Raw genomic sequence first — 144,179 nt, 5'->3', positions numbered from 1 at the left:
AATTTAGGCTAGGGTGACCAGATAGCAAATGCGAAAAATCGGGACACTTTTTTTTTCGGGGGTAAGAGGGCATAGTTGTTTATATAAGACAAAGTCCCTAATATCGGGATGGGCCCAATAAAATTGGGATGTCTGGTATCGCTAAATTAGGCAGAAGGACCTTTTCTTGCTTTTCTGGGGAGGAGGGAATGTGAGGGGGGGAGAACAGCGCCTTGTTTTTTTCATGGATATGTCAGGCCAAAGCAGCCTGATTCCAGAGCAGAGAACATGACTGGAATCTCTCTTTGATTAATTAGTGACAGCAACTTTGCATGAAGCCAAGCTGGCTAGAAATGCATGAACGGCTTCCTGAAGTTTAAGTATTCAGCCTGAATAATCTAAGCCATATTTAGTCTCCTAGTGGGATGGAGGGGCTGGAGTGATCTTCCTTCAAACTGTAGCACACAATATAACAAGTATTTTATCCTTGATTGGCTTGTCCCACAGGAGCAGGAAAAAATATTTAGGGATCTCCAAGGGGCTATAAGTAGAAGTAATAGGCTGCAATTAAGAAAAGGTAAATTTAGGCTGAATAGCCGGAAAGTTTCCTGACAGTGAGATGATTCATCTAGGGCAGGAAGTTGGGGCAGCCTGATTGCTTTGGACATTTAAAATGGGACTAGCAAGAACACCAGAAAATGCACTGTAAGAACAAACCTGCTCTGGTGAGGGAAAGACTAGGATGCATCAGCTCTTTACCATCTCTTATACTCAGCTGTTTTCTCCTTTTATTTTCACTGTCCTGCTCAGAGAAATACCTTAACACCACACTCGCCGAAGGCCCAGCTACGAACAGTTAGTACTTTCCCTTTTTCCCCCTCTGTTATTTTATGCTTTCTAATCATCCTCATGCATGCTGGCCTCTCTTTATAGGCTGGCTGAGTTTCTGAAGCCCAGAAAATCCCTATAAATCCATCTCTGTAGATTACTGCACTCAGGAGCAGCTTCCAATTCACCCTTTCCTTCCATTTTTCAAACGGTGTATCATATAACAGAAGTAAATCCTCCATGTTCCCATCCCAGCCTACCCCACTCCTTCCCGTCCTGTTATCCAGACCTTAAGTAAACTTATTTGGACTGCTCGTGGCTATCAATCTGAACAGATCAGACTTTCACCTGATTTTCAGTGCTTTCTGTGTTTGTCTGGATCAGAAACAGAACAGCAGCCTTTTGTGCTTTCCTGGTGCCTTTGCTTTTGGGGCTTTTTATACAAATACAACTTTTAAGAGCTTCAAGATCTGGGATCAAGTTTTGGGTGAAGGTTTAGGTTGACTGTTGGACCAGAACTGGTTCACATACCTATTTTAAACAGAACCAAGTAGCAGAAAAACTCTAAAAGCAGTAGTTTTCTGCAAACATCTGCTCAACATGCAGCAGCAGACAAAAAAGCTAACAGAATGTTAGGAACCATTAGGACATGGATAGATAATAAGACCGAAAATATCATAATACCACTGTATAAATCCCTGGCATGCCCACAGTGTCAATGCTGCCTGCAGTTCTGGTCATCCTATCTCAGAAAGAGATACTAGAATTGGAACAGGTGCAGAGAAGGGCAACAAAATGATGAGAGGTATGGAACAGCTTCCGTATGAGGAGAGATTTTTTTAAAAATGGACCGTTCAGCTGAAAAAATACATGACTAACCAGGGATATAACAGAGGTCTATAGAACCATGACTGGTGTGGAGAAAGTGAATAGGAAGTGTTATTTACCCCTTCTCATAACACAAGAGCTGGGGGGTCACCAAATTAAATTAATAGGCAACAAGTTTAAAACAAACAAAAGGAAGTACTACTTCACACAATGCACAATCAGCCAGAGGAACGCATTGCCAGAGACTGTTATGAAGGCCAAAAGTATAACTGGGTTCAGAAACAGTAAGGTAAGTTCCTGGATGGTCAGGGATGCAAACCCATGCTCTGGGTGTCCCTAAACCTCTGACTGCCAGAAGGTGGGAATGGGCGACGGGATGGATCACTCAATAATTGCTCTGTTCTGTACATTCCCTCTAAATCACCTGGCATTGGTCGCCTTTGGTCTGACCCAGTATAGCCACTCTTATGCTCTTATGTAACTGCATGTGAGATATAGGCAGATAAGGACTTGTTCTCTGAACCACTTTGAGAGTCATCTGTGGCACTCACAAAGATGTCACCATTCTCTTCAACAGCCCTTTTAGTACAGATTTGACTTTACAGTCAGTAAGAAAATGACAAGCCTAAAAGGTACACCAATAGTTCAGATATTCCCTACTGCAGGTTTCACCATTCTTTGTTCCCACTAGAGTCGAGGGAGTCAAGCCAGTAGAGAATTTGACACACGTGTTTCCAACATGAGCGCACTGTATTTCTCTGGTGGTATATAAACAAGCCTGGGTGCATGACCATGGATGTGTGTTTAAATGTATGTCTGCTGGCATATGAATGTGATACCAACAATAAAAATACTTATCATAAATCCATTATTCAGTGCCCTCTCTCCAAAGCACATCAAGAGCACTGCAATAGTTAACAGAATACCCAGGAAGCCCACCAAAGACACAAAATCCCAACAGCTCAAACACCACACAATAATAAATACTAAAAATAATGATCAACAATGCCTAGGGCCATATTGTGAAAAGCTGTTACTGACACTTTCATGGGACTAACGGCTCACCCACGGGCACTGAGATTTCACGGTCTGGCCCAAAAGAGATGGCATTATTATAAACATGCAGGTTTACACCAGCAGCCATGTGTATGAACACAAGAGATCAGGCAGATTGCATTCTGCTGGAACTCCATGGACCTCCGGGGGGTTACATTAGGAATGGATTTGGCCCCAGGAGTTTAAATAAATGAGAGAGACAAAAAGGGTTTAGGAAAAAGGGAGGAGAATATGGCTAAAAAAATATGAGACTCCAGAGGACCTGGAACTCAAGAAGCAATTGCAGGGACGAGACATCCTGTTAGAAAGTACCTGGCGAGGAAAGAGTCCTCACTGAAACCATCACCCCCTGGCATATAGTAGATGGGGATGCCCACCTCAGTCGCCACCTCTGCGTAAGTTGTTGGCAAAAAGGTCAAGAAAATCCCCCAATCTCTACCTGAGCCTTCTGTGTTCCTAGCTTGTTAAATGTCAGCTGCCGTTTGGGTCACCGGTGGAGCAGAAAATCTTTCCAGAAGAGAGTCGAAAGAATCACGGAATACTAACCATCCAGTGACACAGTTCAGTTATGATCCTGGCTGTATGACAGAGAACTGTATGTCTGTAACAGGAAGGGGGAAAGAGAGACCTGCAGGAAGAGAATAAAAAAAAAAGAGAGTGAGAACGAAACACACAACTGCACTCACAGTTTTACTTCTACAGCAAGGGCCTGGAGCTCCAGCATTCGCCTATAGTGACTTCTACTGAGAGTCACAGAGCCTAGCAATGGCAAAGCCCTATTAGGTCTTCTAGTTCGCCCCTTCAGTCCAGGAGCGTTCCCTGTTGTATATTTGTTAGCATTTTAACCAGCCTGGTGTTAAATCCATCAATTAAGAGGGCTTCCCCTATTTCCCTTGGGAGATTCTTCCTTATCTGCAAGGTGTTTGGACATTACTGTGTTAGAGAACCACAGGCCACTCACATTTCAAATGTCTTCGTATGCAGCCCATTTAAAGTAATCATAAAGCCATCTTGCTCACTCAATTGATGTGGGGGAAAATGTGCACAACTGGCATCTGAGTTGCAGGAAGATAGACCTGAGTGTAAGTCTGCCTAAGTTCAGAGAGATCTGCCCAGCAGCCTGGAGCAGAGAGATGGATGTGAGTGGAATCCAGCATTCTGGTTTGCAGAGGGCAGGAAAGCACACGTTCTCCTAGGTATTCCTACTCCTTTGAAGCACAGAGAGCATAGAGCATTCTGGATGCAGTAATGCGAAGGGGGAAAGGGGCGGGGAGACCACAGAGACCACATCAGTGGGGGCAGAGGGGAGGTACCATGGACATGGCTGACCCCTGTTCCTTTGGGCATGGGGAGATCCCTGTGGAGAGGCTAATTATGGTTCTGATCTATGGATCTGTGCAACATGAAATGCAAAGTATGACCAACAGAACGTGGAATAAATTCATCACGTTAATATTAGGCTGTCTAGCTCCAATTTTAGTTTTGTGCTGATCAGCCCCAGCAGTTAATGAGAGCGTCTGGGGTTTCTTCCAGTTGCCATAAAAATACAGTCGGGCTAGTCTGTTCAGTGTGCCCACAGGATAAGCGTATTGACTTATCACGGCAGTTTTTACAAGTGTTACAGAATTTACCATTTAAAACAACACTCGTAACAGTTTCATTTATAGTGTGAATTGCAAACTTGGATCATGATCAAACATTTCACTTATTGCATTTATACCATGCTCCCCATCTGAAACTAATTTCACCAAATTTATTGGCTTATTGTTTACAATAGGGCAAGTCCTACAAAATACTGAACTAACTGTTAAAACACAACCTTCATTTGCTTGTGTTAAAAGCACCACATACCAATGCAATTTGATCAAGCCCCCCAGTTAAAAGTCCATACCAATGGACTTTTCCTACTTTCCATGCTTGCCAAGTACCAGGAAATCTGTGAATAAAGAGAAGCATTTCCTGTTCTAATCAGTCTGCTCCTCCTGCCTGATTCATTCACAGATTTCTGAATAACCCAGCATTTGTCAAATCCCCATCGCATCAATCCCCATCACATGCCTTCCGATGGACTGTGATGTCACAAACACTGGATTGTGACATTACTAATGGAATCAGACAGGGAGGGCAGGCTTAATACAAAGGAGAAAGCTTGCATTTATACTCAAAAAGAAAACGAGTACTTGTGGCACCTTAGAGACTAATAAATTGGTTAGTCTCTAAGGTGCCACAAGTACTCCTTTTCTTTTTGCGAATACAGACTAACACGGCTGCTACTCTGAAACTTGTCATTTATACTCAGATAGCCTGGTAGTCATAGCATGTCTGAACCCAAGAGGTGATGCACGCCCCTCAGTTCCTAATGAAGGAACTGGAAATTGGGGGTGCACCTCTCATTATAGGGGTCTGCGACTGGAAAGATAATAAAATAATAGAACAACTGAACCTGTTCTTACATACCTTGTGCAACCCAAAGGACAACTGGCTGCAGCAGAAATTGTTGGTGTCCAAGCAATGCACGATTAGGTCATCAGTAGGGTTTTAGTAAAAATATAGGGCCAGATCCTCAGCTGATATAAACAGGCATAACTTCACCGGAGTAACTGAAACTACCCCACCTGAGGATCTGGTCCCAGGCCTTAACTCTCCTCTAATTTACACCAGTGTAGCTCCACTGACTTTGTTGAAAGGTACCTAACAACGAGGGTAGGATGAAATCTTAAATCCAGAGCTGTTAGAGACCCCTGCTTGGCTTTGTTTCCATACACTGGTGCTGTGTGATGGGGGGTGGGGAAAGACATGTTTAGATTTACTTAGAACCACAATGTTTTATTATTTTATTTGTACACATGGGAGCAGAGTAAGAAGTTTTGTGTTTCCTACGGAAGACAAGAGTGTGTTTACATAGCCTCTCGCTCATGCCAATTCCATGTTTATTTTATACTTATAAAGATAGACACCTGTATTTGGGCTGAATTAGGTTTAGTACAAACTGTGGTTTTTAGGGTTCTCTATTTATTTGTGGACTATATTAGTTTGCCGTTTATTGGTCTGTCTAATATATAGGTAAAGATTACATACAAAACACTACATATATAAAAAACCTGAAAAGTTTAAAAAACAAGCTCTCAAAAGTTAGGAAATGCTAGAATTAAGATTGCCTGTGCAACCTTAATTCAACACCCCTTGTGCATATTACATTATGATACGGCCTTTAATTTTGTGATCACATTCTATTTTTTCTACAGGATTCCTGCCTCATTCAGTGCAGAGGGTGCATCGTGTTCACTTAATAGGAAGCTATTTCATATTTCTTTTTATCCTCAGCATTCAGTGTTTACACCCAAGCCACATGTACCGCACGCTGTCCACACCCTGCACTGAATACAGAATTAACTCCCCCATGGGCTTTTCAATGGTGCTCATGGTGGTATTATCCTCAGCTTACAGAGGGGGAACTGAGGCCTAAAGTTATTAATGTCAGAAGCGTCCACTAATTCTGGGCTCCAGTATGAGACTCCCAGATCCTGATTTTTCAGAGAACCTAGCGTTATGTAGCTCTTTATATGTTCAGAACACAGCTCTCACTGACTCCATCTGCAGCTGTGAGTGCTCAGCACTCCTGTAAATCAGACCCCAGGGTGTCAGACTGGGTACCCAGAAAATGAGGAACATGCAGCACAATTAGTGGCCATCTGTAAAAAGTTTGGTTTAAGTGACTTGCCCAGCATCGCGTAAGAACTCTGTGACAGATGTAGGGATAGAATCCAGTTCTCCAAGGCAGCATTCAACTGCCTTAACCATGAAATCACCCTTTCTATTCCTGCAATTCCCTGCCTCAATCATTTATTTACAGATCTTCCAACTTCTGCAACAAATGAGGCAGGATTCTTGTCCAACAGTCAACAGTCTCCATCTCTACACAGCCCCGATTCATCTCTAGAGCAGGTCCCACTATAGGAGGATGAGACTCACATGTTGCCAGTGGGTTTCACAGATATTTGCGGCCAGCAGAGGAATTTTGAGACTCAGGAATCTTGGGTACCATTCCAGGCTCTGGAAGGGAGTGTGTTGTAGTAGTCACAGACCTTGCTAAGCCCTGTCCCCCGCAAGCCTGTCCTTTTTTGCTCCCATCTTCTAGCACGTCCCTTCCCCACCCAGTTTGTTGCCATGAGTGTAACAGCGCATTTGTACGAAGTAAATGAAGGAGGCTACGAGTACACTTCCATGCCCTCTGAAACAAAGAAACCATCAATCTGAGAGCATGTAAAGGACGGGCAGCAAGAGGGAGAGAACACATCTGGGGAAGACAGTTGATAGAAATATTGATGTCCCCCCCCACTGCTATTTTTAATGAAAATTCTGTCCAATTAAGCTGACCATGCACAGAGACATCGCTGGGAACTTTAGGCAGCTAATAAATTATTCAAGCCCTCCCTGGAAATATAATTTGTTTTGAGACTGATTTATGGGCAGCAGCAACAAGCCAAAAAACAATTACATTCAGATTCTTTAACGGGAACACTGCAGATCTGTTCTTTATGACCAGACTTTATAACTAGAACAAAAACCGAAACATCTCAGGTCAAAATTGACAATATTTGCTTCCTCAGAGACCCCCAACATGGGCCAGATCCTGAAAACACACAGGCCATAACTTTACTCACTTGCATAGTCCCCTGAAGACAACAGGCCTGATTCTCTTGCTGCCCTGCACCATGTACATTAGTGCAAAGTGTGTGTAAAACATCCTAACCCAGAATGCTCTAGGAAAACCATGAACATTAGTGTGCACAAATGTTTGTTCCAGGAATGCCCAGACTGGTACGTACAAGTGTGTTAGGCGACTCAAGTTAACTGGCAATCAAGTGGTGAGGAAAGTTTAGTGTAGATATACCAATTGAGTAGCATCTTACTCCACACGTAGCTCCACTGACGTCAGAGGAACTATTCCCAGTGCAAAGTACGAATCCACACAGGTAAAGGTATCACAGTCTGCTCACTAATGACAAGAGTCTCAGCCTGAGATTTGAATGAGTGACCCTCCTTCCAACGTGGTGAGAGACCAGAACCCAGAATTGGGAGGTTTCTTTCACCTGATTTTCGGTTCCTCCATCATAGTTTCATGCCTGACTTATTTGCGGCTGACCCGCACTCTGCACAGCTCAGAAGGGGAGGTGAAGGCGCCTACACCACCTTCGTGACGCTGGATTCTGGGTCAGCTGAGACCGGTTCCCAGTTTAATTGATGATAATAAAGTGCTTCTTCCCCCCCCCCCCCTCCACTCCACTCCCCAGAAGCCACATCAGTTATAAGACAGTCTGGTAGCTTTAGCTATTACTGGGTGGTGGTTGTTTAAACTTTCTTGTTAAAATTTGTGTGCTGTTAGTGCTAGTGAAACCTACCAGTCTGGCGGCCCTAGAGAGTGAAGTCTTCCATCAAAACTAACATAAATAATGCTACTGAGCGAGATCTACCAACGAAAAATGCTACGTAGAAAAAAGTACTTTACACCAATCGGTAACTGTTCTCCCTTTTTACAGAAGGGACAACCAATTTGCCCAAAGTCATACAGAGCCAGAAGAGAGCCTAGCACCTTCTTCCCCCATCAGCTCCAACACCAGCCCTCCCATTAACATTGCGTGCCCTCGTCTGGCCACTGGATGCTAACTGTGACATACCTGGCCAGGACAGGACAGCTATTTTCAAATCTCCTGTTGTTAACAAGTTCCCATCCTCCACAGGTTCCCGTTGGAGGCATTCACAGTAATGGCTCCTGGCCTGTCAACTCATACCTGCATTGATTTGCAATGGGAGTGCTACCTACCTAGAATTTTAAGTAATAGGACATGGAAAAGGACTCCTGGGTTATCTACTTCCAAATCCAGCACGGAGCAAGACTGTTCTCTACACTCTAATCCCCCAGGTGTTTTATCTAATTTACCCTGTCAAAATAAAAATCAGATTTTTTTTAAAAAAATGTTCCTACTGCATTACTAACACTAATGATTTTTATTATTAACACAGAAAGAACCTTCAAAATCCTCATTTATTTTTCACCATGTATGCAGCTTGCTTACTTCTTGCAATTCCTTTAGCTTGTACTGTGACACTAACACAGATGGGTCTCTTTTGAGTCAGTTCCAGTTTCTCCCGATAGCTCACTCATTTGACCCCCAGGTTCTCGTGCCCTGGGATAATGCTGTTTTGTTTAGGTTTCCAGGACTGCAGGGGATTGGAAAAATAAGACATTTTTTAAAAGAAGTTGTATTCAATAAGAGCTGCAAAAAATAATGAAAAAAATTCTATTCACCCTGGTTTAGTAAAACTATTAGGGCCTTTGCTGGCAATCCTAGGATGCATCAGTAGAGATAGTTAACACCATTATAGAAGGCACTGGTAAGACTTCTTCGAGACTACTGTGAGCAACTCTGGTTTCCCATGTTTAAGAAAGATGAATTCAAAGTAGAACAGGTGCAGAGAAGAGCTATTAGAATGATCACAGGAACGGAGAACCTTCCTTACAAGAGGTTTAAGTAGCTTGGCTTGTTTAGCCTAACCAAACCAAGGCCGAGGGGAGATATGATTGTTTTCTATAAATACATCAGAGGGATATACATCAGGGAAAGAGAAGAGTTATTTAAGTTAGGAGCCAGTGGTGGCACAAGAACAAATGGATATAAGATGGCCATCAACAAGTTTTAGGCTTCAAATTAGATGAAGCTTTCTTACCATCAGAGGAGTGCAATTCTAAAACAGCTTTCCATGGGGAGCAGTGGGGGGATAAAAAAAAAATCAAACTTGTTTTAAGACTCAGCTTCATAAGTTTATGGAAGGGATTGTATGATGAGATTGCCTACAATGGCATGTGGCCCACCTGCGACTGCAATTAGCAAATATCTCCAACAGCCAGAGATGGGACTCAAGAAAGGGAGAGCTCTACACTACAGAGTTACTGTACAGAGAATTCTGTCCCAGGTGTCTGTCTGGTAGGTCTTGCCCACATGCTCAGGGTCTAACTGATCACTGTATTTGGGGTCATGAAGGAATTTCCCCCCAGGTCAGATTGGCAGAATACTCTGCAGGGTTTTCACCTTCCTCTGCAGAATGAGGCATGGGTCACTTGCTGGTCTGAATTAGAGTAAATGGTGGATTCTCTAACTTGAAGTTTTTAAATCATGATTTGAGGACTTCAGTAACTCAGCCAGATGTTATGGGCCTACTGCCAGAGTGGGTGGATGAGGTTCTGTGGCCTGCAATGTGCAGGTCAGACTAGATGATCATGGTGGTCCTTTCTGGCCTTAAAGTCTATGAATGCAAGTTAAACTGGTATAAACAGAGGGTGAATCAGACCCCAGTCCTACATTTTGGACCTAAATTATTTGACATTATCCCTCTAAACACCTCTAGAGATGGTGCCAAAAGAAGCCTGAGATCATCTTAATACCTAATTGCCCCTATTGTTAAGCAATTATTTTTAACACATAACCTAAATTTGACTTTTTCATTTCACAAGAATTGAGTAAACCAAGCAACACAGTTCATTTGGGAGAGGAAATTTAAGAGTTCCTTTGGGGAGCTAAATTGGGGCCAAAATTTTGCTTTGTAATGAGCATTTCAGCAATTAGAGACTGGCACAGGGGTAGATTTTACGCAAAGTATACTAGACCCCCTCTCCCTTCGAAATAGTTCACGGCCAAATTAAGGCCATCTGGACTGTGCTAGCAAGACTGGATTCTGAAGGACTCACTCCTGGAAATGACCCAGGACTGTCCCATCACTCAGAAATTCAGGTTTTAAGTCCAGAATTATTATTAGGTGTTAAAATTCAGCATTGGTTAAATGTGCCAGAATGACAGGCCTGGAGGCCTCCATGTATCTAAAGAACAGTTACAAAATAGGCAACACTAGTGCAAGTCTCACCACCAGGCCCATATGTCTCAAAACCAATTTGACAGAGTTCCATCTAGAAGTGAGAGTGCACACTTCCATCTCCATCCCACTCAGTCCTTAGTCCTGCTGCCGAGACACTCAGCAGCAAAGATGCCCATCAGTTTAGGCTGTTATGGTGGGTTTTGTGCTGTGTATGCCTGTCCATCAGGAACTGAAGAGAGACAGCCAACTAATTTCACCAAACCACCATCAGAAGGGAACAACTTTGGTCATTTGCAGCTTGGGCTGGATTTAAATTAGTAACTTTGAGTTAGAAGGCTCCTTAGCCTATCATCAATGAGATATCCCACAATTCATTTAGAGTCTTGGAAATAGAGGCTACCTGTGCTTGGTGATCACTGCTTTAAGGCTGGTAGCATTGCTTCACAAGAGCCATTCCAAAATGTTTGGAATATATGTACCAGACATCATATTGCAGGATTGCCCTTGCCAGTTCTGCACCATGTGCATGTACCTGGGGAACTTCAAGCACCAGAAGAAATGTATCTCCTTTTCTGAACACGTTGTTTACATGGTGTTGAAAAAACACCAGAATGCTAATGTCGGCTATGGCACAGCCATTCCATCACTCTCTGGAAACTGCACACGACCACTAAGGACTATTAAGATACCCAACCGACTGTATAGCGTTCACACAAACTGTAGGAGACCAACTGCAAAAGTGGGCCCATCACCCCCAAAATGAAGGGAATTACAAACCTCCCTAAGCTCACCTACTACTCTGAACATTTCAACCGTTGGAGACTGTCACAGTGCTAGGTTTCAATATGTAATAACAATAATGAGTTCTTATATAGAACTTTTCATTAGAAGATATCAAGGCACATTACACAGGAGGTCACTAGCATTATCCTCATTTTGCAGATGAGGAAACCGAGACTCAGGGAAGGGAAGGGACTTGCCCAAGGTCACCCACCAACCGAGCCATGAATAGAAGCCAGGTCTCCTGAGCTCCAGTTCAGAGCTCTATCTACTGGACCACACTGCTTCCCATAAGATTCTTTAAACTACTGTCTAAGGGTCAGATCTTCCAAAGTTCTGAGACCTTTCAATTCTCACCAAGTCCAATAGAAGTCCAGGGCGCTTGCAATGTCACAGGAGCTGCTCACAGGATCTGATCTGAGAGGCAAAAGGCACAAAGCTCCAAACTCAGCTCCTGAGCATTTTAGATTAGTTTGAAGTTTTAAAATATAAAACAAAAACTTCCTAGAGACAAACTGTTCCAGACCCTTACAGAAGGCAGCCTTGAAACTATGAAGGAAACCTAAATTTAACTCTCACTTTCAGAAGTCCTGCTGCCCACAGGCTATATCTCCCAGTGTGCTGCAGTCATTAACCTCCCCATGTTCAGCACAAATGCTGACTTCATCTCTGATTCAGCTTTCCCTCGGTAAGCCCTTCATACCAACAGACTAGTTCGACTGATTATTCAAGTTTACTCCAAGAGGTGGAGGAGGAAAGAGAGACCAAGAATGTTTTGTTCCTACTCTTCTCAGCACCTGGCACTCAGATTACTGGTGACAGAGGCCACAGAAACAGAGACACAGACTATTGTCAACTCACAATTTTATTGCAAGCCTTGTGACATTTGTTGTTGTTCTTAAAGCTCCTGGAGTCACATGTGCACATGAGAATCGTAGCTTTCATTTAAAAAAAACAAATATTTAGCCCTTCTAGCTGCAGAAGAAAGCTTGAAAACAGGAACCCTACAGACTCAAAATGCAGACTCCAAATAAAAAGAACCCCCCAGGTTATTATTTATCAAAATCTCATGATGGCTGTGGGGAACAACTTATGATTTTTAAATGTAAGCATTAGGCAATACATTTTTGGGGGCAGGGATCATCTTTTCGTTCTGTTTTTGTACATCACCTAGCTTAATGGAGTCCTCGCCCATGACTAGGGCTCCTAGATGCTACAATAATACAAATAATACTGAGATATACCTATCTAGAGATAGTCAGCTAGAATGGGGTCTCCAAACTTTTTGAATCGCGCACCCCCAGGGCCAGCTATGGGGAAGCAAAAGAAGAAGAAGAAGAAGAAGAAGAAGAGCTCCCGCCGGCGTGCCACCGAAGAATCATAGGTCCAGCAGTGCTGCTGCCGCCGTGTCGGCAGCGCTCCTCCTGCCGCGCACCCCCAGGGACGGTCTTGCGCACCCCCTTTGGAGACCACTGAGCTAGATAATCAAACCCAGCTGTTATGTCTTCATTATGCCTCAAGAGAAAAAATACTAAACACATAACTTTTCATATCACTGACTAATGCAAACATTAACTACAACTGAATAAAATCTTTACAAGGAAAAAGAACCATGTGTTGCCAGGTATCCTGCACGGAGCCGCTCAGGAGTCTACGTGGTTTGGTAACGGGCAGAGCGGGGCTTGTCAAGGTGTGGTCATGCAACAATGCTGGAAAGAGGAGGGTAGGGAGAATGGCATAGTTTATGCCCATTTTTTCTGGAACAGCGGGCGGGGGAGGAAATGCAGGCAGCTGTGAGAGCCATTGACTTCCACATGTTTATAGAGTGTGTAAATCACCCCAACCACAAAGCTGGCTTTTAAGAAATGTGGCTAACAGTAAACAAATAGATAAATGGGTCTGACCTAAAGGGTAAGCAGTATGGAAGCTGCTGGAGCGTCCTGTTTCCTCCTCAGCCCTTTTCTAGGGCATGGCTTGGGAGATGCCTCCTAGCTGGTTCGAACTCACAGTTTTACCTCACATTTTCATGGAAGCGATTCTAGTACATTCTCCTGTTCTGCTCTTTCCTTCATTCTTCACCTTCCTCTGTTGCATTCCTAGCCTTCTCCTCACTGCTATTCTTCACCACTCTTCATTCTGTTTCCCTTTTCACTTCCTTCCCTAGTTCTCTGTACCTTTCTTGCCCCTCCCAACATGGCCTTGCTGGTTATCTTGTCCTTCACCCTCCCTATCAGTCCCCTCCCTAGGCAATCTGACAGATTCTTAATCCTAAGTGTGGTTACGTAAGTGTGTATCTGTACTGTAGGCATAATCCTACAGGTATAAGCATGTGCCTTTACGTGCCACACTGTTCTAAAGGCCCAGGCTTGCAGACTTGGTGCATAAGCAACGCTCTGCTGTTAATACCGAACTCTCCTTCTTCTAGTAATAAGAAATAGAGCTATATTCCATTTGCTGTCTAAAGCTCTTCCCTCCCATGTCCAACTCCCTCACTCCCTTCCCTGGCTCTGCCATCCTGGGAGTGCGTGACAGAAGCTGGGAGGAAAGGGAAATGAAAGCAGTAAACAGCGATCAGATCCAGAATTTACTGCCCTGGCCTTCGTGACAGCTCCTCGGCCAATTTTTTCACACGCAAAATTCAGCTGGAGTTGCCCCTGGGTCAGGTTCCCTTTTCGCAGCCAACTCTGCATGTAATGTTTGGAGAGGGGGAGGAGAGCTCCCAAAATGACTACGCAGTCTCCAAACACAGATGCAGGACGCCACGCTCCAAAACACACTCTCACTCTCTGTCTCTCTCCCTCACTCACACCGGCCAAGCTGGGAATAATTATGAATGACAATGCTCTGCAGACTGGAATGGATTAAATTAGACACAGGCAGACAGATGGTGCGCAAGCCAAAATTCTGCTATAGAACTGGGAAGCTGACTCACATATGTAAAGCCTCAATGATGTTCCAGCCCCAACACAGAGAAATATGGAGGTACCAGACCAACCCAAAAAAATCACAAGAGTTGGTACTGACTGGCACTCTTGATGGAGGTCGCTGTGAGAGGCGATGGAATAAATGATCCTTTGGCTAATCTACCCAATTAACCCGAGAGTAAGTCCCTCAAGATTAGGGTTGAGACAAGGCATTACTACACAGGGAAGAGGTAAGATAGCTTGGGTGTCTGGTTCGAAGAGCGATATGCACTGAAACCACTGATATATGCTGCAACCTTAAAAGTTTTTTGTTTGGGAATTGCCTTTGGTTTTACAATAGCCATAACACAGGACTGGGGAGAAAAGGAAACTTGGCAGGGGAATCCCCCCTTCTTCCCTGAGGTCTGCAGATGGGGAATGTCACTAATTAAGATCCTTTGGAAAGGACCTAGTCCCTTGCAGACCTTAGGAGTTGCACAGTAGTATGGCGCTCTCTGTGTGTATAACTGCATCAGCCCTATGGGGGAGCTTTATGAGGTCTGTTGGAGCTCCTTGAGCCTTACAATTTTTAGGAGGTTTGTTGTTTAGGTGCCACAAAGGACCCAATAAGCTGCCAGATCTGACTCGCTGAGCATTTCCTGGGGCTTGGGGAGCTCTTAGCTGGGGCAGAGACAGCATATTCAGCCCCTATGGCACTCCCCAACAACTCAGCCCAATAGCATGTTAGAGTGGACAGGCATGTCAGGCAGGGAGAAGCAGTGGGCTGCAATGCACTGCATTCCAGCTATGGTTTGGTGTATGCTATGTCTACACTGCTTAGTAAACTTGGGTCTGTGGGACCTTGCCTGCTGACTTGTGTTTCCAAGCCCACGGTTGAGTGTCCACACTGCATATAAACCCAGCCATGGCCTCCCAACCATGCGGACGTGTCCATACCACACTACACAGACCCTCACAAGGCATACTTTGTATAAAGATTATTACAGTAGTGTGTAGGGTGTGGACACAGGGTGTAACGGAGGCCTGGCCAGCCATGAGTAATTTACATATGCAGGTAGGCCTCAACTTTTGGAAGATAGAATTAGGGACATAACTGAAGGTTGATGACAGAGTATTTGTGTTAAATAAGATAAGTAAATATGTCAGTAGGTTAAGACGACATAAGAACGGCCATACTGGATCAGACCAAAGGTCCATCTAGCCCTGTATCCTGTCTTCTGAATGCCAGGTGCCCCAGGGGGAATGAACAGAACAAGTAATCACGAAGTGATCCATTCCCAGCTTCTGGCAAACAGAGGCTAGGGACACCATCCCTGTCCATCCTGGCTATTAGCCATTGATGGACCTATCCTCCATGAACTTATCTAGTTCTTTTTTTTCAATCCTGTTATTGTCTTGGCCTTCACAACATCCTCTGGCCAGGAGTTCCACAGGTTGACTGTGCGTTGTGTGAAAAAAAAAATACTTCCTTTTGTTTGTTTTCAACTTGCTGCCTGTTAATTTCATTTGGTGACCCCTCGTTCTTGTGTTCAGAGAAGGTGCAAATAACACTTCCTTATTTACTTTCTCCACACCAGTCATGATTTTATAGACCTCTATCATATACCCATTAGTCATCTGACAGAATTTCTGAGCCAACTTAGATAAGAGGGAGAACACCCATATTTACTATGAACTATCTAACAAGGGACAAAATAAGTTAGGATTGTAGAGATGAAGTAAAGAGGAAGTCAAAACGTAGACAATGCAAGGACAGCATATGCTGCACAGGGATTGGTTTCTGCAAAGTAACCAAGCCAGTCAAAAAACGTGTGATGCAATGTATAGTAAATGCAATGAGATGTGTAATGTATATAAAGGGACAGGGTTTCTGTGTAACTTTGGAGCTATGATGTACCCTACATCTACCCCCTACCCCCTGCATTTGAGTCTGATCAACTCAGCGTAGCACTGCTGTATGCTGCATAAAGATACCTGAGTGACGAAGTCTGGAGTTGAACTGAGTTCTTGGGAAGACAAGTAGAAAGAGGTCTCGGAGGGAATCCCAACATAAGCAGTGCCATGACTCAACCTGGATCCATTAATCTGGAGCAGGTAACATATAGTTTATTATACGTGTAGCTTGGCTGTTAAGTTTTGCAACCCAGCAGCTCAGCAATGGCATTGGAAAGGTTCTAGTTTGAACAGGTTTCCAGGACACTGGAGGAGTGGGTTAAATCCAAAGAATGCCCCTATGGACTCCCCAGAGATGTATTAGGAGGGGACTGGGACCAACTGGAAAAAGAACTCCAACAGATCACGCTGGATAAGAAATGCAAAAAGGACAAGCAAAAGACTATATTGTTACAAGGCTTAACATTGGGAATTGGAGCCTTGAATCAGCAAATAAATGACTTAAACATCAAGGTCCACAAATTAGAAAAGGAAAAGAAAGGGCTGGAGGAGCAAAAAGATGATCATTAAGGTACATGCAATACAATCACCTCCTTTGGTGGAATCTGGCCCCAGGGGCAAGAGATTCTTGGGGAAGGCTCAGGCAGATCAGGAACACAGAAGACCGGGGGTGCAATGTAGGCATCTTAAGAAAAAGAAATGAAGGAAGAAGTGAAGAGATTAAAAGCACTCCAAGGGGGCCAGCCCAGTGAGCAGCCTCAGTTGGTAAACTACCAATAAAACTTCAAGACCCCCGCACCACAGCTGTCTTTTGTAGCACCCCTTTCACAGGATAGCTGAAGATGCCCCATGGTAAAAACCACTATAGTGGGGGTGGGGAGGTGGTAAAGGAAATGTTACTCAACAGCAGGGCAGTAATAACTATGACAGGGAACTTGTTAGAAAAGACAAAACAAGGGAGAATTCAGGGAGTTTTTGGAGTAACTCACCTGATTAATATTGTGAAGGGGGGAGGAACCAAACACTGGTAATAAGACCATGGAAAGGAGAATGTGTCAACCAACGAAGCAGAAGTACAGAAGACCAAGGTGTGGTTCGATGCCAAAGGAGACCTAACTGAGCATCAAGTGGGATCTAAAGTCATGATCCAAGACCAAGCTCCCTACCACCCTTTTCCAAAGGCAAAGTGGTATGGGCTCTGCTTAGTGTTGGATTGACTTGGCCCCTCTGTATGCTTGGTAGACCTGGGAAGTAAAGGGCAGCGTTGGGTTCAAAAAAAGGCACTCAAAGCTCACAAAAAATAAAGAAAAAAGAACAAGGAGTACTTGTGGCACCTTAGAGACTAACAAATGTATTTGGGCATAAGCTTTCATGGGCTAAAATCCACTTCATCGGATGTATGCAGCGGAAAATACAGTAGGAAGATATATATGCACAGAGAACATGAAAAAATAGGTGTTGCCATACCAACTATAATGAGACCAATCAATTAAGGTGGAGCTATTATCAGCAGGAGAAAAAAAACTTTTGTAGTGATAATCAGGATGACCCATTTCCAACAGTTGACAAGAAGGTGTGAGTAACAATAGGGGAAAAATTAGCATGGGGAAATAAAAAAACAAGGAGTACTTGTGGCACCTTAGAGACTAACAAATTTATTTGGGAATAAGCTTTTGTGGGCTAAAATCCACTTAGAACAACACTTCCTCAGCTCTCTTCCCCTAATACCCCTACTCTACTTACGCTACATTGATGATATCTTCATCATCTGGACCCATGGAAAAGAAGCCCTTGAGGAATTCCACCATGATTTCAACAATTTCCATCCCACCATCAACCTCAGCCTGGACCAGTCCACAGAAGAGATCCACTTCTTGAATACTACAGTGCTAATAAGCGATGGTCACATAAACACCACCCTATACTGGAAATCTACTGACCGCTATACTTACCTACATGCTTTCAGCTTTCACCCTGACCACATCCCATGATCCATTGTCTACAGCCAAGCTCTAAGATACAACCGCATCTGCTCCAATCCCTCAGAGACAAACACCTACAAGATCTCTATCAAGTGTTCTTAAAACTACAATACCCACCTGCTGAAGTGAAGAAACAGACTGACAGAGCCAGAAAAATACCCAGAAGTCACCTACTGCAGGACAGGCCCAACAAAGCAAGTACCAGAACGCCACTAGCCGTCACCTTCAGCCCCCAACTAAAACCCTCCAACGCATTATCAAGGATCTACAACCTATCCTGAAGGACGATCCCTCACTCTCACAGATCTTGGGAGACAGGCCAGTCCTCGCTTACAGACAGCCCCCCAACCTGAAGCAAATACTCACCAGCAACCACACACCACACAACAAAAACACTAACCCAGGAACCTATCCTTGCAACAAAGCCTGTTGCCAGCTCTGTCCACATATCTATTCAAGGGACACCATCATAGGACCTAATCACATCAGCCACACCATCAGAGGCTCGTTCACCTGCACATCTACCAATGTGATATACGCCATCATGTGCTAGCAATGCCCCTCTACCATGTACATTAGCCAAACTGGACAATCTCTAAACAAAACAATAAACAGACACAAATCAGACGTCAAGAATTATAACATTCAAAGACTAGTTGGAGAACACTTCAACCTCCCTGGTCACTCAATTTTAGACCTAAAAGTCGCAATTCTCCAACAAAAAAAACTTCAAAAACAGACCCTAACGAGAAACTGCGGAATTGGAATTAATTTGCAAACTGGACACCATTAAATTAGGATTGAATAAAGACTGGGAATGGATGGGTCACTACACAAAGTAAAAACTATTTCCCCAAGCTAATTTTCCCCCTACTGTTACTCACACGTTCTTATCAACTGCTTGAAATAGGCCATCCTGATTTCACTACAAAAGTTTTTTTTCTCCTGCTGATAATAGCCTATCTTAATTGATTAGTCTCGTTACAGTTGGTATGGTAACACCCATTTTTTCATGTTCTCTGTGTGTGTGTGTATATATATATATATATATCTTCGTACAGTATGTTCCACTGCATGCATCCGATGAAGTGGGTTTTAGCCCACGAAAGCTTATGCCCAAATAAATTTGTTAGTCTCTAAGGTGCCACAAGTACTCCTCGTTCTTTTTGCTGATACAGATTAACACAACTACCACTCTGAAAAAAATAAAGAAAGAAGCGATAAATGGTTTCTTCCCTTTTTGTCTTACAGATTTGCAGTCATGAGCTGGTGGAGGCTTACAACATTGTGTGTCCTGATGTGAAGGCTGTGGAGTTGGTCCCAAAGTTTAGAAACTCTCCAATCTGTGATTCTCCGGTCCCAAGACTGCCGCAGAAGTACAAAAGACTCCAATTGCACCATTAGAATGGATGGAAAAATGATCTACAAACCATCATCTAGAACTAAACAAAACTAATGTACCTTTCTGAAAAATGTGTCTTGTTTGTACACTGGGGTAATATTGGCGGCTGTTGGAGAACTACAACGGGTGCGTTTGGATGGTATCTGTGGGCCAAAATGGACAACTGGGGCAGGGATTGTATAGTTTGAGATTTTATGGGTCTATAATACATTCCAGAAAGACACCTTTAAAAAGGTGCTGAATGTTATGGCATAGTTGTTTCTAAGGCAAAACAACTGTACTTTAGTGGGCCCAGAATGATTGGTGGATGGGTACATAAAGCTGTTTTGGTGGCGAATAATAACTAACATGCAACACCCCGCCCCAGCCTGCAGTAAGCACTTCTACCATAGAATATTTTTAAAAAGACATGCATAGCATTGCTGTCTGCCAAATAAAGATACCTGAGTGATGAAGGCTGGAGTCGAACTGAGCTCTTGGAAGCTGAGTAGAAAGAGATCTCGGCGGGTATCCCAACACAGGGTGCATTCTGTCACACACTCATACGGATGGTTTGATTTATGTTTTAATTTATAGTTACTTCAGTCCTGAAAAAGCATTATTGTATGTAGATAAAAATCTGGAGTCAAATTTTCAACAGTGCTTCAAAAATGTGCCTGCTGGCTGAGTTACTACATACCTGAAGACAATGGGTATACACAATTGTGGGGTTTTGCACAAGCAGACAGGTGAGCTCACATTTTTCAGGAGGTTCACTGACAATCTGACTCGATTACAGTTCATTTATCCAACACTCTGTTCAGCAGCAGCCATCTAACAGTGATTAAGACTACTTTATGTTATGCTTGACAAAGTGTTAACATGTTAGACCTATTACTGACCAGTGGGACGAGCAGTGCAAGTTACTATACTGTACCAGATTCTTACATCTGCGCTTACTAGTATAGCTATTGTATTGGGTTGAATTCTTCACTCAGTTAAGCAAGTTTTACTCCAGTGCAACACCACTGATTTCGAGGATTTACATCAACATAAAACTGGTGTACTGCAATGAAGCATTAGGCTCAGCATGTCACATTTATAATGCTGCATTTCTCATGCATATTTTTATTATTTATGTTGCACCCAAAAATATACTAGGTGCTTTACAAATATGTAGGAAGACAGGTCCTCACCTTAGCCACTTATAATCTGAATAGACCAACATACAGACCAAAAGAGGAGAGGAAATGGGACGTTACAAAATATTTGTTTTTTTTATTTCTGTTTTCATTCCCTTCCAGCCCTTGTCTATTCTGGCCCTGACCCAAAGATTTGTTTAGTTTTTTGCTATCCTCTCCTATGTCCAGTTTTTATTCATACAGGCTCAGAGTCAAAGCCCACAGAACTCATCATGAGCTTTTCCACTGAATTCAATCTGCTTTAATCAAGCCCTTGTTCTTGCATTTATCAACCATTTCCTATTTTATGTTATTATTTAACTCCTTTAAATTTAAAACTTTTCTACTTTTTAAATTTGAAACCTTTTAAAAAAAACCCTATGTCTTCATATTACTCCCATAGATTCACAATTCTAAACAGTTGAAAGGAACTTTGTTTGTCTTAAATGAAATTGTGCTGATCTCTTTATAAAACCATATCATCTAAATATATTTATCACTATAAGTTACCTTTATACCCTTCCACAATACATTTCCCATTAAACATTCATTCATAGATACCGTGCTGTAGAAAAGGCCTCTGCCAAATAGAAAAGGGTTTTTTTGGTTTTTAATGAATGAAAGGAAGGGCTCATGCTAACTATTGCAAAGTGTCATTACTGCCCTTGCTCCAAAGAAATCAAATGTTGCCAGATTGCTCTGCAGAGAGCCACCCGCTGGAAAAGGCTAGCACTAGCCATGGGCTGCTCAAACATACATCTAGTTAATAACATGGCTATGTTTACAGTGGCATGTAAAGTACAGGCACTACGTGGATAGCTACACATTGCAGTGAAAGGCTGCGGCAGTGGGGACTCTGGCAGCAGTGAGGCAGCAGGATGCCACACAGCTAAAAACAGCTGTCTAGAAGCATGAGGCACAGCTTGGGGGCAGAGACAGTCCAGGTAGGGTATACACCTGGGGATTCGGGTGTATAGGGCGCTCTACTCACCTAAACTGTGCCTCATGGCCTACACTGACATGTCTACCCAGGCGAGACAGGTGTGCAGTTTGTGTACTCTACACACCGCTGTAATGCACAGTGGATGCACACAATGCACCACCACTGTAAACCTTAACAATCTTACCTGATAAATTGTCTTCCTTTAGAGGCTAAGTATTTTGAGTATTAAATACGGTGTGAGAGAGAACACATGCTGCATTTAACAAAGACAAGACACAAGTTCTACAACTACACAACATTAGTAAGGGTACCTCAGGCTGGAGTTGTACTGTAATTAAGTAGCATAGAAGTGGTATGTATTCCTAGAGTTAAGGGGTAGCTCTAAAGTCACCCATTCTTTTTCTGATGTAGTAACCAAGTTTCCAAGATCATTCATAGTATTTGTACTTATATAGCTCCTTTCATCCAAAGCTTAGATATGCGGTATCATTTTACAAACATTCAGTATAATTAATCCTCACAATTCCCCCATGAGATAAGTCAGAGTTGTGGCCCATTTTACAGATACTAAAGCGAGAGACAGAAAACTAAATCATTCTCTCGTTTACACCAGTGTAAACCTGGAATAACTCCATGGAACATAACAGAGTTACTCCAGGTTTCAGAGTAGCAGCCATGTGATTAGGCCCTCACATCAGCCACACTATCAGAGGCTCGTTCACATGCACATCTACCAATGTGATATATGCCATCATGTGCCAGCAATGCCCCTCTGCCATGTACAATGGCCAAACTGGACAGTCTCTACGTAAAAGAATAAATGGACACAAATCAGATATCAAGAATTATAACATTCAAAAACCAGTCGGAGAACACTTCAATCTCTTTGGTCACTCGATTACAGACCTAAAAGTTGCTATTCTTCAACAAAAAAACTCCAATAAACAGACTCCAACGAGAGACTGCTGAATTGGAATTAATTTGCAAACTGGATACACTTAACTTAGGCTTGAATAGAGACTGGGAGTGGATAGGTCATTACACAAAGTAAAACTATTTCCCCATGTTTATTTCCCCCAACCCCCACTGCTCCTCCGACGTTCCTGTTAACTGCTGGAAATGGCCCACCTTGATTATAACTACAAAAGGTTTCACCCCCCCACTCCCGCTCTCCTGCTGGTAATAGCTCACCTTAAGTGATCACTCTCCTTACAGTGTGTATGATAACACCCATTTTTTCATGTTCTATGTGTATATAAATCTCCTCTCTGTATTTTCCACTGAATGCATCCGATGAAGTGAGCTGTAGCTCATGAAAGCTTATGCTCAAATACATTGGTTAGTCTCTAAGGTGCCACAAGTACTCCTTTTCTTTTTGTGAATACAGACTAACACGGCTGCTCCTCTGAAACCTGTCAGTATTCTAATAGTGATTGAACGAGTGCCAGAATGAAAAAAGCCTCCTCACTCCTCCTTGATGTTCCTTGTTTATACATTCCAGGATTGCATTAGCCCTTTTAGCTGCCATGTTGTACTGGGCGTTTATGTTCAACTGATTATTCACCATGACCTCCAAATCGTTTCCTGAGTCCCCGATCCTATAAGTACAGCCTACATTCTTTGTTCCTAGGCTTATGACCTTATATTTGTCTGCATTGAAACATGTTGCTTGAACACAGCTTAGCAACATCTGTGTCTCTTCTTGATCCCATTCTGACAGTCACGACTTCTGAAGCTCACTAACGGCTCGGAGATCATATTTTCATTTGTTACTAAACTGTTTGGTAGGAAAGACAGGAATCAGTTTGAGACATCACAATTTGATATATTATTGAAAGGAACTGTCATGTCACGAACACTGGACTGTGACGGGAATGACTGAATGGGTATAACAGCAGGAGTTAGCTGATGATCCCTAAGGAGAAAGCTTCTAGGTACACAAAATACCTTACAAATTAGCAGTGTTTGGAAAGGAAACCCTAGAAAAGTATAACTTCACGATGGGGATTCGAGAATACCTTTGATTTAAAGTTTGTCATAATGCAGCGTGGGATGGCTCTTAAAGAAGCTGCATGAGCTGATTGGCACTACGTAGTGCCCAGTAGCTCAAGCTAGCTAGGAGCAGCCTAAAGCCATGGTCAAGTGGTACATGGGTAGCCTGTAGCTGGGAGGTCTATTGATATAGAGGCAGTCTGGGGCAATGGTCAGTGTTCCTGCAGGGAGGCAGTAGCCAAAGATCCAATCCAACAGATCAGGTTGGCAGGATAGGTAAGCAAGGTCGGGCGAGGCAGCAGGCCTATTGCTCAGGGAGGTTCCTCTTGCTGTTATAGAGTCCAGATATCCAATGGGAATGCTGTCTGTGCAGCCAATCAGGAGTTGGGGTGTGGCTATAGATCCTTAGCACTACGGCTGCAGGTCAGGGGCAGTGGTTCAGCATCACTGCTGTTGCATGGAAGCTAAGGATGTTGTCTAGGGACCCTGAGGGCCTGGGTTTGATATTGGAGTCCTGGCACAGTAGCAGAAGCTCAGAAGATTTGAGAACTGTACAATCCATCTGTCACTAGAAATGAGCTGCACAGGTCCCAAGGGAAGCATGTTGTCAGACCACCCGTGGAATGCAATGATGCCTTCTGTCCTTGGAATTTAATGAGAACCATAAAACCACATCTGTAAATCACACTTGTTAGAACAACGGAAGAGATTACAGCACAGCAAGAAAAACACTAGTATGACTGTGTCAAGTAAACTTGCCTGTTAAAGATGGGTTCTGTGCTACGCGCTTCTGCTCCAACATTGGCTCCTTCATTTATAATATGAAATATATGTTTGTGTAGTTTGGAACAGAGATTCTATTGATAGGAGTTTGGGATGCAAGTATTACTTGCGAATAAGTTAGCCAGTGAGTGCTGATAAACCCTTTACACCATCCCATACCATAATGTAGAGAGAAAAAATTAGAGTATTTTAAAAACTATTAATATTTTTCTTATCTTTTCACTGTTAAGTTAAGACAGTTCCTTAGTGCAATGAGCCCACCTGTCCGAGCCTCAGAGGGAGAGGAAAATTACAATTAATAATATTTATTACAAACGGCTATAAAATTACCCAAAACATCATGATATATACTGCTATTTATTACAATAGCATCCCAAAGGAGACCAGGGCCTCATTGTGCTAGGCATTGTACATACATACAATAAGAGACCATCTCTATCCCAAAAAGCATATAGGCCTCTGTCCTGAACACGGCCATAGCCAATGTAATTGCGGCGGGGAGGGATGTAGAAAGGGTGGGTGAGGCATGGCATTTCACACGTAATGGAGAAAATGAGACACTTCTTTGGCAGTGTTTGTTTGTGTTAATAGCTGTCTGAAGCTGCTCAGAGAGCTGGAATGTTAGAAGTACAACCCAGATACTGTGGTGACTCTATAATTACCTAAGGCAGGTAGGTAGATAGTCCTGTAGGGAATACAGGCCTAACTCAAAGCCCACGGAAGTCAACAGAACAACTCCCAAATGAGCAATGGGCTTTGGATCAGGTGCTTGATGTAGCTGTTAAAATGCATGGTAAATGTAGTTTAACTATTTAAATAAATCTTATTACATACTTATAATTTATGTCAACAGTTATGCCCAGCTAATGTTCTCAGTGCATTACAACATATATCATTTCTTTTAACAGGATCATTCCTTTAACTAGTATCAAACGGCTTTTTTGGTATGCGAACCCTTTCATGGTGCTTTGAGGAACATTTGACATACATCCTCCAAAATGGTGTCTATCAATGCCCACTTTACGTGGCTGGAGTAGGGGACTGGGAATCAGAACTCCTGGCTTTGGTCCCCAGCCCTGCCATGGACTCTCCCAGAGACCTCGGCCAGGTCACCTCTCTGGATCTGATTTTGCCCATCTGTAAACTGGTATAATACTTTCTTTATAGGGATGTTGTAAAAATGAAACAATTGTTTGCAAATGGCTTTGAGATCATTGGGTGAAAGGCGCTAGTGCATATTATGTATCTAAGAGAGAAAGAAATTATGATTATTATTCAAGTATTATCCTCCCCTTCTGTACAATTTAATAAAACTACTGAGGAACACGTTCTCTATTTTACTGTCAGTGGGCCTAGTCCTATAACCCTGATGCAGGCTAATGCCCATTCAATTGAATGGGAGTTTTCCCTGTGTCAAGGGCTGCAGCCTCAGACCCTTTGACACTGAATTCCAGTAAAGGACACAAGACCTCCATTTGGCAGGGAGTTGGAGGCCACAGTGCAACTGGTGAGCATGTGTGTCCTCAGCCAGCCAAGTTCCATCTGTTTTTGTTGGTCAGGAGTCTTCATTTTTCTTAATATTGCTGGATGCACACACAGCAAAACTTATAGCTAAGACCCAAAAGCCTCCAGCAGAGTGGAAGGGGAAAACTATTCAGCTGACTTTATGTTCAACAAGTCTCTTTGGGCAGGTCTGCAGTGGAAGTGCTACACTGATGCAGCTGCACTGCTGTAGTGTGTCTGGTGAAGACGCTGTAAGCCAACAGGAGAGCCTTCTCCCGTCCACATAATTACTCCACCTCCCCGAGAGGCGGAAGCTATGTCAGTGGGAAAGCATCTCCCGCCCACGTAGTGCCAGTGTGGACAACACTTAGGTCGATGTAACTTGCGTTGCTCACGGGGGTGGGAGGAGGGTTTTTTCACACCCCTGAGTGACATAAGTTAGATCAACATAAGCGGTAGTGTAGACCTGCCCTTATATAATGAGATTATCTCATTTGTAAGCGATGTTACACATATATTATTATTTACATACCACTATAGCATTGTCAGGTCTGGCAGGCACTTTACAATATCTTGAATATATCATACTGACTATAGATTTGGTGTGTCTTGATTTCTTGCCCCACCGAAACACACGGCTCAATCCAAAGCCCAGTGAAGTTTTTCCATTTAGTTCAATGGGCTTTGGATCACGTCCTTATACACCAAAAGGTAGGAAGGAGTACAATACAATAGAAACAAGTGTGATGAACGGTCGTTGTAAATAGAATGCACTGTGGGACTGATATATTTGGAGGAGCTTTTCAAAGGAAATTCAGAGGTAAATGGCTTTTGAGAGATGATCTCAGTTGCATGAACATTATTCCAGTTTATTCTTTAAAACTGAACTACAGGGACTGCACTACAACTTAAAATATGATCAACTGCCACAAACGGTACCTCACAGCATAACTTACACTCAGTCATTCTTGTCGATAGTGAATACTAAGGTGGTGTTTGGAATATGAACCTGGATCAGATCCTAATTCTGCACCTGGCTCCAGCCCCACATCTGAATTTTGCAACTCAAGTCTCTCTCTCAAATGTTCGACGGCTGGTGTATCATGGGACTTTGTTTTATTAAAAACAAACAATTACATAATTTCATAATCCCCTTCTGTAATGCTCAGGAGAACTGCTACCATAACAGCTCACTGCCGGTCAGGTCTCAAATAACCCTCTCTCATTGCCATACAAATACTCAGCCAAATGTCTGGCTAAAACACATAAACCTTATACTATGCCCTGAAAGCAGCTAAGCCCCAGTGAACTATCAGACATAAACTCTAGGAATGGGCCTTGTACTGAATACATTTTGTTGCAAGTCTCAGAATGTTCTATTCTAGGAAACCACAAGTGCCACCAGAGGGTAAGGAACAATGGATCCATCACAGGAATAAAACTTGCAGGTACATATCAGAAAATAGCATTATATATGCAGATGATGTAACATTTTTATCTAAACCAAATACTTCCCTAAAATTAGTTTCTAAAGAAATCCAGGACTTTGGGAAAGCATCTGGATTTAAAGTAAATTATACTAAACCTGAAATGCTAACTATACATTTGCCAGATTCTGAAAAGTCACTCCTCCAGAAAACATTTGGGTACAAATGGACAAAAAATTCTATCAGATATCTGGGAATTTAAATCTCTCACAATCTAGAGGAGCTCTGTGATTTAAATGCCAAACCACTACTTCCGATCTTTTTTCATTTGCTGGTGCGCTGGAGAAGTGTGCAATTTCTTGGTTGGGAAGAACAGCCACGGTTGAAAGTGCTACAGACTATATTCTGCCAAGGATATCTTTCTCATTTCAAAATCTTTCTGTGATTATCCCAGAAAAAACACACTAGCAATAATATAGAGGATGATGTTAGAATTTATATGAAACAAGAAAAGACCACATGTGAGATCAGACACTTTGTACCAACCCATGAAACAGAGTGGACTAGCTGTTCCAAACATTCTCTGTATTACCAAGCCAGTGATAGTGGATTTAGGGGAGGTCTAACCCAGCCAAACACTGGGTCTTTATTGAACAAGAAAATTGCAGCTAGGCTACCATGGATTAATAAAAAGTCATGCCCGCCAGAAATTTACACACATCCTTTAGCAACCGTTCTCTATGAGTCTAAGCTAGAACTAGGGATGAGATAAGCTCTTTTCCCCCACCAGTGACACCACTGCAAATAATCCAGATCTTAACCCAAATTGCAAACCATTGAGCTTCAAAGGTAGGGAGAGTCGTAGAATAAACACATTGGGCAGCTATTCAGTAAAGAAGCTTTTCTAACTAATTTAGAGATCAAAACTAACTTATAATTGGCCCACGCTCTCCTGGTACCAGTACTTTCAAGTCAGGCATTGTTTCTCAACTTTCTAGAAACCTGTTTTATACAGAAAGCTAACTTTAATAGAAGTGATGGCATCCAGTCAATTAGGAAACAAAAAGTATAACTAATGTATATCAATATTTGCAGACAGTTTCCCTAACCCAAAAGAAAAAAATAAGTGTCCATATCTGACAGGCTGGGAAAAGGATGTGGATAGACAAGTTGCCCCAGAGGAATGGGGTTTGATCTGGAAAAGAGGACCAGAAACCTCAGTCTGTAGCACAATAAAAGAAAATTTCTTTACGATACTGTTTCAAGGTACCTCATACCAGTTAGGTTAAAGAATAGAGAGACTGACTGGGGATAAATGTTGGAAAAATTGTGGTGAAAGAGGCGATTTTATGCATATATGGTGGATATGTCCAGTCATTAGAGAGTATTGGGATGCGATCTGTAACAAAATATCACAATTGTGGGATATTTATTACCCAATGACATTTTGGTAATCCTCCTAGGGCTTCCTAGCAGAAATGGTCATACAAAAGTAAACGAATAATTCATCTCTTATCTTCTAGTCACCGCTTGGCCACTGGTAGCCTATTGGGGAAAAGAATAGCCCAACCATAGAAGAATGGTTCAAAAAAATATGGGAATGGAAAAATTAATACACCATTTATGTACCCTGCAAAATAGGCAGAGGACAAATTGTAACCTGTGTGGTCAGTCACTTCCCCATCAGCTGAAATCCTAATGTCCCATTGCAGTCTGATAATTCTCTGCCCTTCTCAAAGCTCTTCACAAACAGTAAAGAACTAAGCTTTCCAAAACACTCTTATGAGGCAGGTAAGGATTATCTGATCATTTGCATTGCTGCAGCTCCTAGGAGCCCCAAGTCATGGACCAGGACCCCACTCTGCTAGGTGCTGTACAAACACAGAACAGTGACTGTCCTTTTCTAAAGACCTTACAGTCTAAGTGTAAGGCAAAAGACAACAAATGGATACAGACAGACTGACGGGAGGAGCTCAATGTGAGAATACTGGTCAGCGCTTGGGCAGTGGGTGCTCTTAGCACACCAGCAGCCTGTTATCAAAGTTCTTTTAAAGGTATCACAGCAGGTAGGACAGTTTTCAGGAGGGATTTGCTTGCAAGAGGCTAAGGAGTTAGTTTTGCAGATGTTCCTGTGGAGCTCCTCCTACGTATGAGGATCAGCATGGGAGAAAGAAACTGTTGCTCATGTACATTCCATTCTAGGTGTGTGAGTGCCCACTTAAACAGTCATCTGAGATTTTTGCCTTAGCAGTATCCATAGGGTCGGCTGTGGCACCCTCTGGAGTGCCGCGCTCATGCGTCAGTATATTAGGCGTCACCAGCCCTACATCCTCTCAGTTCCTTTTTCCTAGCAACTCCTACAGAGGGGCAAATAATGGAATGGACATGAGCAACACATCTCGAAGAACAACAGTTACAAAAGGTAGGTAACCGTTTTTTCTTCTTCGAGTGCTTGCTCATGTTGATTTCAGTCTAGGTGACTCACAAACAGTAACCCTGGAGGTGGGCTCGGAGTTCACAGTCGTGCAGCTTGCAACATTGCTCTACTGAAGCCAGCGCCATCTCAGGCTTCCAGTGTAAGTGTGTAGTGAGACGTGAACTTGTGAACGGACGACCAGGTAGCGGCCATGCAGGTATCTTGAATAGGTACTTGGGCCAGGAAGGCCACTGAAGAGGCTTACGCTCTAGTCGAGTGGGTGGTTACAATCACCGGAGGAGGAACTTTCGCCTGTTCATAGCAAAAACGGATGCAGGCGGTGATCCACGATCAAATTCTCTCAGTGGATACAGAATGACCTTTCATCCTGTCCGCCACGGCGATGAACAGCTGTGTTGATTTACGGAACAGCTTGGTCCTTTCGATATAAAAGGCTAGCGCTCTGCTGACATCTAGAGAGTGCAATCAGACTTATGAGGCTTTGGAAAGAAGACTGGCAAGAATATGTCCTGGCTCAGGTGAAACTGTGAAACAACCTTGGGCAGGAAAGCTGGGTGCAGTGCAGCTAGACTTTGTTCTTGAAAAACACTATATAGGGCAGCTCCGAGGTAAGCGCCCTAATCTCAGAGACCCTATGGGCAGATGTTATTGCCACCAGCAATGACACCTTCCAGGAGAGTAGAAGGAGGAAACAGGAAGCCAATGGCTCAAAGGGGGCCCCCATGAGCCGTGCCAGCACTAGATTCAGGTCCCAAGGAGGGTCCTAGACATGGAAATGAGTCACTCCAGACCCTTCAAGAACCAGACTGTCATGTCGTGAGCAAAGACCAACTTGCCCTGGACTGGAGGGTGAAAGGCTGATATAATGGCCAACAGGGCCTTAATTAATGAAAGGGACAAGCCCTGGAGCTTACGATCATAGGGTAGGTCTACACTACGGAATAAGGTCGAATTTATAGAAGTCGGTTTTTTAGAAATCGGTTTTATAAATTCGAGTGTGTGTGTCCCCACAGAAAATGCTCTAAGTGCATTAAGTGCATTAACTCGGCGGAGCGCTTCCACAGTACCGAGGCAAGCGTCGACTTCCGGAGCATTGCACTGTGGGTAGCTATCCCACAGTTCCCGCAGTCTCCGCTGCCCATTGGAATTCTGGGTTGAGATCCCAATGCCTGATGGGGCTAAAACATTGTCACGGGTGGTTCTGGGTACATATCGTCAGCCCCCCGTTCCCTCCCTCCCCCCGTGAAAGCAAGGGCAGACAATCATTTCGCGCCTTTTTTCCTGAGTTACCTGTGCAGACGCCATACCATGGCAAGCATGGAGCCCGCTCAGGTAACCGTCACCCTATGTCTCCTGGGTGCTGGCAGACGCGGTACGGCATTGCTACACAGTAGCAGCAACCCCTTGCCTTGTGGCAGCAGACGGTACAGTACGACTGGTAGCCGTCATCGTCATGTCTGAGGTGCTCCTGGTCGCCTCTGTGAGGTCGATCAGGAGCGCCTGGGCAGACATGGGCACAGGGACTAAATTTGGAGTGACTTGACCAGGTCATTCTCTTTAGTCCTGCAATCAGTCCTATTGAACCGTCTTATGGTGAGCGGGCAGGCGATACGGACTGCTTGCAGTCGTACTGTACCATCTTCTGCCGAGCAGCCATGAGATGTGGATGGCATGCAGTCCTTCTGCACCGTCTGCTGCCAGCCAAAGATGTAAAAGATAGATGGAGTGGATCAAAACAAGAAATAGACCAGATTTGTTTTGTACTCATTTGCTTCCCCCCCTCCCCTGTCTAGGGGACTCATTCTTCTAGATCACACTGCAGTCACTTACAGAGAAGGTGCAGCGAGGTAAATCTAGCCATGTATCAATCAGAGGCCAGGCTAACCTTCTTGCTCCAATAAGGACAATAACTTAGGTGCACCATTTCTTATTGGAACCCTCCGTGAAGTCCTGCCTGAAATACTCCTTGATGTAAAGCCACCCCCTTTGTTGATTTTAGCTCCCTGAAGCCAACCCTGTAAGCGCCCCTCCCAGCGTCAGAGCAATGGCAAACAATCGGGCATCTGAGAGTGCTGTCCAGAGCAGTCACAATGGAGCACTCTGATGGGGCTAAAACATTGTCGCGGGTGGTTCTGGGTACGTGTCGTCAGGCCCCCGTTCCCTCCCTCCCTCCGTGAAAGCAAGGGCAGACAATCATTTCGCGCCTTTTTTCCTGAGTTACCTGTGCAGACGCCATACCACAGCAAGCATGGAGCCCGCTCAGGTAACCGTCACCCTATGTCTCCTGGGTGCTGGCAGACGCGGTACGGCTTTGCTGCACAGTAGCAGCAACCCATTGCCTTCTGGCAGCAGACGGTGCAATACGATTGGTAGTCGTCCTCATCGTGTCCGAGGTGCTCCTGGCCGCGTCGACTGGGAGCGCCTGGGCAGACATGGGCGCAGGGACTAAATTTGGAGTGACGTGACCAGGTCATTCTCTTTAGTCCTGCAGTCAGTCCTATTGAACCGTCTTATGGTGAGCGGGCAGGCGATACGGACTGCTAGCAGTCGTACTGTACCATCTTCTGCCAGGCAGGCAAGAGATGAGGATTGCTAGCAGTCGTATTGCACCATCTTCTGCCAGGCAGGCAAGAGATGGGGATGGCTAGCAATCGTACTGTACCATCTTCTGCCGAGCAGCCATGAGATGTGGATGGCATGCAGTCCTTCTGCACCGTCTGCTGCCAGCCAAAGATGTAAAAGATAGATGGAGTGGGTCAAAACAAGAAATAGACCAGATTTGTTTTGTACTCATTTGCCTCCTCCCCTGTCTAGGGGACTCATTCCTCTAGGTCACACTGCAGTCACTCACAGAGAAGGTGCAGCGAGGTAAATCTAGCCATGTATCAATCAGAGGCCAGGCTAACCTCCTTGTTCCAATAACAACGATAACTTAGGTGCACCATTTCTTATTGGAACCCTCCGTGCAGTCCTGCCTGAAATACTCCTTGATGTACAGGCACCCCCTTTGTTGATTTTAGCTCCCTGAAGCCAACCCTGTAAGCCGTGTCGTCAGTCGCCCCTCCCTCCGTCAGAGCAACGGCAGACAATCGTTCCGCGCCTTTTTTCTGTGCAGACGCCATACCACGGCAAGCATGGAGCCCGCTCAGCTCACTTTGGCAATTAGGAGCACATTAACCACCACACGCATTATTCAGCAGTATATGCAGCACCAGAACATGGCAACGCGATACCGGGCGAGGAGGCGACGTCAGCGCGGTCCCGTGAGTGATCAGGACATGGACACAGATTTCTCTGAAAGCATGGGCCCTGCCAATGCATGCATCATGGTGCTAATGGGGCAGGTTCATGCTGTGGAACGCCGATTCTGGGCTCGGGAAACAAGCACAGACTGGTGGGACCGTATAGTGTTGCAGGTCTGGGACGATTCCCAGTGGCTACGAAACTTTCGCATGCGTAAGGGCACTTTCATGGAACTTTGTGACTTGCTTTCCCCTGCCCTGAAGCGCATGAATACCAAGATGAGAGCAGCCCTCACAGTTGAGAAGCGAGTGGCGATAGCCCTGTGGAAGCTTGCAACGCCAGACAGCTACCGGTCAGTTGGGAATCAATTTGGAGTGGGCAAATCTACTGTGGGGGCTGCTGTGATGCAAGTAGCCCACGCAATCAAAGATCTGCTGATATCAAGGGTAGTGACCCTGGGAAATGTGCAGGTCATAGTGGATGGGTTTGCTGCAATGGGATTCCCTAACTGTGGTGGGGCTATAGACGGAACCCATATCCCTATCTTGTCACCGGAGCACCAAGCCGCCGAGTACATAAACCGCAAGGGGTACTTTTCGATAGTGCTGCAAGCTCTGGTGGATCACAAGGGACGTTTCACCAACATCAACGTGGGATGGCCGGGAAAGGTGCATGATGCTCGCATCTTCAGGAACTCTGGTCTGTTTTAAAAGCTGCAGGAAGGGACTTTATTCCCAGACCAGAAAATAACTGTTGGGGATGTTGAAATGCCTATATGTATCCTTGGGGACCCAGCCTACCCCTTAATGCCATGGCTCATGAAGCCATACACAGGCAGCCTGGACAGTGGTCAGGAGCTGTTCAACTACAGGCTGAGCAAGTGCAGAATGGTGGTAGAATGTGCATTTGGACGTTTAAAGGCGCGCTGGCGCAGTTTACTGACTCGCTTAGACCTCAGCGAAACCAATATTCCCACTGTTATTACTGCTTGCTGTGTGCTCCACAATATCTGTGAGAGTAAGGGGGAGACGTTTATGGCGGGGTGGGAGGTTGAGGCAAATCGCCTGGCTGCTGGTTACGCGCAGCCAGACACCAGGGCGGTTAGAAGAGCACAGGAGGGCGCGGTACGCATCAGAGAAGCTTTGAAAAACAGTTTCATGACTGGCCAGGCTACAGTGTGAAAGTTCTGTTTGTTTCTCCTTGATGAACCCCCCCGCCCCTTGGTTCACTCTACTTCCCTGTAAGCTAACCACCCTCCCATCCTCCCTTCGATCACCGCTTGCGGAGCCAATAAAGTCATTGTTGCTTCACATTCATGCATTCGTTATTCATTCATCACACAAATAGGGGGATGACTACCAAGGTATCCCAGGAGGGGTGGTGGAGGAGGGAAGGAAAATGCCACACAGCACTTTAAGCACAGCACTTTAAAAGTTTACAACTTTAAAATTTATTGAATGACAGCCTTCTTTTTTTTGGGCAATCCTCTGTGGTGGAGTGGCTGGTTGGCCGGAGGCCCCCCCACCGCGTTCTTGGGCGTCTGGGTGTGGAGGCTATGGAACTTGGGGAGGAGGGCGGTTGGTTACAGAGGGGCTGCAGTGGCAGTCTGTGCTCCAGCTGCCTTTGCTGCAGCTCAACCATACACTGGAGCATACTGGTTTGGTCCTGCAGCAGCCTCAGCATTGAATCCTGCCTCCTCTCATCACGCTGCCGCCACATTTGAGCTTCAGCCCTGTCTTCAGCCCGCCACTTACTCTCTTCAGCCCTCCACCTCTCCTCCCGGTCATTTTGTGCTTTCCTGCACTCTGACATTATTTGCCTCCACGCATTCGTCTGTGCTCTGTCAGTGTGGGAGGACAGCATGAGCTCGGAGAACATTTCATCTCGAGTGCGTTTTTTTTTCTTTCTAAGCTTCACTAGCCTCTGGGAAGGAGAAGATCCTGTGATCATTGAAACACATGCAGCTGGTGGAGAAAAAAAAAGGGACAGCGGTATTTAAAAAGACACATTTTATAAAACAGTGGCTACACTCTTTCAGGGTAAACCTTGCTGTTAACATTACATACATAGCACATGTGCTTTCTTTACAAGGTCGCATTTTGCCTCCTCCCACCGCGTGAACGGATTTTGGTTGAATGCCAGCAAACATACACTGCAATGCTTTATTCTACAGTGATTCCTGAGTACGTGTTACTGGCCTGGAGTGGTAAAGTGTCCTACCATGAAGGACGAAATAAGGCTGCCCTCCCCAGAAACCTTTTGCAAAGGCAGAACCGCAAATGCCAGGGCAAAGTAATCCTTTCACATGCTTGCTTTTAAACCATGTATAGCATTTTAAAAGGTACACTCACCAGAGGTCCCTTCTCCGCCTGCTGAGTCCAGGAGGCAGCCTTGGGTGGGTTCGGGGGGTACTGGCTCCAGGTCTAGGGTGAGAAACAGTTCCTGGCTGTCGGGAAAACCGGTTTCTCCGCTTGCTTGCTGTGAGCTATCTACAACCTCCTCATCATCATCTTCTTCGTCCCCAAAACCTACTTCCGTATTGCCTCCATCTCCATTGAAGGAGTCAAACAACACGGCTGGGGTAGTGGTGGCTGAACCCCCTAAAATGGCATGCAGCTCATCATAGAAGCGGCATGTTTGGGGCTCTGACCCGGAGCGGCCGTTCGCCTCTCTGGTTTTCTGGTAGGCTTGCCTCAGCTCCTTCAGTTTCACGCGGCACTGCTTCGGGTCCCTGTTATGGCCTCTGTCCTTCATGCCCTGGGAGATTTTCACAAAGGTTTTGGCATTTCGAAAACTGGAACGGAGTTCTGATAGCACGGATTCCTCTCCCCAAACAGCGATCAGATCCCGTACCTCCCGTTCGGTCCATGCTGGAGCTCTTTTGCGATTCTGGGACTCCATCATGGTCACCTGTGCTGATGAGCTCTGCATGGTCACCTGCAGCTTGCCACGCTGGCCAAACAGGAAATGAGATTCAAAAGTTCGCGGTTCTTTTCCTGTCTACCTGGCCAGTGCATCTGAGTTGAGAGCGCTGTCCAGAGCGGTCAGAATGGAGCACTCTGGGATAGCTCCCGGAGGCCAATACCATCGAATTGTGTCCACAGTACCCCAAATTCGAGCCGGCAACGTCGATTTAAGCGCTAATCCACTTGTCAGGGGTGGAGTAAGGAAATCGATTTTAAGAGCCCTTTAAGTCGAAATAAAGGGCTTCATTGTGTGGACGGGTGCAGGTTTAAATCGATTTAACGCTGCTAAATTCGACCTAAAGTCCTAGTGTAGACCAGGGCTTAGAATCATAGAATATCAGGGTTGGAAGGGACCTCAGGAGGTCATCTAGTCCAACCCCCTGCTCAAAGCAGGACCAATCCCCAACTAAATCATCCCAGCCAGCGCTTTGTCAAGCCTGACCTTAAAAACTTCTAAGGAAGGAGATTCCACCACCTCCCTAGGTAACGCATTCCAGTGCTTCACCACCCTCCGAGTGAAAAAGTTTTTCCTAATATCCAACCTAAACCTCCCCCACTGCAACTTGAGACCATTACTCCTTGTTCTGTCATCTCCTACCACTGAGAACAGTCTAGATCCATCCTCTTTGGAACCCCCTTTCAGGTAGTTGAAAGCAGCTATCAAATCCCCCCTCATTCTTCTCTTCTGCAGACTAAACAATCCCAGTTCCCTCAGCCTCTCCTCATAAGTCATGTGTTCCAGTCCCCTAATCATTTTTGTTGCCCTCCACTGGACTCTCTCCAATTTAGCCACATCCTTCTTGTAGTGTGGGGCCCAAAACTGGACACAGTACTCCAGATGAGGCCTCACCAATATTGAACAGAGGGCAACAATCACGTCCCTCGATCTGCTGGCAATGCCCCTACTTATACATCCCAAAATGCCATTGGCCTTCTTGGCAACAACGGCACACTGTTGACTCATATCCAGCTTCTCGTCCACTGTAACCCCTAGGTCTTTTTCTGCAGAACTGCTGCCTAGCCATTCGGTCCCTAGTCTGTAACAGTGCATGGGATTCTTCCGTCCTACGTGCAGGACTCTGCACTTGTCCTTGTTGAACCTCATCAGATTTCTTTCAATCCTCTAATTTGTGTAGGGCCCTCTGTATCCTATCCCTACCCTCCAGCGTATCTACCTCTCCTCCCAGTTTAGTGTCATCTGCAAACTTGCTGAGGGTGCAATCCACACCATCCTCCAGATCATTTATGAAGATATTAAACAAAACCGGCCCCAGGACCGACCCTTGGGGCACTCCACTTGATACTGACTGCCAACTAGACATGGAGCCATTGATCACTACCCGCTGAGCCCGACAATCTAGCCAACTTTCTATCCACCTTATCATCCATTCATCCAGCCCATACTTCTTTAACTTGCTGACAAGAATACTGTGGGAGACAGTGTCAAAAGCTTTGCTAAAGTCAAGGAACAACACGTCAACTGCTTTCCCCTCATCCACAGAGCCAGTTATCTCGTCATAGAAGGCAATTAGATTAGTCAGGCATGACTTGCCCTTGGTGAATCCATGCTGACTGTTCCTGATCACTTTCCTCTCCTCTAAGTGCTTCAGAATTGATTCCTTGAGGACCTGCTCCATGATTTTTCCAGTGACTGAGGTGAGGCTGACTGGCCTGTAGTTCCCAGGATCCTTCTTCTTCCCTTTTTTAAAGATGGACACTACATTAGCCTTTTTCCAGTTGTCCAGGACTTCCCCCGATCGCCATGAGTTTTCAAAGATAATGGCTAATGGCTCTGCAATCACATCCGCCAACTCCTTTAGCACCCTCGGATGCAGCGCATTCAGCCCCATGGACTTGTGCTTGTCCAGCTTTTCTAAATAGTCCCGAACCACTTCTTTCTCCACAGAGGGCTGGTCACCTCCTCCCCATGCTGTGCTGCCCAGTGCAGTAGTCTGGGAGCTGACCTTGTTCATGAAGACAGAGGCAAAAAAAGCATTGAGTACATTAGCTTTTTCCACATCCTCTGTCACTAGGTTGCCTCCCTCATTCAGTAAGGGGCCCACACTTTCCTTGACTTTCTTCTTGTTGCTAACATACCTGAAGAAACCCTTCTTACTACTCTTAACATCTCTTGCTAGCTGCAACTCCAGGTGTGATTTGGCCTTCCTGATTTCACTTCTGCATGCCCGAGCAATATTTTTATACTCTTCCCTGGTCATTTGTCCAATCTTCCACTTCTTGTAAGCTTCTTTTTTGTGTTTAAGATCAGCAAGTGTGTTTAAGATCAGCAAGATGTAGAAGCTGGTCCAGGATTGACCGCAGCAAGGCCTGCTCAGGCCCAATACCCTGGTCCAAGGCCCAGCACGTGAACCGTTTCCATTTGGCCAGATAGGTTGCCCTGGTAGAGGGCTTCCTGCTGCCCAACGGTACCTGCTGGACACGGGCCAAGCACTCCTGCTCTTTGGCATTTAACCATGCAGCAGGCAAGCCGTCAGGTGCAGCGCTGCCAGGTTTGGGTGCAGAAGGTTCTGGTGGTTCTGGAACAGCAGATCCAGCCAAAGGAGCAGCTGTAGTGGGGCTGCCAATGAGAGATCCAGCGGCATGCCGAACCAGTGCTGGCAAGGCCAAGCCGGGGCTATTAGCTTCACCTGTCCTATTTTATCTTCATGAGGACTGTGGATTATCAGCACTGGTGGGAAGGCGTACATCAAAGCCCCCAACCGCAGGAATAAGGCAGCGTCTGACAGGAAGCCTCTGCCAATCCCCCGAATTGAGAACACGTGGCATTTCCTGTTCTGACAAGTTTCAAACAAGTCCACCTGGGGAGTTCCCCACCTTTGGAAGATCACGCTGACCATCTCGGGATGGAGAGTCCACTTGGGGTGAGATGAGAAGGTTCTGCTGAGGCGATCTGCTAATACGTTCCTGATGCCCAGCAGGTGCACGGCCATGAGAAGAATGGCATGCTGCACACGGAAGTCCCAGAGCCAGACAGCTTCCTGGCAAAGGGCTGTTGACCTAGCTCCACCTTGCTTGTCCGACAGGACTTGTATCACCTTGCCCTTCAAGTGGGACTGGAAAGCCTGGCAGGCCAAATGAATGGCTTTTAGCTCCCTGACATTTATGTGGAGGAAGCGACCGTCCCACGATCAACGGCCTTGCGTACTGAGCTTGCCCAAGTGGGCTCCTCAGCCCAGGTCCGACGCAACGGAAACCAGGGTCAACGACGGGGACACGAAGGGAACCCCCTCCAACACCGATTCGGGGTCCAACCACCATTCCAGTGACAACCGGATGTGGTCCGGCACCCTGATTACCAGGTCTAGAAAGTGCCTGTTAGGGGTGTAGACTGATGTCAGCTATGCTTGCAACGGCCGGAGATGGAGCCAGGCATGATGGACCACAGAAGTACAAGATGCCACGTGACCTAACAACCTTAGGCAGGTGCAGGCTGTAGTGAGTGGGTAGCCCCTTAAATGGGAGATCAAGTCTGACACGGCTTGGAAATGAGCCTCCGGAAGGAAGCCTCTAGCCCGTGTGGAGTTGAGGACCGCCCTATGAACTCTATCTATTGCACTGGTATGAGGGTTGATTTCTTTTTGTTTACTAATAGGCCCAGGTATTGACAGGTAGAACGCACCAGATCGAGACACCTCTGCACTTGATCCCACAATCTGCCCTTGATGAGCCACTTGTCAAGATAAGTGTAGACCTAGACCCCTTGACATCTCAGGTAAGCAGCGACCAGGGCCATTACTTTTGTGAATACCCGCAGGGCCAACAAATGCCATGAATTGGAAATGATGCTGGCCCACCATAAAATGGAAAAACCGTCTGTGTCCTTGGAAGATGGAAATATGAAAATAAGCGTCTTTCAAGTCAAGAGCGGCATATCAGTCTCCTGGATCCAGGGAGGGAATGATGGAGGCCAGGAAGACCATGCGGAACTTCAACTTTTTGAGATATTTGTTGAGTCACCGCAGGTACAGAATGGGTCTTAGACCCCCTTATTCTTTCAGGACTAGAAAATAGCAGGAGTAGAACCCTTTCCCCCTCATTTCCTGAGGGACCTCCTCCACTGCCCCCAACTGCAGGAGGTTATCTACCTCTTGAACGAGGAGTTGCTCATGGGAAGGGTCCCTGAAGAGGGACAGTGAAGAGGGGTGGCATGGGAGTGGCCGAGAATTGCAGGGTGTACCCTAGAGATACAATTTCCAGCACCCAACAGTACGAGGTGACCCGAGACCAGGCTGAACAGTAGGGACAAAGATGGCTGAGGAAAGAATGAGGTGGATCCGGGGAGTTGACTGAGGCATTGCTCTTGATTGCACCCTCAAAAGGAGAGCTTCTGGCCTCCGTGTTACGCGGGTGAGCGAGAGGAGGAAGGGCGGTGATGACTAAAACTCGTGTACCTATCCCTTCTCCTTGCAGACCCGGTGAGGTTGCCAACGCCTGGGCACTGGGGGTAGCCGGAACTGCTTCCTTGTCAATTGCGGTGTATGCAGACTCAGCGAGCGGAGGGTGACCTGAGTGTCCTACAGCCCATGCAGCTTCACACCGGTCTGCTCAGCAAAGAGTCTAACCCCATCAAACAGGAGGTCCTGGACTGAGGACTGCATCTCCTGGGAGAGGCCCAGAAGCCAAGAACTGTGCCTCATGACCATAGCTGAAGCGACCACACTGGCCACCGAATCAGCTGCGTCCCACACCATTTGGAGGGAGCACCATGCCGCTGTAGTAGCCTCCTCAACAAGGGTCCCAAATTTGTGGGCCGAGTAGAACTGGACTGCCTGTCTTGTCTTTCTCATTGGCTGTGGAAATGAGCAACTACCCCAGGGGATGGTGGGTGTACAAGTATTCAAACCCCTTGGCTGGGACAAAATACTTCTTTTCAACCCAACTGGAGGAGGATGGGGTTTGCCAGAGGCTTTGCAATTTTGAGGACCCCATCAGGCACCAGAAATGAGACACATGCGGGGGTTGATGGGGAGAGCACATTAAACGAAGTTGTCTGATTTCTCCACCACCTCTAGGCCTAAGTTCATGGCCACCTGTCGGAGCAGGCTCCTTAAAATCGTCCAGTGGACTAGCATGAAAGGGCCCTGCAACAGCCTCATCTGAAGAGGATGAGGATGCCCGGACCACCTGGGATAGGCCTCGGGGCTTCATTCCCCATGGGAGAAGGAGGTTTTGGGGTGGGTACTTGCTCCTCCACCCCAGCGTCCAATTGCGCTTCGCACACCGAGCCCGGTGCTATCTGTTGCTTTTCTGAAGTGGCTACTGATGACTGGTGCAAGGAGGCATCGGCATAACCGGCACGCCCCAGGCACTCCAGTAGGGCCATTGCACCAGCCACTAGCCCTGCTGCCATGATGGCATCGTGGAGGTGGATGCAGCCTCAGGTGCCCAGTTGCGCTGGTGCTGCCTTGGTGAGAGGCTGAACCCCCTTTCTGTGCTGAAGGAATCCCCTTCTGGTGACCGCGGTGGGGCTGTCGACAGCTGAGTCTGGCAGCTAACCTTCACCGTGAGTGAACGGTGCCCTGAATAAGCGGATTGGTGCCAGGAGCGAGGGGATCGGTACCATGTTGGGGAATGTTCCCATGGTCTAAGTGTCGGTGACCTACGTCATGAAGATGGTTGGCGGGAGGACGACCAGTGTCGGCCACACGGTGACCGGCGTCTCTCTCTGGGAGAACCTTGTCAAGAAGGCGGAGACTGGGAGCACAGTGCTGGTGATCCGAAGTGGTGAACCAGCCACCTGGATTGCCACAGAGATCTAGGGCGCGGAGATGGAGAGTGCTGTTTCGGCTCCGGGGCCTGGCAGCATTTGCTCGCCCTCTGGGAGGATGCTACAGCTGGCTTACCCTCATATGGAGCCTTTGCCAGGACCATGGCCACATACAGTGCCGGCTGCGCCAGAAGAGTCCTTTGCTTTCTGGGTGCCGGGAGGGCGGTGGCTCCACCAGGAGTCTGGGACCCCTACCGCTCCCTGGAGTCGGTGGCGGATCCCTCTGGCAGCTAGAAGGCCCCATAAGGGAGACACCCCCATGTGATTCAGGTGTGGGCGAGCTGCGGCCCAAACAAGGTCTTTTACTAGATGCCCCTTGGTCTTTCTTGCTCAGTGCTGGGTCATACCTCTTCGATTTCTTCTTGGGCATCGGTGAAGGGGAGCCGTGCCGGGTAGACCCTAGTGCCGGGAGTGCACTGCGCACCGAGGCCGAAATACTGGGAGCCGAGTCCAGCCAGGACGGCTCTGAGGCTGGGAGGAGAGCAGACTCCATGAGGAGGGCCCTCAAACAGATGTCGTGCTCCTTCTGTGTTCTGGGATGATAGTTCTTACAGATGCTACACTTTTCTTTTACATGCGATTCCCGCAAGCACTTTAGGCAGCTGCTATGGGGGTCACTAACAGGCCTAGATCATACTCAGCACAGGGCTTAAAACCAGTGACCAGGGCATGCCCCACCTGGGGCAAAGTCCCTGCCAGGACCCTAACTTACTAACTACAGTGCTTAACTACTTCACTAGCTAACAACTGTCAACAGAACTATTTACAAAGCACTAAAACACAAAGTGAAGGAGAAACCGCTAACCACTTGCTAGGCAAGGGAAAGAGATGCTCCGACCAACCGCCACAGGCGGTAAGAAGGAACTGAGAGGGTGCAGGGCCGGCAGCACCTAATATATCGACGCATGAATGCAGCCCTCCAGAGGGCGCCACAGCTGACCCTATGGATACTGCTAAGGCAAAAATCTCCAGCGACTGTGCACGTGGGCACTCACACACCGAGAATGGAACTGACATGAGCAAGCACTCGAAGACTATTAAGGCACTGCCCTCATTTTATGGAGGATGTCACTCATTCTCCATTTCCACCTAATAAGGATATGGAGGAGAAATTTTGGTGCACTGATACTTTTAAAAGTCTTTCATGTTTTTCTTCTCATGCTGCTACAGTGTTAAGCGGTTAAGTTACTGAAACCAAGATTTTAAAGATAGGAGCCCAAAGTTAAGATCTTAAACTCAAATTTAGGCATTTAAATAAGCCTGTTTTTCTGAAATGCTGAGCACCCAACAGCACCCTTTGAGGTCAATTGCAGATGGTAGGCCCTCAGCATTTTTGAAAATCAGGTCACTTATTTAGGTTTCTCAAAAGCACCTACATGACTTTGGAATCTTAGTCCCAATTTCACAAGTGATGTAAGGCACTTAGGGTATGTCTACACTGCAGCTAGGGGAGGTTTCCAGCACAGGTAGTTGGACTCACATCAGTGCAGCTCAAGCTAGTATGCTAAAAACAGCAATTTGGATGTTGCTGCAAGGGCTGTGAGCTCAGGCTAGCCACCTGACGCCAAGCCTGCCAGACCCATCTGGGTCTGAGCTGCATGTCTTAAATATATTTAAAGGGACAGAGTAAAGAAAAAAATCATATAGTTAAAGAAATTCCTTCCCTCTACTGTTAATAGCACCTTCAATTATTCCACTTAAAATAATTCCTGCAAAACAGATTTGCTTTCTACCATTCAAGCTCTCTGGTTTTATTTTTGCTTTTCACTCAGAAATGGAGGCTAGTCAGTTTCACTCTGTTCCTGTGTGCTTGCTTAGCACACTGCTGTTGTGTTTCCAGTACTGCAAGAGAATGTTTAAAGGAAAACAAAGAGCTTCATGGATTTTTGTTATATTTCAGAGAAATATTTATATCCTATTAGATTCTGACTTCCCTTCCTACCCCCCATTCCCTTTCTGTGTTTAATTTTTTAAAATGCAAAGTTTGAACCTACGAGCACTTGGCAGTGATGCTTTAAAAATGAGAGCTAGCAGGTGTAGAATGAAAGAACTGCTCAGACTTGTCCCAATGTTGTGATGATAAATATTCTTTCAATAAACAAACACTGTGTAAAAGAATTACATTTCCAGTGGAGCATGAACAGCAACACTCCTCAGATCATCCTGGCATCCAGCCTCAAACAAACACCCAGCAAATGTAGATTAAAAAAAAAGTCAGGAACACTGCCACAAATACAACAAAAACCCACAGGTCAAGACATATACTGAGTGTGGACAGATGGAAAAATATACTTAAACACAGATCTTGTCATTAGGATTTTGAATACTCTCTGGGTCAGCTCTTCAGCTGGTGTAAATCAGTGTAGTTCAACATACATCCATGGAGTTACACTGATCACTTAGGGATGGGCCCAGCATCTTCTGATGCCAACAACAAACCCTGTTGTCTCCAGTGATCCAGGATCAAATCCTAAAGTCACTACAATGTAAGAGAGAGAGAGAGAGTGTGAAAAGAAAAAAGAAAAAGAGAGATTATTTTCTCCTTCACCAATGCAGCTCGCTCAGGAACTCTCTTAGCTCTGGTTCTTAGTTAATACTCAAAGCATGTCAAAATTGAAAAACGTTGTAGAACTTCTATTTTTCATTGATCACTGGAAAGCTCTGGCTCTCAGGACTAATCAGTGTTCATCAGACTCTGGGCCCTAATTGTAGACAAAGCTCCCACTGGCTTCAATAGCAGTTTGGCCTGAGTAAGCGCTACAGGTCTGAGTTCTTTCCTGTTAAAGTTTGCTAGTAGATTTTGTTTTCAGGGATAGTCGTTTCTATACAGTAGCTACTTTCTTTGAATAAACTGATAGCTATTAACTTGGAACAGACACTATAAAAGGCCCACAGGGAGCTTTCTTCAAGACAGCTGTTTAATTTAAACCTGACTGCTCCAATATGCGTTCTTTCATCTCACTGCCTTTACGTAAGGAAAAATAGGAGAGGAAAACACATAAACTAACTGTTCTAGGACCTTTAAGATCTCTTGTCATTTGCACTGCTGTGTGATGACAGCAGAACTACAAATGGCAAAAAACAAAACAAACACTTGTATTTACATTACATTGTAACAGAACATTTATATTAAATAAGCAGTTAGCCTGGTTGTTGGCTTGAAGTCCACATGCCAAAGCCCCAGAACACTGAGGAAACAATGAAACCACATGATGTGGTGTTAACTCCCTTTTTGGAGTTGTTGGCTGAGGCTAACATTTTTCAGAAGCGTCCATTGAGTTTTGACTGCTCAACCGAAGAAGCGTGGGTTCTGCTTTTCAGAGTTGCTGAGCACTCACCACTGCCACCGACTTCAATTGAACTTGTGGATGGCTCAGCACTTCTAACCTGAGCCACCTCTGGCTTGATCCTCAGGGCACCCCAAATCAGTGGCCATTTTTGAAAATTTGGGCCTTAATGAAGTTGCAAAACAGTTGGCAAATAGCTACCTAGTGCAGTTGCTCCCAACCTTGATTTGCTGGAGCCCTCTTAGGCAGTGGCACCAATTAGGGGAGGCTGGGGTAGTATGGGGGAGCAAACACTCCTCCCCTCCCCCAAAGTTTTCGCACTTGCTCAAAATTCCATAGGCCACTGAATGGAGATGGGGGGAGAGGGGAAGGGGGCAGGGCCCAACCACTTTTAAGCAATGGCCCCATACTAAATCAGTCCTGAGCCTCACTCCAGCTGCATGGTCACACCACCAGTGAAATCTGACTCAGACAGCCCCCTATACAGATGGAGGGGCACCCGGGCCAAGGTTCAGAAAGTGTCAGTGTGACCTGGGTCATGGGGTCACAGTACCATTCAAATTTGGCCCAGCTGCCGTGCTCCCCAGATGGAGGGGCGGCCAGGCCAAATGGTGTTGGGGAGCCTGTTCCTGTATGGCAGAGCACAGGCGAGTTGCTGAGAACTTGACTCCTGGCCGCACTGGCTTGTGCACTGTGTGGGTATAAGACAGGGGACGCTCTCCGGCCGAGGGAGACCCAGGGGCCCTGCGGGAGGAAGATGGTGGATGAACAGGGACTGGAACAAGGTCCCTGCACAGGAGCAGGGGGAGGTGTACTGGAGGGAGTCTGGACATGAATTAGCAGGCCCCTACCCCCTCAAAAAATATGTGAATTGGCACCACTGCAGTCTTAGGATAGTTTGGAGTGTGAATGATCCCTCCTCATGGCGCCTTGTATCAAGTCCTGGCTGTCTCTCTTTCCGCTCCCTCACGTGTCTTTGTCTGTCTCTTTTTCCTCCCCTCTCTTCCCCCCATGTTTTTGGTGACTTCTCCTCGTCCTCTCTGGTAGCTTCAGCTCCTCTCCCCATTCCCCAGGAAGCAACATAATAAGAGGCTTGGGTTGGTGGGTCCTGCCTGAGCCTACAGCCACCACACTTGTGAGCTGCTTCTACAGCCAGCTACTTTAGGGCTTGTCGTCACTGCTAAAAAGGTGCTTTTTTTTAACCTCAGGGTAACTACCATGCGTGAACTATGCTGAGGTAAAAAAAACACTGAAGGCCAGACACCTTTGTTGTATCATTAGATAAACAGTCCTGTACAACCTCCTGGAGTTGACTTTGGTGAGATTACCTCCCGGTAAAACTGAAGTGCATGGTCTTCACTTTGGTTTTACCACACAGTAGGTCACAGAGGCTGGTTAGGATGAGGTAAAGAACACACCTTTTTTAGCGAAGACAAGCTCTAAGAAACCTCAACAAAAGCAGGGAGGAAAGATACCTCAGATAATATTGTACTGTCCAGGCTCCTCCTAATTATCAGTTATTTGAGAACAATGCTTTATCTGTCAGCGAAATTGAGCGGACCTTTGAGCATCTCCCATGCAGACACAAATGTCTGTTCACAGCATGATGGAACAATGCAGCTTCACAATCTGAGAGGCTGGACACATAACCTAAATCAGTTTCAGTATTATCTGAGGACCAGCAGCCTTCCTCTTTCAAAGAGGCTTTAGTCCCATTGCAGCCTTCTCCAACTCAAGGAGGCCTGCTGAGTAGAGCTTCCTCAATGTAACAGCAAAAAGGGTTTCCTCCACATCACATGATGATTTCACTAAATTCTAAATGTGAAAATAAATGGCATCTGAAAGATTCATTCTTCTGGTTGTCTATAAAAAGACACTAGGGGGCCTTGCCAATAGAGCTTTAGCACTTCTAGAGACTGTTCAGGTCAAACACACACCAGCACAGCCAACACCTGAGCAGGTCTAGTGTGGCCAGTGCTAAGACAACATGCTGAGCAGGGGGATCAGAGTTAGAATCTCAATTTTGCCATCTCCAGACTGGCAGGAAGGGGGAACATCCAGGGAGTGATTCCTTCAACTTCAGGGATGAGGAAGGGCTTTATAATGCCACAGTGGCTCTCTTACCTGAGAACTTTGAAGTGCGAAGCACTGCTCTGAAGGGAGTCTGGTTTCTGCCTGCAGCTAAAGGATGTTGCTGCTGCAGCTTGGACCTGATGCAAGGAGGTATCAGGGATGCTCTTGCCGAATGGCTGATGCTGCAGTCTCTCTAGCAGGAGCAATTCTTGATGACAAAAGCAAAGGATAACAAGGTAAACATAGCTTTTAACCAAGCTGTGAAGTTGGAATCTCAGAACTTCTTGCTGCCTGGGCATCAGATCTTTATTTTGGAAGGGCCCCACTGTTGCTAATCTTGCCATGGAATTTCCTGTTAGAATGGCAGCAAGAGTTCCTTCGACCCAACAACACATTTAAAAGGGGCCGTCTGGTAAACAAACAATAAGCTTCTTATCTATCATTCCCCTATTACGGGAATTATTATGCCACTATGGGAGGCAAGCAAGCTACAAAAGAAATCAAGAGTACAGACAATTGTGGTGGTGGGGGGGGTGCATATGTTGGATAAGGTGGGCTTCAGTCACCCCCCTCCAAAAATTATCACTGGCTGCTAAAAGAGAACAGGCATATTAACTTAGTTCTATCGTTGTGCAATGCTGCTGTCAGAGATATGAAGCAAGGTGCGTTGATGTGCTTTGCCCAAGGTTTGGTAACCGATTGACATGGAACATAAATCTGAACCATCAAACACAAACATCCCAAACTCCACTGCTTGAAATATTCACAGGTCTTTCTGGATTCCTCTTCAACATCAAAAAAGGATTACATCAATCCTGGAACATGTCTGACTCCTTCCTAAAGCTGTGATGTAGCAAGACAGGTTTTTGACAAGTTCCACAAATACCTCAGCCTTTCAAATTCTTAAAATCTACTTGAGATCCATAATAGTAAATGCAAGGCCAAATTCTGTATTTCTAAATGCATTCGAACATTCAGCAAAATCCATAAGAATTCTGACTAAGGACCACTGCAGGATTTGGGCCACAGAGACTGTTCTCCAAGTAGATGTTGGAAAATCAGTTTTAACTAAGGGCAACACACCCAGAAAATGTTCCGGGGGGAAAAGTCTGTCTGTGGATGTGCTCCTCATGGCCCATAATCATCAGAGTCTTATCTCTATTAACTACAGTGGAGTTACACTACAGATGATCGCGATAGTTCTCCACGTACCCAGGACTGTCATCTCCAGCAAGAGGAAGTCACCACCAGCCTTTCAGCTGTTCAAGCACTCTCCTCTGGGCTATGCCAGCTCTGTCTTCACCTTGCAGTTTATCAATAGGCACATCCAAATCCCTTTGAATCATTCCCCTGTGATATCCAACCTCTGACACTGGCTATTCACAGAAATCCCAGATCATCTCCCCCAAACATGCAGTGTACCCCAATTACAGTTTTACTATAAGCCACCACTCCTGTAAATCACACAGCACTTGTCAGTACTTATAATAAAACAAAAGTAGGTTTATTTAAGAAAAGGTAAAGATTTAACTAGAAATGAAGGAAATATGTGAACCACTAGTTACCATAAAAACAAAATCATAAGGTGCAAACCTGGGTCTACAGGGGACCTTTCCAAGGAGTCTCTGCAGCACAATGACTATAGCATGTCCCCATGTATGCAAGTAGTAACAGTGAGCACCTCGCCAAAGACCTAAGAACTTTTCATGCCTTTGATTTTAGTGCCTGGCTAAGTTTCCCTACCCCTCACCCCCAACTCAATACTGCCTACTGCTTAGAACAACTATACAAAGAAGATCCTTGACAAATAGTCCATATGCAGTATTGTTGTAGCCACGTTGATCCCAGGATATTAGAGAGACAAGATGAATGGTCCCCTGAAATACATGTTAACTATTCATGCTAAACAATCTGTCCAAACCTTGTATTTAACAGTGACACTTTGAGATAGTTTCCCAGACCTGAGGAAGAGCTCTGTATAAGCTGGAAAGCTTATCCCTTTCACCCATAGAAGTTGGTCCAATAAAAAAAGATATTACCTCACCCACCTTGTCTCTCTAAACGGTCCATACACAGTGAAACCAATAAATAGCTAAGTACTCCCCCCCGGCCACGCCCCGAGCAACTTTACCCTGAGTTCACTATTACCAGAATTGAATTTTCATACTTTGAGGCAAACAAACAATTCAGGACTTTCTACCTCACTATAAATAGAGTTTACCTAAATCCAAGTTCAATATATGCAGATTCTGCTATACTGAGTTGTTCACAAAAGACAGGTGGTACTATCAGATCAGCCTTGGAATCACCACATAGGAGCAATACTCCGCCCTCCCCTCCCCCAAAAGAAAACTATGTCTAATTATAGAAACATGAGCCCTTCTTTCTAAGAACATGTTTATACACACACATATAAACACGATTTTCCCCTAATGCTTGTGATATATTTCTAAAGAACTCTCTCTCCTAGCCCCCAAAATTGTTATAGCTTAGTCCATGGCAATAGACCACAGCAGTCCATTAGAACATTCAAGCTTCCACAGTGACCACCACACGCTCTAGTGTCAAAGAGACGCTATTCCATTGGAATACCAGTACAGTAGTTCAAAGGTGATGTGCACAGGAGGTGTGTGTTATCCCCACTTACTTCGTACGTTTCGCAGCAACACAGGCACAGCAGCAGAAGACTGAAAGGAGAAACTCACTGGTCGATGCTACTACCACCACAAGGCAGAAAAAGAGGAGAGCAGAAGAATGGTAGAGAGTGATGCTCCCCATCCACCCTGACTTCTGGGCATTTTCCATCTCCCTCTCCAGCTAAGGATGTGGAAAGTTGTAGCATTTATTTAGCTTCTGCAGAATGGGATGGAGCAAAAACTGATCTTCAGTGACTCCTTAAGAACAAAAATAAAGAGAAGTCAAGGGAAAGTCAAAGAAGCAAACTCCAATGATAAAGTGATTGCTCTAACAATATCTACTTCACATGAGTGGGGTTAAGGCTTAACAAATTAAAGCAATATGGTCTTAACTCCTCAGATAGCAGCTGATATAGTTAAATGTTAACATACCCTATTAGACAATATATCGATATATATTTTAAGAGGAATATTTCCCTGAAGGGTAAGAAACAAGAGGCCATTCTGGTCTACAGGGCCAGATTATTTTATTTATAGTCTCCATCTGACTCATTGATCCTAACTCTTTATTGAGTATCAAACAAGTCATTGAATGTTAATCATACAAGCACTGTTTAAAGCTCTATAGCTAAGGCTGAGTTGAGTTTTTCACTGAAAGCAGGGACCCTGTATTCTCCCCCTATCCCCAAACTAAGTAAGTAAATAATAATTAAATTTGAGTACTGAATGAACTTTCTGAGAGTTTACAAATAAATCAGTAAATTCGTTTATGAGTTAAAATTAATTAAAAAGTGGATCCTTTAAGATATTTAGCAGCCAGCATCAGACTATTTTTTGTCCTGAATGATCTCACCTTAAGGCATCTAGATAGGGCTACTGAAAAGCTTCTCAAAACAGTCACACATGTGCAACAGGAAGTTTTCAAAGTTAGTAACTGCAGTGTTTTTAATTAAAATAAACACCAAAAGTCATTACAGCCTAAATGCATACAACATTGTATGCTAGGAAGCAAAACTGGTTTTGAATTATAGGAGCAGAAAAATGCATCTTAATTTAATAAACTGCTATTGTTTGGCACTCATTATACCATCAGATTAATTCTACTTTTCCTTGAAAAGTTTTTTTTAATAACTTGCTTATAGGCTGACACTTTCGACATTGTGAGCAGAGTTCAAACGTTGTGTTCAACTAATTTAAAAGTCCCTGAAAATCTGGATTTATAATGGAAGTGGTGACAGTTATAACTTTATTATTACACCATTAGAACATGCGAAACACGGCCTGTGACATCCAAAACATAGATGCAAAGATGAAGGCTGTGCAAAAGCTGCCAAAACTAAGTAATGTACATTGTCCTTGAATTCTGCTAGTCACCACCATTCTCTCTTGGGCATTCAAATTATTTGATCCATCAAATGCAATGACAATATGTCTTTGGCCAAAGGCATCCACCAAACCTATGCAGTTTCCCTTTTGTGAAGAGTGAAGTGAAACACTCCAAGACTAGAGACAAAGGGAAATAACCCACTGGGCATCAGTTTTGGTCAGTTGCTTACAACAGATGTTTAAAACCCACTGGTACATTTTGTCTTTGGTCTTCGAGCATAGGCATGCCTCAGATAATGTGTTGTCCTCAAAGAGAGGCACAATCGTGGCTCTCATGGATGCTTTGTTTACCTGACCTACACAGATCTGCATTATAGCTCACCAAAAATGACTGCTAAACTTAAAGATGATGTACAGACTTATCACCTCAAAATTCTTTTATTTTGCTAATTATTTGGTGAAGCCATGTCCAAAAAGAGTAAGGGTCGAATATTAATCTTGAATCCCTCACTGAAACTGCTGATGGGCCATTTATTTTCCATTCTAAATTTATTTCATCTTTGCTTGCATAACTGGGACAAATACACCAGGTATGGTGTTACTTCCCTTTTCCCTCAGTGAGTAAAAACTGGCTTTCAGATGTTACTGTATCAGTTCTTTTAATGTCAGCATAGCTATGACAGTAACCAAGTCAGAAAGCATGAGTAACACTTTTCTGTTAGCACGGCATCCCATAAATATGGAAGGACTTCTGTGTGTAGCCATTTTGGTATGTTCATATGAGATAGTCTGTACTGAACACATCCATTTCTTGCAAGTGTTCATGATTTGACTTTGCTGTGTCACATTTTGGAAGCATAGTTAGAATCTATCAGGAAACCCAAACCTATGTTATCCTTCTCTTCTAACACTCAAGCTGTTTTAGAAACCACATCGCACCCATGGCCCCCTGCAGTCATGGAAGCTTTGTCACGCCACACAAAATGTGCAGAATAATCAGTTTTCACAGGATAGTCTTATCTGCAGAATTATTACAAAATCCAAACTGGATACTTTGCAATGTAGCATCACATTGTCCTGATGTTGTATTAATAAGTGATTTGATTGCATCACAACTGTCACAGACTGAGGCAACCCTGTGATAAGACCCAAACATCACAACTTGGAATCGATTGTATTTAGAGCGCTAAACCCAACACTAACATTGAATGGGACCCCAAAAATCTGGCAACTAGTTCTGCTAACACCAACCTCAGAAATGAGTGCAATGGGCTTGTGAACATTTCAGTATCCTTGTCTACAGTGAAATAACTCTGACTAATTGACTTGGAGAGTTGTTTGGTTTTTTTTAACTTATGGTTTTTGAAATCCTTCTCCGCAAGATTATACAGAGACATGCAATTTGTGTTCAGAGGGCATTAACACTGGAATCGGTTTCTTTTGGAGCTATTCAGTTGTAACATGAATCATATTTGAAAAAGAAACTACACTTCTATAAACTGTGTGCGGCTTCTATAGCACAAGCTCTGACTGGCTATTGTTAGGTACTGAAGCATTGCATGCAAGGCCTCTCCAACTTGAAGAATGATGACAATTACTTTATCTGACAAGATAAACCATCTTTTCAGCTTCATGTCCGACTGTAACCTTCCTTGCAAATATATATTTGGGTTGACCTCCTCAAGCAGCTGCTAGAAGGCTACAGCTTATATGGCTGTGCTCCTGAACTCTAAATCGAGCACTGCTAGTTGAGATAACAAATAAAGCACAATAATCTGTGGTGCTTAAGTACTTTTGCAGTATGATCTTTTATATCATGCAGGAATGGTATGGTGGCAAGCATCGCTTGTACTTAATCTCTTCAGTGGTCATTTTAGCATGGAAACCAGTAACACTGAACTTGACACCAGGCCTCTATCTAGTCCACGAGAGGGAAAACTATGGCCTGTGGGCCAGATCCGGCCCATCAGGGCTTTCAATCCAGCCCGCAGGATTACCAGCCCCGTGGTGCAGCAGGGCTAAGGCAGGCTCCCTGTCTGCCCTGGCCCCATGTCTCTCTCGGAAGCGGCTGGAACCAGGTCCCTGCGGCCTCTGGCGGGGGGAGGGAAGGGAGAGAGAGACAGAGGGCTCCGTGAGCTGCACCACCCCCCGCAGCTCCCATTGGCCAGGAACGGGGAACCACAGCCACTGGGAGCTTTGGGGGCGGTACCCGCAGGCAAGGGCAGCATGCAGCGGAGCCACCTGTGCCACCCTATCCCCAGGAGCCACTGCCAGACATTTCCAAGTGCGGCGCAGGACACGAAAAGGCAGGGAGCCTGCCTTAGCCCCGCTGTGCGGCACTGCCACCCTACAGCCACACCCTGAACCACTCCTTCACCCCAAACCCTGAGCCCCCTGCCGCACCCCTTCTGCACCCCAACCCCCAGCTCTGAGCCCCCTAACCCTCTGCCTTGAGCCTCTGCTGCACCCCTCCTGCACCTCAATCCCCTGCCCTGAGCCCCCCAACACTACACATCCCCTCCTGCACCCAAGCCCCCTAGCCCCCTGCCCTAAGCCCCCTAGCGTACCCCTCCTGCACCCCAAGCCCCCGACCCTGAGCCCCCTAACCCTTGAGACCCCAGTGCACCCCAATCCCTTGCTGAGACCCCTGCCACACCCCTCCTGCACCCCAATCCCCTGCCCTGAGCCCTCTCCTGCACCCCACACCCTTCCTGCACCCCAACCCCTTGCCCTGAGCCCCTTCTTACACACCATACCCCCTCCCACACTCTCTCCCGCACCCTAACCCCTTGCCCCAGCCCTACATTCATGGCCCTGAATACAATTTCCTCACCCAGATGTGGCCCTCAGGCCAAAAAGTCTGCCCACCCCGATCTAGTCTGATACAGCTAATTACATGCAGTAGAATGTGTCTGGGAAAGCAACACAGCACATGGAAACAATAAAATATGACAGGTAGATGATATAGTGACATGACTAAGAGTTTGCTGAAAGCCAAAGCCCAGATCCTCACTGGTATTTAGGCAACTAACTCCCATAAATTTCAGTGGGATTTAGGTACATAAATGCCCTTGAGGATCTGGGCCTAAGTGCTTTGAGCACTCAGAAATGCCAGTCTAATGCATGGCTTAGGAGTATGTGGGTGCTTTAATAAAATGTTAGGGTTGTTTTAAACATCAGATTTAACTTCTCTGTTTCTCTTCTTTGATAAAAACAATCCAGCTTGTTTATAACATTTTAAAAGGAAAATGAGTTCGTTTACCCACAGCCAGCCATGAAGCTCTAGATGCAGGCTAGGGGGTTAAAGGATTTAATACCTTCTCGCCATCATATCCTCCTCTCTTTTTTTCACCAACTCATCTCGCTCAGCAGTCCTTTGTCTCTGTAATTGCATCCTTTGAAAAGGCATCCCTGTTTCTGCTCTGTGGGCCTCTTTAGTCCTCCAGTGTGCCCCAGATTCCTGCATTACCTGGTAGTTCAAAGAAGGTGGAGCTGAAAAGAGTGCAGTGGTTTCAGGGACATATTTAATCTGTATGTCATTGAGCAGAAACAAGGAAAACGTTTGAGAGGATCTGGTGGACAGAAGGTTTGCTTACAGAGAATGATTTGGGTCTGTCCTGTTGGTGATTAGCCATGGAGGTCCCCTTATTATTCTGATTATGCCCCATTATATATTGCACATTAGGCAATTACTTACTTAGTATGTGACTAAAGATGTCCTTCGTAATTCATAGAACATATGAACAAGTACTAATGACTGCATCTTGGATCTATGAAGAATTCTAAGTGAAGTTTTTTTTCCTTTTTATAAAATAATCATAATACCACTTTTCAATTACAGATATCAAAGTGCTTTACAAAAGGTGGGTAGGTATTTCCATTTTACAGATGGAACAAGTGAGGCAGAGACAGAGTAAGCCCCAATGGCCTCTCCTTTGGGGTTCCTAACTTTAAACTTTCAAGGCCTGACTTTTCAGAGGGGCTGAGCCCCCACAACTCTAGCTGAAATCAATGGGAGCTACAGGTGATCAGCACCTTTGAAACACTGCTGTAAAATTAATACATTCCCATCTACTGAAACACTTTCTAAAAAGATAACATAAACGAAAAAGCATTCTGACTTTGGGAAGGAACAGTGAAGGATCCTAGGATCCATCATCCTGCTAGTTAGTGTCATAGCCAGAATTAATACTGGTTAGGCCACAACTGGAGTACTGAGTCCAGTTCTGGGCACCACATTTCAAGAAAGATGTGACAAATTGGAGAAAGTCCAGAGACGAGCAACAAGGTTAAAGATCTAGAAAACATGACTATGAGGGAAGATTGAAAGAATTAGGTTTGTTTAATCTGGAGAAGAGAAGACTGAGCAGAGACAAAACAGTTTTCAAGTACATAAAAGGTTGTTACAAGGAGGAGGGAGAAAAATTGTTCTTCTTAACCTCTGAGGATAGGACAAGAAGCAATGGGCTTAAATTGCAGCAAGGGCAGGTTAGGTTGGACATTAGCAAAAAATTCCTATCAGGGTAGTTAAGCACGGGAATAAATTGCCCAGGGAGGTTGTGGAATCTCCATCATTGGAGATTTTAAAGAGCAGGTTAGACAAACACCTTTCAGGAATGGTCTAGAACAGTGGTTCTCAACCAGGGGTTCGGGGTCCCTGGTGGGGGGGGGGCACGAGCAAGTTTCAGGGGGGCCACCAACTAGGCCCAGTATTAGACTTGCTGGGGTCCAACATAGAAAGCCAAAGCCTCACTGCATGGGACTGAAGCCCAGGGCCCCAAGTCCTGCCACCTGGGGCTGAAGCCAAAGCCTGAGCAATATAGCTTCACAGGGGCCCTGGGCAACTGCCCTACTTGCTACCCCCTAACGCCGGCCCTGGCTTTTAGATGCAGAAAACCAGTTATTGTGGCACAGGTGGGCCATGGAGTTTTTAAGCATGTTGAAGGGACCTCAGAAAAAAAAAAAGCTGAGAAGCCCTGGTCTAGATACCACTTAGTCCTGCCATGTGTGCGGGGAACTGGACTAGATGACTTCTTGAGGTCCCTTCCAGTCCTACGATTCTATGATTAAAACTCAGGAATGTCTAGCTCTGAGCTCATATCACATTGTTCTTCTCCTTTTATACTTACCCCAACCCTGCCCTTAGCTGAGGAGGTACAACCCTGTCCTTCCAGAAGGAGGGTGAGCGGTCTAAAGCAGTCAGCTGATGAGCCATCTTCCTGCACAAAAGGAAGGAGTGGGAAACCTGAAAACAAGGGGAAATCACAAGCTTCACTGAAGTTTATTTTAACTTTTGAAAGAAGCTAGGAAACAAATTCCCTAAATATATTCACATAGGGCTTCTCCTTTTATCAATGTTCTCTAGTCAAAACAACAACACTTTCTAGTCCAATAAGAGTTTCTTTTAAATGATCAAAATCAGAACAATGATTTTTTTATCTTGAAAATGCTTCTCTTCTTCGCTTGCCCTATAACCTAGCAGTAAGCTCATATTCCCCATGGCCCAGATCCACAAAGGTATTTAGGTTCCTCACTTTCATGGATCTGAGGAGCCTGAATGCCTTTGTGGATCTGAGCCCATGTGATTGGGCTAACATTCAGCAAAATGAGACACACACTCACACACACCTGGCATAGTTTCCTAGGTCCCTGCCCCCACTGCGCACTGGAAAGGCTGCCTGCCCCTTCCTAGTTGGCCAGTGGCCTAGCGTTCTTAGCTATTGGCTCCAACTCCCTGTCTGGATCAGTTGCCGTTCCTTGCCAATTCTCCCCTGTTCCTGGCCTCAATTCCTAATGTGGCCTATTTCTTACTCAGACCAAGAGTAGTGTCTAGAAGTGGCAGCAGGGCAAAGTGAGTCACTGTGACGAGCAGGTGGTGAGGAGAGACTCCCAGACATCCAGAAACCTTCCCGCTTCCTTGCCATAACATAGCAAACTCCCAGTTGACAAACACCTGGAGGCTAGGCTCGAAAGGGTTAACTTTAAACTTTTTGATCAGGTCTGCAACTGAGCCCAGATCTGATCAAGTCAATTTCTTTTTCTAACTAATTGATTAAAGCATGTACTGAAAGCACACCTATAAAAGAGGTTGGGGAACAGAACTACTCAGTTTGCCTGTCCAATTATAAACAAGATTCTAACAGCTGGGGCTGAAATTCATTAGGTGATTCTACCTACTTCTCGCCCTCTCCGAGTATTATGAGGATTCAGTAGGCAATGGCTGTAAAACCCTTTGAAGATGTGATGGTATCATCACTACAGCATGTGACAAAACAATCTACTTGATTTTTTTGTACCATACACCACAGAATGCTGTGGAGGTGACTAGAATCCACAGGATCAGTTCTGACCCTCTTCACTAGTACTCATCTCCCAGCTGCTCTCTCTCCAACACACTGTGCTAATAATCTTTGATTCTTCTGTTAAGGACATTCTCAGACACAGACCAAATTGAGCCATTAATAACACAGATATCATACGGTTATAACTCACACACCACTCAGGAAACATACCTGGTAAGGGAATGAATTCTGACAGCCTCCTGTTTTTATCTTGTACTTTGTTTTGATTTGATTTGCCTCTTTATGCCTCCTGGTCTGAATATTTTGTATGGGCACAACTGTATTCATAACTCAGCACTGAATGGTAAGAGTTAGCAATACTTAGCTCATATATCTGGCTTTTCATTTCATCTGTAGACACTAAAACACTTTATTTACAGACAGGGAAACTGAGGGATGGAGCAGCTTTATGATTTACTCCAAATCACACAGCAAGCCCTTGGTAGAGCTCAGAACATAACAGAATACTGTACCTCTACTTTCCCCCATCACCCTGCCCAGGCTGACTCCTCCTTGTTCTACATCTGGTCTTAAGAAAACCGTGAACTTACAATGTATCCTACAGGCAACTTCTGCAGATGTGCTATCAAAATACTTTGCAAAATACTTTCTATAACTCCTTCCATCTAGGGATCTCAAAGCCCTTCACAAACATTCCAGCCCCATTTTATAGGGGGAGAAAGTCAAGCACAGAGAGGAGAGTGACTTGCTTAAGGTGACAGCCAGTTTCTGTTAGAACTCAGGTGTCCTGGCTCCTAATCTCATGGTAGACTAATCTCACTGCTTGGATGTTAATTATATGCGATGCTTGGTAAGGGTACAGAGTGCTGGAGAGATACGTGGCTCTGCAGGTGAGATGCAGGTCCTTCTTCATAGACTGTCAGCCATTCAGCAGCCACACAGCAGCATCCTCTGGGCAAAGAGGGAGGGGCGGCTCTATACTGCAGCTTCTGCTGCAATCAACAAACTTGGAAGTTAGAAAGAGAATCTTTCAAAGCACAAAAGAATATCCCTTCCTTGTGTGGAAGTCTCCCAGTGGGGAAAGCCTGTTAAGGCGCCTCACAGAGACCCGTGGTAAAAGCTCTTCTCCTCCTCCTGCTCCGGGAACCGTGTTGCCTTTGGCACAGGGAAGAGTTTGGAAAGTTGCACTTTCCTCTTTTGATGGATGAATCTGCTGTTTCAATTCTCTCCGGGACGAAATCACGCAATCGCTTCGCACGGACTTTTCGGGGGACTCTGGGACCACCACAATGGGAGGAGAAAGGCTCAGCCCCTTTCAAGGCAGCTATAAAGCCAGGGCATGCACCCTTCCCAATCACCAGAGCAGAGCGAAGGATCTTAGAGAAGGTTAACACAGGACGGGACTGAAATTACTAGGCAAAGACACAGGCAAAAAAAAAAAAAGGGGAGGGGGCTCTCTGGCACTGAGTCTCGAGGATCAACCTGACAAGGCAAGTTGAAGAAACCCATTCGCTCACGCAAAAACTATAGGATGAGATTCTGAGACTCTGGAAACTGCAGAGGGATCTATAGGCTGAGAGGAGATTTACTGGGTCTCCAAGCTCAATAAGGAGCCATCTCTTGGCGAGCGCACAAGGGGATTCCTAGACGGTTCAGGTGCTGCACTAGTGACTGGCTGGACTGAAGAGATTTCCCCCCAGACAGTTTGGGGTCACAAGAGGCTCCCTAGACTTTTCCCCAGGCCGGGACCCGGAGTCTGGGCGGGGTAAGCGCTATGGCCACGGGAGGGGAGAGCAGCGGCGGCCGCCCGGGGGAGCCAGCCCCCTGGCTCAAGGACACAGTCCCGCCCGCCCTGCTCCTCGCCAGCGTCTTCTTCCTCTGCCTGTGGGCGAGGAGGCGCCTGAGGCCGCCCAGGGGGAGCCCGCCGGGTCCCTTCGCCTGGCCCCTGCTGGGCAACGTGCTGCAGCTGGGCCGCCTGCCCCACCTCACCTTCTGCAAGATGGCCCAGCGGTACGGCGACGTCTTCCAGCTGCGGCTGGGCCGGCGGGTCGTGGTGGTGCTCAACGGCGAGGCCGCCATCCGCCAAGCCCTGGTCCGGCAGGGCGGCCAGTTCGCCGGCCGGCCCGACTTCCCCTCCTTCCGCCTGGTGTCCGGCGGCCGGAGCATGGCGTTCGGCCGCTACAGCGAGCTGTGGCGAGCCCACCGCCGCCTGGCCCACGCCAGCCTGCGGGCTTTCTCCACCGCCAGCGGCCGCAGCCGGCAGCTCTTCGAGCAGCACGTGGCGGCGGAAGCGCGGGAACTGATCCGCGGCTTCCTGCGGCGGGCCGCCGGCGGCGCCTACTTCGACCCCTGCCCGCTGTTCACGGTGGCCAACGCCAACGTGATCTGCGCCCTGTGCTTCGGCCAGCGCTACAGCCACGACGACGGCGAGTTCCGGGCGCTGCTGGGCCGCAACGACAAGTTCGGGCAGACGGTGGGCGCGGGCAGCCTGGTGGACGTGCTGCCCTGGCTCCAGGCCTTCCCCAACCCCGTGCGCCGCGTCTTCCGCGACTTCCAGGCGCTCAACCGCGAGCTGCACGACTTCGTCCGGGCCAAGGTCGCCCAGCACCGGCGCACCTACGACCCGCGGCTCACCCGGGACATCAGCGACGTCGTCATCGGCAAGATCGAGCAGGGCGGCGGCGGGGCGCAGGAGGGGCTCAGCCGGGACTACGTGGAGGGCACCATGACCGACATCTTCGGGGCCGGCCAGGACACCACCTCCACCGCCCTCTGCTGGGTCCTGCTGCTGCTGCTCAAGCACCCGCACCTCCAGCGCCGGCTGCAGGCCGAGCTGGACCGCGTGGTGGGCCGGGCCCGGCTGCCCACGGCCGAGGACTGCGGCTGCCTGCCCTACCTGGAAGCCTTCATCTACGAGACGCTGCGCTTCAGCAGCTTCGTGCCGGTCACCATCCCGCACGCCACCACCGCCGACGTGGTGCTCCAGGGCTTCCGCATCCCCAAGGACACGGTGGTCTTCGTCAACCAGTGGTCGGTCAATCACGACCGGCACAAGTGGAAGGACCCTCACCTCTTCGACCCGGCCAGGTTTTTGGACGGAGAGCAAAAGCTGGACAGGGACCTGACCTGCAGCGTCATGATCTTCTCCATCGGCAAGAGGAGGTGCATCGGCGACCAGCTCTCCAAGCTGCAGATCTGCCTCTTCACCGCCATCCTCCTGCACCAGTGCACCTTCGAGGCCAACCCGGCCGAGCGGCTCACCATGGACTGCATCCACGGGCTGGCCCTCAAACCTCTGCCCTTCACCGTCTCGGTGAAAATGAGAGACACCCCTCCGAGCGGCTGGGCTGGGGATGCCCAGTGAAGAATCACCCTACTCCGAGCTCTCTGGCTGCACTCTGTTTGCTGCGCTGGGCATGCCAGCTCGCCATGCCTACATTCAAGAGCAGATATCTGCCAGTGGGAACGCTCTTTGTATAGCTTTAGGTAAGATCACTGCTTGTATGCAGGGTTTTCTCTCCCGCGCAGGGCAGTTACTCCCTTTCCCAGGAAAGTCAGAAGCCCTTTACGGTGAATTTCTGTTACCTCCCCTTAGAAAGCCTCCGGCCGGTAAGGAGGGAACAGAAAGCCTCCGGCAGCGAGCGATCCTTTCTGCCCGCTGCTCCCCACCAGCCTTGTTGCTCAGTAGTCTTCTGTCTGCTCCGTGTTAGATCAGCTCTGACTCCGATGCAGTTTAATTCCATTTCCGATGGGTAGTGACAGCACGTGGAGCCAGAGGCGACCTTAACACAGCGCCTACTGCCAAGTGAGCTGTAGTTACCTTGAGGATGTCTTTTTGCAGGTCCGGAGTCTCAGCGATTTTCGCTTTCTAGAGATCAGACGTTTCCGATCTCTGGCTACACAGGGGAAGTCCTTCAACCTGGCTTCTGTATGTGGCAGAGGTTTGAGCAGCAAGCTCAGCCTGAAGGCAAAAGGATGGAGAAAAGAAACGCTGTCTTTGCTAACTTCCTTGAATTACTGTTGACATAAAAGGGTCGGCGTATTCGCACTGCCCCTTATTAAAACTTCAGAGCCTTACAACAGCTCATAGCAAGAAGTGAAGGGATCTAGATTAATAATGATTTCTTCCACGTAAAGCAGACCATGGGCGTGTAAACCACCTGCGAAATGTACACTAGCCCCTAGAACTGCATAAACAAACCTACCAGCAGGCAGTCGGATACTCACCTGTGCTAATTATTTGCATTCCGATTCGGACAATGAGCTATCATTTTCCCGTCCCTGGAGTCTAAATTGAAATTCGGCCGGGTATTAAATGGTTAATGCGATTTACCGGTAGCCTTGCAAGTTGTGTTCAGAAGTTGACATTGTGACATTAACTTTGGCATGAGATCAGCATCTCCATTATGTGTATAAACAGCCCCACCATAGCTTGGCACCCTCTCCGTACAAAGAGTCTCTTGGTTGTTTCCTGCGGGGTGGACAAAGTAAGTTTGGCAGAACCTGTCTGGGTTTTAAACGCCTTCCTAACGAATGCAAGGAGGTGAAAGTCATCCTTGTTGGACGCCACAGCAGACTGCCAAGTTTTGCCTTTCGCTGAGTCAGTCCTTGGGGAACAAGTGTGTGTCTAGCTTGTCCTGAGTGATTCTCTGAGCAGGAGGAGAATTCAAGCTGAGCAGCACTTTGTTCCCGGCAGCTTCCCCCTCTGCCTGGCAAACCCAGAGCTTGGAGAACTTTTAGCTTATCTAGATAGCGCTGCATACTCTCTGAGATTTTACACGCAGCATTCTCTCTCCCCCTACTATTAAGCTTTGGACACATATATTTGTCTATGGTGCTTCTCTGAGTTATTCTTTTGTGATATGAATGATTTCCATTTTAATTCATGGAATAACAAAATGTGACTTTGTCCCTTCTCAATAAAATATCTTTGGCACAAATGTATTGCATTGCTGGTTTTGGGTGGTTGGGGGAGGGAAGCAAGGGGGTGTAATTTCTACCTAGACTGAGTTTCCCTGCTCTGAAGAGCTACCCTGAATTTGGCCACAAAGATAGCCAGCAGAAAAATCTTCCAGCAAGTAACATATGAGGCTCTCTCTCTGTGTGTGTGCGTGCGTTCGTTCGCCTGGCTTGAAATCACTATCCCAAGGGACAAGGATATTAGCGGGGGACAATATTTTCCGAACCCTCATGCCCACTGAAACAGCAGGGATCCCATGGATTGTGTGTAATCAATGGCAGTCATAGCCTAGAGGCAGAGTAAGGGTAAGATTGTGCCCTCCATTTATTATTTATGGATAGGGCCCTACTAAATTCACAGTCTATTTTGGTCAGTTTCACAGTCATAGGCTTTTTTTAAATCCTCAGTTTCATGGTTTCAAATATTTATATCTGAAATTTCAGGGTGTTGGTAACCAGGGGGTCCAGATCCAAAAGAGGGGTTTTTTTGCAAGACTATTGTAGGAGGGTTGCAGTATTGTTACCCTTACTTTTGCACTGCTGCTGACAGGTGCTTCCTTCAGAGCTGAGCAGCGGGCAGCACAGACTTGAGGGTCCCATGGTATAGGGGGTCATAACTTTTCAGGGGGGGACAAGGCCAGCCTTACTGGTGGTTGACTGCCTAGGACCCCATGGTCAGCGGGGTGCTGTGGTCTCCGCCACCGCCCCTCCGCCCCCCCCCCCCCAGCCCAAGGTCCCTTTAGCCCTCGAGCACTGGGCCTGGAGCCCGGAAAGGCATGACTGAGGGCAAGGACGCCAGAACCTTTGGAAAAGTAGGGGAGGAAAAGCGGGGGAGGTAAAATTGGTGCTGGAACTGGGATGGCTGGGGGTCAGGTTCCCCCCACTTTCTAACAGGGGTGTAGTTTGGGGGGCAGAGGTGGCATTACGCACCCCTCCAAACTGCAAGCCTCAGGCAGGCATGGAGCAGCACTGGCAGGGTCTGTGCTTCGTGCTAGTGTTGACCCCCAAAACTGTAAGCCTTGGGCAGGTTCAGAGTGGCACTGGCAGGGACTGCACTTCACAGTGGGGGAGCTGATCACCATTATCAGCTCCCCTGCCATGAAGAGCAACTCCTACCTACCCCCCTGAACTATGCCATGTTAAAAAGTGGTGGGTATGGCCCATGACCCCTCCCTCCCCCCGCAGTTCCAGCACCATTGGCTGGGGATACCCGAGCCCAGGGCTCCTACCAGGCTCCAGCTGCTAGTCCCAGCCAGATTAGGGAGGGACTGGAAGGGACGGGACTTCCATTTCCCCTAGATGGGCCACTCCAGGACCGGGTCAGACCCACATTTAGGAACCCCTCCCAGCAGTAAGAAGCTCTGTTGCTACTCCCTGTGCCGTGACTCCTTCCCCCCCGTGACTGGGGAGCGATGGGGGCAAGAAGAGGGGCAGGGGTGCTGACCTTCCTGAAGATGGGGGAGGTTCCCGGAGGTGGGTCTGATCCAGCCCCAGAAGCAGCCCCTGTTGGAGAAGAGGAAGACCCATCCCTCCCCACCCCTGCCAGGACTAGCAGCTATAACCCGGCACAAGGTAGGAGCCATAGGTGCCGACTTCCCTTCTGCCCCGTGCATGCTGGAAGCCCCCCTAGCCCCGCTCTCGCCCTGCCCCAATTCCACCCCTTCCCCCAAGTCCCTGCCCCGCCTCTTTACTGCCTCCTTCCCACTCCTCCCCCAATCTCCCAGAAAGTCCTAAGTGCTGCCAAACAGCTGTTAGGCGGCAGGCGGGAAGTCCTGGGAGGGGAAGGAGTGGGGACGTGGTGCGCTTGGGGGAGGAGGAGGCGGCAAGGAAGGGGTGGGGGCAGGGAGAGCTTGGCTGCCGGTGGGTGCGGAGCACCTGCTAATTTTTCACCATGGGTGCGCCAGCCCCGTAGCACCCATGGAGTTGGTGCCTATGGTAGGATCCCTGGCTAGGGCGCCCCCAGCCCTGCCCTCATGGGCAGCACATGACTCCCACATTCGGAAGCTCCCTAGAAGTTGGAAGGGCCACTGGCACCTGGACCATGGCTGCATCCTGAGGCCCACTCCCGCTCAACCGCTGAAGCCCTTGCCATTTGTTCCTCTTCACCTCCTCCCCCAGGGACACCCGCTGCTCGTACCTTTTCAGTCCCTGCCCCAAGTACCCCGTCACCCACCACTCGTGCCACTCTGCCCCCTCCCCCGAGCCCTCCCCCCCCACCTGCCAATGAGCAACGTGCAAGGGTGGGGGGAAGAGGCGGAGTGAGGGCAGGACCTCAGGGGAAGAGGCAGAGAAGGGGCAGGAAGAGGAGCAGTATGGGCAGGACCACGGAGGAAGAGGACAAGCGGGAGTGCGGCCTCGGGGCAGAGTGCAGGCAGAACTACTGCCCAGGCATCCTTTCAGCAGTGACAGTGCTCCAAAGGTGGCAGGCTGGTGCGCCTCCAGCGGGAGATGTGCCACATCTTGTTTGGGTAGGCTTAGCCTCCCCTGGCTTCTTATACCCGCTGCCCATGCCTGCCCCTTCCCAGCAGATTTCACAATGGAAACCAGATTTCACCATCCATGATGCGTTTTTCACAGCTGTGAGTGTGGTAGGGCCCTATTTATGGAGCAGAGGCACTGCACAAAGCTAAGAAGACAGGATCTCTGCTCCAGAGGTTGTGATCTTTGGGCTTCAGGGATTTGAGCAGGGGGTTGGGCTAGATGACCTCCTGAGGTCCCTTCCAACCCTGATATTCTATGATCTCGTTCACACATGGACAGAACTACGTGAGGGCCCAGGTTTGTGAAGGAGGGGAAATTGTGTAGTGAATACACTTGTCAAGATTCACACAATCGATCCATTTTAAGGATATGAAGGTGACAAGGGGCTGTTAGGTGCAGAAGAAGAGTGGCTTTTCTGAGTTCATGGGGCAGCACTGAAGAAGTGTAAAGCGGGAGACTAGAAAGTGGCAGGTAAAGGGGGAAATGACCCCCTAGCACAGTGATACCCAGACAAAGGCTCACAAGCGCTTCTGTAATGTGTCTCCTGGCTTTTTGTAGCACATGATATTAAAATACTGTATGATTTAATTATTAACCAATCTAAGTTATTATTAGAGTCATAGATGGAAGGGACCTCTGGAGGTCATCTAGTACAACCCCCTGCCCAAAGCAGGACCAATCCCCAACTAAATCATCCCAGCCAGAGCTTTGTCAAGCCAGACCTTAAAAACTTCTAAGGAAGGAGATTCCACCACCTCCCTAGGTAATGCATTCCAGCGTTTCACCACCCTCCTAGTGAAAAGTTTTTCCTAATATCCAACCTAAATCTCCCCCACTGCAACTTGAGACCATTACCCCTTGTCCTGTCATCTGCTATCACTGAGAACAGTCTAGATCCATCCTCTTTGGATCCATCTTTCAGGTAGTCAAAAGCAGCTATTAACCAGTCAGGATGCTTTTACTATGTAATTAACCAATTAAATTATCAACTTGTACTATGTTAACATTTGCTGTGAGAACTGTGTGTGTGTGTATATATATTATATATAAATAAATCTATTAACAATCATAAATGAAACAATGAATTCACACTACGGTGGCTCTTTTGGGTAATCGCTAATTTGGCTCTTGAACCACTGAGGTCAGCGTATCACTGCCCTAGCATATGGCCTGGATTCTTCACAGCGAGGGCTGAACTTACTGCTCTTGAAGGGGGGAAATCAGGGTTCCCTTTAAAAGACTAGGAGGTTACCTTGTTAACCAGAACGTTTATGTGATTAGAATGACTGTGTCTTACTTATGGATACTTAGAGTAATTTGGTATTTGAGAAAGTTATAATAGCACTGTTGCGGGCTGAGCTCTGTTGTGCTAGTCATCAAGGGGCTGCCCATTAGAACCTATATACCTCCAAGACTGAGAGAAAACCTCAGCAGGAGAAACAAATCTATACACATACAGCTCATTATTATATATCCCAGCAGTGCCAGTGTTAGGCCATTGGGGCCCCCAAGCAGGAATATTCCTGCTCCATACTAAAACAGGCAAGTTTTTATAATAAAAAGCAAGTAGGGGGCCCCTTGAGCTGCTTGGGCCCTAAGCAATTGCTTAGTTTAATTATGCCTAGCAACAGCTCTGTATCCCAGCAACTCCAGCCCTGTGAGCACTTGTGAATGCTGCAGGGAGTCGGCGGGGCCCCTGGTAGTGGCTCTCCTTGATTCTACCTACTTCTACTGGTCTCCACTAGGAATATGTCCAGAATAGGTTCATTTGTGTTTGCGAACACATTTCTGAAAAACACCTCGTACTTATTTTAAAACTCTAGTTTATATAACTTACCCTGTTTAAAGTGGCTATTTGTTGAATATGCAGATGTCTATTTTAACCCCGAACAAGTATCATAGCTGTTACTCTAGTTCATTTGAGATGGTAGTGGTATGATTCAGACCTACAATCTGATTTCCTGCAGGAGCTCCCACTTGCAGAGATCTTCTTTCAGCCAACACTCCACTCAATTTTGTAGGCTGAATGGAAGAGAACGGGCTTTGAGTAGGCAACCCCTTTCTGAGTCTGAGGTGGCTACATTACTGAGAAGTAAGGAGGTACACAAGTGACTCACCTTGTTCAACCCACACCAGCATCTGTAAAAACTTTAGCTCAGTCTTCCCACGTGTTCTGTGTAAGCCACAGACTTCAGAAAAAATATATTTGTAACCATTTACTTTTTTAAAAATCACTCCGCCTATTCTGTTAGACGCTGTATAAACACAGAATAAAAGACAGTCCTTGCCCCAGGCAGCGAGTTATATGGGCCCATGGTGCCTATGCTCCACCAATATTCAGAAAGGTGGGCCTGGCTCCACCACTGTTTGGGCTTATATTTTCAGAGCCATCCCGTCCATAGGACAGACTGGGGCAATGGTCCCATGCTTTGGGGAGCCCCATGCTTCAGGAGCTCATGGGGGGGGGCTGACGCTAGCAGCAGCCAGCAACTCTGCTCTGCCCTGCCCCACCTCTTTCTGCCCTGCCCCCACTTCACCCCTTCCCCCAAACCCCCACCCTGCTCTGCCCCTGCTCCACCCCTGCACTGCGTCTTTCCGGATTCCAACCCCTCCCCTGACAGACGCTGGGAGCCGGCGGAGCAGGGTGGGGGAGGCTGGCACCAGGTTGCTTGCTGCTGCCGGCGCCAGGCCCCCTGCTAACCCTCCAGGCCGCCCTGGATCCAGTGTCCACCTGAAGCGCTGGGCCTGGGGTGGTTGCCCCAGTCCGTCCTATGGATGGGACGGCTCTGCTTGGACCCGTTCTGGGCACAACCAAAAATTATACAAACCTGGCACCCATGGCCCCAGGAACTTACATTTTAAGTATAAAGTTCAGAAGGAACCATATAAAAACCCTACTGAACTGGATTCTGTTGATTAAAGTACTGCATCCAATTGAGACTTGCAAGCTTCCCCAGTGTTCCTTCCTGCCAGCATCTGCTGAATGCAGATATAATTTCTTATGGGGTGAATTTCATAACTTCCCCTAGTCATAATGGGGGTAACAATAGGTTATCATTGATCAACTTTTTCTTAAACAGGAAAAACAGAAGGTAGGCTGGAAAAGCAAAACTTGCGAAGTGTAGTACAACCTACTCTGCCATGGATGCTAATAACAGAAGCTGGGAATGGGCAACAGTGGGTGGATCACTTGATGATTACCTGCTCTGTTCATTCCCCCTGAAGCACCTGGTATTGGCCATTCTAAAAAGCAGGATATTGGGCTAGATGGACCTTTGGCCCAACCCCGTATGGCCATTTTTTATGTTCTATTAGTAAAGTCTGTAGATCAGGAAACAACCCAGCCAATGCACCTTTTCAGCAAGCAGTCTCTAGGGGGACAGATACCTCACACTGGTGCAAGTTCTCCCACTGCTTCAGCGGTGCTTCAGCCATGAACGATTTCCTCAGCCAATCCCACACAGATACACATGAGAGAACATCTGTTGGCCCTTTCGCCACTTGAGAGATGTGCTTTGTTTATCTGAAATGCTAGTTATTGCAAAGACTTTTGAGAAAAAGTTCCTCAGAGTCAGCTTGAAAACGCGTGCAAGGGTTTAATGCAGCTGAAGTGGTTTATTCCACTGGACAGGGAAGCAGCTCAGAATTTGACTGAGACCATCTGCCCTGAAAGTACAAGGCTGGAACTAGTCCAATTACAGCTTGCTTGTTGGAGCGCTTAAAAACTACTGATCTATGTGGGGGGCATATGTACAGTACCCCTCACACGCTATATGTAATCCAAGGAATATCTCAAAACAGTTTCACTATTTAAACTCCATTAAGTATTGTACATTATTCCATATCCAGACCTTGTGTTCATTTTACTAAACACATCTGTATTTGCAAACACTGTAGAATAGGTAAAGCACTGTTATATTGAGAAGGAATTTTATTCCTAGCTCTGGCACTGACTTGTTGTATGATCTCACCTGCACTTAGTCACTCCAGCTCTTTGTGCTTGATTCCTCACCTGAAGTCTGGGTATAATATATACTACCTCACAGGGGAGTTATAAAGATACAATAAATATTTGTAAAAGTGTTTTGAGATCCTCACATGGAAAGCACTGTATAGAAATGCAAGAGAAATATTTGCCAGGCTGTCTAAACCTATTATATCCTTTAAAATTAGAACACAATCATTCTCAAACTTGCATCCTCTCTGTACCTCTCATTGTGCTGTCCTGGTACCAGTTCATCAGACAGAATATATTTTTGTATGGGGCTTTCTAGCAGCAGAAGGTTTTTGTTTGTTTGTTTGGTCTCTCTCTTTTTTGCTTTTTTAAATCTGCACTAAGAAAACATCTCAGGTGGAAACCAACACAGAACTAGTCTCCTTGCCTATAAACCTCCAGCATAACTGGAAAAAATTTTGGAAGGCCTGAACTGCACTCTTAAAACTTTTGTAGAATTGCCATTAGGGAAATTACATGGAATACAACTCTTATTATGTTCTTTCCCCAACATTTAGCTTCTTAATTCAATTTGGCAAAATGACTTGCATTTTTTTTGAAATGTTCTTTCCCATTAGTGCAAAGAATTAAAATCCCACAAGCAGTGAGCAATTAATAAATGCATAACTCAGAAATTACTGTTTTCTTCTTCTGCTGCTGCTATTAACTCCTTCATGCCAGACTTTTCCATACTACTTTAAAATGCATCACTAATTACATTGGTGGATAATATATCTAATCTAAGATTGGATACTGTACTCTTCATCACAGTATCCAAGACCCTCCATAGCTTCCTGTCCCAAAAGAATAACATAGAAATTATCATACTAAACTAGACCTGTGGTTTGTCTAGATACCAGATGCTTCAGAGCATGGTGCAGAATATCCCAAAAGGAGAATGATGGATTAATCTGCCAGCAGAGGAAGTTTCTACCTAGCTCAAGGCAGTTTGTGTTTGGTACATCTGGTCAAGATTTTTGGTAGAACAGTTTTCCAATGGAAAATGCAGTTTCATTAAAATCAAAGCACTTAATGTGAATGTGTTGATTTTGACACTATTTGAGACTCATTTTGATAAGGCAGAAACATTTCATTTCAACTTTATATTTTCAATTCATTTAGTTACATCTCTAGGTTCTATTAACTGTATTATAGTCACACATATGTATATTTGTTTCAACATTACCAAAATGAAATGTTTCAGTGTTTCCAACTAAATTTTTCAGAATTTTGTTTACATGAAAAAATTCAAATTTTGATTTTTCCTTCCAAGTCAGAATGAAAACAAATTTTCAAAGGTTAGAATTTCTCATACAGTGGAAATCCAGTTTCCTGATCAGCTTGAGTTGGCGGCTTATGCCCCCAACCCCGAGTTATATCCCTTACACATATTTTATAATATGTAACCTAATTGTGGATGATCTTAAAAGCAACATAAATACCAGGGGTGAGACTTGGGGCTGCACCTCTAAGAAGTGCAGCACAGAACTCACAGCACAGGTTGTGTCGTTAAGTGGTTTTATGTCATCTTTGCACCTCCTTATCCTGGGCTGTTTTGCAGGTCTGGAGAGGTCCGAAAAATAATACAGACAATCCTGGGTGGGGGGGGTCTGTCTAAATTACATCAGCTTCCTTCAGCTTCAGCACTACCCAGAATCTCTGTAGGGCTGCATCCCTGCCCCCGAGCACCATGCCTCCTACACCTTGTGAGGGGGTCCTCTGAGGGCAGCCTTAAAGCTGGCTTCTGTAGTGCTTGCTCAGGAGGAATCCTCCTTTGGCAGGAGATAGGTTTTTTAGGACTAATTTACACCATTCTGGTCCTTTTATCCAGCATAAAGAGGCTAGAACTGGGATGAGGATCTCACCCCTTCTCATTCCTTTTTAAATCCTACCAAGCTTTATCTCCCCCTCTCCCAATGAGATAGTCTGCTAATGAGCTTACTTCAAGATTTGTTGTTTTTTAAATTCATTGGCTGTCCTTTTGTTCTTGTACCATAGGGAAGGGCAAACAGGAGTGCCCAGCTTTTCTAAACCAGGTGGTACTTTGTATATCACCAGCATGTATGTCCTTTTTCATTTGTCTCCTCTCTAAACTAAGCAGGCCTAACCTTATCACTCTCTCTTCATATGAAAACCTTTCCATGTGTCTAAGCTTTTCATCACCATCTCTTCCCTCCAGAAGATTTGAAGAGTCCACACTGCCAGCCAACTTTTTCCGTATTTGTTCTTTTGACTATTTGCTCCTCCAAGTCTCTCTCTGCCCTGTTAATTGCCATTTTACCTACCACAGAAAGGTCCATAAACTATGTGTTTGACTTAGACTAGATTTGTATGTTGAATTATTCCTTTTAATAAATAGTAAAAGGCAAGTGAAAGTGAGGACTGGGATAGAGACAGCCACTATCGGGAAGCCCCAGGAAGAACGACCCCATCATCTAGCACTTGGGGAAGAGGCCAGGAAATTGATAACCTGCTGGATGGTACAAGTTCCCACCCCCCCCCAAACAGGTGCTTTGAGTGTACCGATCATCATTGTGGAGTGCACAAGAAGAGTGCTCGGCTTGGTGACAAGCTGTTACAAAGACTTCAATTTTTTCTTGTTTGCAATATTGATGAGATTATTTAAATGGAAAAGAATACAAATGACTTAAGAAAATAGTTCAAGTTGTTTGAGTAGCTGGAAAGATACTACACAGCTGTTCATTCAAGTAAACTATTTTCCCCCCTGCAAAAAAAAACAGCCAAGAGTACAAAAAGTCTTAAAAACCATTGGAGAAGAGTGCACTTTGGTATTTCAATGCTTTCCAAGTAATTTAGGATGTGGGAGTTACAGTCAACTACCACTTAGGAAACACCAGGATTACACAGGCTTATAGATATCCTCTGTGCATAGTTGCTTCGGGCCTAAGACTGCTGTAAATTATGAATTCAGATTAAAAAAATGTCCATGTAAAAACTTTTCCTGCTAGCCTGCCACATCCAAAAGAGAGGTGACTGCTACAATGTCCCCAAAATCATCATACACAAAAGCTTATTCTAAGATATTATTGAATATGGGCAGAAATAGAACAGTAGGTTTCACATCCCTGCTTGGACATAAAGGTCATAATTCATGAAAGTCTCCCTTACACACACACACCCCTCCTGTGAAGATAAAACCAATATTTTACAGCATACTGTTACATATTTATTTATAGTGGGGTGATTTTTGAATTAATAATGTTAGTGCAGAAAACATCTGACTTACATCTGTAATAAGGCTAGGAGCAAATGCAAATTGACTGTAGCACAAGAACTGCTCTGCTTCTTTCACAACAGTAACCCACAAATGCAAGCAAAAACCAGCAGGGACAAACACATGGTATTGCAGTCTCCCAGGTTGCTTGTGGTAGCTGACACACTGAAAATGAAGGGCATGTTTCTGCTGCTTCTCCAGTTTGCAAGTGTTTTACTTCTGTTTTTAAAGCAGAGCATCTTTTGTATTTCTTCAGGCAGGGGCAATTTTCAAAATGTGTATGAAGTACTTAAAAGTAAGAAATGTGCCCACCTAGATCCTGATCTTGCAAAGAATGCCATGTGGGGGAGGCAGGCAGATCCCTGAATGCCCTTGGAAGTCAATAGGAGTCTACCAGCATGGAGTAGCTGGCAGAATTGGGGCCTAGTCTAGAGTCTAGCCTAGGAGAAGAAGCAGGGTGTCAAAACAAAAAGGGAAGGTGGAATGGTGCAGTTTACGGACAGCCTTTTGGACCAATAGCAGACGAGTACTTAGGTAAACCCCAACCATCAGGACTAATTGATTTAAGTTTGCTCACTATTTCTGGTGAGAGTGAGTGCCTGTTTAACCTTTAAAAAAGAAAAGGAGTACTTGTGGCACCTTAGAGACTAACCAATTTATTTGAGCATAAGCTTTCCTGAGCTACAGCTCACTTCATCGGATGCATTCAGTGGAAAATACAGTGGGGAGATTTATATCCACAGAGAACCTGAAACAATGGGTATTACCATACACACTGTAACGAGAGTGATCAGGTAAGGTGAGCTATTACCAGCAGGAGAGCGGGGGATGGGGGGGAAAATTTTTGTAGTGATAATCGAGGTGGGCCATTTCACTACAAAAGGTTTTTTCTCCCCGCGTTCCTGCTCATTTAGAGGGACAATTTATATTTATCACAAAATATTATATTGTGTGATTATTGGACCAAATAATACAAGGCCTTACAGCATATTTAAGAGGGAAATGATTTACTTTGTCCAATGAATGGGACAAAGCAATTTCCTAATTAAACTCAAATAAAAACTACGTACATAAACAAGCCAGCATTCAGCAACTGTTTCAAAATGCAGAATTTTAAAAGCCCTAAATCTCATTTTCCTCCTGCTCTTCACCCCAGGCTTTTGAACGTGTCTGAACTACTGGCACGCAAAATGTCACTGGAGATGCCAGACAGCAGCATTCCAGCACCATTATTGCACAGCTCAGAGTTTTACAGTCCATTTACCCCAGCTCTGTGGACAATCTCTGGTTTTGCAATCCAGCTGGTGACTTACTTGATATCTAAATCTATCCTCTGGGCGATGCTGGCATTGTAGACTGAAGGACCACCTTTTATTGAGTAACAGCCTTTTTGACTGAAAGGTAAAAATTGGTAATCAAGCAGGGTTGCCAAACTTGTCAGGGATGGTCTAGGTTTACTTGCTCCTGCCTCAGCACAGGGGACTGGACTTGGTGACGTCTCGAGCTCTCTTCCAGCCCTACATTTTTATGATTCTATGAAAACAGCATGGAGGGGAAAAACATGGGAACTGCTGCAAGATCATACTCCTCATTTTCAAATGAGCGCAGTGGATGAGGACTCAGCTATCTCCAGGACCATCTCTCTCTGCACCCCTCCAACATTACTACGATCAACAGGACCACCCTGGCCAACAAAACCTAGAATGAAAACGATGGAGGCGAGAGGCATCAGCTCTTGGCTGTGGAACTCCCTGCAAGAACCAGAGTTCAGATCACAATGCAAGATTCAACTCTGTGCACAGGCTTCCACACAATAATGGTTAAGCAGTCCAGAGCCATTTGCAGACCAACACCTGAGAGAGAGGAAAGTGGTCTCAGCTGAACCAAAACCATGATGCTACTACTATTCATATTTGGCCCTTCAATACTACAGTGCTGGATACGCATTAGGAATCCACACATACAGATTCATGTGTGCTCCACAGTTCAGTGGCTTTAGGATTACTCAGTATTGGCTTGCAGAACTGTGCTTTGTTTTGATTAAATTTCTAGCTTGTGAAGAAACCTTCCTATGTGTCCATGTGGCCTCGCCACATTTTTTGAAGTATATCAAGTTGGGGGCACCCCCAACAACAACTTCTGAAGATTTAGGCCTAGATGTTTGTATGCAACAGTAAATCTTTCCTTTGCTGTGCCAGTTGGCAGCACGCTGTTGCAGAGCAGGTTGGCTACAGCTCTTTTCTACAGGGAAAAACTGCTAAAGGCAGTTATTTGAACAATTTTGCAATGCTTTGTTGACCAGATCATTTCTCAAGTGCAGGGCCGGGGGAAAGCAGGCAGGAAGAGAGATTCCCAAGAACTGAGATTTTTTTGGGAAGCAGGAAAGAGGCAGAAAAATCATCCAAGATTACAGCATTATTTGCAAATGGCTCATAAAGGTTTCAAGACTTGAAGCTCTGCAGACTTGACACTAACCTTGCAGAGGATGCAGAACAAATTAGTTCCACTCTAAAGACCTAAGAAATTGAGAAATGGGGGGAAGAGAAGTATGAACTGTGATGGCACAACAATCCCACTGGAGAAAGCAGATCTGACAAATATACCTTGTTTTATGATTAAGCAGGTCTGCAATACGGAACGCACACAGGCTTTTGGAGAGTATGTTCTGCTTTTAAACAAACAATCCAGTGAGTAGAATTTGATTGTGGATTAAAACTATCCACTCAGATCAAGCCTGCACCTACCTCTACAGAGATGCCTTGGTGGAAGATGAATCAAGCTGTAGTGTAGAGGCATGTTGTCCACATGAAATTAATGGTGGAATTAAACCAAGACTGAAGACTTTAGTTCAAGTGGGAGAAACCCTTTCCCCCAAGGCTCAGATGCAGTGGATAGGCAGCAGAACAGCACACTGATACCTCTTTCATGTTTCTGCCCTCATTTTTGTAGAATCTAAAGCTTTTAATTTTTATTTTTTTAAAAAGTCTCTAGCTACTTTGGTTGCTGAGTAGTCTTAACAACATGATGTCTGCCTGCGATTGTAGAAGCTGAAGCAATAGCTCAGAGATGTGATCTGCTCCATTCATTTCAATGGGCACTCAGATGCCACAGCTATCACTTTGATGTCAACATTGTTAGCTCCTCAAAAGCACATAAGAAAACATGTTCACACTACGCAGATCTGCCCAATCTGCTGGGACTGACAGCTCATTTTGGCAACACCAGTGAGTGGGCTTGAGGGTGCTGCCACTTTTCCACCCATGCCCAGCCAAGGAACCTAGCAGAGCCCAGTGGATTACCCGAGATCCCACAAGGGGGAGACAAGCTCAAGCAGCACAGCAGGGTACATGAGACTCACCAGAGAAAGAGCCAAGCTAAGCCCAATGGTGCATTCAGATGCCACTGACAGGGAACTCAGCCCAAGGTGCCCAGAGAGTACGTGCAACTATTTTAAACATTGTTCACAGTAGATTTGTGCCAGCGTCTCATGTGCCTGGAGCTTAGAAAGGTACCACTAACTTTTTCTCCTCCACACTGTGACCGTTTTCCTTTTACAGTGAAAATATGACTTCCACTAGTCATTTTGTTCAGCTGGAGAAGTTTTGCGGGTGAGACATCAATTATACAAGCAGAAACAACATACACACTTTAGCTGTACCATTTGCAGTTGGAAAAAACTTTGATTACCCATACTGATATTCAGGAGACCTTGCAATGGGATTATGATTAAAAAACCCCTCAAAATGAACCAGTGACTGCTCTCACCACTTAACAAATATCACAAAGGAAAACTTTAGTGATGTCAGCAGCAGGGATTGCTGTGGAAAATGAGAGAATGCACACATAGGAAGTTGCATGCAACCACTCTCTCAAATTCAACAGGGTCAGAGCAGGTCAGTATTTGCCAGAGATGTTCCAAGGAACAGTCTTGTGTTGTAGGAAGTAAAACAGGTGTTGTAGGGCCCATTTCTAGTTGGAAATGATGTTGACCCTGTTACTTGTCACTGAAGGCTCATCTACAATTACAATGCTGTTGTGTTGCTGTAGCACTTCTGTGTAGACACTACATATGCCAATGGGTTCTCCCATCGGCATAGGTACTCCACCTCCCCAAGAGGTGGTAGGTGACCTAACACTGTCTATCCTGGGGGACTTAGGTTGGCTTAGCTATCACTCAGGGGTGTGCTTTTTCTAACTTTATTTTCTAGCTTAGAAAGTCAGAACTTACCCAGAACATCAGGAAGAATTCAGTGATGCTTAAGATTCTGTCTTTGATATGAGATATAAAACCAATTTCCACAGTACTTTGGTAACTGATGGTTTGATGGCACTCTTCTAGGAGTGGGGTATTAGACCAGGAATATGATTAAATTCAGGCTTGGATAATTACATTATACCTAAATTCCTCCTGTAGTTTCATTTAGATACAGGATTCTTTGCTTTCCACAAATGTTATTACTCTGTACTGTTAAACAGTTAGTGCATTGCACTCCAGAGGGCAGTTGAATTTCAGCAAAGGCAGAAGTGACTGCTCTGTATAGTTGGTATATTCAATTGCTGGCATTGTGTAATACTTTAGAATAAAAGGAGCTATAAAATGTAAGATTCTAAAGAGTTTAAATGCTAAAACTAACTTGATTTAACACTTGTCACACTTTCTGAAGGGGAAAGAGCTGGTCATTTGGGTAAGAGAGGCTAGAGACTTAGATTACTCAAATCCTTATCAGTACAAATGATTAACAAGACAAATTCACCTTAAATCAACTTGTGTGTATAAGTAACATTCCTTTTTTTAAAAAACAGGAAGTGTACATATGTATTACAGTGAAAGTATCAGCAGCTATGTATATATACACACTATATCATCCACAAGCGTAACACATTCTCCCCTCCCCACCACCCCCCAGCCACAAAACCGTGACATGTTATGCTCCCATATGTTCATTATGGTATTTTCAGTATTATGCATACATATGCATTCAATGACTTTTTAACAGAAAGATGTATTTCTGTCAGTGGACTTGCTCAATTACCTAAATCATTACAGTAAAGAATAAGGTGCCAACACTACAATTTAATAAGGGGAAATTTTCTCCTTAGACACTTCAAGTGTTTTATTTCAAACAAGACAACGCAGTGAAGTTAAAAGCAGTTTGGTCATTTCACAGTTATTCTTTAACACAATACTAAATAACCACAGACAGATATGCCATAAAAACAACACAAGACGAGTTGCAGGAAAAATAATTCTCATCTCTGATCCCTGCAATAAATCTTGGAAAAAGGCTTCCGAAGGGTCTTTCAATTAAGATTTAGCCCTAGTCTACACTAGGACTTTAGGTCGAATTTAGCAGCGTTAAATCGATGTAAACCAGCACCCGTCCACACGATGAAGCCCTTTATTTCGACTTAAAGGGCTCTTAAAATCAATTTCCTTACTCCACCCCTGAGAAGTGGATTAGTGCTTAAATCGGCCTTGCCGGGTCGAATTTGGGGTACTGTGGACACAATTTGACGGTATTGGCCTCCGGGGGCTATCCCAGAGTGCTCCATTGTGACTGCTCTGGACAGCACTGTCAACTCAGATGCACGATTGTTTGCCGTTGCTCTGACGCAGGGAGGGGCGACTGACGACACGGCTTACAGGGGTGGCTTACAGGGAGTTAAAATCAACAAAGGGGGTGTCTTTACATCAAGGAGTATTTCAGGCAGGACTTCACGGAGGGTTCCAATAAGAAACGGTGCACCTAAGTTATTGTTCTTATTGGAACAAGGAGGTTAGTCTGGCCTCTGATTGATACATGGCTAGATTTACCTCGCTGCACCTTCTCTGTGAGTGACTGCAGTGTGACCTAGAGGAATGAGTCCCCTAGACGGGGGGCAGGGGGTTTTTGCAAATGAGTACAAAACAAATCTGGTCTATTTCTTGTTTTGATACACTCCATCTATCTTTTACATCTTTGGCTGGCAGCAGACGGTGCAGAAGGACTGCATGCCATCCACATTTCAGGGCTGCTCGGCAGAAGATGGTACAATAGGACTGCTAGCTATCCTCATCTCTTGACTGGCCAGCAGAAGATGATGCAATAGGACTGCTAGCAATCCGTATCACCTGCCTGCTCACCATAAGATGGTTCAATAGGACTGACTGCAGGATTAAAGAGAATGACCTGATCAAATCACTCCAAATTTAGTCCCTGCGCCCATGTCTGCCCAGGCGCTCCTGATCGACCTCACAGAGGCGACCAGGAGCACCTTGGACATGACGATGACGGCTACCAGTCCTATTGCACCGTCTGCTGCCACAAGGCAATGGGTTGCTGCTGCTGTGTAGCAATGCAGTACCATGTTTGCCAGCACTCAGGAGACATACGGTGACAGTGAGCTGAGCGGGCTCCATGCTTGCTGTGGTATGGCATCTGCACAGGTAACTCAGGAAAAAAGGCGCGAAACAATTGTCTGCCCTTCCTTTCATGGAGGGAGGGAGGGAACGGGGGCCTGACGATATGTACCCAGAACCATCCGCGACAATGTTTTAGCCCCATCAGGCATTGGGATCTCAACCCAGAATTCCAATGGGCAGCGGAGACTGCAGGAACTGTGGGATAGCTACCCACAGTGCAACACTCCGGAAGTCGACTCTAGCCACGGTACTGTGGAAGCACTCTGCCGAGTTAATGGACTTAATGCACTTAGAGCATTTTCTGTGGGGACACACACACTCGAATATATAAAACCGATTTCTAAAAACCTGACTTCTATAAATTCGACCTAATTTCGTAGTGTAGACATACCCTCACTCATCCAAATCTCCTGTCTCTTATGGCCCTGGAATGTTTACAGTGCAGTCAATTTCAGTCCTGGATGTTACTGTTAATTTCATGGTCAGTAAAACAGGTGCAAACATAAAAAACAAAACAAGCTCTGTGTTTACCTGAAGCTGTTAAAGTGCATCCCCCTTTCTAACAGGAGGAATAACCCCTGCCACCTTTCCCTGCCTGAATATAAAAGCCACTCTCTGTCAGAGTATCTTAGGTTTATCCTCTCAAGAGGAGTCTTAAAATTTAGTTGTTTAAACCAAAAATCCCAAAACAGCATGGTTAGGAGTGTGTTTTTAATTAAACTTCCATGATTCGCCACATCAATCTGAAAGATATGCTGTTCATTAGAATTGAAACTGCATTCCTCAATCAGATTTCTTATTCATAACCAGCAAGAAACACAGAAAGCTAGAACCTTTAAAAAAATTCATTTGATCCCCAGCACAGCATACCAAGGATCACTGCAATAGATCGGGGTGGCCAGCCTGTGGCTCCGGAGCCACATGCGGTTCTTCAGAAGTTAATATGTAGCTCCTTGTACAGGCACCGACTCCGGGGCTGGAGCTACAGGCGCCAGCTTTTCAGTGGGCCAGGGGATGTTCACTGCTCAACCCCTGGCTCTGCCACAGGCCCTGCCCCCACTCCACCCCTTCCCTCCCCTGAGCCTGCCATGCCCTCGCTCCTCCCTCTCCTCCCCCCTCACCCCCAGGCTCCTGCATGCCACAAAACAGCTGATCAGGTGGTGTGGGAAGAGAGGGGGAGTCGCTGATCCTCGTGGGTGGGAGGCACTGTGAGCAGGGGTGTGTGGGGGGGAGCTGATGAGGGGCTGCTGACGTATTACTGTGGATCTTTGGCAATGTACATTGGTAAATTCTGGCTCCTTCTCAGGTTCAGGTCGGCCACCCCTGTGATAGATGGTCAGGATGGAAACAGCAAAAATAGAGCCTTTGAGCTTGAAAAGAACTGCAGACTTTACCATCTCCTTTCTTCATGTTCTTAGAGCCACATTAGTTTCCAGCAAACATATCTGATTAGAAAATAGTGTGTTGAATTCAAGTCTCCATCCAGTTGTTAAGCCAGAAGTGTAGCTTCCAATGGAAGTCTTCCCTGTACATGCACAGCTCTGAATATCGCAGCCCTGAACTTCAAGTTCCCAATGAAAAAGCACAATGGGTAAATATTAAATTGAAATGGAATTCCAGACCAAGATTTTCTTTTTTTAAGCAACAAGTGGAAGTCTGCTTTTAAAAAAAAAAAATGCAATTGAAGCAGGAAACCCAATACATAGAAAGCCTAGAGTAAATGTTCACAAACAAAACTGGAGGGATGAAATAAGGGGTAAAGAGAAGACACGATTCCTCATTTGAAGTAATCTAAAAACTAGAGCTCCCACTAAAATGTTAAAAAGAGGAAAGGACATCCCTTTCCTTAACCTCATTACTGCCCTCTCCCCATTCAATGAAGAAATTTAAGCTCTCTCAAAGCTAAAAGAGGTTTAGTCACACAGCCCAATCTTCCTTAAATGTCTTTTTTCAAGGCATTCTATCCAATACCCCACAAGACTCATTTCAACTTTCAACCAATGGAGGGAAAAAACCCCTCTCAGATTTTGGTATTAACATCAATCCCTGCTTGCCTAACCTTTAACTCACAGCTACATTTGTGCAAGTCTCCTCATGAGAGAGCTACGTTTGTGCAAGTCTCCTCATGAACTACAGCATATCACATGGCCATACAAGGAGCTGATCTATTCCTTGGTTACTTGAGGATCTATTCTACAGAACAGAGAAGAATGCTCTGCAAGCACCCCAATCCTACTCCTATTTAATAGGAGTTCTGCCATCAGTTTTGAGTGGAAGCATGACTGGGGCCCAACTGCACATACATTCAAATACCATCCATCCAGAATGGATTCCCAGGGAGTAGAATGGAGAAAGGGGCAGTTAATTAGGTGCTCATTAATCTCACTTCACCTAGCTCAATTGGCAGTTTCCAATTTTAATTGTATTCTCATGTCTATTTAGAAACAAGCAGACATCATCTGAACTAGAATTCTCTTGGTGGGTCCCATGCCTTCAAAACCTGAATATTTCTAAAGTCTTCTCTTCTAGAATTTGTCAGAACATTTAACTATTTGGAGATTTGCTGAAGACTTACACTTCTGGCCAGATTCTGCCTCCATGGCAGTGTGTGGACAGCAGCTTCAGTGCTCCTGCCTTTTATCTGCCTAACAGGGTTTTTTTGACTAATTTTTGGGGGCACCAGTGAGCAGTGTTCTCCCTCCCAAGCCCCCTCCTCCCCCCAGGCCAGTTTTTACTCAGGTATTGGAACCCACCCAGAGCCTCCACTGCAGCGCCTCCCTGTTAGCTTCTCAGCACCTTTTAGGAATGACAACGAAGCCTTAAAAAGCAGCGTATGAAATCCAAACAGTCCCCCAGCTGTGACCTGGGACAGTTCCCCTCAGGACTTACCCTGAGTCGAACAGGCATGGGGATCCTACCCACCAGAGCAGCTGTAATTAACTCTGCAATAATGGACTAGGTGTCTCTGGGAAGAATGAAGAGGACCGCAGTCAGCTGACTCAGGGGGTAAGGCCCACGGGATGCCTGGAAAACAGGGAAGTGAGACTTACAGGGTCACAAATCCCCTCCCCCACATCTTAAAATGGGTCCTGAGTAGCCTGGGAAAAGAAGCAGAGCTCACAAACAGCCCCCTGCGTCCCAATTTGGCCAGGACTCTAGAAGCATTCCCCCTCCCTGGGGGAATGCGACCCAGCAGGCGAGGACTCAAAAATCTTGAGAGAGGACTTCAGGCCCTTGGGAAAGCTAGATGCAAAAGGCCTCACCAAAGCTGTGATGGAGCTAGTACGCTCTCTAAGCGAACAAAAAAGCAAAAACTAAAAAGGGGAAGCAAAAGCTTAAAAGATCTAGAAGTCCTCCGATTCCTCCTCCACAGAGGATGGTGAATTGTCAGTCTCTGATTTCTATCAGGACCTGGGAAAACTCAGCCAAGGTTGTCCCCCCCACCACCCCCGGCCCCCAAAGTGTCCCCCTAATACATATGTATATGTGGTTAAGAAAGGCAATGAGATCTCATTTTCTATTAGATGTGTGTAATTAGCTTAAATGTTTGGTTTTGTAATCCCACTCTACAGCAAATCAGACATGATATTATACAACATGTAATAAAGTGTTTAATGCCCACACACAGATAGCTACCACCTAAAATTAAAAATTAAAAGGAAAGCGGAAGCCCAGTTAGATTCCTGGGAGAAATCACTGTGCATAGAACAAGGTGAGTTGTGTTGTCCTCTGGAAAAAAAAGTGTTAGAGGAGGAAAAAAAACAGACTTTCTGCTATTTGGAACTGGCTGGAACAAATATGAGTGGTTACCTTGATTCTCCACCCCACCCCAAGTGTCATTTTGATTATACTTTGAATTTGTTAGCTAGCAGAATGAGGTGGAAAGACATTGTGCTGAACTGTCAATTTTGCCACGTGGTTCCTCCCTTTCTGCAGCAAGTGCTTCATAAAGATAATGAACAGCCTCTGCAACTCCTAAACTTCTTCATTTACATCAGGTAGGTAAGGTTTAGATGAGTGCAGACGACATCAACCTTTCACAATTAAGGAATCTGAAAGTGTCCACCTGGATTAAAATATTAGCATTTTTGATGAGTGAAGAAAATCCAGTTTGCGTTCCAAGTTTAAGATTTTATCACTTTGTCTCTTATGGCAGTGATACATTTCTTTAACATAAATTCTTATTTCTGAAGAACGTCTCTGAAAGCAGATACACTGGTCCCATGATGTTAACCTCCTAGACATATGTTGATGAGTATTGCTGATTTTACCTTGATGACTAAAACCACTAACTAGTCAGATTTGCAAAGAGACAACAAGATCACTGATTGTTTTCAGAGGGAGGTGAGGAGGGGCTGAGCAGAACTCTTGCCTTTGGTATTATGCTGAAAAAGCCATGAGCAATCAAAGAGCTCAGCAGTAAGGAAAGACTGACATTCTCAGCTCTGCCTATTAGCAATGGTTGTCACTATCTACTAAGAAATATAGGCATAGCTAAGGGGCTGTTGATTCCCTGCCTTCATGACACACTAGAACCATGCCTCTGACATTTTATTAAATAGAGCACAGGATCCCATCACAACTTGAACTTCACATGTTTATTTCCTCTCCTGGTGGAAGTTGAGCAAAAAATACTTCTTGGGAAGTGTAGGTGGGTGAATGTTAAAATCAAAGGCATAGAGGAAAACTAAAATCCAAATCAAGTTGATGGCTGCTGCACTGAACAGGTCAAGCACTGGATTCATTAGACTATATCTGTGTAACAGGCAGGCAGATGAACAGAATTAGAGTTTAGTCCTGTGAGTCTCTGCCAAGATTTAACTCCTCAGGGAAGTGCTGTTGAAACTGCAGTTTGGTTTGTTCTTTGTCAGATCTGCGGTTTGCCCATGAAGCCCAATCCAAGATCATCTGGATTGTGAAATCCTTTAGACTGGAATTTGTACTGTTCACAGTTATCAGAGGACTGGGCTTTTAAAAAAATACTTATTCTTCTGAGATTCCTTGCATCTCCTCAATCTCCCTCTTGAGTTTTTCATCCTGAGAAAGCAAAGAAAGGATAAACATCACAATGGCCAGTGGATTTAATCCAGTCCCATTTACAAAATTAAAGGTTACTCACTTGGTTTCATTTTCTTATTCAACCCTATGTTGTTTTTTTTTTAAATCAACTTCTCATATCCCTCCTCCTACTGGATACATGTCTTTATAGTTGTTTTAAAAATTCTATTCAGGGTTTCCAAGCAGTAAGAGGAAGCCTTCTTTCTTATTTCTTTTTCACTTCTGAAAGCACAGAATTGTGAACCAGGAACTCTGGAGTTCTAACCTTCGCTTTCATGCAGACTCTTTGTTGAACTGGGTAAGCCACTTCACCTCTTTGCCTCTGTTCTTCCATGAGTATGATCAAGTTACCTATCTACCTTATGGGGTAAAGAGGATGAATGTGTGCAATTACATTAAAAATGAAAGCCACAATATAAATATTATCTGGACCGCCTTCCTAGACCCTCATTTTCCTGTTTGTGGCATGCTGCTCTTTTCTTTATGCCATCTCAGAAAAGGGAAATAAATGCTCATGCGTCCTTGATTTTGTCTCTTTCCTGAAACCCCCCTGCTTTTCTTATTAAGTTTTATTCCTCCAATATACTACTTATTCTTTTGGAATATCTCCTGTTTCCAGTTAAATGTTTCATCCTAGTTCCATCAAGAGGAACTTGAGCTGAGGAAGCTTGAGCTGAGGAAGCTACCCATTTGGCTGAATATGGCCATTTCCTGTTCACATTCTGGAATTCATCAGTTTGATACCCTGGTTTCCTTTGGTTTGGCAACGTTTAGCAGCTGAGTACCTTCATGCAGTAATGGATAATGCTCTGGAGGTGGCAGCACTACCAACTCAGCATGTTGCAGATGGCTGGCTGAGACTCCCTGCCGACCTGCGGCCTGAACCCCAGCTGAATAATTCAGCTACAGCAACACAGTCTAATGACAGATTTTAAAATACTGTGTTTGTCATAACAAAGTTGCATACTTCTATGATGTTGCCTTACATGTCAGTTTTTATTCAATAATACAGAGAATGAAGGAGTAAGATCTGGCTGACTTGTCTAGATTACTTTACTTGCATTTTTGATAATTACGATGTAAACAATAACTGATTACAAGTAATTTGGTGGGTTTCTAATCAGTCCTTGACTAACAGTAATAAACTGGCAATACCCAGGCCATAACTGTATTTCCCCACACAGTAGACAGGGTGAACTTATTGTCAGGCCAGTGTAAGGGAGGCTATTAGCCTACCAGTTCAGTTTCATCTGTTGTCTCAAATGCATGGCAATCAAGTGATACTTGAAGTGTGGTTATAATGAGAAAGCTATATAAAAAGGCACCATGTTATTCAGATCTGCTTTTTTGTTGTTGTATTCAGTCATATCTACTTTAATGACAAAAATATATTTTTACAGCTGCTAGCAGTGCAAAGCCAAAAGAGACTGCTATAGGAAAGTGAGATGGATTCTATTCTATTTGTGTATCATCAAAACAATTACAGCAAGATCCTGCAAATGGAATGTATCATGACCCATAATGAAGAGAAAAAAAATCTGTTTAACTTTTGAATTCCAAGTTGAATTTGCAGCAGTTTGGCCAACAGGTTTTGGGCTTTTTTTTTTTTTTAAACTTGTAACCTGGAAAGATTCATATGGAAAACATTAAACAGGGAGCCCCACCATGCCATTCTCATATAGTCCTTTTTTCAGAGGCTAGCCACATACAGAGAAGGGTGAGAAACAAAGTTATAAGGACCTGAATTTTTTTTTACATATATATATTTATATTCTATAATAAATATAGCATGATATATCTTCTACCATGCCATATGCTAAAATTTAAAAGATACAGATGTCTTCCCATGCCTGAGGTATTTAACATATTCTATATGTCACATAATATTAATAGTCATGGAAGCTTACCTAAATTACTAAGCTGTATTTCCATCTTTTTTTTACCAACTGTTCTTTCTGGTATTTTTGAGTTTGCTACAGCTACTAGGACAGCCATACTTGGATACAGTATCAACCACTCAATGGTTTTCATTATGTTGCTTGATTGCTTGCGGCATTCTGAAACTACATGCAATGAAAAGGCAAGTGTCTGTGCTAAGGAACAGACAACTATAAAGTGATAAGATAGAACACCTTTGAAGGTGAAGACAAAATGAGCGAGCTTAGAGACCTCTCTCCCAACTCTCCAAATCAGGGTTGAAGTATATACAGGCAGGGCAGCATAAGGAACCTTTGCTGAATCTTTCTGTGAACTTCAGTTTCCAGGGCTCTCAACCCACCAACTCTTACCAGCAGTAAATTCACAAAAACATACAATTTAAAGAGAAAGTTCACTAGTAGACTACAGCGTGTGAAGTTTGCCATACACTTAAATAAGAAGTGCTGAAAGATAGGGTTTGAGGAAGTTTATGTCTAAGCCTGCTTAAACGTAGTTTGTATACTATAAAATAAGAATTATCTGCAAATTTTTAATAAGTTACTACCACCCAAATTACTGTTAGTTTAAAAGTTGATTTTAATGGGAGTCCATCAAAACATTTTGAAGGGCTTAGGCAATAAATATTCAAAACAAGATTTGCTTTTGGATCTCTCATAAAATTGCCCAGTGACAAATTTTACCAAATTACCAATTTCACAGGTAGATTGATATTGAATAAATGTTTTCTCATCTGATCCCAGAGGTCAAATACATATATAAGTCTATAAGTGGATCTAAAATTAAGTTTTAAAGGGTTTTTTGTTACATGATCATATGGGAGTGTCAGTGAGATAAAGAGCAGAAATTGCTACCTCATTTGTGATAACTGGCAGCTCTGAAGCCAGATTCATCCACTGAACAGCTGCAGAGTTATTCCCCAGGTCTCTGTAGCACTGTAAAGAAAAATGGCAATAATGAAAAGTCTCAAGAAACAGGAAAATAGATGTCAGTCAGCCACTCTGAGGGATTGGAAAAGCCAGCTTGTAATTGATGAAAAGGGCTCTTTTCACCTTTTAAACACCTACATTCAGCAATCTCAGGACTCTGCCATCTTTCCTATAGACCCCTTCATGCAAAGCACTATAAATGATACCATGTCACAAAATAAATAATTTATTTTTGATAGGAGGTTTTACAGTTCCTTATTCCTCCCCTAATATGGGCACCATTTCCCTGAGCTTGTTCTTATCTGGAAGTATAGCATCTATTTCTCACTGTTCTCACTATTCCTTGAGTCACCTAAATAGCCAGTGTGCAGTATGGACTCCCATACCTCCAGAGTAAGCATGGCATTTTATCAAGTACCTTTGTCTTCAACAGCCCAGAAACAAGAGTCCAAAATCTAATTCCAAGCTCTGACACCTACTGTCAAACTTGACAGACTTTCTAAACCCACTTCCCCCACCTTCAACAGCACCAAAAACAGTTATCCCATTGGCATAAGCAGGCCCAAGTTTTCTTAAAATGAATTCTAACCCCATCTTTCCAATGCTGACTGCAAGAGAAGCCATGTTCTGGACCCTCTGTATTATGTAGCAAGCTGGAATTAAATTCAGCAGCAGAGCCCTCGAGGTTCTGTAGTGCTCTAGATTAGTCTGCAATACATTCTGGAGAAGCTTCAGGTAATTTTCATAAAAAATTCAAATTTTTAATAGGTGACTAATGCAATTAGTATACAATTCCTTCTGATTTTAGTTCTCAATTAAATTCAGCTATTTTTACACTGCCCCATAATTTTCGTTTTTGTGCTACATATTTATGCCCATAACTCCTAACTGCCTTGTAGAAATTGTCATGGAGGAAAGCTGGAGGCTTTGGTAGCTGGATAGTGATATTTGAACTTTTAGTTCCCAGAGAGTCATGGGAGGCAGTTTGGGATTGTGGGAGATGCATGTTATCTAGAGAGACTGTTGCTACAAGTGATCAGCAGTGAAAGTTAGCAATGCTGAGGTTTGTTACTAGTTTCAAGAGCTGAAACTCCATTGGGATTGATGGGTCAGTTCACACCTCTCAGAGCTATTGTTTCAGGCTCTTACACTTAATGGCATCTTTAAATATAGTTGACATTTTAAAATAGTTAAGGGCCATACGTTTTTTGGTTTTTAAGCTTGGACTCGGGAACACAAACTGTCAATGGATAGATTCTGCTACATATTTATGAACTCAGGAAGTATCATGTTTGATACTTGTCCAAAAGGCTCCAATTCTCGGCATTAGGCCCAGAGTCTCAGAAAGCAACTGCACAGCAGGTTTCTTTTCCTCTTCTGCATTTTGATCCCTTAGTTAAATTCTACTTCGTTCAAAGTAATTAAATATCAAGTGAATTTAGAAATCCTGTGATCAGATATTCAACTCAAGAAGACAAAGTGGGATATGGGGAAAGAGACAAAGCACATTGGGACCCCACCACATTCTCTGGCAGGTTGTGTCTTCAGAATATTTCCTCTTCTGAAGCTCAAGCACTTCTATCAGAAACACTGTGTGTGTTTTATTAGGATAACAGTGAATCTAGTCATTATGGGGAGGTATGACAAAGTAGGAATTTTCTGTACTATTTTTATGAATCCTATGTGTGCCACAATTTCTTCCTATACTTTGCACTGCTATGGGAGGGGGAGTGAGGAGGAGGAAAGGACTAAATTTGTTCTCAGGGCAGATTATGAGACATGGGGGGGTCATCCTGTGTGTGGTTTGAGCAGACTGCATGGGTCATTAAAAGGACTGGCCCAGGCCTACCCATATAAGTGGGCAATCCAAAAGAACCATGGAAAACCCCAATTACCAGAACACTGACACCTAACAACCAACAATCCAGAGGGAGGAGGTTTTCTCTGCCCCTCAGCATGGAAGCTGAGCAGGACCCCAGCTTGGGAGTAAAGGTCAGAGATGTGTCAGGTGGGGGAAAAGAGAGCTGGTTTCTGGGAGAGGCTGAGTGACTAAGGAAGTCAGAGACAGAGCCTGAAAATGGAGTTCAATGGAACTTGGCTGGTGAATTGCTCTGGCTCGACTAGAATGGACTATGCTTTAAATCTCTCTCTGTGCTAGCCTAAGGACATCCAATGCTGTGTTCCAGCTGACTAATAAATCCTAATCTGTTTGGAAAATGCTGCTTGGGTGTCACTGCAAATACTTGCTGAGGTTCATTCATCCCTGAAGACTGTACAAGCCTCTACCAGGCGTCTATCTTGGGCCTGGTCTACACTACAGAGTTAGGCTGAGGTAAGGCAGTTTACATCAACCTATGTCAGCATCTACACTACAGCCTTGCTCCAGCAGATATAAGTGCCCTACTACATCCATATAACCTCCACGAAAGGCATACGGCTTATGTCGGTGTAGTTAGGGCCATACAGTGCCTCCACAGCCATGAAATTGACAAGAAATGCTGGTAGGTTCCCTGCTGTAACACTCCCCTCCCCCCGCCTCTCAGCTGTGCTGTCACCCCGGGGTAGGTGGGGGGCTCTCAGCTCCCTGCAGAGCTAACTAGCTGGTGCCCAGGTTGGGCTCCCAGCACTTCTCTCCCTCCCCCCAGGCAGCTGCCAGGCTCCCCGCTCCCTGCCCGAAGCCTGGGTGGCAGCTAGGCAGCTCCACGGGGACCCAAGAACCTGAGATCTCAGCCCCTACACTTCCCCTCTTGAGTCGCTGGAAGTGCTTCTGGTGAGGATGTGCACCACCGACAGAAGGGGGGTAGTGTCAACACAAAAAAACGCAGAAATTACTACGGTGGCTGTAAGTTGACCTATTTTGTAGTGTAGACATGTTCTCGCAGTTGGATTCACTGAACAGAGCTCACAGTGTGAAGCAGAAGTTCTGGAAGCCAGAGGCTCAATCTAGGAAGTAGTGAGGCTGCAGGGCCTATCCTGAAGGAAAAGTGGGACTCCTTGAGGTCGGGCACACTGGAGGGTTTCCTCCAAGAGACTATTTAAAAGCTGGGGCATAGTGCAGATCCTGTGGATCTGTGACAGGAGGTTACAATTTAACCACATTAAAGCCCTACATGAGAAATTTTCCTGTAACTCTTAAAATGTTAGCTGAATAATTAAGGTAAACCATAAGATTTTCCAATTATGGGACTGCAAAAGTTGCTGCCCCCTTCTATTAAACATGGAAGTAGTAGTGTGGTGGTGGTTTTTATTCTTAAAAGGGGCATACAGGAAAGATGTGGATTTTGAATATGCACAGATACAGGTTGGGCGTGGCAGCAAATGGGAAAAAAATACCTACACGAACTTTCACTGTCGTAAATACTAAAAGGATTTGGAAACGAGAAGGTGAGCTCATTTGTGGGTGGAAAATTTAATCTAATGGGATACATAATTTCCATTCCTACACAGGCACATACAGCTAGACATGGTATGTCAAAGGCAGAACTGTGGTAGGTGCAAGGGCCTCTAAGCACCTATTAGCTCCCTTCCTGGTTTGAGATCAACTTTCAAGGTTTCATAAAATAGACTTTTTTTGTCAAATAGACTCTTCACCTAGTTTCAAATGCTAATAAATTCCAAGCTGGGAAACCAACCTTAAACTAGCACGCTACCCAGATAAAAATTACAATCTTTGGGAACTGGGAATACAGTGATTTCACAGAAAATGACTACAGCTACACTTTGCTACGCCCACTCTGGCTGCTGTTACTAAAGCTGTTTGGGCTTTAAATATTTCCTAGACTCCAACAGGAGGCCAAAGGAACTAAGCATCAGTTTTAGCATTTAAAAGATTCAAAAACAATTATTTCCCTCAACACAAACAACAATAAAATCAGCAGATCTTCTGCTTCAGGCCAACACATTCATGGTCTGTTTAATCATTGCCATCCATGCTGGAAAAAGAAGGTCAAACTGGGTATTTCACTCTTTCCGGACTCTCTTCTTGCACACAGCTTAAATGTGAGGATCAGTAAACAGATGATTTGGCTCAGAAGTTAACAATGTTAATTTTTAACCAAAAAAAAAAAAAAAAAAAAAAATCTGCGTAAAGTAACCTGGATGCCCCTTGGAAGAGCTATAAAGACAAAATAACCAACAAAGAAAGAGCAGCTTAGAGTTCCATATCCTCCTGTCCCAGATGAATTGTTATTTCCCTGCCCATTTGTAAAAAAACACACAATATTAACTTATAAGTGACTATATTTATATACAACACTTTGCATTTCTACAGCATCTATAATCCACGGACCTCCAAATGCTTTACATACACGCCATACTGTACAAGCATATGGACTGAAGAGAACAAGATTAACTTTGTTCCAGTGTAAGAAATGACTGGTTACCTTAGCAATGTACACCCTTCCTGCTTTGGAAAATCCTGAGCTCAGCTTTTCAGCCTACAGAGGAGGGGAGAGAAGGATTCAGTAGGATTTCAGAAGGACCCAGTTTGAACAGTTTTTTATTGCAACTCAAACAAATGTTGTCTTTAACACATGGGGCTGACTTACATACAGTTTGTGCACCAATTTAACTTTTATCTGTTTAGAAACAGATGGAGTTAAATTGGTGCAATCCGCCCAAGAGTACTTTATATCAATTTAGATTAATTAGGAATAGATCACCCCTCGGATTTCCACAAAGTGCCTGAGATTTAATGAGCAATGTTTATGTCCTACTCTAATATTACACACTAAAAAAAACTACATTAAAAAAACCAATAAGGTTGCAAAGTCATGAGCTCAAAAGTTAGGAAACAGCAGAATTAAGATTGCCTGTGGAGGCCTATTTCGTCCCCCTTGTGCTTAAGCATTACAAGATAATACACAATTTTTTGACTCATCAGATGTGTCTCCTCCTCCCTCATGGGTCCCAATCTCCCCCACCCCAACTTCTAAACTTACTTCTTCCCACTGCCCCACCAGCCTCCAGTTCCAGTCTCCATCCCCCAGGCTCATGGGCCCAAACTATTTACCACCCACTCCACCAGCTCAAGCCCCTGTCCCTTCTTCATTCAAATGAGGCAGCTTCCTCCTCCATGCCGCTTAAGCTGGGGAGTGAGGAGGGGACAATGAACACACAAAAAAGGCAGTCTGCCTTGCTCTGTTCTGGTGGCTGGACCCAGAACTGACCCAGCCTGCAGCAGCCCAGATCTGCAATTGAGGAAAAGTCCTGCTCAACCCCAAGCTGGAACAACCTCAGAGTGGTGGATGGAATCTTAATTTTTTAGCTATGAAACTCCAGTAAGTCTGAGCCTGTGCAAACTGTGATTTTTTTTTAAGGTTTAGAACATACATTGGGACAGATTTTTAAAGGGATGGCAAAAGGCATCGCTGACATCAAGGCTACCACTTGCCAAATTTCAAAATATGCTCCAAAACATGGGGGTGAGAGCTTGTCAAACACAAAAATCATCAGGTTTTTTTTAAATGGAAAATACACTTTTCCCTAGCCTTGTTCTCAGAAATTAATGGACCATATTTGGATGACATTTTCAAAAAAAATTCATCCCAAGGCAGATACCCAGCATGAAAAATTTCAGCCTGAAAAGTTACAGTCCAGCAGAGTTAAAAGCAACTGAAAAACAGGATCTTACAATAGGAAGTGTTGGGCAATCTTAATAGGCAGTGCTGCCAGCCCCACCTATAAATTGTAGAGAAATAGTTTCATACAGTATTCAAAAGCACTATATACCAGTACAGCCCAAAGCAGGATAGTATGTTTAACTGATCCATATCATACAGTCTCCAGAAATATTTAAGTATTAGAGCTATAAATTTAACAGTTTCCTTGCCCCCCAGATTTTAGTACCTTTAAAAGGTTCTGCAATGCATCATGGACAGTGGCTGTAGGGGGTGCTTCATACAAGGCAGAAGCAGTCTTTCTTTCAAGCCATCCCAGATGAGCGATCTGCACAGAAACAGTAACATTAAACTACCAGCAAGGAAGTCAGTAGCCTGCATGCATCCCTAGGAATTCCCACAGTATATGCAAAGCATACAGGGACACCTTCATATCCACAGTATCTGCAGCAACCTCGAAGTCACGTAAAAAAAACATTTTGTTAACATCAGGTGACTCTGCCCAGATACACAAATCAATCCATCTGCAGAACTTGCATTCCTTCTCCCCCCTGCCTCAACCACCATTTGGATGATTAACAGTGACACAAATATGGCTCAGAATAAAATTGGTCTCCGCAACTGGATGGCTCTGTCTAGGAAGCTCTCTGGACTGTTTAAAATCTGACCATCACCTTATTATAACCATATCTGTTTCTGGTGACTCACCTGCACACCAGAGCAGACCCATGTTCTCCCCCTCCAAAAAGAAAAAAATTGGGGGATTAAGTCTTGTACCAGAGTATGCCTTTACCATATATACACAGACCTCGAGAGACAAGCTTTCCACCAACACCATAAGAACATAAGAACGGCCACACTGGGTCAGACAAACGTCCATCAAGCCCAGTATCCTGTCCTCTGACAGTGGCCAATGGCAGGTGCCCCAAAGGCAATGAACAGACAGGTTATCAATTGATCCATGCCCTGTCACCCAATCCCCTCTTCTGGCAAACAGAGGCTAGGGACACCATTCCTGCCCATCCTGGCTAATAGCCATTGATGGCCCTATCTTCCAGGAAGCTATCTAGCTCCCTTTTGAACCCCGTTATAGTATTGGTCTTCACAACACCCTCTGTCAAGGAGTTCTAGAGGTTGACAGTGCGTTGCGTGAAAAAAATACTTTGTGTTTGTTTTAAACCTGCTACCTATTAATTTCATTTGGTGGCCCCTTGTTCTTGTATTATGAGAAGGAGTAAATAACACTTCCTTATTTACTTTCTCTATACCACTCATGATTTTATAGACCTCTATCATATTCCTCCTTAGTTGCCTCTTTTCCGAGCTGCGAAGTCCCAGTCTTATTAATCTCTCCTCATACGGAAGCCGTTTTATACCCCTAATAATTTTTGTTGCCCTTTTCTGAACCTTTTCCAATTCCAATATATCTTTTTTGAGATGGGCCGATCACATCCGAACACAGTATTCAAGGCGTGGGCATACCATGGATTTATACAGAGGCAATATGATATTTTCTGTCTTGTTATCTATCCCTTTCTTGATGATTCCCAACATTCTGTTCGCTTTTTTGACTGCCACTGCACACTGAGTGGATGATTTCAGAGAACTATCCACAAGGACTCCAAGATCTCTTTCTTGAGTGGTAACAGCTAATTTAGACCCCATCATTGTATATATATAGTTAGGATTATGTTTTCCAACGTGCATTACTTTGCATTTATCAACATTAAATTTCATCTGCCATTTTGTTACCCAGTCACCCAGTTTTGTGAGATCCTTTTGTAGCTCTTCGCAGTCTGCCTGGGACTTAACTATCTTGAGTAGTTTTGTATCATCTGCAAATTTTACCACGTCACTGTTTACCCCTTTTTTCCAGATGGTGTATGAATATGTTAAATAGGACTGGGCCCAGAACAGATCCCTGGGGAACACCACTATTTACCTCTCTCCATTCTGAAAACCGACCATTTATTCCTACCCTTCATTTCCTATCTTTTAACCAGTTACCAGTCCATAAGACCACCTTCCCTCTTATCCCTCTTATCTTAAGCTTACTTTGCTTAAGAGCCTTCAGTGAGGCTTTCTGAAAATCTCAATACACTATATTCACTGAATCTCCTTTGTCCGCATGCTTGTTGACCCCCCTCAAAGAATTCCAAAGACTGGTGAGGCATGATTTCCCCTTAACAAAAACCATGTTGACTATTTCCCAACAAATTATGTTCATTTATGTGTCAGACAATTTTGTTCTTTATGATAGTTTCAACCAATTTGCCCGGTACTAAAATGAGGCTTACTGGCCTGTAGTTGCCAGGGTCACCTCTGGAGCCCTTTTTAAAAATTGGCATTACATAGCTATCCTCCAGTCATTTGGTACAGAAGCTGATTTAAATGATAGGTTACAGATGACAGTTAGTAGTCCTGCAATTTCACATTTGAGTTCCTTCAGAACTCTTGGGTGAATACCATCAGGTCCTGGAGACTTATTACTGTTTACTTTATGAATTTGTTCCAAAACCTCCTCTAATGACACCTCAATTTGGGACAGTGCCTCAGATCTGTCACACAAAAAGAATGGCTCAGGTGGGGAACCTCCCTAAGATCCTCAACAGTGAAGACCAATGCAAAGAATTCAGTTAGTTTCTCCGCAATAGCCTTATAGTCTGAGTGCTCCTTTAGCATCTCGATCGTCCAGTGGCCCCACTGGTTGTTTAGCAGGCTTTCTGCTTCTGATGTATTTTAAAAAAATTTTGCTATTACTTTTGGAGTCTTTGGCTAGCAGTTCTTCATATATTTTTATACTTCATTTGCCAGAGTTTATGCTCTTTTCTATTTTCCTCATTAGGATTTATCTTCCACTTTTTAAAAGGATGCCTTTTTGCCTCTCACTGCTTCTTTTACTTTGTTGTTTAACCACGGTGGCTCTTTTTTGGTTCTCTTATTCTGTTTTTTTAATTTGGGGTATACATTTAAGTCGAGCCTCTATTATGGTGTCTTTAAAAAGTTTCCAAGCAGTTTGCAGGAATTTTACTTTTGGTCCTGTACCTTTTAATTTCCCACTAACCTCCTCATTTTTGTGTAGTTCTTCTTTCTGAAATTAAATGCTACAGTGTTGGGCTGCTGTGGAGTTTTCCCCACCACAGGGATGTTAAATTTAATTATATTATGGTAACTATTACTAAGCGGACCAGCTATATTCACCTCTTGGACCTGATCCTGTGCTCCACTTAGGACTAAATCAAGAATTGCCCTCTCCTCTTGTGGGTTCCAGGACCAGCTGCTCCAAGAAACAGTCATTTAAGGTGTCAAGGAACTTTATCGCAGCATCCCTTCCTGAGGTGATATGTACCCATGGGGATAGTTGAAAAGCAGGCAGCAGTATAGTTATAGTACTTACCCCCTGAAATCTCACTGTCCTGCTCCCAACTCTCTTATCCACCTGAAATAAGCCTCCAGCAGCCATAAAATGCTCTACTATAATTCCATAGAACAAGGAATTGCTATTTCAGAGAACATCTCAGAACATCTTCCTCACTGTAGGACTCTCACAATATGCAGAAATCAAGACTATTAAGGGAATGCTGTGGAGAGGAGAAATGTTTTTGCAACTCCAGCAAAAGAGGTAATTATCTTGGTGCCAGTCAAAGGATCAAAATCTTTGTAACCAGAGCTTCTGTCCTAAACATCACAGGCAGTGAGACAGACTAGAGCTAAATGACACAGGACCTGGGTTTGACAGGAAGGAGGACAATGAGACAGGATGCTCAGATAAGTAGACAGAAAGGGGCCTCCTTTGAAATACTGACAGCACAGACAGCAGACAGAAGATATTGGGATCAAGCCTTCAGATGGGGGGACAGAACAAGGAGTAGTAATATGGCTGAGTGTGAATGCCAGTACAGGCAGAGTAAGGGACTTTGAGCCGAGTTTCCTTCTGGATATCAAAAATCGAACTAGGTTAGTCACACTTCAGCAGCCCATCTGCAGTAAGTACGCCAATTATCTCAGCTAGAATTGTCAATGTGATTTCACTTTCAACAATAGCAAATTACTTCCAACTCATAAATGAAGGAATGGATGGTCACAGCAAACTCTTATTTCTTTTTATAGATACTAAAACTGAATGACAGTGTTTGACTCCAAGCTTTGCCCTCTTGAGAATTATAAAGCAACCAACACGCTTCTAATACCTGCAACGCTATCTAGCAGAGGCAACACATGCAGAGATGTACTGTAGGCAGGAGACTTGGCCACCCCTGAAATATCCTTGATCACGTCTATGTGTGCTTAAGAGATTGGAGGTGGTTTGTTTTTACTGGAGTAAAGCATGGGAAAAAGAAAGAGCATGAGCTAGTCTGCACCCAGTGCTTTTCTTGAACTATTTTCTCTTCCACTTCCCAGGCCCCCTGCAATGATCAAAGGGCTGATTTGGGGCAGGAAACTATCCAGAATTTGGATTTTTTTCAAGGTGAAAGCACTACTTTTAGCAAGTGATTGCATTTATCTGCCAGAGATACAGAGGAAAAAGAGGGGAGCAGAATTATGTAACCATTATTACCAAAGCTTAGAGGCAAGAAAGTCAATAGTTTTCACTCAACATTCATGGTAAGAAAGAAGAGGTACAGCAAGTACTTCAAAAGCTCTTAACTGATGCAAAGGGCAAGTACTCTAACAGTAGGAACAATGGACTTGCCAAACTGAGCCACCATTCCCTAAGCTCTATTTTAAAAAGAAATCTAGCCAATTGTATTCTAATATCATGGATCCTACTCCCCCACTTTTGATCACTAGTCCTGGACCAGTGCATGGAAAAGGTCTACTGCTCCTGGAGGAATTCTGCACCACTGTTTGTGTGCAGAATTCATATTCATGCAGATTTCTTTGATTCCCTGCAGAAAAATGACTTTGATGGGGAAGCAAAGGAAAGCTGGAAGAACGATCATGCGCCGCTCCCCAGCAGCAAGGGCTTGTCATTTTGGAAGCCCGGAGCAGCTGGTGGAGAGGTAAATCACTACAGCAGTGGTGGCGGGTGGGGAGGGGGGGAGGAGGGAGGAGACGTACACCCTGGCTAGTGCCAGGTCAGACCCCCCCCCCCGCCCATTGAGCTTCAGCAACAAGAAACCCACTGCACCCGAACCCCCACCTCACCAAATCTCACCCCTGCATCTGGAGCCCCCACGCACCGAGACCCCACTGAGCTGCACCCCCCCAAACCCAGACCTCCCTAGCCTTACTCCAGCTGGTGGCTCCTACCCTGCACCGGGCTCAGCTGCTAGTCCTGGCTTAGCTGGGGGAGGATGAGCAGCACACTTTCCCTGCATATGTCCGGCTGGGGCTGGGTCAGGCCCACTCCCAGAAACCTCCCCGAATCTGCATCCCTCAGACCCCACTTCCTACCCACATTGCTCCTCAGAAGCAGGGGGAAAGGTCACTATGTAGGGAGCTGCTCTCCCATCTCCCAACCCTCCCTGCATGCGGACTCCCACCCCTACAGACTACCCCCTGCCAAGCCCTATCCCCCTGCATCCAGACCCACCCCTCCGCCAAGCCCCAACCCCCTGCACCCAGACCACCCCCCGCTGAGCCCCTCTGCGCTCAAACCCCCACAAGCCCAACCCCCATGAACCTGGACCACCCCACAGCCCCCCACACCTGGATCCCCACCCCACTGAGCCCCAACCAGCTGCACTTGGACCCCCATCTCACCAAACCCCACTCCCCCAGCACCACCACCCCCGCTGAGCCCCAACCACCTTCGCCTGGACCCCCCTGCAGAGTCCCATTGTCGCTGCACCTGGAACCACCCCCAACCAGCCCGCGTACATCCAGATCCCCCCGTACTCCCTCACTGAGCCACCTGATTGCCCCATATAGAACCCTCTCACCCCACACTAAGCCATTCCACACCTGGTGTGCCTGGCGCAGGGTTGCTAATCCTGGTGAATTGCTTCACCTGCTACTCCTGAGGGGAATTCTGCACCAAAAAAATAAAAATTCTGTGCACAATATTATAAAATTCTGCAAATTTTGTCAATAAATAAATGTGGAGGCTTCAGCATGGCAGTGGGGAGCACAGGAGGTGGGAGATCATCCTGCAGCCCTCCTCCTCCACTCTGGGACATGGACCTTTGGGGCAGGGCTGGCCCGGCCCTTGCGCTGCATCAGGGTTGGATGCAGCCTCACTGCAATCTGTGTCTGGGGGGATGCAGTGTGATCTCCCACCTCCATGCAGCCAGTGGCCTGTGTTCCCTATTGCCATGCTGGAGCATCCATGTTTATTAATTGACAAATAAAATTTGCAAATTTTTAAATTATTGTGCACAGAATTATTTTTTTTTGGGGAGGTGGGGGTGCATAGAATTCCCTCAGGAATATCTACTGGTCTTGAAAGCATTTGCACTCAACATTCCCTCCCTCATGAGCTGCTTGAAACTTGAAACTGCTTGAAAGCCCATGCTCTAAAAAAATGTTTAAAAGCTTGGATTCCAAGTGGTAAGATAGTAGAAGGCATTGATTTATAGCTCTAGCAATTAGAGAGAAAGATTGCATAAATCACAAGTATTCAAGTGGAAGAATAACTTACACGGGAATCTGAATAACAGATTCTAAGGTTAGGTATGTTGTACCCCGGCAGGCCTTAAACATTATGCATTATCTCATTTGCAAGCTGGGATGCCAATCATATGAGAACATTCATTTATAGTCCTAATGGCATGAGAGATTTCTGAACTTCAAGTATACCACATCTGAGTCACAGTTTTTTAGCACTGTTCCAGGACTGAATATAGGAAGCCCTGGACCTCCCATAAGGATAATTTTCAATCTATATATACAAACAGGGAGCTTCAGAAACTAGGCCATTTCTATGAGGGTGTATTAGGGTTTTCTTATGCAATATGCAAATTCAACAACTGAATAGAATTCCCCTAAGACTTATGGCTGTTGGATTGAATTCCCCATCATTTTCATACAGATGAAAGATCATCTTCCAGAGAAGAAAAAAGTAATAAGATTTAGAACATCCAGGATACTGTACCATGGAAATCAGGAATACAGGCTGAAGAAACCTATTTACCTGGTAACACCACCTGCCCAGAAGATAGTAAGACTTGGGGTCATCTGGTTTCAGGGCAATTGCTTTATCAACATGTTCCTAAAGAAAACCAGAGCCAAGACACAGAATTAACTTATAATAAAATTATTGTAGTCCATAAACAGATGGAGGGGGGGAAATCAGTGACATAAGTGCCACTGCCAAATAAAAGTCATGGTTGGAAAAGTTCTATTTTAAGCAAATGTAGTAAAATCAAAAAATGCTGTTTTTGCAGCCTTCAAAACTGAAGTTATGTATTCATCTACCAGCCTGGGCATCAACAGTGCAGGCCTCCCTCTCATTAAAGCCCTGGCTGGGATGATTTAGTTGGGGATTGGTCCTTCTTTGAGCAGGGGGTTGGACTAGATGACCTCCTGAGGTCCCTCCCAACTCTGATATTCTGATTCTATGATTATTCTGTCAACATCCCTTAGCCTGGAAGCAGAGGGGCCGCTACTAAGGGTGAAATATTTCTTTTTCCATGCCCATTCAATCCTTAACTTCTTCACAAAGTAGTGGTGGTGTGGAGATTTTGCAGAGTAAAAACTGGACTGAAACAACTCACTCATTTCACACAGGTCAACTCTGAGACTGGACTGTTGTAGTTTTCTTCCACAATTCAGGCCACCTACTTTTGAATCCCTCCATTAGATTCTTATAATTTAGCACATAAAATTCCAAACCAATCTTCCTTGCTTTCTACCTTACAAGCAAGCTCTCAGTAACTCGCATATATGAAGCAGCTGCTCTTTACTCACCTTAAAAACAAACCCAGCTTGAATACGCTTCTGAATACTTTCATGTTCCGAGAACTGGCCACAAAGAATAGCATACCTACATAGAAAACAAGCCCACAATAAAAAGTCACATATTGTCACAATTCCCAATAATGGTTTACACTTCCTTCCAAAGATCTTAAAGTGCTTTACGAACATCAATTAAGCCTCACAACTTTTCTGTGAAAAAAGAGAAACATCATACATGTTTTCCAGATTGAGAAATAAAAGCACGAGAGAAGCAGTGACTTGTCCAAGGTGTGCAAACAACTCAACAGCAGAACAGTGACTAGATCTCAGGAGTCCTGACTTGAGTCCCCGTCTCAATCACCAGACAACAACATTTCCTCTATGTAAGAAAGAATAGCATACTTATTTTACAACATGCTCCCTCTTCCCTTGTCAGTGTCAAAATACTAACACTAGGGTAACTGAAGAGTAAATAGCAACACTAACACATTATTAGATGGATGACTATCCATGCACAAGCGAAGACATGGAGCTTCCTGGAGGAGGTATGGAATCCTACTTTGAGTAAAAAGATATTCTTAAAATCTGCCCACCTCCCTTAGCCCAAGAGCACCTCCACACCAGGAAAACAAAGATAGCAAGCATTTTCAATGATCCAAGCTCAGACTAGTGTAGTTAATAGCTGACATGAAGCCATTTAGTTTATGCCCCAAAACTGTGCCGTAAAGACGTTAGTTTATTTTTAAGAGGAGTTAAAAATTACTAACAAAAAAGATGGAAACAAGATTACAACTTCAATGGTAGCCATTTTTCAATAGCTAAAGTTCTATTCGGTCAGCTATGCTGATAGATAGTTTGCCCTCTCACCTTACTGTCTGAGTTCCTTGAACTAGCCTTGGTGCTCTTAACCCTGGTAGTTTGTAATACTGTGTCACAAAAATCTTTTGAATCTCTGTTTAAAGTCATGACGACTTTAGGTCACAAAGCTTTGCTTCCCCTATTGCTCCTACCACTTCCAAATGCTTGAACTAACTTTTCAAGGTGCAAACTATGATGTAAAGTTCTGTCTTCTCTTCTGCTTCTTCCTTTTTCAAATTCCCTCCAGCCACTCACATCTGACTGATAGCACTTCTACATCTACTGCTAGAAACAGCACTTCCCAACTCGGTGAGCATGCCAGACTCCTTCAGTATCAGTACGGGGATTAGTCAAGAGAAGGACTGCATATTCAGAACACAGGATTGTGCCTAAGATGATACTCTATCAGTTTTACAGAACCTGAAGTGTAATGCATGACCCACTTTTGTACTTTGAACATCATAATGATAAATGTATAAGTTAGAATTAAGACGTTTCCATACTCTGGTCCAATAATGAAGTTCCAATTTCCATTGCTAATTTCAGACATTAGTAGAGTGATGCCTTATTGGATGGAGTCCTGGTCCAAACTGGAAAAGCAGTAGCAGCACTCCACCACGCTCCACCCAATGGAGATGCCACTCACAGATGTTCAAAATATGACTGTGTATATTCTGCTGGGCTCCTTGGGTTTGGCTCCCATTCAGTGACATATGGATACACCCATGAACAGGGCTGGATTACAATTTAGGAACAAGAGGCACATGCCTAGGGCACCAGAATCTGAGCTATTTTTTCCTTAAAAAACAAACAAAATAAAAATTCTAGCTCTAGTGGTTGTGAAGAAAAGCTCTGAAACAGATTAAATGTCTGCCTGAGCCTGCAGATAGCTTCCAGCAGAGGGAGGAACACCAGCTACTAGAGCCAGTGGAAGCTATTTGGCCCTACAACCACCACCAGGACAGACCATACTCCGCAAAGGTTTTGGAGGTCAGGGAACTGGATGCCCCTAGAGCCCAAGCCTAGGCCTGTAGAGCTACCAGGCAGCTGATATCTCCAGGCTGCTACCGAGTGGCAGCTGTAATCAACTTGCGCTCCACTTCCCATGACCCGCTGTGAACACAGACCACAGAAAGCTCCACCTCAAGGGTTTGACATACAGCAGGCTTGTAGCTCCTGATTGGCTCCCTGCCCTATATAAACCCACGGGCATTCCAGGAAGTGTTCAGGCAACAGTGTGGATGTTCTGTAGCTGCCATGACTGTTCCTGCTCCTTGCTCTTGAACTTCTGGCTTGATCTCAGCTTGATTTGGACTTTGCCTCCTGATTCTGACTCTTGGTACTGACCCTGGCCTGGACTGGACTACAAACTCCTCTGCTGCTCCCAACCTCTGTTTTTCCTCTGCACTGACCCTTGGTCCTGACTACCCTTGCTGGGATCTTGACGCACTGGGTTTGATTGATCCCCTCTGGCTTTTCGACTTAATGGGTCATAATGAGGAACAAAAAAAAATTGTGGAACTCCCCCAAGTGCCACCCACTCATGGCACCAAAACAGACTGTGCAGCTCTTCATAGTATGACAGTCCCTCTCCTTCTCACATGTTTTGAGGAACACAGTGAAATAGTTAATGTTTGACATTTAAATCATCATTGGGCATCTGAGTGATCATTCTGCTGAGATGAGTGGGGGAACTCATCCTTCTCAGAGATTGTATCAGGTTCTCTGCAAACTTGGGCAGACATTGCTGCACTGACTACACCCAGGTCAGATTTTAAAGGTTTTATTAGCAACCAAAGCAGCTAAGAATTACTGCATTTTTTTAAAAAATGAAAGTTGACATTTTGAACAAGATGACAGCCTCAAACACCCACCTACCCCAGACCTGGTCACTAACCCAGTCCAATTAGAGCCCTACGTGAACTCTGCTAGACAGCTACACAGATTTCAACTGGTGCTGTATCCAGCTGCTAGTGTTATTACCTATACCAAGTGTTTTCAATACACTTCAGGGGAGTGGACTAGATGACCTCTCGAGGTCCCTTCCAGTCCTACAATTCTATGATTCACCTGACCTAAGAAACCTGTAAACTGTGTTGCTATAATAGTGCTTGTCAATAAAATTAACAGAGAATAACTATATATTAAGAATTCACTAAACTGGCTCTTGATTATGATCCCAGTATTACAGACAACAGGCCAAACCTAGCTTGCACATCTTAGCTCTATACTGCAATCTCCTGGTCCAAGTTGTGCCTTGAGTTCCAGGGGTGTCAGCCTGTTGGTGATTCTTACCTATCTGTAAGACTATTTCAGAACTATCTCATTGTGCCTTTTAGATCTGGAATTCCCCTCCTCAGTCAGTTTGCAATGCCAATATGGTTTCTTCTTTCATTTGTTTAATTTGGCTTATTCTTCAATATATGAGCTGTTCACTTTGAGAGGCCCGATAGAATTATAAGAGGATTGACTAAGTGTGATAAGACTTTAAAAAAAAAAAAGGAGTTAGAAGAGGGGATTTTCATCTCCTATAAACATTAGGTAATATCTGAAATACAGCATGAATTAGAAAGTCCCATTTCAGACAGCTGTCTAAGCAGTTCCTGAAACTTTGGAGTATGCCACTTGCAGCACTAATTATTAACCAGAACTGTTCATTAAGCTGTTGACCTGGGTCAAACCACAAGCTCCCACAGGGGTCTCAGCACGATAATGGGTTCTCCATTTGCTGAGAAATGAACTCCACGGATCAGGAATGGCTGATATCATAGGCAGGACACACACGTACATCTGCCCTCCCTACTCAAGTTCCAGAGTTCAGGTCACATGGCTGCCTTAAGACCTCATTTCCAACACTGCACTTCGGCTGACTCCAATTTAAGCAGGACTTTTGCCCTCGTGGGCTGACAAAATGTAAAATATACAGTTCTCCACAGCCCAGCACCTGCAAAGTAGCATTTAGGGGGTCATGCCAACCAAACAACCCCCTTATCTTCCTCAACTGATAGGCCTTCGAAATAGCCACACTGTGTTGGTGGTTCCTTTTGACACAGTACAGACAGTAAATGTAAAAAACGAAATGGGGGAGGGGAGATGTGGGGTGGGAAAACTGTTTCTAACCAAAATGATATAGTGGAACTGAGCAGGTCATTTTATTTTGCCAAGTGAGGCTTGAAGTCTGAAACTCAGACAGGTGACCATTACAACAATGGGAAAGAGCTTTCCTTTTATTTATTTGAACTAAAAGAACTGCTCTGTGTACTTTCAAGAGTCATCAACAAATACTTTTATTCCTATTAGCATTGCACTAGTCAATACAGCTATGGAAGAATGAGCAGGATTATATTCCTTATCTAACTCACAGGGTACAGTACAGTAATTTAGAAGTGCACATTTTTTATTATTATAAAATATTATTTCCCAGGCTGATGGGATTCAGGAGTACTCTGGAGGCAGGGAGGGCTTTTGGCTTTGGGGAAGGAAATTGAGATGGGCTGCTTTGAATCCCTCAGATTTTAAGGGGAGCTACAATCATTCTCCCTAGGATGGAAGAGTAATGGCAGCAACACAAATATTTGAGAGTGAAGACTGTAAAAGGGCAAGGGAACAGAAAGTTCAGGAGTTCAATAGGGATGGACAAAGCCTACATCAATGTTAGGAGAAGCTGACATAATTAGGATAATTACAATGGGGTTGAAAATTGCGATTTAAAATGCAGTTTTACAACATTAACAACCAGCCATATAAACCCCATTTGAACTCAAATGGATCTTTAAATAAAAATGCTTTCAGTCTGTCCATATTTGCCCTGAGGCCTGGCATTAACAAAGAAAGAAACCCTAGAGAGGTGTTCTATTACTCAGCATGACTGCTTGTAAATCCTACCACACTTGGGAGACTGCATTGGGAGTTCCCATTACTGCTGGTTACAAGAAGTATTTGAACAGCTAGTAATTAGTGGTGAGTTTGCAGGTCTGGCTCCAGTTAAAGAGAACGCTCGCTTTCTTTCTCTCACAAGTTACTGCACTGGCCAGGTAAAACAAGGAAGAAAGCAAGTTTCGTACTTAGGCATTATTTCAATTAAAACAATTTTATACAGACTTCATATTTTAACATACACCCTGCCACCCTGGGCAATTCTCTAGGTCTGTTTCACCCTATGACCACCACCACAAGGCACTGAAGGAAGCATTACTGTAAACAAGTATGGATCTGCTCTCCCGTGCCATCTCATTTCATCAAGCACAATTATGCTACCATAACAGGACTTGCAGCCATACCACCTTGGGCAGTAGTCCCTTCAGTTCACACAAATGAGGCAAACAGGTCAGTTCTTGGACAAGAACTGAACACCCAGATGTTTTCTAAAAAATGGTTGTGACAATTCAGTGGGTGGTACTAGTCCCTCTGATTAAATACTGTAATTAGCATGACGGGTGTCAAAGGTGCTGGCTTTTGCATGAAAAGTTCTGACCCTTGTGGTAATTAAGGAAATCATATTAAAATGTATTAACCAACATGTTTTACAAAACAAACCACCACCTCACACACACCCCATCTAGACAGAGCCAAAACCTAGTCTATTCACTCTCCATACTGCTATAGCTATTTCAGTTAGATTTGCCCCCGCCACTCCACAGTCACATCACAACCCCTAGAGTGAACACAGTTATATCAGTATGAAGCCATATCTATACTATGGGTGCTAAAAGAAGAACAGCAGCTATGGAGCTATAGCTATGCTTAGACACTTCCTACAGCAATGGAAATAATTGTTCTATTGCTGCAGATAATCCACCTCTCCGAGCAGGAGAAGCTTGGTCAACAGAGAATTCTTCCAGCAACCTAGACACAACTATTCTGGGGAGTAGGTCAGCATTTTTCACACTCCTGTGTGCTGTAGCTATGGCAGCCTAACTTTTAAGTACAGGCCAGGCCTATGGCACACATATAGCAAAATAGCTTACTCCCTTTCCTGTATGGAAGTAAATTTGTATAACTGCATCCACACTGGGAGTCGGGTGGGGTTATTCTACTAACTATACTGGTATAGATAATGTGGTACAATTTGTGTGTTTAGACAAGTCCTTGGACAACAGTTGCATCCAGTGGTGTGTGAAGTGGTCCACATCATAGACTTTAAGGTCAGAAGGGACAATCATGATAATCTAGTCGGACCTCCTACACATTGCAGGCCACAAAACCTCACCCACCCATTCCTGTAATAGACCTATAACCTCTGGCTGAGTTACTGAAGTCCTCAAATCATGATTTGAAGACTTCAAGTTACAGAGAATCCTCCATTTACACTAGTTTAAACCTGCAATTGACCCGTACACCATGCTGCAGAGGAAGGCAAAAGACTCCAGGGTCTCTGGCAATCTGACGTGGGGGAAATTCCTTCCTGACCTCAAAATATGCAGATCAGTTGACCCTGAGCACATAGACAAGACCCACCAGCCAGATATCTGGGAAAAAATTCTCTGTAGTAACTCAGACATCCCCATCTAGTGTCCCATCTCCAGCAGCTGGGGTTTTTTGCAACTGGCAGTTGCCAATGGACCATATGCCATTGTAGGCAGTCTCATCATACCATCCCCTCCATAAATTTATCAAGCTCTTAACAGACGGGATCTCTTGCTTACATCAAAAAGTAACAGAATAATATTTATTTTTAGCTCAATTATAAATATATCAATTAAAATTTTCACAGTTGCATTAAATTGGGGGAGAGGGGTCAACATCCCATATCAAAATATACAAAGTATTCTTAATTCAAACTCTAGTATATTCTCAAGCAGTATTTTTCTTGCTTTGCCTGTCTGTAAGTTTTGACTATTGTTGACAAATATTTTGTCATCGGTTTGTGTGTGTACAGTGAAAGCAATAATTATGGACATCTAACAATAAAAATTTAATCACTCCAAGCCTACCAATATCATTCTATTCCCAGCCCCTACAACTCCAACTTTTCACAGAAATATTTTACGGTATGTGTGTATGTATAGAGAGAGAGGGGCATTCATTGTTCTTTATGAAAAGGGATTTTTTTAATTTTTAAAGAATAAAGACAACACTATTTTCCCGCATTGAATATTCAATGCGGACCAAGGTCTACAGTGCCAAAAAAGCAAGCTTTTCATCTTCATGCTGATGAAGCCACCAAGTTTACTCAATCAAAGCAGCAATTCAAGATGACCTGAAAGTGAACCTCGTCCTCAGGAATGAGCAGTGGAAGCTTGCTGTGTATAAGCAAAGCCTACTCCTTTCCAAAAGGCTCACATCTGGACAAAACGGAAATCAGGGAAATGCTTCATTTGATCAAGAGCTACAAAGATTAAAGCAACAACCCCAAAAAAATCCCATAAAGAGGAAGAACAACAATTCTTATGCTACATTAAAGGCTTGCTGTGGAGAATTACTGCTTAAAAGGATAAGTCTCTCAACTCAGAAGATAGGAACAATGTAGTTGTAAGCACCTCAGTATGAATATTTGAGTAAGGCAAACACACTGCACTGAGCAACATTTCGTTGCAGGTTAGTATTCAACAAGCCCTTCTGCTTATCAGTGTCCTCAATCTTCCATTTTCCCAATTATGTTGGCATAGCATAAAGCTAATTCTATTGAGCATGAGGAAAGGAAGAGCTTTGATGAACTGAAGTGGGAAATTTCAGGAGCTGCCAAGTAACCTGGATTTCAGGAAGAGGGGGGTTGGTTGCAGCCCATAATATGGTTATTTAGAACTTTATCATCACTCAAATAACTTCAGTTTAGCAGTTTTATTTAAAATTTTCTATGGAGTTTATTGGTAATCTTCCGATTTCACACATTACATCAGACTCCAGTCCCCATATGTTTACAGCTGGCTCCCTAAGAAACAGTCTTGGCATGGTGGCTGAGGGACAGCAAAACAATGACAATTCCCAACCTCACCTGGCAGGAAACACCCTAAGGTTTCAGTAGCTCTCCTCATAAGCAGGAACATGGTCTGCACTGTATTCATATCATAGGAGCGAAAATGGAATTTGGAGAGATTATTGGTTCTTTTCATAGTCCAGAAAGCACAGTTGAGGAAGGAATGGTATACTAGTCAACTTATTTACTTATGAATCTGCCCTATCCACCTGTGTGGTAGATAGTACATGCCTGATTTTGGTATGAAAATTAAGTGGTTTTGCTCATTATGAGGTGCTGAGGAGTTGATTTTATTCATGTACGCATTAAATCTTGTGGACACACGAGAAAAACCACCACCACACAACATTTTGCTAGGTGAATTCAAATGGAAACACTACAAGCCTCTCTCAAGTGCTACTTCCATTAATTCAAAAGCTTAGTTAATTTTCTTCCAACAAACAATACCTGTCCAAAATCCTAGTGCTAGTATGTACAGATTCTGTCCTGTGAGATGACGAACATTTGCACAGGGTGATAATTACGTGCTGAACTGTCTACCTTGCACTTTCAAATACACTTGTGTGCAGAAATCTGCTTGCCTCATGTCACTGGCCTCTCCACTGTCCCTTACTGAGAAGCCACTGAAACATGTGACTCCCATTAAATTTAGTGAAGTCACATCACTAAATCTCCCAGCTACCACTCTGCTGATGTATATTTGAAATTAGCTGTGGAAAAAGGTAAATTTTCATAAAAACCTACCGGCGTATGAAACAAGAACTATTTATGGTCATGGAAGAATTTGCAACTTCAATAGGCTAGATAGTATCAGAGGCTTCTACACTCCAGTATGACCACAGGTAGACTAGGAGACATTAGAAGTGCAAGTCAGTGATATTAGAATGGATTCACTAGATAGTAGTGGATAGTTGTACTATCCTAAAATATGCCCAGAATGCTATTCCATCTTCTGGGTGAAAAAACTCTGCCAACCTTTATGTGAATAAAAATTTGGTGGTGGAGGAATGGATTTAATATTTTACTCCTGGCTACTACACTATCGAGTCCCATATTCCAGGATTAGTACATTGTTCCATGAAATGGAACAACAGAATAATCACAAAGAACATAGCCACTGCATAGCAGTTTATAGTTTGTTCACTACATTTGTCTAGAACAGACACAGCTGGCAAATGGAAATCCGTTCCTATTTAAAAATGCCAAATTTTTAACATTTTCATTCCAAATAGACGAAAAGACAAATGCCAAATTTTTCACATGAAGAGATTTCCAGAAAATTTAGATTTTGGGAGGGTCAAAATAAACTTTTCATCTTGCTGTCTGTTTGTTTGCAGGCAGAAAGTGAGATTAAGATCCTTCCAGTTGAGCAGCTGGATTTTTATTACGATTTTCCTGATGGAACACGGAAGGCTTTTTTTGGTGGCAAAGTTAAATTTCAACTTTGAAAAAAGGGAATTTTACATCAGAAAGGTGTTCATGAAATGAAGAAATGCAGAGGCAACATTCTCTCACTGTCTAGAGGCTCCCAAAATGCCCATGGACTCCTATTATTTATTCACAATGCCTAGAGAGTGTACAAAGCAGAACATATAGACAGACATTCCTTGCCTCAAGGGTTTATAATCTAATGGTAAACAAACGTAACAAGTGAGAACTACATACAATAGGGGGAATGAGGGAAGGGAGGATGAGGATTACAAGGTCATCTGATCATTTAGATTTGCTATGCATGTTTTGGTGATTCCTTTCTCATACACATAGAGTAAAATATAAATCTTCTCCTTTGGCTTCTTGATCAACACCTAAAAAGTTGCTCAGACTTCATCTTTCTAAAGAAAATTACTATTTATTATAGGACCTATTTTCTGAGCCATTTCACATCCACCCATTTATTTACACCTATCATTGTTCTTTTGTTTATATAGAATTCTTTACATTACTTTAAAAAATATGATTAAGCACACCAATTTCCCCTTCAATGCCTGAAGTAGACACTTAACCACAACCATATCCCCTTGTGATGGCAACCACTCGTAGTCTGTATTCTCCATATACCTGTTGTGACGGGGTCGGGCCAGATGGCTACAGGAGAGTGACAGAAGGCAGATATATTAGCCCCAGGTTAAGTAGGTCCCTTTTCCCTGTAAGGTAACAGGGAAGGTTCCAGAACAATCAGGAATCTTCTGGAAACAATTAGGACAGGCTGATTAGAACACCTGCAGCCAATCAAGAAACTGCTAGAATCAATTAAGGCAGGCTAATCAGGGCACCTGGGTTTAAAAAGGAGCTCACTTCAGTTTGTGGTGCACATGTGAGGAGCTGGGAGCAAGAAGGACTAGGAGTTGAGAGTGAGAACACGGACTGTTGGAGGACTGAGGAGTACAAGCATTATCAGATACTAGGAGGAAGGTCCTATGGTGAGGATAAAGAAGGTGCTGGGAGGAGGCCATGGGGAAGTAGCCCAGGGAGTTGTAGCTGTCGCACAGCTGTTCCAGGAGGTAAGCTAGACAGCTGCATTCCACAGGGCCCTGGGCTGGAACCCGAAGTAGAGGGCAGGCCCGGGTTCCCACCAAACCTCCCAACTCCTGGTCAGACACAGGAGAAGTTGACCTGGACTGTGGGTTCACGAAAATGGCCAAACTGAGGGCTGCCGTGAATCTCTGAGGCACGCAAATCCGCCAATAAGCGCAAGACCCACCAAGGTAGAGGAGGAACTTTGTCACACTGTCTGCCAACTGCAATTCCACTCCCTCTGCAGAAGTGAGCAGGCAGAGCGCTCACAAGTTAGGAAACATCCAGGAGGAGGGTGTGCTGGAGACTGTTACTGTCCTCCTGAAAGCTTAGCTCCCTCCCATGTCACAAGAAATAGTGAGGGCTCTTGTCCCAGGGAACAACTGATGAGCAACTGGAATCAAGGCACTAGCATATTCCATGTGGGATTTGAGGGTGGTGATGAAGGAAAAACTGATATTTACTGCATCAGTAGAACAAAACATATGCAGCTCTCTTTTCCATTAACACTATGTGAAGAACAAGTGCACACTCCATAATCCTTTGCCACCAAGTAGGCACGTACAGAGCCATTTTCCTCAGCGGACAAGTTTGTTCTCTTCTATCTTTTTTGCAGTATGGTAGCATGAATGGGGACATACAGGAGGACAGAGACACAAGCATGACTGAGAAGTACCCTAGACTAGGGCTCTTGGGTTTCATATATATTAGTTTACTTGATAAATGCTATCAAAAAGATCACACAATAAGATTTGAAAGCCTAGTGGAGGGGACAATGCAGCCTGTTCTCCTTCCCATAATAGAATGCATGGGTATTCCTGTTGCTTAGGAACTGACAACACCCAACCTCATTACAGTGCTTAATCTGTAATGAAAGAGATGCTGGGCCTCAAGTAATTTTTTTAACTTTTATAACTAACACAGCAACCCTAGAGGTGCTGGGGGGCTCAGCCCTGGCACAAATTAAGCACTGCCTACAACTGTATGCCTCTCCTAGTAAAACAAGCAGCTGATATACCAGGAGCAGAGGTAAATTCTGTTAGCGGTTGAAAACAATGCTGCCTCCCCCCATCCCTCATTCAAACTCATCTTAAGAAAGTTCATAAGTAGAGCAGCACTTCTTACTAGCTGTAAAACTACCACTAATTAAAGATGGGTTGAAACTGTACGAGTCTCTTACTGCTGAAAAATGAGTTCTGGATACGCCACCAAGGTGAATGTGAAACACCAGGGACTAAAAACTAGCTTCTAATTTGTGAATTAATCCTGCGCTAATGAAAAAGGAGCAAGGAAATGAACGGCATAAGTCTGAGCCAGGTGGTTGGCCTCACTCTTTTATCATGTGCCTATTTTGGACAGTCAATCAGGGCAAATTGTTCGAAGTCATGCGTTGCTTTTCTGATGGGTATTGATAGCGGCTGTACACTGCTCCTGCTCCTCCTCCCCTACAGCTGGAGCTCCCTCTCTAAAAGGCCCTTCATGCACAAAGGAAGTGAGAGACTTAACTTGGTGGAAACCAAATTAATTTAATTTGTGACTTAAACCAGGATTTGAATCATGGTCACAATAGGAGAAATGATAACATACCAGTCCTCTTCACCTCCTTTGCTCTCTACCAGTTCCATTTTGTCTTAATACGGGGGGGAGGGATAGCTCAGTGGTTTGAGCATTGGCCTGCTAAATCCAGGGTTCTGAGTTCAATCCCTGAGGGGGCCATTTAGGGATCTGGGGCAAAAATTGGGGATTGGTCCTGCTTGGAGCAGGGAGTTGAACTAGATGACCTCCTGCGGTCCCTTCCAATCCTGATATTCTATGATAAAACAAATTCCAAGCAAAGTGTTCAAGATTTAATATATGCAAGATTTAGCAAGATGGGGTGAATTTTGAGCCAATCCTGGATCTATGGGCTTATGGTCTCTAACTAGACTGGGGGGAAAGGAGGGATCTAGAACAGAACAGAAAAAAGTTAAAACTTATGTTGTAAAAAATACTAATATTTCCCTCCTCCCCAATAGTCAGTTACACAGCTAGATTCAACTAAAGATGCTCTAGAATATATTTTGGGTAGTAACTTCATATCTATTCAGTCTCCCATTTTTCTCCAGAGACTCCTGATTTTACTTGACCCTGTCATGGACTAATAAGTGGATGCCTGGATCTTCCAGGGAAACAGGAAGACTTAACAGAAACTGCCGGCAAGATGTTCTACGCACAAACATTCATAGTTTGTGGGATCTGAATGTTTCTGGGTAGAGTATCACACTTGTGTTGAGGGAATGTAAAATACTGCATTAAAAAAGCCATTTCCAGTGAAAAACAGTTTTTATTAGTTCCTGGGTTTTGTAGGACCATGCTACATATTCCTGAGAACTACTGCCTGGCATCTTTACTATTTACATTCTGGTATCTCTCAGGAAGTCTCACAGCATAAACACTGTGTGGGGTAGAATGCCTCACACCTCCTTTGTGCATGAAGGGCCTTTCAGAGCCACAGCTCCAGCTGTAGGGGAGCAGCAGCAGGAGCAGTGTCCAGCCACCATCAATGGCATGGAATGATAATTTCTGTGACTACAACCCCAGCTTTCAGTGAGCTGGACAAGTGCGTCTGATACAACTCCCTCCTCATCTCCAGAGAAAGCCTCTCCCCCACTCTCCCAAAGGAGCCAACAGCCTGGACTCCAGTTGGATATCTAACATTAATGGAGTTACTATGGTATTTTTCCTTGGTGCCTAGGCTCCTCACTCTCGCTCCTTTAGAGATTATTGGAGTTTCTGACAGACGACCTCTCCCATCAGATTGTCAGCAAATATTACTTTTAAAAATCAGAAGACTAAGTGTTTAGCCTCAGTCTGTATTTATGCTTTAGTCTCATTAAGCACTTAAATGTCTACTAAAGTTAGTTTATACTTATGGCATGTCCATCACTGTAGCAAAGCAACTGAGGTAACAGTAGAAATAAAATGTTTTTCATTTTAAAGCCTGATATACAAATGAGGTGATGCATATTGAAATATTCAAGTTAAGGCATTACATCATGTTCATACAGTCTCTATATTTCCAGGCCTTCAGTTTTAACAAAAGATTCCTGCTACCTTCTGGAGCATTGGTAGTAGAAGACTAACTGAGGGACAAGAGAAATTTTAAGGCAATTGAAAACTTATTTATTTTCATGACAAATGATTTTCCCCTCCCACCTCACCTCACCCCACCCAACATTTATTATTAATCATGTTTATTAGAGTAGTGCCTAAGGACCAGCCACGAATGTGGTCACAATGTGCTAGACACTATGATACTTGCAATGACATGTTAGGTCTAAAAAAACCACCACAAAAAACACTTAATTTTAGGGGAGGGGTATTACTAGAAGGAGATTAGCTAGACAGAAAGGAGAGGGAACACTGAAAGGAAGAGTTGAGAGATCAGGAAGAAGAGGGTACAAAAGGTACATAGAGTGAGGCTGAAGTGCAGAGCCTGTGATAGATGGGGAACGAGGGGGTTGGAGCAAACAATCAACACACGGTAGATAATATTCAGTCAAAACTGTAAAAAATGGTCTCACATCAGTGTCCATTATTATCTTGTTGAGGTTGCTTTCATGCCTGTTCCTCCTGGTTTCAATTTCTTTGGCCTAGGGCTGACTCCTCCCTAGAATCTCTTTCTCCCCGAGCACACATGGCTCAGGGGTAAGGGGCACTTCATGGATGCTAGTGCCCCCAGACTGGAGTGTGTGGTTCATGGTCCAAAAGGTGCAGGGATGATCCTGGCTAGGAGCTTTTCTCCCCTCCCCATACTGCAATGTTTTCCTGAGGCTGCTTCTGTGCCTGCTCCTACTGGCTACTGTTTCTTTGGCTCCTGACGTATGTTCTAATGCTCTTCTGTTTAATCCACATGATTAATAGGGAGCATTCAGCATAAGTCTAGATTTAGCTCAAAATTCATGAGTTCCATGCAGTACTCTGATAAGAGTTAATCAGCAAGGTCCCCCTGATTGGCGAATTAGAACAGGCTTCTGATCATCAGCTCTGCGCTGTGTCCAGAATGCTGTTCACTTTACAGTAAGACAAAAGTGCCCACCTCAAGAAGTCCAGACACACCAAGTGAAATTAAAAAGTATTTAAATATATTTGTGTAAGTGGTTCTCCTGTGAACTTTCAAGATGCTACATTGAACGAAGTAACTGATTTTCCTTTAAAGAAAAGAGACCATGTTTCAAAAAAATTTCATTCAATCCAGAAGACTATTTTCACTTCCCATAACCAACATGGAATGATCACATTTCAAAGACAGGCAACAAAAACTTATTACTTCATCTACAATGAGAGCTCTCAATCAGCAAATACCATCTTGTTCAATTTGACTATTTCTCCCGTTGACAATTAAGGAGGATAATGCTGCACCTGCAAAATCCTCCCTAGACGGACCCCTGAAATCCCCTGCTACTCTAGTTGTACTTCCAATATTTCTTTTAGCACCACGACTGAAGCCAAGGCAAACACACAGCTCCCTTTCTTCCTGATCCTTAAAGCTGGTGTTGTGCGCTTAGAATTGCACAGCACACAGACGCATTGAAATGGATAGGGAATTATTTGTTTTTCTCTCTAAATTCTTGAGAAATTTGTTTATTCGGGCCTCAGCAGCTTAATACACATGCCTGTCCCACATGCAACGCCCCAGGTTGTGTTTTTTGTTAAACAAAAACAACTTCCCCACTTGTGCTTGTTTTCTCCTTTTCCATAATTTCTACAAAGCATTCAACCATGGGATATAGCACCTTTTACAAAGATGTTACAAGATTACTAGTTGAGTAGTAAAATGTACATATTGGTTTCAGAGCTTTCATATTATGGCACAGGCTACACTGGTAAGAGCTGTAGAACTAGGAATCAAATTTCAAAATTTATTAGACAGGCCCATGAAAGTAGTAAGAGAAGGCTAGATTCTTGTCCCAAATGGCTTTACTTGAGGTACGAATTTGGTCCAGAATCATTTGGAAGCAGCATCTAATACACAAGACCACTTCTTACTCATCTCCATGTGTTCCTAAAGCAGTGCCTGCCTGAGAACTACAGACATGGAAGTTGCTTTGCTGTACAAAGGATTAATATTCTATTCACCACTGGGATCAGATCACAGTTCTGTTTCCTCCATGTGGAGAGGTCGCTTGGGATCTGCCAAGATCTGAGTGTAAACTGTAGCAATTGCCATTTGAATTATTGTGTTGTACAGACTCTAAGGATCAATGTGAGGGTTCCCCTTCCTACTTGGTTTTGGCCCCAAGGCCAGTCCAGACAGGGTCCTATACACACTCCCTTTCTCTAAATCATTCTTGAGAAAGGATCTGTGATCATGTTGCCATAGCCATCCAAGCCATCTAGTCAAAGGCATGCTATAGAGCTGTGGTTAGTCAGTCATTTCCTGCTCAGTGTTTTCAGCTAGCCCCTATGATTCTGTTCTATTCTACAAAGGTTTAGTGGTTTTTTTAAACCACACCCAACACCACAGAAAATGCCAGAGACCAAAGCAGGGAAAAGTAGCAGTCTTGCCTACAACTGTAGTCAGACTGCTCGTCTCTACGAAGAGGAGACCACTACCATAGTACACCCTTATCAACTCCGCACTACATGAGAACAATCCTACCTTGTTCCAGGTCATCATGATCCAGAATTAGGAGAGGAAAAGCAAGCTGGGGTAACATGCAGTACTAAGATAGCAGCACACAATGAAACAAACAAAGGGAGGGAAAGCAGCACAACTACATCCTAGATAATGCAGAGACATTAAGGTGTGAGTAAGGCTGTGTCTACACTGCTAATTTCAGTGCTAAAACTTTTGTCATTCAGAGGTTTGAAAAAAAACACCCCCCTGAGCAACAAAAATTTTAGTGCTGAAAAGCTCCAGTATAGACAGTGCTTTATTGCTGGGAGAATGGTTCCCAGCGATAAAGCTACCACTGCTCGTTAGGGGTGGGTTGGTTTTTTGTTTTTTTTTAAATCGCCAGGAGAGCTCTCCCCCGGTGATAATGCGTGTCTATACTGCCCACGTCACAGCGCTGCCGCGGCTGCGTTGTAATGTGGATAGTGTAGACATATCCTAAGTGGAAGATCTTAGGATGTACGATACTTTGTCATTATGTTGGGTTCCCCAGTACACAAAAAATTAGAAGTTTGGGGGGGGGGGGGGGGGAGGGGAGGGACACGACGACGACGGACATGTTTTTACAAATTACAAAAAAGTAATTTTCCCTCTGCTGATACTCACACCTTTTTGTCAACTGTTGGAAATGGGCCACCCTGATTGCATTGGCCTCGTTAGCACTACAAAAGTAATTTTCCCTCCCTTGGTATTCACCCCTTCTTGTCAACTGTTGAGAATAGGCCACTTCCACCTTAATTGAATTGGCTTGTTAGCACTGACCCCCCCACTTGGTAAGGCAACTCACATCTTTTCATGTGCTATGATATATATTCTGCTTACTGTATTTTTCACTCTATGCATCTGATTAAGTGGGTTTTAGCCCAAGAAAGCTTATGTCCAAATAAATTTGTTAGTCTCTAAGGTGCCACAAGGACTCCTCTTTGTTTTTTCCTTGGTGAATAAGAAGCTTTTTCTCAGGGTGGCTAATTAACCTAAACAAAACAGGCTGCGACTAAAACAGCTTGCAACTGTCCCACGACCCAGATGGCGCTGGAAAGAGAACATTTCAGTTATATATTCATGAAAGTGTAATTATGTCTTTCTACTAATAAAGGTAATTATTCATATCCCATGCCTCCCACATGCTGTTCTGCTATTTCCTTTCTATGGCTGTCCTCTTTCTTCCCTTTCTGCAGCTGTTCTGAAGAAATAAAAGCAAGACGTAGAAATGCATGCCCCCACTCAGCAAAAGGGCAAGTCTACAGAGACAGAATTTAAGCCTGTGCACCTTTCCAATGATGCTGTTCTTGGAAGAGATGGGCACAGACGACAACACGTTTAGCATATGCCAATACTGTTTCAGCACAAGGGGATACTGCACTGGAGACAAATGATTAAGCAACATGTTACCACAGAACCATCATAACGTGAACACTCTGCATCTATAGGGGCCTTATCAAGGTCTTTCAGAAGGGATGAGAGGAGGGAGTGACTTGCACTATCAGCCTTTTTTTGACAGCATGTAACCATAATACTACAAGTGTCATGCATATAATCTGTGGCTAATCAGATTTCATTCCATCTACAGAATTAAATACTGCTCTGACATTTCTTTGGATCAGTTACTTACTTTTGACACAATAAAACTCTGAATCATTAGGCTAATCCATCACTCTTTAGCTCAGAAGCAGAATCATACTCTGTCACATATGCAAAGCACAAGTGCCAAAACGGTTTAAAACTTTAACAGGCAACGTGGTGGTTCACCAACATTCCAGTAGTTAAACCGGCAGAAAGAGCCAAACACCTGATTCCATTACAGAGATCAAGTCATGCTGGTTTCTTCCCCTATTTTTGCCTCTCACCAACATGACAAACACATTAGTGACCAAAGGCATCTAATTACTAATATGAAAAGAATTTTCTCCAAACCTTAAATTCAACTTCTAGGCTACAAGGTATTTCTCCTGTGAAGTAATGGTCCAAGCAGATCTTCAGAAAACAAAAGAAGAGAGATTATTCCCTAAAAGAGTTTTAACCTCCATGCCCTTGACAATCCAGCGATCCTAACACTGATTGTTAATGTGTTTAACATTCCACCTTCAAAATCCCACCTGCCAGCAGTAATGCATCAGACATCAGTCATGCCAGAAATCCAACACAATTTATCAAGCAGTTCACTCCAAAAAATAGAGAGGAATTTTCTCTTCTCTCTATAACCAACATTTGTACTAAACTAGGCTACCTCACGATTAACAGCTTTAGTTTAATCATAGCAGTAGAATCAACAATCATCAGCTCCATACACAAGTTTCTACAAAAGACTGGTAGATACTCAAGCCACTGAGAATGGTAGGGAAAATGAGAAACTCCTCACTTCTAGCCAGCCACAACACTTGTTCAAAATTAGCAATGAAAAAACAAAAGGTATTTATTACAGATAATTTTAGTTTAAATCACGAAGGAAAATAAAAACTTTGCCTATGTGGAAGCTGTATGCCAATACTACTACTTATGCTGGTTAGAGTTATTTCAGAGCCATTCAGTTATGTAAAATAACTGAACCAAATGAGAAGAGCATAGGATCGGAAGATTGTCTTCTGGCATGGCACTGGTTTCTCTGGAAGACCCTGTAAAAAAGGTTACCTAGATTAAGACACCTCACAAATACAAAAAGCCAAGGCTTTTGCAAACCTCTAGCAATGGCCATGATAAAACTAAAAATGAACAAGATCAAGATGAGAAAAAAATTGTATAACAATGTAGTCAGTTTTACGGTTTCCCTTGTAGATAAGAAGTTTTTCCATGTACATAGGTCTTTCACATAGCAACTAAGTAAAGAAAGTGGAAAAAGTTTAGTGAATACCACTTAAACTGAGAGGGCAACTCAGGGCCAGGTAAAGTACCCAAAAAAACTTAATGTATTTTTGAAATTAACTAGATTTCAAGATAATAATCTGCTGTGATCAAGTTATCTTAGTTATATGTAAGTATGAGAAGCTGAAGAAAGAGTTGTATTGTTTGAGGAAATAGCATGTGACGACAACTTAGTCTACTGTAAAATAAATACTTAATGCACCAATTTAAGATTGCATGTTCAATGTTAATTTAGCATTTCCTGTTTTTTGAAGGCAAAACCCTTTATTTTGTAGGAGTATAGTTGTGACATACAATGTAAGCTGTTTAGATAACGTTTACATATAGTTAATCACAGCCATCAGTTTAAAGCAAAATTGTAATGGCAGCAGAATGCTTACCCTCCACTACAGAGAGACAGCCACTATCTTAGCCCTCCTCTGGATACGGCCAAGGAGAACCTGCCATATAGAGTAACTAGAAATTCTTTTCCTTTTAACCACGAACAAACTGCAATAATCTATACATTTCAAGCCCAGATGACAGATTTCAGAATTATGGAAGTCTCATGTTGCAAGGGACATCTTGTTCTGAAGACATAAGAAATAAATTGCCCAATACCTCAGTAACAACCGCAGCGGTCAAATCTCTCCCATATTCCCTCCATCCCAAAAATATGGACGCTTTCTCTCCAAACCCTAGAGCCAAGGGGTTAGCCTTTCTTAAAATAGAGTTTCTACTTTACTTGGCACTATGTAAGCTTTTGAAAGGTCAATAAGAAAAGAAAATAAGAAAAGCAACTAACCCTAGTAAAACAAGAAAGGAAGAAGGAAGAATGTCAGGTCATCATTAACCATCTAGCTCTCAAGTTACTGCTCCCATAGCTTGTGCAGCTGGCTGTTAATCTGGCTTTCAATAGACATAAGAGGTTGCTCTGTAGGGGACTAAAGAGGGGCCAACAGAAACAGAGCAGATGAGCAAGAAAATAAGAGAGGCCACCCCAGTTCCAGTTCTTGAACAAAGGAATTACAATTTTCTATAAATGAGCTGTGTGAAATGGGCTTCCTAACCCTCACCTACCAGATTAATTTCCAGCACATAACAGCAGGATACATAAGCAGTCGTTTTCCCAGGGCACACAGAACCAAAAGGATCATCAATAAAGTTCAGCTCATTTCTGAGCCAAGATCTTTCATGAGGTCTCTTCTAGCTACTTCTATCCAGCCCCGTTTACCACAGTATCTGAGCAATCCTTAATGTACTTATCCTTACAATATCTCTGTAAGATAGGGGAGTACCATTATCCCCACTTAAAAGTTGGAGAACTAAGGCACAGAGAGACAGAAATGACCTGCCACAGACTTCTTGTGTGACCTTGGGGAAAGCAGGGAATTCAACCAGAACTCCCAAATCTCAGACTAATGTACTAACCACTGGATCATCCTTCCTACATGAACATCATTCACAGTTATTAACTGAAAGAATTGCTTGTGGGACTATGACCCAGAGTGTGTGAGATCACCAACCACAACAACATGTCTCACTGGCCACAGGAGACATCAGATACAGCAAGAACAATTACTCCATTAATAGAATATAATATTTGTTTTGGCAGAGCAGTTTACAAATTCCTTGTTTTCTTGTCATTTGAAAAGAAAAACTCCAGCTGAACTAAGAAAAAACCTCTTAATGCTGGAACAAACTTTCCTCCATTTCACACTCATGTTCTCACAACACACACAGTTACAAGATATAATTATAGGTTTCAGAGTAGCAGCCAATTATTCCCTCCCCCCCATACTGTTCCTCACACGTTCTTGTCAACTGCTGGAAATGGCCCACCTTGATTATCACTACAAAAGATATTTTTGTTTTTTTTCTCTCCTGCTGGTAATAGCTCACCTTACCTGATCACTCTAGTTACAGTGGGTATGGTAACACCCATTGTTTCATGTTCTCTGTGTATATAAAATCTCCCCACTGTTTTCCACTGCATGCATCCGATGAAGTGAGCTGTAGCTCACGAAAGCTTATGCTCAAATAAATTTTAGTCTCTAAGGTGCCACAAGTCCTCCTTTTCTTTTTTTGAAGATATAATTAGGATTTCCAGAGATCAGTTTAATAACTCAAAGGGAATCCTTTTAAAACACAGTTTTAGTCTCCAAATTTAAAATGCTTAAAAACTTCCCGAGCACACTGAACTCTGCATCTCAATTTCTTTTTCCTAGAAGCCCCTTTCTGCAAGACTCATCTATAAGCTGATCTTTTACCATCCTTGATGAAGCTCATTAAGCTATGAGATGCAGACTCATAAGAACTTGATACAATCAGTTTCTCAGAAACTAAAGAACACACATTATTATAGCTGCCTCCATCTTCTGTTCAAGAACTCCACCAGGCCATCTCCCCTCGGAACCAAGTTCCTAATTAGTTGTCATGAACCAAATAAAAACAAAATTTATCTTGCTAATTGTAACCAGTATTGTCTGTCGCTTATTCATGCCTACTAACAAGGAAAAGAAACTAAAATAAAGTCTGTTAGGAAAAGCAGATTCAATAATGTATATTTAAGGTAAGAAACAAACTTGTCTATTGAATAGACTGTGATAAAGCCCAACTCTTAATATGACCTTTAACCTCCCTTGTTCTCCCACACAGCAGAAAGTTACATACCACTGGTGACCCTCAGCACTTTGATCCCCTTTCTGTAGGGCTGCCTCTGCCTCTTCTTTCCCTGCAGACAGAAAGCACTAATTTAGAAAGCGTGAAAGTCACTGAATTTCTCTGAATACGTACCTCCCAAAGTGCTAGGGTCTCTACAGTGACAGGAAAGGGTAAAGAAGTTAAACATTTGTTAGTCACCTAGTAAATTTAGCTTGAGACTATGGACACATTCCAAAAGATCTCCTGTATGGAGAACTCAGATGCTCCAAGGCCGCTGGGCTGACCTAAGATCAGGTTCAAGGACACTTTCAGCATCGACACTGCAAGCTGAGAGGTTGCAGCTAGCAACAGGCTACAATGGCTGGCTGCACTGTACCAGGGAGTCAAAGAGGCTGAAAAGAGGTGGCTGAGAGAGAAAAAAGCAGAGAGCAAAAAAGAAAGTGCAACAGGCCTCAAGGGTGCTTTGGTGCTTACACCACTGTCTGTTGAGATAGTTGCTCTTCCACTCACTACCAGCTAAGTATCTTTCAGTGATACGGCGCACCTACCACCACACAGAGCTCTCTTTCTCTCTCTCACACACTCACACAATTTCATGGAGCTCTCTTCTCTCTCTGCTCCATGTGTTTGTGTTCCCAAAAATGTGGGAATTTTGCAAGCCATCAGAAAGGACTATATACATTAAAAGAGACTGAAAATGATTGTCTTAAATGACTGCTATACATTGCTGAAAGGGACTACTCAGGCAATTCAGGCTTAAAGTTCAGGTTAAATTAAAAAGGGGAGGTGATTTCCTAAAGTTGATAGGAGCAGAAGTGTTAATTAAAATCTCCTGGTTTTATTTCAAGTCCTGTATAATGTTAAAAACCCAAAACAAACCGCATCTGAACTAGTGAATGAGAAGTAGTGAAACTGATCAAGTAAACAAAACAAGAAAACAATTTTTAAAATTTGCATTAGTAACATAAGGTCTTTTAAACAAGATACAGTAAAAAAAAAGTTTATCCAATAAAAACCCTACACTGAGCTGCCTCACAAACACTTTTTCTTACCATCAGAAGCATATGATTTCTTTTCGTCTGCATCCTCTGTGATTTCATACAGATCACTGTATGCTCGAGCCAGGCGCCATAGAAAATCCTGTCGGTCTCCATACTGCAGACAGAACATAAGTATTTCAGATCACCTGTTAGAGAGCCCCTTTCTTCCACTGGTACAAAGATATAAGGAAGAGGACCGTCAAGTGGCAGCAGTAACAGGCAGTATGTTATTTTATTCAAACAAGTGGATGCATCTTTTATATATCTAGCTACACAGAGTAAACATATGCAAAAACACTTTGAAAAAAACTTTAATAGACCCAAACCAACAAGAATTCCAGCAGAAGTACAAAAAGAGTAAAATGAACGTCCAAATTTGCAACTAAACCCACAATTCAAAGGAGATCAGAAGAGGTCTAATTTATCACATCACCGTAAATGGATTCTCTCCCACCCTCCTTCAAAGAAGTTTTAGTTCGGATGAGGGGATGAGCACTGGAGCCACACATCCACTTGTCTGACTCCATCTCAAAAAGCAAGAGAAAAATCACAAGTTTTAAAAAGTTCAGTTTACTTATTTATGCTGTCTGCTCACTTTTTGCATTTCAGTCAGCTTGGACATAGGAAGATTGGACAGTTTCATATTCTGGTTTACACAAAACAGCCATGAGGCTGTTGTGGCTGGATTGCCAAAACTGCAGTGGCAAAGTTCAGTTAAAAACAGAAACCAATGTATTTTCAGTGACATATTAAAAAACCCAACTCTTCATACTAGGTTTTGTTAAATCCTTTTTTAAAAAGTACAAGTTTTAAGCCTAAGCTACTTGACAATATCCATTTAAGTTGGTTTACTTTGGTATTATCTTAGACTATTAATAAGTAGGAGAAACATTTAAGAAAAGGGATATATTGGAGCATTAAATAAATTCATGGCATGATCCCTTTTGGGGCTTACAAAGAAACTTTACTTATGCTTAATGTTGATTAAGTCATTTGTTATCTCTCGCCTCTACATCATTTTTTATTTTAATGTTGAAGATACAGCAGCCAAATTGTTTTGCTTTTTAAACAGGCACCTATGTAAAAAAAAGCTATGTAATTTCCTGTACTGACTATACAGTCCTTGAACTCTATAACTGAGTCAAGGGACCCAATTACAACACTGTTTAGATTTGTATTATAGACAGGATGCAAGATGGTACATTTAAGAAAGCCAAGTCCTTGGACTGTCAGGGTTTTAGTTTTGTTAGGTATCATCTACACTACACTTCTAAGCCATATTATGACCAGGTCCATTGACTCCATTACATTTGTAGCACGGACTAGGTCTCGCACAATGACAACTAAAAGCCCAACTTCATCTTTCCCTGTTAGTGGAACACACAATTTTGCTGGGAAATTAAAATGAACTTTACCACCAGTTTATTATTATGCAGCAGCTGGAATCCTTCCCTCTTCTCCTGGTTATTTCCACTATGCAGCTGGTCAGCTTGCTGCAGCAGTTGACCAAATTCTTCCTCCATTGTAGAGTCAAAGACCAAAACAGTTTCATCCTCATTGACTAGGTCCAGTGAATCCCTCCGTGCAATCTTCACTGTCTCACAGCTCACTTCATCTTCTCCTTCCTCACTCTCTCTCTCTGACTCCCGGTCATAATCAGACTCTGCATTGGCTGTGGTGTACCTTTCAGTAAAAATTAAAATATAGAATTAAGTGACATTACATGTACTCAATACAAGATGAACGGCAAACAGTTTATAAACCAAGAGAAAATATTTAAAAAAAATCAGAGAGATGGGAGTTGGACTAATAGATGTCCTAGGCCCAACCTTCTCTGGTGCAGAAGTGTTTTCTCTACACTGTGTTTTCTCTACACTGTATTCTCCAGAATTTTAAATTCTCTGCAGTTTTAAATCTCTGCAGTTATGCATCTTTCACCAAGTCCCATGTAGTACAGACAAATACAAAAGGGGTGAAGAAAATAAATTCAAAAGGAAGCTAGTGTGGAAGTCAAGACACAGGAGTCTACAGCCGCTTGCCTCGTGAGAGAGCTTTTTTAGACCATTTAGCTTTAAAGCCTACAAAAGCATACACAGAACAGAACCAGCAAGGCAAGTCACTTGGGAACTCACAGATTATACATCAGATACCTCAGTAGGAAGTTTAACAGACTTATCTGGGTGGGAGATACAGCTTGAGGTTTTTGGTCTGTTCCAGAGAATTTCAAACAACTTTCTTGGCAAGATTAGTATTTTGATCAAGACTGTCTGAGCACTAAATATGAAACAGCTTGTTCAAGCTGACGGGGGAAAAGGTGTGAAAACGGTGGGTGAGTGATCAAAATTATTGCACATGTACAAAAAGACAAATTAAGGACTAGCAGCTGAGCCATGTAAAGACATGATATCTATGTAAAAGCAGACAATGATTAACAATTGAAGTGGTCCAGATTAGACAGGGTATGACTCAGACCAAGATTTTCCATAAGGGACTGTCTAAAGTTAAATTCCCAAAATTATGTTCAGGCATCTAAATAGGTGGCCTGATTTAAAAAAAAAAAAAAAAAAAGTGCTAAATACCCAGCAGCTCTCATTGAAGTCAGGTCACTTATTAAAGTATGCGTTCTGAAGCTTAAATTTATAACCTTCCCTTTTAAAAAAATGCTTAGCCTAAGGTGTCCCTTCTCTAACTCTCAAAGGAGCTCTTCACGAAGGAGGAAGCACTACGTTAGCCCTCATTGTTTAAGAACGTTCAGTTTTAATTTCAGGCTTTGTCGAAACTTGTTTCACTCATTAGTCCAAAGGAGAGGGCCCTCTGCTGCAAGCAGCCTGCCATGAGCCCCCATGACATTTAACTACAGACCCTGACTGCAACTATTACAGCAATGAAAAGGAAGATTAACCAGATGTAACTAAGACCCAAACTATGTGTAACTTTAAAAGCTCAATGCATGAATTTGCACCAGAAGCAAGTAGGAAACCATTGTAGCCTATGGGACACTAGCATAATGTGCTGCCTCTGGTTAAGGCTGCAAGTCTGTCATGGAGGTCGAGACGGGCAGCCCCTGGGCCAGGAGCAGCAGTTTAGGTGTGTGGGAGGGGGCTCAGCTCAGGAGGATGCGGGGGGGGTGCTTTACTCAGGATGGGGGGGCTCCCTGACTCCCACTGGCATAGCAAGGCTGCTCTTAGGCAGAGGGGCCAGGGGGCTCCTGCATGCTGCCCATACCTGCAGGCCCTGCCCCCGCAGCTCCCACTGGCTACAGTTCCCAGCTAATAGGAGCTGTGCAGCCAGTGCTTGTGGCGGGAGCAGCACGCAGAGCCCCCTGGCTCCTCTGCCGCCTAGGAGCTGCAGGAACACGCGGAACTGGATAGGGAGCCCTTAACAGCTCCACCAACTTTCCCCAGCACCAACGGGGGTCCCAGGCCACCTCCCCCAGCACCCATGGTGCCCTCAGACTGCCCCCCCCAGAGCACCCGCAGCCCCCCGCTCAAGTTTTATAGTAAAAGTATATAGTAAAAGTCATCAACAGGTCACAGGCCATGAATATTTGTTTACTGCCTGTGACCTGTCCATGACTTTTACTAAAAATACGTATGGCTAAATCATAGCTTTACCTACGGTCAGCTATGTTAAGCAATCAGACCATCACATTTTGCAACAGCTGAAATGTCCAAGTATTCTCCAAAGACAGCCTCTAACAGGGAACATTACAGTTATCAAATCTAGAGACAGAAGGCATGTGCCAAGGTACACGTCTAAAAGAAATGTGGATCGCAATTTTGCCAAACACAGATGAAAAGATGGCTACCAAAGTACTGTTTCTTCAGGAGTCATGAGCAGTACAGTTGGATCCCTGAACTCACTCTCTCCTTGGTAGAGAGCCAACAAATACTGTCAACTCAGAGGGTAGACACCACACCAGCCCCATCACTCTCTCTAGATCATCATGAACTGTACACTACCAGGTAATCAAACCAAATCTCAGGCTAAGCAGTGTTGTCTGGTCATTATGTGGAGGAGAAGCCTCTAAGAACACTTAATCATTATGTTGCAGATTCAGTAGATATTCTTCCCTCTGAATCCATAGTGAAGCAATGAATCAGTATGGTGAAGGACATGCTGTACTAGAGGTGTTGCCATATTTTATGCAAGTTGTAAAACCTAAGGTACTGACCACTTGTTATTAAACATCTTGTGGCACTTTCATAAGAACAACGATACAAACTTGGTTCCCTAATCAAATCCTGTTAGAATGTAACTGCTCAGTCTCCCTTAATTCATGCTGCAGTTCCAATTCAGTGTGCTACTCTTCATTTCCTGTCCTACACAGCTGTGCAGCGTGGGTGTCAGCAGATAAACAGCTGCCATGCCACATTCCAGACTGGCAGCATTTTAAAGGTGCTTAGAATGATTTGTGAATCTAGGCTGAAAAAGACTTTTTATCCTGAAGCACAATCAAAAGTACAAGATCTAAAAATCATTTCAAAATGCTGTGTCAATCTTTCTTCTTGTTTTTAGAAAAAAGATAATTACTATTCAGTGATGGCTCGTGATGTATACATTTTCCTCTCACCCAGATAGACTCGCTCTACTGAGATGGCTCATGTATGAGATGCTTCCAGTTTAAAAAAGAAATCGTGCTGAATATAATTCAATAAAAACAAAAGTATTCAAAAAGACCAAGGGATTTAAGTGTTTTTATCCTGTTTTTCTCAACTTTAGGAAGACAGGCAGTTCTTAAATGCATTAATATGTGAAAGTCCCTACGTGGCACATTTCCTAAATTAACAACAAGCTATTTGGTGCTAATAAGCATGTGAAAAAAAGAAAAAGGCCCCAGTGGGCTTGTCTGCCCCCACAGTGCCAAACAATGCAAGACAATTAACTTCCACACCACAATCCAAGACTTCTTGCTGCTGATAGCATGAAACAATTTGGGTCATCTGAAAGTGAAACATGAGGCGCTACTGATGCCTGTTTGGATTATAAGTAGCAGCAGCAGAAGTTTTATAAGATTTCACCAAAGGGCAAAAGAAAGCAACTGCCCAAAAAAAAAAAAATGTATTGCAGGAATCCGAGGATAATCTGTGCTAATTGAGAAAGTTACAAGTCAGTTCCAGAGTGGCTACCATACACAGCTACATAGGATTAATACTGGAGGCATAAGTAACGTGAAATCTTCAGCTTAGTACCACAAACTTGTTTTACATTAGGCCAGGATTGCTTATCCACTAATTCATCACAGTGACTCTTAAAGCTGTCTGCAAAGTTTTAAATTACTGACCTGCTACTGGTCTGAACTGTTTAAATATATTTTAAACAAACCAAAGAATTGCAAAGAAGCAATGAAACACAGAAGCCGACTTCTAAATCCTTACAACTGGTTCACAGGGAGGGAGTGCAAATGTGAATATAGAGAATGCCCCAATTTCTTACCCTCCCACACAAAGTCCCTGCTCTCCTTCCAGCCCCACCCCTCTCCCACTGGCATATCTGCTAGAGTCTGCAGGAGCAGGGCTCCCTTCCCACAAATGTCAGAAGGGACACAGCAAGTGGGAACTGGATGATAGCTGACAGTTGGCAATGTGAAGATACAGTATTGCCAATGCCAAGAGTCATGCTCCCCAAAATCATGAGGCAAGCTTAACAGTCAAATTTAATTAAAAAAATCTGCTCTGAGCTTCACATTTTCAAACTTCTCTCTGCAACCATGAGGGCTAGAAACTTAGGTAGAGAGGTTAAACAAAAGCTGTGATTATCATAACATGATTTCAGGAGCTGGGGAATTAAGAAAAACACCTATTAAACACAAGACTCACAATTAAATCACAAGTGTTAGCAATATTGGAGATCAGAGGGGCCTCTCCCCACTTGGTGGCCCTCTTAAGGGCTGCTGCAGAGGAGAATCACAGCTAAGTCTTTGGAGGCTCGCAGTCCTCTCTCATAAGCTTTTTGGCTGAAAAATTCTCTCTACTCTCTAATAATCGAGAGACATTTTGAACTCTGTTGGAAAAAAAGCTTGAAATTTACTTTCTCAGCATCCCTTTGATATCTTATATCAAGCATGCTAAAACATACATTTCATAATGACATTAAAGTCAAATAGCTTTACATTTGTAATCAAATATGTGTTTTGGTCTTGGGAGCTAATTCTCAGCTAGGGGATCCAGTAAACTATATTTTAATTTATTACCTGTTCTAAAAATGGCAAAAAGTCTCAACTTTCTGAACTCTCCTGAACACCCATTTTTAAGGTGTCACGTTAAAGTCATTCCCTGACTCACATCTAAACTATAGATTTTGGATTTTAAAAAGAAAGGAGAGAAACAAAGCAAGTTTATAATGGAAAGCTGGTTGCAACCTTCACTATGGAACTTTATCTCCAAGCTTTTTCCTCATTTGTATTAATTGAGAAAGTAGGTTAGCCAAGTTAAAAGGATTTAACTTGCTATGGTGATTCTCAAGTTTAAAAGTCTTATCGTGACACTTATCCTTTCACTAGTCTTCCTCTGTTAGATATGTTCTACAAAGATTTTACCCACCTGCAGGCATTTGTTATTAGTTCAGTACTACAGTCAATCATCAAGAAGGTTCAACTGAACACTTATTAGTAATTTAAAAGCCACCATGAAAGACAGTCAGGAGTAAGCCCAACAGCCCTGCAACAAGTCTGTACTGCCCTATCTCAGGGTAACAGAATACTGCTGGCTGAGGCAGCTCAATGACATTAAGCTGTTTCCTCTAACAGAGGATCTCTTTTCTGCAACCTGTAAATAGTAGGAGCACTACCTTTTAATCCATTGCAATTATCTTTATTAGTTAATGCCTCTTTAGTAGCACTAGACCAACATCTCAAAAAAAATCTATTATCCACTGTGCCCGTTGGGTTCTGGAATTGACATTTACATCTTCTAAAAGATGTCAGTATAGTAACTTGTGACAATGAAGATTTAGTACATTTGTTATTACATACAGAACTTCTTTAACACAAGGACTTTTTCAGAACCAGTTACACAGAGTAAAGTCTTGTTTAGCCAAATTACTTTAAACTAAACCTTCCTCCTACCAGAATCTCAGTTTTGACCCTCCATGAATCAGTTACTCAGTAACTCCCCCATTAGCCAAATGTTTTTAATGTCTTCAAACTATTTCCAGGTGAATGAAGTGATTGTGTAATCCGTCTTGTCAATGCCTTGTTCTAACTACTATTTTATGAGATGAACTGAAAGGCTTTTAGCACTCCAAGATCCAGATTTAGGGTTGATTTTCTCCTGTGATAGTTGAAGATCCTTCACACAAAATAAAGAGAGAAATGAATACTCTATCCTGCTGTAGGTACTCCCAGCTATTACAGAGAAATATTGCAGGGCCCTGAATTTAGCTCTTAACTGCTAAGCAAAAAATAGGTATGACACTCAATTTTGTTCTAGAAGAATCATGGACTTTTAGGGCAAATGTGGACCCATATGGTTATAAATTAATAGGGTAGTAATGGAAGGGGAGTAGAATATCCATATAAAGGAATACCTGACATGTCTGACAGTCAAACAAAGCCTTTTGAAAATACTTTGGTAGGTAAGATGGTGGATGTTGGTTTTCTTCCTGTGTAAATATTACTACCATAGGCCTGCTCCTACTCCCCTTTAAGTCAATGATTTCAGGAGGAGCAGGCACCTTTTCATATTCTTGTTCATAAATGGATGAGACAGACACTTTTGTTTTAAAGTTGTAATTTTAAGTCTCTACACTTTATTAACCTGAAATCTTAAAAAATACTATCTGTTTAGGTCAGCTTCAGAAAAATGCTGTTAGGTCAAATCTGGCCCAAAGTTTAGCTTTTATAAAACTTGAAGACTTTTGTTAAAACAAACTGAGTTAATATTTCCATTTTTAATTAAATAGAAGCATTCTTTAACTTTTAAATACACCTTTGCAAGGTAGACTACAGACTGTACAGATCTCTTTACAGTGAGAAAGTCTGTGAATATTTCTCTGTGCTGGTAGAGCGGATGGTTAAGTGACATGGTCTACCAGTATGCTACCAACAATGCAAGCTGTGAGTGCAGATAAGTGTCTACACATTGTCCTGCAAACAAACCCCTTGAAATTCTCCAAGTGAAGTAGACTAAAATGAAACTGACTAGTCTCGTCATCGACCAACACCAAGAAAAATATAAGAAGTGATGAGCATAACTGGTGCAATAATTATATTAAAATATTATTTGTATAATAAGGATTTTTTTTAACCTGTCCCCTTATATTCCATAATGTCATTCTCACACAAAACAAACATAATTACATTTCTCTTGCAGTTAGGATCCAGTACTTAGCCTACAACTAACAGGAATTAGCCACACAAAATTGGGGCTTACTGACCTTTCACTTCAGAAAAAACAGACATACCTTACTTGTTTCAAAAAGTTACAAATCACTCTACAAAACCCATTAAACAACATATGCAAGCTGTTCAGTAAAACCTCTTAGCTGTCAGTATTAAAGAAAAAACAGGGCATTTCACTTGGAGACAGCAATTCAGTTATAACCAACTGTGCTGTGTCAATCAAGGTGAGTGAGCACATAAAAGATTAATTTAAAACCTTCCCTCCCAAACTATTAATCAATAGGCTACAGTCAAAAGTGATCAAAAAGATTGTTCAGTAATTAGCACCATGGTGCAGATGGTGTTACAACAGTGAACAATTGCCATCCTTAAATTGAGATTGTTCCAAATCTGTCTTTTGCAGAGCGTAATTAAAAGTGACTTTACTAGAAGGATGATCAAACCTGTGGAAATATTTATAACTGGATTTTAATCACCCTGAATAGCCTGTACAAGTAAAAAAAAGTTTCTCTGAATCAACTATAAGCTTACATATTTTATCTGAAAGGAATACCATCTTCATCAAAACAAGATTGAGAGAACAAGCTGTAAAATGCTCTCAATATATCTGCAGCTGGAAACATCTCCGTCATTTCCATGTCCTACAAATGATTCTCTGTTCTCTTCAGACAGCTTTTCTTGCTTTGTTATTTTAATACTTTCCTCAATGTCTCTTAGGAGTAACGTTTTCTGTTTTGTCAAAGCCAAAGAACCCAGACAAATCTTATACCTCTGTAGAATAAGCATGGGAATCCCAAGAAAGCATATTCCAAATTCCAAGATGCTGTAAACAACATCCTGCTAGGTCAAGAATTGCCTTTTTTCCTTTTATAAAGCAGAATTATTGTGGAACTATTCTTTAGTCACTTTGAAGCACATTAGTTATCATATACCATTTGCAAGGGGTTAAAAAATGACAATGAGATCAGCTCAAATTCCTCCTCTAAGGAAGATCTCACAAAATATGGGAATCTGGAAGAGTTTTACCATCAGCTGAAGACAAACACTGTACAAAGAGATAGAAACTTTCAGTTTTCTTCCTCCATGCAGCCACACACACTTTACAAGTTGACCTACCCATTATCAGCAGGTAGAGGCAACATGCTAGTTATATGCACTGGCAAAATTATTTGAAGATTCATTAAGACCTGCAAGTGACACTGAGAAAACACACATGGTAATTTGGAACCCTCGGTCTAAAAAACATTTAATTTGCCTTTCCATGAGAAAATACTGACAGAGAATTTTATGCTCAGGAATCTGCTTCATGCCCTTCTTAATCTATTGACTTAAAAAAAAAAAATCAGGAAAGAGAAGACTTTCCTCCTCTTGACCAGAGGCACATGCACCCACTAGGCATCCTACTTATAAAGCATCAGGTGACTTACGGTACTCAGATAGTACAAGGATAGGTGTGGTAAGAACCTAAATAAAATGACAAACATGTAAGCATGATCCTACCAAAACGAGGCTTTACATAGTCTTAGAATTAGATGTCCTGTATTCTGTTTAACTTCCTTTTAATTTCAGGATCTTTTAGAAAACATTACTTCAAAAGTAATTTTGGTTTATGGCCTGACAGTTGCTGTTGCTCTTTTGCCATTCTGACCCCAAATGATTTGTTAGTGTAAACCAGATTTACATAATCTCTCCCAGAATGTCACGTTTAGAATTATAGCACCCATCTCCTTCTAGCCCAGCCAAAGGCTTATTCCCATCACCCTTTAGTCAGTGAACTCCGCTTCACCCTCAATAGTGGGTTCTTGCTCCAGCTGTACCTAACTGCCAATTCTGGTTCAAACTACAGAAGATTTCATAGGTTTGTGTTAGATGGAGCCCTGCTGCTCAAACTCTCAGTGAAAGTTGCCTGCCCCTAACTAGAGCACCTCTCTTGAATTACAATTCAAAGAACACCATACTCCACAATTATAACTAGAGCCAACTGGAGTATTTCTTATTTCCCTCCAGTCCTGTCATAATTTCCTTGCCAGTTTGCCTGCAATGGCATATAAACTGTCACACATCACCCTGACTGTTGATCAAACAGGAACTGGAAGGGATAATTTTTATTTTATTTTTTTTTAATTATAAAATGTGGTAGCAAAATTACAATTCTTGGTAGGAGGACTCAGGGGCAGGTGTAGTATCTAAAACTTCTGGCTTTTTTAAGAAAATCAACAGCTAGGTTTCATGCAATGAAACTGAATACAAGTAGAGCAGGAAAAAAAATGCATCTATTGAAACATCCCATCTGTGATATAGAATACAATGAAGTAAGTGGCTACTGAGTTTCCGAGACCAAGAACAGTTCTTAACAGATGTTCTGCTTACCCTCCCTCACTTTCACCATCATCTGTATTGGCCCCTCTTGAGCTGGCTGTGAAATAAATAGAGCTGGACCCTGTGGAATCACTCCTCTCTCTAGGAAATGGGTACCGCCTCCGCCGAGTTACCTTCTGGGTTTCTTCCAGGTGGGATCTGAAAGACAGACAGAAACACAGTAATGACTAGAGAAGTGTCTATTTCAATCCATGTCAATTTCTTTGCTTCTACCTGCATAATCTATTACATCCACTCCACACCAAAGGAGCAATAATTAAAATGGTACTTGTTCCTGCTTTGTGTAGGTGAAGTCACAAATTACCAAGTTTAAAATACTGTGGGCTACACTATAAATGAGATCAAACAGAAACCCACAGGCAAATAGAAAGTGTATACAATCATCCTTCCCGTGAAGAAAGATGAAGGAACATTATTTATCATTCATATTATCATAGCGCCTAAAGGCCCTAGTCAGAGACAAGGGCCTCACTGTGCTAGGTGTTCTATGAACACAAAACAAAAAGACAGCCCCTGCCCCCGAGGAGCTCATGTTTTATAGGATATTCCATTCACTACATAATCTACAGTAGATATGAATGGGACAAACATTGCTACAGAGACAAGAAAAGAGCCAGAAATTTACAGACCACAAGTCCATCTGGTTCAGCATCTGTCTAAGATGGCTGAGAGCACCCAATGCTTAGAGGAAGGAAAACACCCACAATGCACCTAGTCTTATGTACAGTGTTGTACATGACAAGAAAACTTAGTTCCTGAAATAGGGAGATGATCAGACATCCTGAAGCATAGATATGACTTCTCATACTGTCATTGTTTTGTACAACTATAAGTATTGATTGTCATAAAGTTACAGGCTTAAGAATCCAGAGTAACTGTTCCACTGACCTTTGAGTAAGAAAACATCTAGGGTGAAATACTGACCCCAGTGAAGTCAAAGGGAGTTTTGACTTCAGTAGGGCCAGAATTTCACCTCTAGTGAACAAACAAACTGTGTAAGAGAAATATTTCCATTTATTCGTTCTAGATTTACTGGGCTTTTAATTTCACTGAATATCTCCTTGTTCTTGTGTAACGAACAAATCAAAAAGGACTGAATGATTAGTTTTCACTATTCTTGTCACAATTTTGGCAACTTAAAGCCAATTCCTTCTGGATCTTCTCCTTTCCAGTTTCAATAATCCTACCCTTTAGTGGGATTTACACAAAAAGAGATTGTAAATACATGCCTGTGCATGCTCAGATTATCCAAATTGTAGAATATCGAGCATACATTGGATTTCAAATTTCCTTGGCTGGCATTGGCTCTCTGTTTGGGGGAGTTAAGTGGGGGAAGATGGGACAAATTTTAGAAAACAGTAGGTTACACCCTTGCCCATTTTTAGAGCTTTATTGTAATGAAGGGTGGATATGCTCTTTGCATGAGAGACTTGTCCTGATTCCCATTTATAAAAGATACATAGGTTGATCTCTTCATTAGAGAAGGCAGAGAGGACAAGATTGTTTTCACCTAAAACCTGCTGGTCTGTGAGCTCTTTCAAGGCATATAGAGATGGTTTTCTAATTGTCTATGATTGACAAAAGGAAGGTGGTTTTGTACTTACTTGACTTCTCCACTGATCTCCCCAGCTAAACTCTGCAGGCTGTTCTTCAGTTCCTCCACTTCTTTTCGTAGCTCTATAATGTTTTTCAGCACAAAGTCCAGGCGGTTCAGCACTTCCACGTGCTCTTCTCGTGTTAAAAGAGAGGTGTATGTAATGCCATCACCAGCCTCCATTGGTGCTTGTCTTATAAGCAGAACTAAAAGAGTGAGAAAAAACTTAATTAGACATAGAGGTGAGTGACAAAGATTAGAAACAGGAAAACATTGCCAGATGCTTGTTTCTGGACATTCAAAGAGGGGAATAAAACCATGTAATAATGCACTGCAGATAAAAATGAATACATCAGTGACCACGGCAATCGAGGAGGTTGCTTACTTTTAAGCATGCTTCCCTTTCTTTTCCTTGGTTAAAACTATCTGTCTGTCACAGGCAGGTTTTAAAGTTATATTCCCACTAAGAGTAAGGTGACAGCAATTCTTATGAAAGGCTCCAGAGGTAATCCCAGCAATCACAGGCCGGTAAACCTGACTTCAGTATTGGGAAAACTGGTTAAGAACAGAATGATCAGACACATAGATGAACATGATTTGTTTGGGAAGATTCAACATGATTTTTGTAAAGGGAAATCATGCCTCACCAATCTATTAGAATTCTTTGAGGGGGGTCAACAAGCATGTGGACAAAGGTAATCCAGTGGATATAATATAGATTTTCAGAAAGCCTTTGACAAGGATCCCTCCCCAAAGGCTCTTAAAGAAAAGCAAGCGCTCATGGGATAAGAGGGAAGGTCCCCTCATGGATCAGTAACTGGTTAAAAGATAGGAAACAAAGGGTAGGAATAAACGGTCAGTTTTCAGAATGGAGAGAGGTAAATAGTGGTGTCCCCTAGGGATCTGAATGGGGACCAGTACTTCAACATAGAATCACAGAGTATCAGAGTTGGAAGGGACCTCAGGAGGTCATCTAGTCCAACCCCCTGCTCAAAGTAGGACCAATCCCCAATTTTCGCCCCAGATCCCTAAACAACATAATCATAAAGGATCTGAAAAATGGGCAAACAGTGAGGTGGCAAAATTTGCAGATAATACAAAACTACTCAAGACAGTTAAGTCCAAAGCAGATTGTGAAGAGTTGCAAAGACATCTCACAAAACTGGGTGACTGGGCAACAAAATGGGAGATGAAATTCAATGTTGAAAAATGCAAAGTAATGCATATTGAAAAACATAATCCCAACTATACATATAAAATGATGGGGTCTAAATCAGTTGTTATCACTCAAGAAAAGACTAAGAGATGATGGAGGTCTATAAAATAATGACTTGTGTGGAGAAAGTAAATAAAGAAGTCCTATTTACTCCTTCTCATCATGCAAGAACTAGGGGTCACCAAATGAAATTAATAGGCAGTAGGTTTAAAACAAAAGAAAAGGAAGTATTTCTTCACACAATGCATAGTCAACCTGTGGAACTTTTTGCCAGAAGATATGAAGACCAAGACTATAACAGGGTTCAAAAAAGAACTGGATAAGTTCCTGGAGGATAAGTTCCATCAATGGCTATTGGTCAGGATGGGCAGGGACTGTATCCCTAGCCTCTATTTGCCAGAAACTGGGAATGGGTGACAGGGGATGAATACCTGTTCTGTTCATTCCCTCTGAAGCACCTGGCATTGGCCACTGTCGGGATACTGGGCTAGATGGATTTTTGGTCTGACCTAGTATGGCTGTTCTTATGATTATGTAGTTACACATAATTAAGCACATGAAATTCTACTACTTATATGGCTCTAAAATAGTCTTAAACAGCCACACTTCACTTTACCTCTGAAATGCAACCAACTCTGGAATGCAGAATATCAGCCAGGAGATCAACTAGTTCATAAAATAATGTACAACAGTGGAACAGAGGTAAGCAAACTAATTCCGGCCAAGGACATGAGGAAAAATCTCTACTGTTGCAGAAAGTGGCATGGACTCTTAATATCAGATGAGCAAATTCAAACATATGGTTGCTGTGCCCTAAATATTTATGATATTTTAGCTTATCTGTTAAGATGCTGTACTTTGCTCCAGCTGCAACATGATCAACATGTACTGCTGGTATGACCACCGATTTAACTATTATCAAAGCTCTCTACAAACGGTCTCGTTTTTAAACTTATTTCTCTATTTCTTACCATAAGGCCAGAAATTTATTTTTATAAGACACAAATAATCACACCTTAAGTCAAGTATGACTATAGTAAGAAAAATAACTTAAAGACTTCGAAGGAAGGAATCTTTTAAATAAAACAGTCTGTCAACCCTTCAGATTATTAAAAATAAAAAATGATAAGTATTTTGCTTCTCATTACTTATTCTGTTGATTTGGACATTAACACCACAAACAAACGAGGTTAGACAAAATTTTACATTGCTGAGATGGTACATAGCACTGCGGAAGAATGCTAAGTAAAAAAAAAATCAAATTTCTTATGATTTCAGTGAAAATGTTTTTATTGCAGATATGCAATTTTTTTTCCCAAAAGCACACCCAGCACCCTGGTAACAAGTCACCAAGCCCAAAACCAAAAAAATAAAAATAAATTAAATTTTGGACTGACTGTCCCTTTTTAAAATGTAATAGCAACATATTGTATAATACAAAAATTAAAACCCAAACTGAGTGAAAGCTTGCTGCTCATGCCGTAAAACTAGTTAAACTGATGTACTGCATATCCTGAATTACAAGATTCTGTCCTCCAACTAACCTTTATTTTCTACACTGAAATCACTACACTTCTTTCAATATATTTAGAGGGATACAACTGAAAAAAAAAAATCCTCTGGTGTAAGCAAGTTTCTTTATCTATGTTACTAACACCACCATGATTTATTGAAAGTGAAACATTTAACACTCCAATTTGTTTCACTCAATTTAGAATCATTGTTTAACTTGTTCCATTTTTCAGCTTGGACAACTACTATCAATCAAGTTACATTTTCAAATTCCTAGCTGTAAAAAGTTTGGTCATGGACAGGCATGGGGATATCAATTTTTTACAATGTTTTAACTGGATTTATTTTTTTAATGTTTGTAAAAAAATATTTCTACAATTTCATTGGTCTTAGTTTTAAGAAAATTGTAAGTGTCCCTTTACGTTTTACTTCAAACAAACCCTAAAAATACACCACAAAAAACAACTCTCCACATAATAGAACCTGTATTAGCCTGTAAATGGCACAGTAAAGTTTGTTAATGAAAAGCAATGCAAAAACTAAGAGGAAAAGTAAAGGACCTGAGAGCAATTTCTTTGCAGAGAAATAATGCACTTTCAAATACTGTTGATAGAGAATGACCTTGGGAAAAAGCCACTTAGAAAAGTGGTTCAGTGCACTTGTCTCATGTAACTGTAGTGTGTAGGTTGTAACTTGAAACAAACCAAAGGACGTACTTCTTCACACAAAACACAGTCAACCTGTGGAACTTGTTGCCAGGGGATGTTGTGAAGGCCAAAACTATAACTGAGTTCAGAAAAGAATAAGATAAGTTCATGAAGAATACCTCCATCAATGGTTATTAACCAAGATGGTCAGGGATGGAACCCCATGCCCTGGGGCTCCCTAAGCCTGTAACTGCTAGAAGCTGGGAGTGGACAAAAGGAGATGGATCATTTGATAAATGACCTGTTCCGTTCCTTGCCTCGGAAGCATCTGGCATTGGCCACTGTTGGAAGACAGGATATTGTGCTAGGTGGATTGTAGCCTGTCCCAGTATGGCCATTTGTCCTTAGTTTTATGCAGCTGAACACAATCTAGTTACTGTAATCTAATTATTCAGTTCCATGCCCTTGTCCACATCACAACTTTTAAACAAGTGTTTTAAGAGAAGTAAAATAATATAAAGAAAATTAACGTCAGTTAGATGTAAGCTCTTTGGGGTAGAGATTGTCTTTATTTTGTGTTTGTACAGCACCTAGCACACTGGAGTTTTGGTTCTCTTTAAATAAAATATTTTGTCCCTTATTTGCTTATAAAAAACTCTCTCTCTCTCTCACACGTGCACACCCACAAACAAAACATTTAGAAACTTACTATGGTCTAGCTCAGGGGTTCTCAACCTTTCTTTTTTTTCCCTGAGGCCCTGCTCAACATGCTATAAAAACTCCAGGGCCCAACTGGGGAGAGATGGGGGACACGGGGCTCCGGGCAGGCCCTCAAGCGTAGATGTAGTGAGTATTTCTATTTTGGGGAGGCAGAGGCCAGCAGGGCCTCGGCCAGTTCCGCACAGCAGGGTCCAGGAAGGCAATGCCACCTCCACCCCCTGACTCACCTCAGCAGGCCACTTAGCCTGTGTGGGTTGTATGCAGTGGGGGCTCTGCTCAAAAAGTTTGGCAACTGCTCAGAGTGCAAGGAGAGGGTAGCTAGGAGCTGTGCATGGGCAGGGAAGGGGTAGCTAGGGGCTGTGTGCCAGAAGGGCTCCCCTGTGATCACTGCTCCCCCAAGGGCTCTGCCACAGAGGGGGGGTCCCCCTGCCTGGGAAGCTCTTACCAACTGCACGAGCTGAGGAGCAGTCACAACCCCGGGCACCCGCAGCAGACGGGAGAATGCTGTGGCTGCCTGCTCCATGACTTGCCTCGGTGAAAGCCGCACTGCCTGACTCCAGCTTCGGGCCCGGGGAGAGGAGGAAGGGGTGGGAGTGGAGCTGCCCCTAGAACTGTCCCATTCTGGCACTGCAGTGGGGGGAGAACCAGTGCTTGAGGTTTCAGCCCCGTTGCGGGTGGGCGCAGGGACTCAGGGTTTCAGCCCCACAGCAGGGGAGTGCCGAGGCTCAAGGTTTCAGCCCCTCCCTGAAAGGGCTTGCAGCCCCTTGGTTGAGAACCACTGGTCTAGCTCCTGTAAAGTAAGCTCTATTAAAGTTGATGTGGCTCTGCATGAACACCAGAGCAAATCCAGGTGGAGCCAGTTGCAGGATCTACCCCAAATGATATAGGGGAAAACAATGACACTGATTGTATGCAAAGGAAACAAATCAGAAAAAGCAGAGAAAAAACATCTCTCTTTTGTCTTCCGTATTATTTATAACACATGTAGCAAATGACTTTTTAAATGAAAAAAAGTCATTTTGGTAAGTTGACTACACCTTTTCCAGGTGTCTGGCTGGAGGGTCTTGCCCACATGCTGAGGGTCTAAGTGATCACTGTATTTGGGGTCAGAAAGGAATTTTCCCCCTGGTCAGACTGGAAGACACCTTAGGACTTTTTCAGCTTCCTCTGCAGCATGGGTCACTTGCTGTTTAAACTAGTGTAAATGGTGGATTCTCTGTAACTTGAAGTCTTTAAATCATGATTTGAGGACAGCAGTAACTCAGCCAGAGGTTACAGGTCTATCACAGCAGGAGGTGGGTAAAGTTTTGTGGCATGCAATATGCAGGAGGTCAGACTAGATGATCATGATGGTCCCTTCTGACCTTAAAGGGTCTGTCACTTGAGGTGTTTCCCTACTACAGATTTGCAAATCTGCAGAATAGCCTTGCGCTAGTATATCTGCAAAAGTGAAAGGGAATAGAAACTGGGTAAATAAGAAAGCAAAGTTACTATTTAGTATCCAAGCTAAATAGCATCCTAAAAGAAATGAAACATCATAAATGGTGAAAACTAAATTATGATAATCATTCAGGGCAAGACCCTGCAACTGGCTGCATGTGCCTCCCTGACTTCAATGCTTGGGAGGTCCACCACACAGAGCTCCCTCCAAAATTAGGGCCAAAGACTGGAGAATGTGATGTTACACACTGCAAAATGGTTGAACAGTGATGTTTTGCATCCTGCTTGTTTAGGATTTGTGTTCTTAAAAATGTTTAATAATATTTTATTCTGTTTAATTCTTCCCTGAAATAAATTGGGGTTTGTTCAGTACTTACCAACTGTCTGGAAGAAGGTTGCTTATCTTGGATCTTTAAAATTCTTTAACAGGTTATTAGCAGTCAGTCAGATTTTATTAACTGTATTAATTTGATGATAGTGTGCATTTAGTTTTTCGAGTAACAAGTGGATTATTTTTAATTTACGTCAGTTATTTTAAGCTGATCTACTGATCATCTTTAGGGTGAGCAGGTGGCCAGTTTACCTCCTACAATGGCAATATCCCAATTATATACTAACCACTTCTGAGCTACAAACAGAAAAAGCAGTAGTGGTAGCACTGAACCCAAGTTCAGACATGAAGGACAAATCCACCCTTGCCAGTCAGAGACCAATTTTGCAGATAACACAGAAGTAGAAACAGAAATAATTACTGTACCCTGGTTATGGTGCCCCAGAGTCTCTGCATTTTCATGGGGCCCCACAGAGTTCTGCATGAGCTGAACCAGAGAGTGCCTGGAGCTGCCTCCCCACCAGGGCCTTTTCCGCCTCTGTTTGTACAAGAACAAGAACCCGATCCCAGCAGCCGCACCCAGCAGTATCCCAAGCCCCACACGGGACACCCTCAGTTTGGACATGATGTGCCTGAAATAAGCAGACAGGATACAAGTCACATGAATGCCAGTCACCACCTCCCCCCACTGCAGCACCTCGGACGGCAGGGAGGCGAGCCCCCTTGATGCCGGCCTCCCGCAGGGGTAGCAGTCATAGAATCATAGACTATCAGGGTTGGAAGGGACCTCAGGAGGACTCTAGTCCAACCCCCTGCTCAAAGCAGGACCAATCCCCAATTTTTGCCCCAGATCTCCTAAAGGCCCCCTCAAGGACTGAACTCACAACCCTGGGTTTAGCAAACCACTGAGCTATCTCCCCCCCAGCCCCAGTGCTCCAGCCCGAAACCTCTCGAGCCAGCCCTGACCTCTGCAACCGAGCGAGCAGCCCCCGAGTCACGGGTGTCTAAGCCTGCCGAGCGGGGGCGGGGCGGGGCGTGCTCTCCGCAGCTCTGCGGCACCCCGCTCACCCAGCCCCGCACCAGCCTTGCGCTGACACGGCCGCTCCGGGGCCCGCCTGTCACCCAGGCACGCACCGCCCCACCGGCCGAGGGCGCAGCTCGGGCCCGGCCCGGGGGAAGAGCGGGGGGCGGGGCCGGCCGTTTATCACCCCGCAGCCCGGGCGGTTACACCCGGCTCGCGCCAGGCTCGGGCGGGAGGGCTGGGACGACGCTGCCGGCCAGTGCCTGTCGCCGCAGGGAGCGTGGGGCTACCCGCAGCAGCCCGGGAGAGCGGAGCCGGCGCTGCGCGGCGCGGTGACACACACGCCCGAGGCTCCACAACGGGGCACTCGGGGCTACTCACACCGCGAAGCCCTGCGCTCCCCGCGCGGCCACCGTCCTGCCGCTCGCCTGCCACACGCGCCCCTCACCCTGCCCATGAGCCACCCTCCCGCCGGTGCATAGAGATGACGTATGGAAAGCCAGCCGCCCCCGCACTGGCCCTGCCTGCCCTCAGCACCGCCCAAAGCGTCGCCGGTGGGATGATGTCATCAGCTCCACCTTACTAGGCTAAAAGCGCCAGTTGAGACTACATCACGTGTCTCTCTGCCCTTGGGCTAAGGGCACGTGACTCCGGGGAGCCAATGAGCGTGGGCCAGGAGGTGGGTGTGCTCATGTCCGGGGGGCAGGCGGAGGTGTGGGGAGCAGGGTGGAGATTGAATGGAAGCTCCGAGGGTTGCTGGGCTGTTCTGTGGGCTCATTTCCCAGCCCGAGGCTGCATCTGCGTGGTTTGCTCTTTCATTGGCTAGCCTGTCTGCCCCCCCTCCGGTCCCACGCGCTGCTCCCACGTGCCCGCCTCCAGCTCTTTGCAAGCCCCTGCCCTAGGCTTCACCTAGTGCTGTGCTGAGCGCAGGGCCCGGCTGCTCACTAACCCGGCTTGTGCGGGAGCTGGCTGCGCCGGGTACCCTCCTCTAGGGCGCACTTGTCATTAGGTGGGCGGGCTTCAGTAGCCGTGAAGTCAGGGCACTTGTAAGAAAAAACGAAAGAAGTGCGAGCGTCAGGAGGACTTACGGGGGAGAGAGGTTCTGATCGTCGGATGGGGACATAGTGCAGTGGTTTGGGGTGCCTCTAGCCTTCTTCCCCTGAACCCTTTTGGTTGGGTCTCTGTCCGTGTAGCTGGTTACACTCACAAAGATGGGGCCCAGAGGTATTTAGGCTCCTAACTGCTATTGATTTCCCTCACTACCTTTGAGAATCTGGGCCTTAGAGCCCAGGGGAATTTCAGGTCTGCTAACTCAACTGTTTTGTAATCTCAAGGATGAGGTCCAAAGTGTGGAGCCCCCAGAACACAGGGCCCTGTGTGGCTTCACAACCAAGTGTCTAACCCTCTCTGCTATAGAGACACCTGACCAAAAAAAAAAAAACAGCAGTGGAGGGACACTCAGTTTTTCCCCAAGCAGGAACACCCTTACATCATTTCATTTTGAAGTGATCACCAAGGTAAAATTTGGATTGCTGATGGGTTTATTAGTTATGTCAGAAAGCCAGAGAACAGTACCGGAGGATTTCAAAGCCTCCTCTGATACAAGTTTGGAACATTCAGGCACTAAACTTATTCTTCATTTAAATTCAACCCTTCTTCCTTAAAATAATTTTTGGCTTTTCACTGTATTTAGGTGATATCAGGCGAAGAAAAGATGCTTTTTGAGGCTCTATCTTGTGCTGGGAATCTGCTGTTAGCCTTTCAGATTGCATTGGTGACGTAGAAGCTTTTGGTGAAGGCAGCTGAAACACATTTGTTCTGATAAAACCCTGACATTGAATGGAAAGGGGGCACTCCATTTCCTCAAACTCTAATTATTATTTGCAGTCTTGTTGTTATCAGTAAAGCAATAACAGGCTCAAGGCAGCATGAGTTTGAATTCATATCCCCATGCATATTAAAGATGATATCTGAGTAGTACCACACTATAGCTTTGATTGTAACTCTGTTGTTTGTCTTGTGCTTCAGATATCAACCTTTATGAATACAATAAAACCAGTCATCTTGAAAGAACAATCTGTGAATGTGGTAGATGCTACCTTAGCCCCTTTGTTCTTTCCTTTTAACTCCTTACTCCAATGGAAGGCTGTCTTATTTTGGCAGTTAGGGTACTGAATCATAAAAGATAGAGATAGAAAAGACCTATTGGATCATTCACTCCATCTCCATGCCACTGCACAATTGCTCCCCTACTGTACACTGTACAGTGTCCTGTGCGGTCTAGTTTTAAAAGTTCTAAGCACTGAGGCCTCTGCCAATTCTCTTGGAAGACTCTCTCATTATCAGGAAGTTTTTCCTGAAATACATCTTCGTTTCACACAAAATAATTCTCCCTTCTTGGTATTTACATTCTTCAAATATTTGTAGTATTGTGTACCCCTATCATGTACCCCTTTAGTCACTGTTAAGCAATTAGCCTAATGGAGCTCATAACAATCTACAAATATTTGAAGGAGGTAACTGTCAAGGCAGGAGCATGATTTTGTGGGAAATGTACATATATGTCTCCTTTTAATCTTTCTACATGTCAGTTCCTTCAGTTCCCAGTTGCTCTTTTCTAAGCTTCTTCCA

General features: G+C 44.0%; 1 protein-coding gene and 1 pseudogene across 3 annotated transcripts; one reads left to right on the top strand and one right to left on the bottom strand.

Moving 5' to 3' along the window:
• The first annotated feature begins 58,562 nt into the window (after positions 1–58,562).
• Positions 58,563–62,350, top strand: LOC125638363 (cytochrome P450 1B1 pseudogene; annotated as a pseudogene).
• Positions 62,351–81,995: 19,645 nt separating this feature from the next.
• Positions 81,996–142,065, bottom strand: RMDN3 (regulator of microtubule dynamics 3). 3 transcript variants are annotated; one of them, XM_048853722.2, is made up of 13 exons: positions 141,997–142,065; positions 140,954–141,159; positions 134,672–134,867; positions 133,059–133,205; positions 123,763–124,030; positions 122,360–122,462; positions 121,317–121,377; positions 99,874–99,949; positions 99,098–99,175; positions 92,252–92,350; positions 90,787–90,840; positions 86,330–86,410; positions 81,996–83,519 (listed from the first exon to the last, which is right to left on the bottom strand). In XM_048853722.2, exons 1-13 carry the CDS (start codon positions 142,026–142,028, stop codon positions 83,466–83,468), a joined length of 1,455 nt encoding a protein of 484 aa, XP_048709679.1. In that variant the 5' UTR covers positions 142,029–142,065; the 3' UTR covers positions 81,996–83,465. The 3 variants fall into 3 exon arrangements, with proteins under 3 accessions (XP_048709679.1, XP_048709680.1, XP_048709681.1); XM_048853723.2 differs by having other exon boundaries at positions 141,930–142,013; XM_048853724.2 differs by lacking the exon at positions 141,997–142,065 and adding an exon at positions 141,494–141,594.
• Between the last annotated feature and the right edge of the window lie 2,114 nt (positions 142,066–144,179).

The sequence above is a fragment of the Caretta caretta genome, chromosome 6 (assembly GCF_965140235.1).
Source record: "Caretta caretta isolate rCarCar2 chromosome 6, rCarCar1.hap1, whole genome shotgun sequence".
In the NCBI taxonomy this organism is placed as follows: Eukaryota; Metazoa; Chordata; order Testudines; family Cheloniidae; genus Caretta; species Caretta caretta.
This window is presented reverse-complemented; position numbering and strand designations above follow the sequence as displayed.

What these genes read in the sequence shown, in the direction of transcription:
- RMDN3 (XM_048853722.2), bottom strand. Translation starts at nt 142,028, where the DNA reads ATGCACCGGCGGGAGGGTGGCTCATGGGCAGG. An exon ending in TGGGCAGGTGGTGTTACCAG is followed by an intron (nt 92,351 to 99,097) that starts GTAAATAGGTTT and finishes GTTTCTGTGCAG; the next exon opens with ATCGCTCATCTGGGATGGCT. An exon ending in TGCCAGTTATCACAAATGAG is followed by an intron (nt 83,520 to 86,329) that starts GTAGCAATTTCT and finishes TTGCTTTCTCAG; the next exon opens with GATGAAAAACTCAAGAGGGA.